This window comes from Gossypium hirsutum, chromosome A13, assembly GCF_007990345.1.
Source record: "Gossypium hirsutum isolate 1008001.06 chromosome A13, Gossypium_hirsutum_v2.1, whole genome shotgun sequence".
Classification (NCBI taxonomy): Eukaryota; Viridiplantae; Streptophyta; class Magnoliopsida; order Malvales; family Malvaceae; genus Gossypium; species Gossypium hirsutum.
In genome coordinates this window covers 99,301,655-99,445,833 of record NC_053436.1, presented here as the reverse complement: position 1 = coordinate 99,445,833, position 144,179 = coordinate 99,301,655, and the positions used below count along the sequence as shown (strand labels likewise).

At 32.9% G+C, this 144,179-nt stretch overlaps 5 protein-coding genes and 2 non-coding genes across 18 annotated transcripts; 1 reads left to right on the top strand and 6 right to left on the bottom strand.

The window, feature by feature from the left end:
* Nucleotides 1-39,042: 39,042 nt before the first annotated feature.
* LOC121213336 (small nucleolar RNA R71) lies at nt 39,043-39,149 on the bottom strand. The gene has a single exon (XR_005908719.1). It is a non-coding gene; the product is annotated as a small nucleolar RNA R71 (small nucleolar RNA).
* A 12,660-nt stretch (nt 39,150-51,809) lies between these two features.
* On the bottom strand, nt 51,810-56,822 carry LOC107912957 (uncharacterized). 2 transcript variants are annotated; one of them, XM_016841358.2, is made up of 2 exons: nt 56,542-56,822; nt 51,810-53,830 (listed from the first exon to the last, which is right to left on the bottom strand). In XM_016841358.2, exon 2 carries the CDS (start codon nt 53,740-53,742, stop codon nt 51,958-51,960), a length of 1,785 nt encoding a protein of 594 aa, XP_016696847.2. In that variant the 5' UTR covers nt 53,743-53,830; nt 56,542-56,822; the 3' UTR covers nt 51,810-51,957. The 2 variants fall into 2 exon arrangements, with proteins under 2 accessions (XP_016696847.2, XP_040941341.1); XM_041085407.1 differs by having other exon boundaries at nt 51,810-55,424; nt 56,542-56,811.
* Nucleotides 56,823-78,009: 21,187 nt separating this feature from the next.
* On the bottom strand, nt 78,010-83,868 carry LOC107912956 (uncharacterized). Of its 10 annotated transcripts, none has more exons than XR_005907778.1 (5): nt 83,531-83,864; nt 83,362-83,446; nt 79,258-79,422; nt 78,728-79,178; nt 78,010-78,473 (listed from the first exon to the last, which is right to left on the bottom strand). XR_005907778.1 is itself a non-coding variant. In XM_041085406.1 (3 exons), exons 2-3 carry the CDS (start codon nt 78,901-78,903, stop codon nt 78,119-78,121), a joined length of 531 nt encoding a protein of 176 aa, XP_040941340.1. In that variant the 5' UTR covers nt 78,904-79,178; nt 83,362-83,519; the 3' UTR covers nt 78,010-78,118. The 10 variants fall into 10 exon arrangements, 1 of the variants encoding a protein (XP_040941340.1); XR_005907779.1 differs by having other exon boundaries at nt 79,258-79,418; XR_005907781.1 differs by lacking the exon at nt 79,258-79,422 and having other exon boundaries at nt 83,531-83,856.
* Nucleotides 83,869-92,253: 8,385 nt separating this feature from the next.
* LOC107912955 (CBS domain-containing protein CBSX6) lies at nt 92,254-95,892 on the top strand. Its single transcript, XM_016841357.2, has 3 exons — nt 92,254-92,706; nt 92,939-93,314; nt 94,700-95,892. The coding sequence occupies exons 2-3, from the start codon at nt 92,971-92,973 to the stop codon at nt 95,628-95,630; spliced, it is 1,275 nt and encodes a 424-aa protein (XP_016696846.2). The 5' UTR covers nt 92,254-92,706; nt 92,939-92,970; the 3' UTR covers nt 95,631-95,892.
* A 7,401-nt stretch (nt 95,893-103,293) lies between these two features.
* Nucleotides 103,294-104,575, bottom strand: LOC107912954 (uncharacterized). The gene is made up of 2 exons (XM_016841356.2): nt 103,929-104,575; nt 103,294-103,819 (listed from the first exon to the last, which is right to left on the bottom strand). The coding sequence occupies exons 1-2, from the start codon at nt 104,019-104,021 to the stop codon at nt 103,580-103,582; spliced, it is 333 nt and encodes a 110-aa protein (XP_016696845.1). The 5' UTR covers nt 104,022-104,575; the 3' UTR covers nt 103,294-103,579.
* Nucleotides 104,576-112,981: 8,406 nt separating this feature from the next.
* On the bottom strand, nt 112,982-113,088 carry LOC121213023 (small nucleolar RNA R71). The gene has a single exon (XR_005908392.1). It is a non-coding gene; the product is annotated as a small nucleolar RNA R71 (small nucleolar RNA).
* Nucleotides 113,089-132,208: 19,120 nt separating this feature from the next.
* On the bottom strand, nt 132,209-143,185 carry LOC107912953 (zinc finger CCCH domain-containing protein ZFN-like). 2 transcript variants are annotated; one of them, XM_016841353.2, is made up of 7 exons: nt 142,668-143,185; nt 140,435-140,592; nt 139,790-139,852; nt 138,699-138,818; nt 137,860-138,150; nt 135,458-135,787; nt 132,209-132,746 (listed from the first exon to the last, which is right to left on the bottom strand). In XM_016841353.2, exons 1-7 carry the CDS (start codon nt 142,765-142,767, stop codon nt 132,468-132,470), a joined length of 1,341 nt encoding a protein of 446 aa, XP_016696842.1. In that variant the 5' UTR covers nt 142,768-143,185; the 3' UTR covers nt 132,209-132,467. The 2 variants fall into 2 exon arrangements, with proteins under 2 accessions (XP_016696842.1, XP_016696843.1); XM_016841354.2 differs by lacking the exon at nt 138,699-138,818.
* Between the last annotated feature and the right edge of the window lie 994 nt (nt 143,186-144,179).

Below are 144,179 nucleotides of genomic sequence, written 5' to 3'. Positions count from 1 at the left end.
TTTAGCCGTGTGGAAGTGCTTAGGCCGTGTGAAATACTGAGATAAGCCCATTTTGTCCGTTTTTGGCTCGTTTCTTGCTCTTTTCACCTTCCTATGCTCACCTAATTTAAAGGCTTAAGAGCATCAAATTCACTAAATGTTATGATAAATCATCCAAAAATATGCCAAGCATGGGATAAAAATATGTATATATTATGGTTTATCAATGAGTTTATCTATTTTTCTTGGAATTGTCAAGGGTGTGCTAGTAGAAAGTGTCCGCAAATTTTTCGTGAGTATAATCGAAAATATGAAACTAGATATTGTTGGTCTATTAGAAACAAGAGTTAGCAATGGCAAAGCTAACTCAATTATCACTAGTCTTGGCATTCAGTGTTCTCACCGGTGGAAGCAGTTGGTTTCTCTGGAGGTATTTGATTTGACATGAATAACACTATTTTTTATACCCTTTTTACACATAACTTTAGCTTGTTTGATAGTTAAATCAAAACATCTTAGTATATATTTAGGTTTTCATGCTTAAAGTAGTAATTTATGCTTTTTAGTAGTTTTTATTAGATTCTATATATCTAAATAAGGTTACATGGTCTTGTAGGTCAAGACAGGAGCTAAAGATGCTTATTCGGGCCAAAACTGATGCCTATGTCACGACACCAATATAATGGTGTCTTAACGTTGAAGATAGAAGCTAAAAACAAGTTCTGCAGTGAAACTATCCTCGATGTCCAGACACGGCCTTCTTGTGTCGCGACATACCCTCTGTGGTTAGTTGTAACATCGCAGGCTTGTGTTGCGACCAAGCTCCTACGTAGCCAAAAAATTAATGCACGTTTTAATTACACTTTTTAGGAAAATTAGGAGTATCTGTCCTAGTCGAACTCTAAGGATTTCAATAATATTTTAAGCACTTTAATATTTCGAGTTTAGCCTATATAAAGGCCATTGTAATCAGTTTAAACACACAATTGGAGAGTTGTGATTCTTAGGTTTTTCTTTCATTCTTAGTTTTTAGTTAGGTTATTTTATGTTCTTGTAATCGGAATATCCTATTCCGAAGTGAGACTTATATGGGTGGAGATTGTTTTGGAGCCACGCTGTCATTGATAAATCCATGAGCATCTTTTCTCCTTATTTTATTCTTTATATCTCTTTCTTTAACATTGTTAGGTGAATGTTTCTGTAAAGATTAGAATTAATTCATGCTTTATACATATTTTGCATTTTTCAATCGCTTTAACTTAATTAGTTGATTGAATGATAGAGTTTCTTAATGGATCAACTGTTTGGGAGAGGAAGAACTTAAACCCTAGGCTTGACGAGCCTAGGAAGTCATTTAGGTGAGAATTAACCCAAAATTGGTATGGCCTATCTGTGAACACCTTAACCCCAAACTGGTCTGGACTATGAGGTTGGAAGATAAGTAGTCATTATTGACTCGTTATTTTAGTGGAAGATCGGAAGATCCTACTAAGGTATCGACTAGTTGATTGGTTAGAACCCTACATCAATAATTCATTAGGTAAAACAATTGGATCTAGGTTAAAGGAACTCGCGTAATCAAAACAAAGGATAGGAGAAGTCGATACATGAACTTAGGAGTAGATTTATATTTAATTCAACTTATTTAGTTATTATTATCATCTTGCTTCTTGATTAACACTACTAATTTGTGACTTAAGTAGATTAGTAATTATTTTTGGTAATTGGCTTAATAGCAGTTTCCTCCAAACGACAATCCTTTGGCTACGGTCCTTAGAATACTTACTAAATTTTTTGTTTTAAATAAACTATATTACAACCCGACCCGTATACTTGTAGACACAACCTCAAATCTATATCTTTAGTTGTAGTATTCCCAGTCTGGACGTTGATATGTCTGAAAGTTGTTAAGTTGTCGGCACCGTTGCCAAGGATTGCGACGATGATAATGTTATTGAATCTATTACTTGTAAATAATATTAGTCAAAAGGCGAACGAACTAGATAGTGTACTAATTTTTATATTCATTAATTGTGTTATTTTTATTCTCAATTTTTTTATTTTACCTTGTTGACTAAACGATTTAATTATGGAAAATTTTGATTACATGTGGTTTAATGATGAAAAAACCTCTTAGGATGACGAATGGGACTACATAATAGGTTGGTGAAATGGAGCCACAATAAACCAATATAGCAGTGATAACGAGTGTGGGGACAATGAGTACTTATACGAACCTCTTTATGAGTTATACAACAAAGACAATGATATACCTAACCACTCAGACGAATCTTTTGGTAATCTGCATAAGATTCCTTCACGTGAAACTGTTGAGCTGTCCAATACCAAAAAATTATCAAACATGTCAGACATGATAGAACAGATAAGGAAAATGCTCCAAGAGATATCTGAGGCGTTAACTCCAAGGAAAGAGGTCGTGCATGATGTTCCCAACCTTGATCCTGATGACCCTCGTATTATCGTTGATCACCTTGAATTAGACAATAACAATCAACAAGAGTTTGGAACCAGAGATCATGGGGATAAATTGAATATGGATGAAGCGGTCTTCGATTCAATTGACATAGAGTTAGACATAACAATAAGATGTAGCCACTGACGTAAAAGTAGAAGTAACCACTAATATGGAGCTTAAACCGATTCTAAATGAAAGTGTAGATGAGCCAATACACTTTCTGGCCATAGTAAAGAAGATACCAACTGAAGAGATAGATGAGTTCAACTAATTCTTATCTGACAAAGGCAACAGAGCTCTAATGACCAAAACTTCATGTGCCATAGAAGGGAGGAAGCTTGAGGCAATAATACCCCAGAAAATAATTTAGGGTTGGCTCAGATTCGGTACCAAATGGTTTATAGTGTGGATGTCGTATTGGTCGAAGATAAGACAACATCGTTGGAATCAACCGAAAGGATTGGTTCATATACATCGATAAAGAAACAAACTTCGAATCAAAGTGGGGAGAACTAGTTGGAAGGTCTTCTATGCTGGCGAACAGTCCGTCTCGGTTTTTAAAGAACTTTTATTTCTTATTTTAATTTTTTTGTTTTTATTTTATTTTATTCATTTATTTTATTATTATTAATTTTAGTTGTGTTTAGTTTTTTTTCCATAGCAAGTGTAGAGATCATTGAGTGACAGAATCGAAAAAAATCAAAGAAATCAGAAGCTAGGCTTGATGTCATGACATCGTACCGTAATGTTGTGACATCTTAGACAAAACGCACCTTGCAACATTGAAGGCCAAGTTCATCCGAAAATTAGTATACGTTCTGTCATCCATTATCAACACTTTGTCTTTTTCTTCTTATTTTTATTTTCTTTATATTATATTTCATATTTCTTTTCGTAGAATTTTTTTTAGATACTCCCTATCTGTTTGAAACACACAAACCACAAGATTATCATAACAACAAGGATTCGACCTACTCAGGGAAGTTTCCTTATTTACACTTTAATTATTTTACAGTAAGGACAATGTATGTTTTAAAGTGTGTGGGGAAGTACTTATGATTTGTTTGTATGATTTCATTTGTGTGTTTGCTTTGATTATTTATTGAAATTTTTTATTATTGTTGCATGGTGCTTGGATTATATTAATACAATGAATAGCGGTTCAAGATAATAAAGCATGTAATGGTTTTAGTCAAGCATGAAATTTTTTTATTGATATAACATAATTTGATTGTTTTTTTAGAGAAATTGATTAGATTACCTAGTTAAATTGCATAATAGATTAGAAGTACCTATGTAAGAATGTTTGATGATGTAATATAAGATATAAGTCTTATAGATAGTTTTAGAGACATGAATGCTTGAGTTAATTATTATTCATTCGATTTAATTTGGAGCATGAAAGAAATTGTGTATGGTGGGATGCTTAGGGATGACCTAAGGTATTATTTGAATAGCCAGTTCTCAAATGACCATACCTTGATGCTATGAATCCCTAGTATCCTTATTTGAGTCTGATAACTCCTTTTTGATGAACCAAAAAAATTGAATCCCAAAGACCACACATAAAACTTGAACTCTTCCCTATCCTTGATCCTTTTATACATTAAGAAATACAAGTTAGGCCATAGATATTGATGGTTTAGGTAGATACATAACGGTAAATGAAAAAAAAGAGTGAAAAAGGAAGAAACAATGTGATACAATGATTATAGGTCAGACAAAAATGTGCGACAAAAAAGAATCGAGAAAAATTCAAAAAGTAAAAAGGAGAAGAAAAAGTACAGAATAGAAACAAAAGCACTATGATTAAGAAAAGAGTAAAAAGTCAAAGTGACAAAACAAAAAGTCACAAAAGTAAGAAAACTCAGTCATCAGTGCACCAAAACTCATTAAGCCAACCATAATTGCTAGTATTATATTTTATCTTAGAGAGATAAGGTAGGTGAGAGAGGGAGACAAAAAGCAATGAGCTTGGATGAGACATTAAGGGGGAAGGGAGGGAACAATGTTAAGTGCCTTACTATTTCTAGTGTTTGAACCATTTTGAGCCATATATTTCTTTGAACTCATACCGTCCTTCGCCTTAGAACATTACAAGCCTAGAAGACCAATGTGACTTAAGCATTCTCTGTGCATAATCTTTTGGAATTGCTAACAATTATACATCCATTTGATTTATGTTAACGGTGATATTGTTAAACATTTGGTCATGAGAATTATTTCTAATTTGTCAGTAATGTAATATTGTTAACTAATCCTAGTTTACTTCAAAAATTTCAAGGTATCGAACTATCAAGATTAAGTTACATGTGCGGCAAGAATTTTTATATATTTAATATTTGATAATCATGTTCTTAGTAGTAATAAAATCCAAGTGACGTCTTATTATTGCATGCTATGTGTCTAGACTTGGTTTGCTTGAGGACAAGCAAAAAGTTAAGTGTGACGGAGTTTGGTATGAGGTTCTTATTTACATCCATCTCCATTAACTTTCGCTTGTTTAAAGAAAGAAATGAAATCGTTTTTGTATGAAATTTTTTTCCAATATATGTGTTTTGTTTGCTTGATGACAAGTAACAAGTTAAGTGTGAGGGGTGATCTGCTATGAATTACACTATTATTTATACTCTTTTTACACATAACTTTAGCTTGTTTGATAGTTAAATCAAAGCATCTTAGTATATATTTAGGTTTTCATGCTTAAAGCAGTAATTTATGCTTTTTAGTAGTTTTTAATACATTCTATATATCTAAATAAAGTTACATGATCTTGTAGGTCAATACGGGAGCTAAAGATGCTTATTCGGGCCCAAATTGATGCCTATATCGTGACACCAATATACTGATGTCTCAACGTCAAAGATAGAATCTAAAAATAAGTTCTGGAGCAAAACTACCCTTGATGTCGAGACACGATCTTCTTGTGTCGCAACATACCCCTTGTGGTTGGTTGCAACACCGCAGGCCTGTGTCGTAACCAAGCCCCTGCACAACCCAAAAATTCATGCTCGTTTAATTACATTTTTAGGGAAATTAGGAGTATTTGTCCTAGTCGAACTCTAAAGGCTTCAATAATATTTTAGGTACATTAATATTCCAATTTTAGCCTATATAAAGGCCATTGTAATCTATTGAAACGCACAATTTGAGGGTTTTGATTCTTAGGTTTTTCTTTCATTCTTAGTTTTTACTTAGATCGAAAGATCCTATTCGAAAGTGAGACTTACGCGAGTGGAGATTATTTTGGAGCCACGTTTTTATCGATAAATCCATGAGCATCTATTTTCCTTATTCTATTCTTTATATCTCTTTCTTTAACATTGTTTGATGAATGTTTGTGTAAATATTAGGATCAATTTATGCTTTATACATATTTTGCATGTTTCAATCGCTTTAACTTAATTAGTTGATTGAATGATAGAGTTTCTCAGCGGATCAACTATTTGGGAGAGGAAGAACTTAAACCCTAGGCTTGGTGACCCTATGAAGTTATTTAGGTGGGAATTAACCCAAATTGGTATAGCCTATCTGTGAACACCTTAACCCCAAATCGATCTAGACTGTGAGGTCAGAAGATAAGTAGTTCTTGTTGACTTATTATTTTAGTGGAAGATCGGAAGATTCTACTAAGGTATTGACTTGTTGATTGATTAGAACCCTGCATCAATAATTAATTAGGTAAAATAATTGGATCTAGGCTAAAGGAACTCACGTAGTCAAAACAAGGGATAGGAGAAGTCGATACATGAACTTAAGAGTAGATTTAAATTTAATTCAATTTATTTAGTTTATTGTTATCATCTTTCTTCTTGATTAACACTATTAATTTGTGACTCAAGTAAATTAGTAATTATTTTTGGTAATTGGCTTAGTAGAAGTTTTCTGCAAATGACAATCCTTTGGGTATGATTTGTGGAATACTTACCAAGTGTTCCTTTGTAAATAAACTATATTACAACCTGACTCGTATACTTGCGGACGCTGCCTCAAATCTATATCTTTAGTTGTTATATTCACACTATGGACGTTGGTACATCCGGAAGCAGTCAGTTTTTGGGTTGGACAGGATGAGTTGATTCGGGTTGAAATTATACAGAGTCATCCCCAATTGTTTTGATTTGAGTTTTGACAGTACTTTTCAGCAATCGATTTTGTCGTCTTTGTTTATGGTAGCCTTGATAGTTGCAAATGAATGTGCCTTTAGGATGCTCTAAAGGTGTCTGTTTCGGGTAACGTGTAACACCCCCTAACCCATATCCGTCTCCAGAATAGGGTTACGAAGTATTACCAGACATTTCGGGTCAAATATGAACATTACATAATTATCTAACAAACATATTATTTTTCAAATAATATCCCAATCAATTCAATTACTTCATTCAAATCAAATCTAATTTTCATACCAAAACATACTATTTATAATCTGAATATAGTACATAAGCTTATATATATACGTATCCAATAACATTTTATAACAAATTTTGCAACACTTTTCAAAATGACAAACACAAATATCCTAGGTACATGCTATTACCAAAAAGATATGTATTTCACCACTATGAGTTCGAGATTGGCCTTGGATGCTGATTTAGCAATTTGACTTTAGCCTAACCTGCACACGAAAACAAACCCTACGCTGAGTACAAAACTTAGTGGTATTTCTATAATTCAACTTTCACCTGATAAACCGTAATTTATACATATTTTTACCCCATGTTTAATGCATTTTATGGATGATTTCTCATTAGAATTGGTGAATTCGATGCTCCTAATGCTTTAATTTCATGTTTTATACTTAGGAGAGCATAGGAGAGCGAAAGGAACGAGAAACGGGCCAAAAATGAAGAAAATGGGCCAAAGTACAAAATCAACACGGCCTGGACCTCCTCACACGGGTAGACCACACGGCCGTATCAATTTGGCAGGCTCGAGCACGACCTAAAGTAATCGCACACGGGCGTGTCACACGGGCGTGTCCCTGCCAAGCCCAAGTTTAGTCCAATTCAGAAAAGGCTAATTTTGAGGGCTCTTAGGCATTCTAAAGCCTATAAATACACCCTAGAGGAGCAAGAAAAGGGGGCACACAGAATAGGGAGTAAGGAATTACTCCAAGGAAGTCAATTGATCTATTTCAGAAACTGGATTCATCATCAAGACTGAAGATCTCTCCTCAATTTCCCCTTCAGGAGTTTTGGGTTTTCTTTATGTTTTGTATTCTTTATTATTCTGAGATGTTTTCTTATTTAGTTATGAACTAAAACCCCTAAATACCTAAGAGGAATAAAACCTAAGACGAAACTTGTTATTGTCTTCTGAATTGTATGATAAATATTTAACTTGTTCTTAATTATGTGTTCTTAATTCTTGTTTTGATATCCTAGGATACTGATTCAAGATAAAGTCATTATTCAGAGGAGGAAGAGACCCTGTCTAGAAGTACATTTATCATAATTAAGCGGAGTTGTTTGTGCGCTTAGACATAGGGTGACAAGATTTTGTCGGATTAGGGTGAAACCTAATAAGGGGATCCATAGATCGAGTTAATGCAACCCTAGGGTGTTAATTAGAGAAAGGTATCAATTATTCAATCTAGGGATTAAATGTTATTAGTCTTGAATAGGTATAATAACATAACTTAGGGATCTTTACGGAACAAGTTAATTGAATAAATCGTTTGATTCGGAGCCAGAATAAAAATACAGTCTAGGTGGATTTTTCCTTAGGTATTGTCTTAATTCAATCGATTTTCCCAAAAGCAGTTCCCTAATTCTATTCTCTGTGAGTTCTTAGTTTAGATAATTAGTTAGTTAAAACAAAACCTCTTTATTCTTAGGCTAGATAATAAAAACACAGCCAATACTAGTACTTTTAGTTCCTTTGGGTTCGACAATCCGGTCTTGCTAAAACTATACTACTGTTCGATAGGTAAACTTGCCTACACCGCGATAATAGTTAGTTTCAAGAATGATTAATTATAAATAATTAAAACCTATCATGAAATCACGTGATCAAATTTTTGGCGCCGTTGCTGGGAAACTAAGATATTAGGAACGCTCAATTTTTATTACTTTAGCCATTTATTTTTCTTGCAATTTAATTTATTTATTTGTTATTACTATTTATTAATTTACTTTTTTCTTTCTCTTGGCAGGTTTTTATAGTTTATGACTAGAAGAAACCCATTAGGACCACTACTTTTTGACGAAGAAATCGATCGCACAGTTCAAAGACATCAAAGAGAAATAAGACGAAGCTTAAAATACACAGAGAACGAGCAAAAGGATGATACTCAACCCCCAACTAAAGAGATGGCTGAAAACCAAGACAATCAGCTACCTCTTGCAATTGCGGTTAATCAAAATCCTGCTCCACGCACTATGTATGATTATGCTAAACCTTCTATAACAGGAATTGAATCGAACATAGTTAGACCTACGGTAACTGCAAATACTTTTGAACTAAAACTTAACACAATTCAAATGATACAACAATTTGTTCGGTTTGATAGTTTACAGGATGAGGATCCCAACGCTCACTTAGCAAACTTCTTAGAACTATGCGATACATTTAAAATTAATGGTGTTTCTGATGATGCCATTCGTCTTCGGTTATTCCCTTTTTCATTGAGAAACAAAGTTAAACAGTGGTTAAACTCATTACCACGAGGATCAATCACTACTTGGGAACAAATGACCGAAAAATTTCTATTAAAATATTTTCTGTCAGCTAAAACGGCTAAATTACGTAATGGTATCTTTTTGTTTGTGCAGATAGCCTTAGAAACTCTTTACGGCGCATGGGAGAGATACAAAGACTTACTGAGAAGGTGCCCTCACCATGGGTTATCGATTTGGCTACAGGTTCAAACGTTCCATAATGGCCTGAATCCTTCGACTCAACAAATGGTTGACGCAGCTGCTGGTGGAACCATCAATAATAAAACACCTGAAGATGCCTATAAGTTTATAGATGAGATGTCACTGAATAACTATCAGTGGTAAGTCATGAGGACTAAACTAACTAAAACAGTAGGCGTTTATAACGTCGATTCGGTTACTATGCTATCAAACCAGGTAGAACTTCTAAATAAAAAGATTGATGGTTTACTTGGTTCTACTCAGGTACATCCAGTAATGAGGTGCGAGACGAATAGATGAGGAGCATGCACAGAGTATGAACCCTTCAACCCTAGCATCGAGGAGGAACAAGTCCATTATATGGGTAACAATAACTCTCGATCCCAAAATAACCCATATAGTAACACTTACAATGCAGGTTGGAGGAACCACCCCAATTTCTCATGGGGTGATCAAGGAAATCAAAGACTACAACATCCTCCGGGTTTTTAACGACCACCCTATCAACAGGAAAAGAAGCCTAACCTTGAAGAGATGCTCTCAAATTTTATATCGGCATCATAAACCTGTTTTCAAAACTCCGAGACAGCACTTAAAAATTAACAAGCGTCAATCCAAAGGCTCAAAACTCAGATAGGCCAGCTATCCAAATTGATTTCAGAAAGACCACTAGGAAGTTTACCTAGTAACACCAAATCAAAAGAGCATGTGAAAATAGTTACACTAAGGAGTGGGAAAACGTTAGCGGAATCTGAAAAGAAGCTAACACAAGAAGCCGTGGTGAGCGAAAGGGGGGAAGAAAAACCCGAAAATAGTGAAAAACTAGTGCCGAAGGAATATAAACCTCCAGTTCCATACCCAAAAAAAATTGAAAAAAGACTGCATTGGTGCACAATTCGGTAAGTTTCTTAAACTTTTCAAGCAATTACATATCAACTTACCTTTTGTTGAAGCCATCTCGCAGATGCCTACATATGCAAAATTTTTGAAGGAGCTTCTAACAAATAAAAGGAAATTTGAGGACTTATTTATTGTAGAACGCAACGAGGAGTGCTCAGCCATACTCTAAAACAAGCTGCCAACCAAACTGAAAGATCCAGGAAGTTTTACCATCCATTGCTTAATTGGTAGCCTGAATGTTGAGAAAGCACGAGCTGATTTATGCGCTAGCATTAATTTGATGCCATATAAAATGTTCAAACAACTTGGTCTTGGGGAACCTAAACCTACTAGGATGAGTATTCAATTAGCCGATAGATCTGTTAAATATCCTAGGGGCATTATAGAAGACATACTTGTGAAAGTAGATAAATTCATATTTTCTGTTGGCTTTGTTGTGCTTGACATGGATGAAGATGTGGAAGTGCCCTTAATTTTAGGGCGCCCATTTTTAGCCATTGCTAGGGCTGTAATCGATGTGGGTGACGGTAAATTGGTACTCAGAGTAGGTGACGAGGAGATTATCTTTAAAATTTATGATGCGATAAAGTTTTCTAGGGAACAGGATGACTCATGTTATTTTATTGACTCTATTGATCATGCTACTCAAGGCTCTTTTTAGGAAATTGTATAGAAGGACACGATGGAACTGTATCTAGCTCAAGAAGAGGAGACAGATGGTGAACCTAATGAGCATTCTTCAAGACGAGTAGAATATGAGGGCATTAAGATAAATGTTGAACTTAAGCAAAAACCCTCTATTGAAGAGCCTTCTAAACTGGAACTTAAACAATTACCAAACCACTTGGAATATGCACTCCTTGGAAATAATTCTACATTACCAGTTATCATTGCTTCTAACTTGCAACCCAAGGAGAAAGAGGAATTAATCCAAGTATTAAAAGAACATAAAAAGGCCATAGGTTGGAAAATTTCTGACATTAAAGGAATCAGCCCTTCTTTTTGCACCCACAAAATTTTGATGGAAGATGAATACAAACCGTGTGTGCAAGCTCAAAGACGACTGAAACCCAACATGAAGGAAGTTGTAAAAGCCGATGTTGTTCCTAAGAAGGGAGGCATGACGGTTGTGACCAACGAGAAGAATGAATTAATCCCAACAAGGATAGTCACAAGATGGAGAGTTTGCATTGACTACAGGAAACTTAATGACGCCATAAGAAAAGATCACTTACCCTTGCCATTCATTGACCAAATGTTGGAAAGATTATCCGGGCACATGTATTACTGTTTTCTAGATGGACACCCTGGTTACTTCCAAATCCCAATAGCTCCTGAAGATTAAGAAAAGATGACATTCACATGCCCATATGGTACATTCGCTTATCGTAGAATGCCTTTTGGATTATGTAATGCTCCTGCCACTTTTCAGCGCTGTATGATGGCCATCTTCGACGAACTCGTGGAAGATATCATGGAAGTATTTATAGATGTTTTCTCAGTATTCAGTAGCTCTTTCCATCTCTACCTTAAAAATTTAAAACGAGTTTTAATAAGATGCGAGGAAAAGAACCTTGTGCTTAACTGGGAGAAATGTCACTTCATGGTTCAAGAAGGTATTGTATTAGAGCATAAAATTTCCAGTAAATGGATTGAGGTGGACAAATCTAAAATAGAAACAATAAAAAAATTACCCCCTCCTAGTTCAGTTAAGGTTATTAGAAGTTTTTTAGGACATGCTGGTTTTTATAGACGATTTATTAAGGATTTTTTTAAAATAGCGAAGCCTTTGACTAAATTGCTAGAAAAAGATATACCTTTTAATTTCAATCAGGAGTGCTTAGAAACTTTCAATACTTTAAAGGATAAATTAATTAATGCTTCAATTATAATTGCACCTGATTGGAATTTACTATTTGAATTAATGTGTGATGTGAGTGACTTTGCAGTAGGTGCAGTACTGGGACAGCGGAGAGACAAGTATTTTCAACCTATCTATTATGCTAGCAAAACTTTGACAGCTGCACAAGAGAATTATACTACTATGGAAAAAGAGTTGCTAGCTGTGGTTTTTGCATTTGATAAATTTCGATCATATCTCATATTGTCTAAAGTTGTTGTGTACACTGACCATTCTGCCCTCCTCTACCTTTTAACTAAAACTGATGCAAAACCTCGACTCATTCGATGGATTCTCCTATTGCAAGAATTTGACTTGGAAATTCAGGATAAGAAAGGAGCTGAAAATTTAGCGGCTGATCACCTGTCCAGGCTTGAGAACTCCAATACCAAGGAACTAGATGAAGTTGAAATAAATGATTTTCCTGAAGAACAATTTTTCACTATATCTGACTCCGAGGTACCTTGGTTTGCGATATCGCGAACTTTTTAGCCGCTAACATTATCCTAAAAGGGTTAACTCACTAGCAAAAGAAGCGATTCTTTAATGATGTGAAAAACTACTTTTGGGACGACCCCTTTCTTTTTCGCAGATATGCAGATCAAGTCATTAGAAGATGCGTTACAAGATCTGAAACATCAAAAATTCTGAAACATTGCCACTCAAGGCCAACTGGAGGACACTATAGTGGAACTAAGACCACCCATAAAATATTTGAATCAAGTTTTTACTGGCCCTCGTTATTCAAAGATGCTAACAGGTACGTTACTTCATGTGACAAATGTCAACGGACAGGTAACATATCCAAACATGATGAAATGCCTCAAAACTATATGCTTTCATGTGAAATATTTGACATTTGGGGTATCGATTTCATAGGCCCATTCCCCAGTTCATATGGAAATAAATACATCTTAGTAGCAGTTGATTATATGTCCAAATGGGTGGAAGCCCAAGCTCTGCCTACTAATGATGCTAGAGTGGTAGTAAGTTTCCTTAAGAAACTCTTTTCGAGATTCGGAACACCTAGAGCAATTATCAATGATAGGGGCACTCATTTTTGTAATACCCAATTTGAAAAAACTCTAAAAAAATATGGAGTTCATCATAGAACAGCCACCCCATACCATCCTCAAACTAATGGACAAGTTGAAGTGGCAAACCGATAAATCAAACTAGAGCATAAAGCCTTTTAGGCAATGAAAGTAGATGATGCTTTATGGGCTCTTTTAAGACCCCCATAGGAACATCACCTTATAGACTTGTTTATGGAAAAAATTGTAATTTTCCATTCGAACTAGAGCATAAAGCCTTTTAGGCTATTAAATTTGTAAACCTTGATCCCGAACTTGCAGGAAAAAACAGGTTGATGCAGCTGAACGAGCTTGATAAGTGGCGAGCCAATGCATACGAAAACTCACGCCTATACAAGGAAGCAACAAAGCGGTGCCATGACACTCGTTTAAAGTAATAAAAATGATTTGAAGTTAGAGATCTTGTCCTCCTATACAACTCAAGACTTAAATTGTTTCCCAGGAAACTTAAATCAAGATAGTCAGGACCTTTCGTAATTCAATCTGTACTTCCATATGGCAAAATAGAGGTAAGTCACCCATCACACGGTACTTTCAAAGTAAATGGACATCGTCTCAAACTTTATAACATGGAGAATTTTAAAGACAATGGAGAGGAGCTACGACTCCACAAACCGCCCTGAATAAACCAACAAGGTAACAGTCGAGCTTAGACTATAAACAAGTGCTTCTCGGGAGGCAACCTGAGTACTAACGGTTTTAAATTATTTAAATTTCAATTTTCAAACATTTAGGTCACTAACAGAGTCTTTGAAGCACAGGTTCCCGACTCCACACTGCCGATCACATGGCTGTGCTTATGGCCGTGTGACCACCACTGACGGAAACACAGCCGTGTGAGACGGCCGTGTGAGACGGCCGTGTGAAAATGGGGTAAAAGTTATCTTTCCCAACACGGGATGCGATAAATGAACACGGGCATGTGACCTGGCCGTGGGAAAATCTGCCAAATGAACACGGGCGTGTGCCACGCCCATATCTAGCACCCGTGGATGACACGATCAAAATAACACGAGCGTGCGCAGAGGTACACGACCGTGGGAGAAGCGAACCACGCCAGACATGGCCGTGCGACACGATCACGTAGCACACGGCCTAAACACACGGGCTTGCCAGAAGGCCGAGTGACGACATCTCAATTCACAATAAACACGGACGGGACACGAGCCACACGGGCGTGTGCACCGGTTGTGTCACCTGAAAAATTAGATTATTTCTCTTATTTTATTTTTCTTTTATTAAGTTTTTAAGATTCATTTGTTTTTTAAACACGGCTTATCTTTATGTCTACTATCAGATTATTCCCTTAACTATCCTTTTATCATTAAGAATCATGCTTGCCCTCCAGCTTTATTTCCAATACTCGATCTCGCCAGTTCAAGAATATCATCCATTTTTAATTCAGGAAGTTTCACTTCTCTCCCTATCTTATTTTTATATTCTTTTCAATATATCTATATTTGTACATTGAGGGCAATGTACATCTTAAGTGTGGGGGGGTATTTATTTCATTATCAGAAAAATCCCTGAATGATTGCCTTGTTCTCTTGAAAAGCTCTTGTATCGTATTTAAGATAATATTTTGATTGATTTATGATTTTGATTGATATATCTTGAATTAAAACATAAACATTTATGCATTGATTGTTTAAACTTTAAGACATTAGAGAATCAAGCATGATAAGTTGATTTTTCAGAATTTAAAATCTTAGGTTGTTTCCCCAAAGTTTAGGTATTACTTTGAGTTGGAATTCACAAAGTTTTAAATATCAAAAAGCCACAATTTTTGTGAGATTTTTGAGCCTTTTGAGCATCTATTAATTCTTTCATGCTCACTCTTATTATTGCTTTGAGTGCATCAGTATTGAACTATTATTCTAGAACTTGCTTGATTATGCATGTCAAGACCACACCATTTGATTTGATATGTCAAAATGATCAAGGCACTTAGGATTAACCCACTCATCCCATGAAAAGCCTACCTCCACGATTAACCCCTAGTAAACCCCCTTGAGCCTAACAAGCCATTACTTGTATTACCCTTAATACTAACCCTTAACCCATTATTGTTGAAATCCCCTAAATTAATCCCTATTTTTGTCGAGATTTGAGTTGAATAAATTGCTTAGCTATGTCTTGTTCTTAATAGTTAGTCTATGTTATTTAACTTGTTCTTAAAAAAGAGTATACATGTTAGTAATGATCTTCTGTTTGTAAGCTTCAGTATTTAAATTCCATAGTCAGAGAAAGAGTTATGTTGTACGTAAAGTGCTGATTAAATATTTTTCTAGTTTAAGTAATTTTTCAACTCAATCTCGATTCTAACCCTTTCTTTCAGCTTGTGACTACACCCCTAACCAAGCCTCATTACAACCCTCTAAAGACGTTTTGATTGATGTATCATCTTAAATTATAGTGGTGGAGATTTGATTTTCATGCAAGCCTATGGTAATGACTTTTCATTATTGAGTATTGAGTGCTTCATTTATTTTCCTTAAACACCTCGAGTGATTTGAGTGAATCTTTAGTAAGGATGTGAAACTCTGTGATATTCTGAATCAAAGGTAATTTCTTAAATGAGGGGAGACACCTATGTTTGCATGATTAAATACTCAACTTGGAATGTTTGAAACTTTTATGTTCTTTTAGTTGAATTCTCAATGTATGATTACCTATGGATTATTTTGAGATATTATCAATAGAAATTATAAGTTGAGAAGAATTTATTTTGATTATGAGTTGAGAATTTTGCTTGAGGACAAGCAAATGCTTAAGTGTGGGGGTATTTGATAAACCGTAATTTATACATATTTTTACCCTATGTTTAACGCATTTTATGGATGATTTCTCATTAGAATTGGTGAATTCGATGCTCCTAATGCTTTAGTTTCATGTTTTATACTTAGGAGAACATAGGAGAGCGAAAGGAACAAGAAACGGGCCAAAAACGGAGAAAATGGGCCAAAGTACAAAATCAACACGGCCTGAACCTCCTCAAACGGGCAGACCACACGGTCGTGTCAATTTGGCAGGCTCGAGCACGGCCTGAAGTAATCGCACACGGGTGTGTCACACGGGTGTGTCCCTACCGAGCCCAAGTTTAGTCTAGTTCGGAAAAGGCTAATTTTGAGGGCTCTTAGGCATTCTAAAGGCTATAAATACACCCTAGAGGAGGAAAAAAAAAGGGCACACAGAATAGGGAGTAAGGAATTACTCCAAGGAAGTCGATTGATCCCTTTCAGAAGTCAGATTCATCATCAAGACTGAAGATCTCTCCTCAATTTCCCCTTCAAGAGTTTTGGGTTTTCTTTATGTTTTGTATTCATTATTATTCTGAGATGTTTTCTTATTTAGTTATGAACTAAAACCCCTAAATACCTAAGAGGAATGAAACCTAAGACGAAACTTGTTATTATTTTCTGAATTGTATGATAAATATTTAACTTGTTCTTAATTATGTGTTCTTAATTCTTGTTTTGATATCCCAGGATACTAATTCAAGATAAAGTCGTTATTCAGAGGAGGAATAGACCCTATCTAGGAGTACATTTATCATAATGAAGCGAAGTTGTTTGCGCACCTAGACATAGGGTGACAAGATTTTTCCAGATTAGGGTGAAACCTAATAAGGGGATCCATAGATCGAGTTAATGCAACCCTAGGGTGTTAATTAGAGAAAGGTCTCAATTATTCAATCTAGGGATTAGCCGTTATTAGTCTTGAATAGGGATAATAACATAACTTAGGGATCTCTACGGAACAAGTTAAATGAATAAATCGTCCGATTCGGAACCAGAATAACAAGTACAGTCTAGGTGGATTTTTCCTTAGGTATTGTCTTAATTAAATCTATTTTCCCAGAAGCAGTTCCCTAATTCTATTCTCTGTGAGTTCTTAGTTTAGATAATTAGTTAGTTAAAACAAAATCTCTTTATTCTTGGGCTAGATAATAAAAAGACAATCATTACTAGTACTTTTAGTTCCTTTGGGTTCGACAATCCGGTCTTGCTAAAACTATACTACTGTTCGATAGGTACACTTGCCTACATAGCGATAATAGTTAGTTTCAAGAACGATTGATTATAAATATTTAAAACCTATCACAAAATCACGCGATCATCACCCTATATGTAATTTAGTCATTATACCTAATTACTTTTAATTCAAGCAAATTTACTTAACTGAAACCTAATTAACTACACAACTAGCTTCGTAAATATTTTTAATAAATATTTACGAATTCGATTTACGAGAACTGAGTCTCGGGAATGTTTTTTTTGTAATTTGATCATTTTTAATTAATTAACTATCAAAATGTTAAAATTTCCTAACGAAACTTTAATACTAACTTAATGACACTCCGTAAATATTTATAAAAGTATTTACGGTTCAGTTTATGAAATTGAGGTCTCGATACCTCGGTTTCAAAACTAATTAATTTGATAAATATTTCTAAAGTACAAATCACTAATTCATAAATCTTCCTCAATTCACGATTGACTCATAAATATTAAATAATAATTTATAAGCTCACTTGTCAGATTTTAGTGGTCTCAAACAACTTTTTCAGACATCACTGAAAATTGGCCTATTTCAACTCTCCCCCCCTAAAAAATTTTCGTCCTCGAAAATTATAGGAGTAAATAGGTAGGTTTCTCTATATCATATCATTGTCAGAAAACTTTTATTAAAGCTACCTTTTATTTCTCAGTTCTTTCACTTCACGTGCCAGAATTCTAATCAATTCTTCACTATAACTCATGTCAAGCTTAATTTCAATATCCATCGGAGGAATAACTAATAATGTATCTGATTAATAACATCATATCTTAATCACAAGAAAACTTTATGAATTCAGTCAAACTCTGGCGGTAACACCATCCAATAAGTAACACTTCCAAATCTTTCAATAGATTTCATGTAATTCAATATATTAAGAACTTAATTTACCTTTATAGTCAAACCGGAAAACTTTCTTCCATGGCAATTTTTTTAGAAACACTTTGTCGCCAACTTGAAACTCTATTTCTTTCCATTTAAAACTCACATAAAATCTCTGACAATTAGAAATTTCTTTAAACTTATCTCGGATCTCATCCATATTTTCTTCTGTTTCACAGATCATATCAACTCCACATATCTTTTCTTACTAATCTCAGTCCAATAATATGGAGTTTTACATTTGCAACTACACAGAGTCTTGTATAGTGTCGTTTCAATACTTGACTGAAAACTGTTATGATTTGCAATTTAACTAACAACAATTACTTCTTTTCCATTTGCCATTGAATTCTAAAATATAGCACCAAAGCATTCCTTTAAAAATCTGAATAACACATTCGGACTAACCATCAGTCAGGAAACAAAATGCAATATCAAAAATTTGTAACTGCTTACCTAGAGCTTCTTATAATTTATTCCAAAATCAAAAACTGAACTGTGAAACCCTATCAAACATATTGGAGAATGACACTCCATAAAACCTGACAATCTCAAAAACATATATCTCATTCAATCTATCAAGTGAGCCATCCACTCATGCTGAGATAAAATGTATAGAACTTGTCAAACAATTAGTGATTACCCAAATAACATCTTTCTTTTTTGAAGATAGAGGTATTCCCAATATAAAGTTTATAATAACTTTATCATATTTCCGTTCCAATATCATCACTAGCTGTAACTGTAATGATCCAAAAATTCACGGGCACCGAAAAAGCGAGTTATAGGGCCTTCTTCTTAGTAAACCAAATTCATAAATATTTATTACGAATATTTGTGAGTCTATTGTGTGTTTAATTAGACTTTAATTAAGTGAATTTAGTTTAATTAAGAATAATTAGGGAAAAGGACTAAATTGAAAAAAGGAAAAAAAATTAATTATAGATTAAAAGAAAATATAAAGGACCAAAATGGCAATTATGCCATTTGTCCTAATTGAGGCGGCAAATGAATTGAAAAATCTAATATTTTTCTTAGATTGCATACATTAATAAAGTTATTATTATTATTATTTAATTGATATTATATTATTATATTCTGAAGTAAATTAAAATAAAGATAAATGTATGGTAATAAAAATATACATGTGTAATAATAATATTTGTACAATTTTAATATATTTATTTAATTACTTTTTATTTAAGTAAATAGATTTTTGTCATATTAAAATATTAAATTATATAAAATAAATAAAATAAGGACAATTAGATGGTGATGATAATAGACAAGTGTAAAATATATGTGTGTACAAATGTAATATAAATATTTGTTATTAAATAGATATTTGTTATAAAAATTATTATTAAATTAATACAGTAAATAAACATAAAAGATTAAAGAAACTAAAAGAATAAAAGAAAGAAATGAAGGAGAAAAGAAAGAGAAGCATTTGAATTGGGAGCAAGACAAAGGGAAAGAAAAGAAAAAAAGGGGGAAATTAAGGTTTTAAAGCTTGGAGTTTAAATTGGTAATCAATTAAGTCCTTTTTACTTAATTTTGATGTTTTAGAAGCTTTAGAATAAAATTTTGTTGAAATTAAGTTGAGGTTTTGGAAGTTTTTAGGTTTTTGAACATAGTTCATGTTGAACAAAATAATGAATTAGGGGTTTAATTGAATGAATTTCAAGATAGAATTGAAAAAGGGGATTGAATTGTAAAGTAAGTTATAAGTTTTACATAGTAGGGATTAAATTGAAAGAAGTTTAAAATTAGGGTTTTAATATGAACGTTGAATAGTTAAGTTGAATATGGCAAGATATTAAGTAGAAATGAAGTGTGAATTGAGTTAGAAAAGTAAATGAGTTAATTAGGATTAAATTGGAATTAGGGTATAAATTGAAAAGAAATTCAGTTAATTATTGTAAATTAGTGCTGTAATTAATAATGTAAATTATTATTATTTTCGTAGCTAGCAAAGAACCTGAGGCATCGGCACAAAAAGGAAAGGAGAAAGTTATCGAGGAGTAATTACGAAATCTGGGTTTGTATTACTATAATTCAAATTACTTATTATTAAATGCTATATTTAAATTTATATGTATGGTAAGTGAAATATAAGGTAAGTATTATTATTAAGTTGAAAGAAATTCAATTGAATGATGAATATATGTGTGGAATTGAATTGAATATTGACTTGAAAATGGAAAAGTGAATTTTGAATTGAATTATAATTGATAGTGAAAAAGTGAAATTGAATTGAAATGTAAATTTGGAGACCTTATTAACTAGTCAGGCTGAGTCGAATATAGTTGGCATGCCATAGGATTGGAAGAGTTCAGGGATACTTCGACCTCGAGTCGATGAGACACTGGGTGTCACTATATTTCTTCGGATAGATTCGATGAGGTACTGGGTACCAACTTTCTTTGACTTTGCCGATGAGACACTGGGTGCCAACTATTGCTTCAAACTATCTGATGAGGCACTGGGTGCCATACTGGAGTGTTTGGTTGGATGCGTGTATCCGCCAAGGTTTGAGTTTTGTTAATAGGGGTAAATAATGAAATGATAAATCGAATGAGTTTGATCAATCGAGCTACTTAAATGAGATGAAAAAGCTGAATTGTGAATTGAAATGTTATATGAGATTGAGGAATGATCCTAAGGCTCATGATGTGTCCAAAGTTCAAATTGTGGATATATGATATCAATTGATGAATTGTTATTGTTGAAATATGAAATTTGAGTTTAAATTTGTATGTATGATTTATACATTACATGTTTTATGTTTATGTTTTATTATTATTGTTATAATTTGAATTATGGTAATACCACTGAGTATACCCATACTCAACGTAAGATTGTTTCCGTGCGCAAGTCAGTAGAAGTCAAGAGTCTCAGATTAGCATCCAGAGTAATCCCGACTTCAAAGAAAATTTGGTGATATAATCTTTCTTTTGGGTAAAAGTGGCATGTACTTAAGAGTTGTATAGGTCACTTGAGCATGTCTTATGTTTTGATTGTAAAGGATGACTTATAATGTTTGAATGGTTAAATGAAATGGTAAGAAAAGTTATATGACACTTTGATATTTTTGATACTAAGTTAAATAGAAATGAATGAAATTATCAATAATTTTTGAATGATATTATGAATGTTTATTTAATTAAAATATTAAGTTAATGTTTTAGATATAATTTAGGTGTATTTAAATGTGAATTGGATTAGTTGTGATTTTTTGTTTGGATTGGTCTCGATTTGAATTTGCAGGGAATGTTAGATATTTATAAAGGGGTTATATTGAGTTAGTACAAAAAAATAAATAAATAAATAAAATTTCCCCAAGCATACTAATTAGTCCCGAAACACTCGTAACTCGTATTTTGGGTCTCGAGGGTCTATCTAAGGGGCTTTAAGATTATTTTATATTATATTTGATAATTATTTATATGTTAATTGTCAATTGTCCGATAGGTCCAGTAATGATCCATAACTCTGTTTCGGCGACGGTTTGGGGTTAGGGTGTGTTACAGTAACAATTCGGAAAGTATTAGTACCTGATATTCGACTTTAACTTGCTGACATATCAAATTTAAAATATAATTTTAGAAACATCACATCTCATTCTGGTTTACCAATATGTCTTTCTCAAATTAGTATACATCCCGAATGACAGACATATTACCATTGTGAGTTTCGTATAAAATTTTTTGCACAGGCTCTGAATTCTTCAGTGCACAAACTCTATTTCAAAATAACAGACAGTCATCAGATTCCATCTGATATCCTAAATTAGAATTTGTTTTACTCTGTACCCATTTAACTTATAACTCTTTATCACTTTTCTGGGCTTCACTGATCTGTTGTAGAAACAACGGTTTAGCTTTTCTCAACTAAAATTAATCTTTCATCAGATAATAGCAATCATATATTTATTGCTCATAAAACAAACAAAGATTTTCTATTTAGAATATCATCAACTATATTTACTTTTCCCGAATGATACTCAATTACCAAATCAGAGTCTGTAACACCCCTAACCCGTATCCGTCATCGGACTAGGGTTAAAGGCGTTACCGGACATAATAGAACATTTTACAAATAATTCACAAACATCATTCACACATAATCATACATCATTACAGGGTCATTTACAAGGTCTACGAGACCTTAAACATGCTTTAGAAAAGGGTTAGGACTAAACCGAGCTCATACAAAATTTTTCAAAACTTAAACATTTTTTTCAAAGTTGTACAGGTCACACGCCCGTGTGAACAGGCCGTGTGCCTCACACGGCTTTAGACACGCTCGTGTGTCTAGGCCGTGTCAAAATAGGGCATACATACTAACTTGTCCACACGGCTAAAAGACATGCCCATGTGCCAGGTCGTGTGAAAATTAAGGAGGCTACTAACTTGGCCACACGGCTGACCACACGCCCGTATGTCTAGCCCGTGGTCGAAATGACTTGGCCATACGGTCTAGCACACACCCGTGTGGTCTGCTCAGGCTCATTTCAAAATGGCCCTCGAGCAACACGGCTGAGACACACGCCTGTGTCCTTGCTTGTATAGGAAAAAATAGGCCATTTGCAAGGCCAAATTGCCACCCATTAAGAGTCCTCCCTACAAGCATCAAAACCACAACATTTTATACCAAATTCTCAACGATTTCTCAACCAAAACATATATCTTTCATGCCATTTCATTATCAAAAAAATTCATACTTAACATCCATACCAAAACATAATATATCATGAGTCATAATCAAAACAAAACACTTGTTTTGTAACTTCAATATACTTCATTCTTTCTCATGCCAAATTCCTACCAAATTGGCCATTTATTTTGACCAACATAAACACATCAAGAGACAACATTGCATCACATAATTCACACCAAAAACTCATTCATTCATTACCAAAACCAAGCCAAATCACATGACTAGATATACACATTACAAAACATATTCAAATACTTTTATTCTATACATGTCATACTTCAATATATACATTTTCAAAAGGTACCAAAGTAAGGTTCGATGGTGTGGTGATGATCCGCAACGATCCCCGAGCTTCCGGTAGCTTTGATATCTATGAAATAGTTGAAAGACACACAAAGTAAGCTTTCAAAAGCTTAGTAAGCCATATACAAATAAACTTAACAATACAAACATATAAGCATCATAATGTACATATACTCCTTAGCCAAATGCTATCACAAACCACATAGCTCAAATACATTTCACATATTCCGCATTCATTTGCACATATAGTGTATTTTCTCATGCTTTTGTCACACATAATCACTTGATCACAAAGACACATATACTTGCCTTTCAACATCAAATGTAATATACAATTTCAAACGTACCTAAATCGGATACACATTTCATATAATCATTTGTTTCTCAGAATTCCTGTTGAACCGTTCAGAATTATAAGGATACGCAGATAGCTCGGAAAGCTTGTACAATGCCAACATCCTAGACGTGGTCTTACATGTAATCAAATATTGATGCCACTGTCTCAGACAAGGTCTTACACGAAATCAAATACAATACCGATGTCTCAGACATGGTCTTACATGTAAATCATAAGTCGATGCCAGCTTCCCAGACATGGTCTTACACTAAAACACATATCAGATCCTATTTCATGACATATGTATCCTAACTATTCCTATGGTCCGTACGAGTCTTCTCGGACGTCGATACTTTGTCGATATTTTCTCGAATATCACATTCTCATCTCATATAATTATTCATCACAATTCAATGTTGTATAAACATAAATAAATCAACTTTAACACGTTCATTTGTATATTGACTTACCTCATACGAAAATGAACGAAAACGAGCAACTATTCAATGACTTTTGTTTTCCCCCGATCTAATTTTGTTTTCTTTGGTTCTTGATCTAACCACATTCAGATTTAACCCTTTTAGTCACCAAATCATTTAATTAAATCCTAAAACACATATTTAGGGCATTTTACAAATTAGCCCTAACATTTTCACATTTTAACACTTTAGGCCTTAATTTACAAAATTACAAAATACACAAAATTTCTATATACCCATGTTAAGCCAATTTTTCATAGTATTCATATAAGCCCATATATTTCATTTATTTCATATTTTAGTCCCTCAAAATATAAATTTCACAATTTAGCGCATTTTACTCAAATTCATCAAAAATTCAAAGACAAAACATGTTAACCCAACATCAAACTTCCATATACTATCATCAAACTTCATAAAATTCTTAATTCCAGCAATGTCTCAACTCAAAATCATCAAAGAAATCAGAAATTGAAACATGGGCTTGATAGTATAGAAAGCAATGATCATAAAAACGTAAAAATTATCGAAAACCGATCAAAACACATACCTTAATCCACAATCACAAGTGCCGAAACCCTAAGAGCTTTTATTCTTTCTTTTTTCATCAATTTTTGGAAAAATAGCATATAATGAACTATTTTTATGTTTTGTTTAATTTAATTAACATTAATACATCAATTACCAATTTACCCTTGCATTATAAACATTTAAAACATTAATATCAAGGCCATTAATGTCCACTCATATGTTCAATGGTCAAATAAAAACATAATGACCTCTCAATTATAAAGACATAGCAAATAGGCACTTTAACAATTAGAAGACCACTTTTACATTTTACGCGATTAGGTCCTTTTTCAAAATTAAAAACACAAACGATCGAATTTTCATACGAAACTTTCACACCTACTAATTCACATATAAAAAACACGGAAAATAATATTAAAATATTTTTTAACTCAAATTTGTAGTCCCAAAACCACTATTCCGACTAGGGTCTAAACCAAACTGTTACAGAGTCTTTTAAAAGTTCAAGCCATCTGTGCTATATCAGATTCAAATCTTTCTATACCATCAGATACTTTAAAGTTTTATGATCAATATATATATATAGTATTTTCACCATATAGATATTGTTGCCAAATTTTCAGTACAAACACAATAATTGCCAATTCAAGGTCATATATCGAGTAATTCTTTCCTGTAGTTTTAACTGTCTAAAAGTATAGGCCATTGCTTTGCCTTCCTCCATCAAAATACAGTCTAACCCATTTAATGATGTATCACTGTAATAATGAATTTCTTACCTGATTCAGGTTGAACCAAAACTGATGCTTCGGTTAACATAGCTTCCAACTGATCAAAACCTTGCTATCATTTGTCAATCCATTCAAATCTCAAATCTTTATATAATAGTCATGTCCTTAATACAACAGCCATAGAAAACCTTTTCATGATAACTAGAAAAGAATCACATAATAAATCTATTTCCATTATCAACACTGAAATTTTGAATTATTTCGAAGTCATAGTCATCAAATAAATGTTAAACCATGGTGCTATAATAAATCCAATGCTTCAAGAATATGTATATAGAATAATACCTCAACATCAATAATGTTTCCTAAATAGAAGAGGAAAACCGAAAGTAACCCCAATAACAACCAGTGCAGTAATACAACTTCTATAATCTAAGATCTATATCATCGGGCTCCCATTATCAAACCAGGATTTATAACAGTAATAAATATAATTACCTTTGGCCAATGAGTACCTTTTACATATGAACCATGTTTGATAAATTAAACAATAAGAATGATAAGAAAACCGAAATAATGAAATCCAAGATGTGAAGCTATACTGAATACCCAAGAGTAAAAACCACATTGAATGATAATGAGTTCGATATTATCCCAAAGAAAATTCCAGAAGAAAAATATCACTCATTCGCACTAGAAACAGTTGTGATAAAGACAATGTAAATTGCGTATATGTAATTCAGAACATCAACCAGTAGAAGTAGAAAATAGCTTCTATCTAACATAATATAAATATGATTGTCAAGTCTTCTATCTAACATAATAGATTAGAAAACCAAAGAAAGATAGAGCAATGCCAATCATGAATCAACCAAACTAACAATACTTTCATCTAACGTTATGATTAACCAAACTTTCTATATGATAAGAATCACATCTAAAAATGAACAATTGCATAAACCTCTAGGGATAAAGATCATATAGAATACCTAAAAGAAATCGATGTAAGATACCTGACTACAACAGCTACATTCAGATATTTTTACAATTTCAACATTATCCCATTGACTACTAAAGTCACCAATAATCTCACATTATCCCAATCACTAAAGAAATCAATTTAGAAGAAATTTCGATTAACCCATTCTTTAAGTACCGTACCTAAATAAATCGATTACTCGTGAATAACTTCTTCCTTAATAGCACCATTGCATATCCCGAATAATCTTCAAAATAATCAGATATCTCTTCTAAAACTGTCTTTACTTGCTAACTCATTCTTAGTTCTAACCACATTATTAATTAGTTAGCCACTGAACTCTTCGATTTCCCACTTGTGAATTTAATCAATATAAATCTTGAATTCTATTGTATAAGACATAAATGTGAGGGGGTGGAGGTCATAAAGCCTCAAAATTTGATTCTACTATATTCACATATAATATAACATTTATCATCAACATAATCATCATAATCATTTGACATTTTGAACAATAAAACAAAATAATATATATCAGCAACCAAATCCTGACTCAATTATGGCATGTACCTCTAGACTCAATTCCAAGCTCGATTTAGTCCGAAAATCGGCTAAACCTGAATAGCTCTAACACCACTAAATGTAACACCCCCTAAACCATATCAATTGCTAGAACAGGGTTACAGAGCATTACCGGATATTTCAGGTCAAATATGAACAGTACATAATTATCTAACAAACATATTATTTTTCAAATAATATCCCAATCAATTCAGTTACTTCATTCAAATCAAATCTAATTTTCATACCAAAACATACTATTTATAATCTTAATATAGTACATAAGCTTATATATATATATGTATCCAATAACATTTTATAACAAATTTTGCAACACTTTTCAAAATGACAAACACAAATGTCCTAGGTACATGCTATTATCAAAAAGATATGCACTTCACCACAATGAGTTCGAGATGGCCTTGGATGCTGATTCAGCAATTTGACTTCAACCTAACCTGCGCACGGAAACAAACCCTACGCTGAGTACAAAACTCAGTGGTATTTCTATAATTCAACTTTCACCTATATGTAATTTAGTCCTTATACCTAATTACTTTTAATTCAAGCAAATTCACTTAACTAAAATAACTACACAACTAGCTACATAAGTATTTTTTTAATTTGATCCTTTTTAGTTAATTAACAACACTTTAATACTAACTTAATGTCACTCCGTAAATATTTTTATAAATGTTTATGGATCGGTTTATGAAATCGAGGTCTCGATACCTCGGTTTCAAAACTAATTAATTTGATAAATATTTCTAAAGCACAAATCACTAATTCAGAAGCCTTACTAAATTCATGATTGACTCATAAATATTAAATAATAATTTATAGGCTCACTTGTCAGATTTTAGTGGTCTCGAACCATATTTTCTGACATCACTGAAAATTGGGTTGTTACATAATGATTCCCTTTGGGTGGTAGTAGGTGATCTGAAAAGAGGGGTGGGCGAGTTAGTGGAAAAAGATGTTCACTCTTTGGGGACTTTGTGGATTCATCTGAGGTACATGATTTGGGATTTAGAGGTGCTCCCTCACGTAGCATTGAAGTGGAGTCTTTGAGCATCTTGCGTCTTTCCCAAATTATTCTGTTACTCATATTCTAAGGATTAAATTCAATCACAAGCCTTATTTATTGTTTCTTCGATCTTTGCTCCATTATTCTATAGGTTGACCTTTTTATTTTTTGGTAGGATGGGTTGAGCATTCAGACTTTTCTGACTTTGTTAAGGAGAATTAAGATTTTACTAGTTCTATGTCCACTTCACTTTCTAACCTTATGAGTCAACTCAAAGATTGGAATAAGAAGGTGTATAGTAACATTGGGTTCCCTAAAAAAGGATGATTCAGAAGCTTGACAATATTCAGAGGGGTATGGATTATTCTCAGTCAGAATCTTTACTTTAGATGGACTTGGAGGTTAGAGAGGAGTTGTAACATGTTCTTTACAATGAGGAACTTCTTTGTAAACAAAAGGTGAGATGTGATTTGGGGGACCGCAATACAAAATTTTTCATAGGCGCACTCTTAAGAGAAGGAAGTAGAATCGGATTACGAAATTAAACAATAAGGTGGGGGAGTAGATTTTTGATGAGGAAGAATTGTGTCATGTAACAACCCATATTTCACGGGCACCGGAAAAGTGAATTTAGGGCCTCCGTCTTAAGAAAACGAGTTAGTAAATATTTATTAAAAATATTTACGAAGTTAGTTATGGGTTGAATTAGATTTTAATTAGGTGAATTTATTTCTAATTAGAAGCAATTAGTAAGAAAGGACTAAATTGAATAGAGTATAAAACTTAATCATAGAATAGAGAAAGGATAAAGGATTAAATTAGTAATTAAACCAAATTAGTGATGTGTGTAAGATAGAGAATAAATACATGTGTATTTAAATTATTAGTACAAATGTATGTTATATATATTTACTTATTATTATTATTATTATTAATTGAGAAAATGACAAATGTATGGTGTGGGATTAATACATGTGTACATGTGTGTATGAATACACATGCAATATTTTTATTGATATTAATTAGATATTTTATTAAATATTAATTAAGTAAATAAGGTAATAAAATAAAGAATGAATAAAAGAAAGAAAAATAAGAAAAAGTTACAGGGAACCAAATGAAATAGAAAGAAAGAAAGAAGAAAAGAAAAGAAAAAGGAGAAATTAGGGTTTGAAAGCTTGGAAGTTAAATTGGTAAGTCAATTAAGTCCTTTTCTTTGTGATTTTGATGTTTTTGAAGTTTTAGAGTAAAGTACTCTTGAATTTGTGTGGAAATATTTAAAGTTGATAGACTTTTGAGTAGGGTTTATGTTGAATAAATGATGAAATTATGGATCAAATTGATAGAGTTGTTGATTAGAATTGATTAGAGGACTAAATTGTAAACTAGGTTATAAGTTTTGAGTTTATGGGCTAAATTGAAAGAAGTTTGAAATTATGGTAAAATAATGAAAAAATTAATGGTTATATTGAAGTTTTGATGGAAATTGAATAAGAAAATGATGTTAATTGTAAAAAGGAAGAAGATGAAAATGGTTAGGATAAATTTGGGATTTAGGTAAAAGTTGCATGAAAAGTTATTATTTTATATAAAATATGTGTGTTATTAATTAATTGTACTTATGCTAATTTTCGTAGCAAAAAAGGAAACCGAGGCATTGAATACGAAGGGAAAAAAAGTGATCGAGGAATAGCTCGAGAAAAATATCGGTTTGTATTATTATAATTCAAGTTATTTCTTATTAAATGTTTAATTTTAATATATGTGTATGGAATTTGAATGTGAGGTAAATATTGATACTTAAGTTGAATGTGAATTAGATTTATTTGATGAACAAATATATGTATGTGAAATTGAATTATATGATTGAATTAAGTAATGATGGTATGCATATGAATGTGAATTGAGAAATATGTGAGAAAATGTGGTCAAAGTGCAATTGATGTGAATTGATTGAAATAGAGGAAGTAATCCGATACCCTATTAACTAGTCGGGCATGCCATAGGATTGGAAAGGTTCAGGGATACTTCGATTTCGAGTCGATGAGACACTTGGTGAGTCATTATTGCTTCGGATAGATTCGATGAGGTGTTAGTCGCCACTTTGCTTCGGCTTAGTTGATGAAACGTTGGTCGTCACTTATTTACTTCAAACTATCCAATGAGGCGTTGGTCGCCATTCTGGTGTGTTTGGTTGGATCCGTGTATCCGCCAAAGTCCGAGTCATGTTAATAGGGGAAATAAGTAAAATAATAAAATCAAATGAATTTGATTAATTGAGCGATTGAATGAAATGAGAAAGTGATATATAAGATAGAATGTGAGATGGAACTTGTAAAGAGATTGAAGGTATGAACCAAAGGTTCATAAAGTGTTCATATTTGAAATGTGAATTGAATAATTATATGTGGTTAAGAGATGAATTAAAGGTTCATGAGTTATTTGAAATATCATTGATGATTTATTGGATCTATCATTGAAAATGATATAATGGAAATATGATAGTTTGGTATGAATTTATATATATGATTTGTATGTATGATTTACTAATTATCTATGTATGTTATGATATTTTATTGTTGTTATAATTTGAATTATGATAATACCACTGAGTATTTCCAATACTCAGCATACGGTTGTTTCCCGTGCGCAGGTTAGGTAAAGTTGAAGTTTAGTCAAGCATCTGAGTCAATCCCGACCTCAGCTCAATTTTGGTGATGCATCTATCTTTTAGAAATGTGGCATGTACTAGGTTTGGTGTTTGTCACTTGTAAATGTTTTATATTTGGAATGAAAATGTGGTGCATAATCTTTAAGAGGTAGTGAAATGAATGAATGAATATTTGCTAAGTTTGAAAGGTTTGATGAATGTTACTTGAACAAGATTTATAAGTAAATTTTTTGGGCATGAATTAGGTGTGTTTAGTGTGTGAAAATAGCTCAAAAATGGTCAAAAACCATGTTTGCACACGGCCAAGTCACATGGGCGTGTGCCCAGGCCGTGTGGCAAAGTCAAATTTTCCCACAGGTTAGTCCCACGGTCGTGTGAGAAAAACAGATCTGCCCACGGGCTGGCCCAATGGCCATGTTGAGCCCCACGGGCAGGCCACACGGGCATGTCCCGAGCCACACAGGCGTGTGCCCCTATTTTCAAGGAAAAGCTTCCAAAGTTCCCGGTCTAGCCCTAAATCACTCCCTAAACATATTCTGGGCCTCTTAGGTTAATATTAGGGACTTAAAGATTGAATTTGAAAATTTTTTAATTGAATTATAGATTTATGACTCGGTTTTGTATAATTTCTAATGTATAAGTCTGATAATGCCTCGTAACCCTATTCTGGTGACGGTTTGGGGTCAGGGGATGTTACATGTCATGAGGCAATTCATTTTTTTTTAGAATCTGCATGGACAGGATCCGAAGCTAATAAAGGGACTTCCCACTAGTTTATTTTTGAAGTTTGAGAATGGCGAGGTCTAGTTTTTTAGTAAACCAATCTCTTATGAGGAGATAAAATTTGTTATGTTCGATATGGGGTCTTTAAAATTGTTAGGGAGTGATGGATTTCATGCCCTTTTATTCAAAGTCAATGGGATCGTCTTGGGGATTTGATTTTTACGTGGGTCAAGAATATTTTTGCATGGGAAAAAATTGACCCAGAACTAAACAACACATTAATAGAGCTCATTCCTAAGGTTCCGAATTCTGAATGTTTTTCTTAGTTTCAACCTATTAGTTTGTGTTCGGTTCTCAACAAGTTGGTAACGAAAATAATTGTTAATCGGTTTAAACTGGTTTTCCAAAAATTATTCGCCTAGAGCAAACTGGATTTGTTGCAGGAATGAGCACCACAGATAACATTATTATTGCACAAGAAGTGTTTCATTCTATGAGAATTAAACAGAAAACTATGAACTGGTTGGTTGTCAAGATTGACCTTGAGAAGGCTTGTGATGAGTACGATGGGAGTTTATTAAAGCATTTCCTCAAGCTACAGGTATTCTGAATTTTCTCAATACTATGATTACGTCTGCTATCACAAACTCCACTATGCAAATTTTGTGGAATGGAACACCAGCTTAAAAATTTTGATCGTCTAAGGGTGTTTGTCAACGATATGCGCTATCTCTATATCTTTTTGTTTTGTGCATGGAATAGCTCAGCCATAGTATCCATTCTAGTATTAACTTTTGGCGATGGAGGACTATTGGCTTGTTTCGATCAAGTCCTCCCCTTTCTCACCTCTTGTAACAACCCGTTTTTAGTGATGTCATAAATAGTAATTTCGGAACCACAATTTTGATGAGTAAATTATTATTTTATTATTTATTATAGCTATATAGGATTATATTAAGGTTGTATTAAAATTGCTTTAAGAAATTTTGATGTTTGCATGGTTAATTAGGTAAAAAGGATTAAATCACAAAAAGGTAAAAGTTGCGTTCTATTAGTTAAAAGGGGCAAATGGCTATGAAACCTTAAACTAAAGGACTCAAATGGAAAATAAACCATTTAATGAGTTGGTGGATACGCGTGGATAGATTTTAATGAAATTTTAATGATTTTAAAAAGGTTAGTTTGGCAAATGGATAATTAAGTTAAAATGTTAACTAAATTAAAGATAAAAGAAATCATCTTCTTGCTTTCTTCATGCCAAAACTGATTTTAGCCATTAAAGGAGGGCAGAGTTCAGTCAAGAATTGTTTCTCTTACATGGTATGATTTTCAACCATATTTTTAATGATTTTTATGTTTTTGAGTTCATTTTAGCTTAATCTAGCTAGCTCGAGGGTTAATTTGTAAAACTGTTAAAGGTTGAGGGTTATGCGATGGATTTTTTGAGTAGTTTTTTTATGTTAAATGATAGATAATGAATCTGTGTTGAAAAATAAACAAGTTTTGTTAAGTGATTTTTGATGAATTTTGGAGGTAGGGATTAAATTGTTAAAGGTGTAAATTCTAAGGTTTTATGGTGAAATGGTGATTGATATGAGTTTTTCAAAGTCCCTTGAACCTATGTTTAAGATGGATTTAGATTGAATTTAGATTTTAAGTTATAAGCTTAAGGACTAAATTGTGAAAAGTTAAAATGTTAGGGAAAATTGATAATTTTGCATAAATATGAAATGTGGATTAAATTGAATACTAGAAGTATTTAATTGACTGAAATTATTTATTTAGATTAAGATAAACCACATTCAGATTTAGATCGAGGAAAAGCTAAAGCTTCAGATTAGTTTGATTTAACTTATACGCCCCTAGTCATCGAGGTAAGTTTGTATGAACTGTAATAGTTTTAATCTTGATTAAATTGAATGTTTACTATGTTATTTATAAATGGATCGATATATAAATGTATCAATGTTATGATGAATTGACGGATATTGAGTCCCGATTGAACCTTAAGAATTCATAGGATACAAATGACATGTCATTAGGGATTTCATATTTTGAGTGTTGGTCTTGAATGTCCTACTGATGACTGAGGTCCTGTATTTGTTGTGGATTCTCCACTGCTCATGTGAGCAGCATCGTGTAGCTTACATTTTGACCCATAGCTCGTGTGAACAATGATGTAAAGAAAAGGTTACGGTTATATATAAAGGCACACTTCGTGTGAGCTTTCCCTAGTATCTGATGTAATTCTAGATGGTTCAACGGGCAATAAAAGGAAAAGGAAATGTTAAGTATGCAAATGCTATAAAACATGACTTTATGGTAACGTTGATGATATAAAATGTTATGCTTATACATGGTTGATTTCATATATGTATGAACAAATATGCTAACTTGTGAGTTTTGATGATGTTGTATAGGCTTGTGCCAAGATTATGGTTTTAGTTGATATTACACTTATGCTATATACATTATGCAAATGAAATGGTAAGCTGTGTTTAAGTTTATACGAGCTTACTAAACACTCGTTGCTTATGTAGTTGTTTTCCTTTGTTTTATAGATTATCGGAAGCTCGTTTTGGTTAGAAGCTCGTCGAAGATCTATCACACTATCCAGCAGACAATTCGGTAGTTTTTGAGCATTTTGGACAAGGTTTATAATGGCATGTATAGGACGATGTGTAATGATTCTTTGATATGTTTAGGTCTTAAAGATCATGTTTGGTTGGTGCACTTTTACGTTTACCAAATGTTGTCATTTTGGGTACTTGCTAAGGCTTGTAAATATGGCACTTATGGTAATGGCTTGGAAATGATTAAATATGGTATGCTTTAGTATCTAAATGGACTAGGGTTGTATGCATGAAATAAGGCATGTGAACATATCTAGGTAAGTGATGTTTGGATGCTAATTGTGGTACATTTGAATGGCATATTGGTTAATTGAATTAGGGTCTTAGAAATGGCAATTAAATGTGTGCTTGGATCATATTTTGGTCCCTTGAAAGTGTGCACAATTGGATTGAATGTTTATGCATGAAATGGCTTGATTTTAGGTAAATTTTGGGTTCCCACGGCCTAGCGACACAGTCATATGTCATCTGAGGATTTCAAAGGGTACAAGTCAATGAGTTACACAGCGTAGCACACGACCTGGCACACGGGTATGTGGGCAACTCAGAGAGTTACATGGCCTGGCGCACATATGTGTGACATGGCCATGTGACCCTACTTAGTGAGTTACATGGGTAAGGACACAGGTTGCGACATGGCCGCGTGTCCCTAATTCAAATGTTACACAGCCTGGGGTGATTCCATACAGTTGTGTGACCCCTGTTTCTAATTTTTGCAACTTTTTTCGAAACTTTCCAAATTGTTTCAGATTAGTCTCGACTTGCTCCTAAACTATTTTTAGGGCCTCGAAGGCTTGATTTATGGACAATATGCATGTAAATGAATGATTTATGATATTATTAACATGTTGGTTAATATGATGTTTAATTGTTCCGATTGTATAGAAATACCCCGTAATCCTAATCTGGCAACGAATACGGGTTAGGAGTGTTACACCTCTTCTTTGTAGATGACCTGATTCTATTTGGTCAAGTTGAAGAGGATCAAGCCACAGTTTTGAAATGAGTGTTGGATAGTTTCTGTGCTTATTCTGGGCATAAGATTAATGCTTATAAAACTAATATTTTCTTCTCAGAATTTTTAAGTGATGCTTGAGGAGGTAGCTTGTGCAGTATTCTTGGTTTTCGTAGAGTTTAGAATCTTGAGAGTTATTTGGGTGTACCTTTGTTTCATGACAGAGTAACCAATAGCACTTTGTGTTTTGTTGTGGACAAGGTTTAGAGTAAATTACGGAGTTAGGATGTAAAGTCATTGTCTTTAGCTGGTAGGGCCACTCTGGCTCAGTCGGTCTTATTGGCGATCCTCTGTTATTTCATGCAGTCAATGTTGACACCCAAAGGTCTTTGTGAGGAAGTTGAATATATGGTGCATCAGTTTGTTTGGGGGGCTTCAAGTAGTGGTAGAAAAGTGGCTTTGGTTAGTTAGGAGGATGTTTTTCAGCCTCGGGATCATGGAGGGCTTGGTTTTCAAAAGCTGCAAGATTATAACACTTCCTTCATGACGAAGTTAGGCTTCAAATTTATGGCTAACTCTAAAGCTCTCTAGGCCCAAGTCATTCGAGCTAAGTATGGGGTTGGAAAAGGAATGCCCAAAACTTTATCAAGCAGTAGATGTTCGTTCTTGTAAAAAGCCCTACAAATGTTTGGCCAATTATTCAAGAGAATTTGCTTTGGTCAGTAAGGGATGGAAATTTTAGGAAACCTATCAATATTTTAGTAAACATGTAATTATTTTCTACGTATTTGAACGATGAGTAAATAAATTTCACATTTTACTATTTTGTCTTTTGCATTTATGTCTTTCATATTTTGCATGCATAGCGAAATTGTGACAAGAAAATATTAGCTCATTGATTGTCTAAGTTGAAACTGATGATAAGTGGCATTGTAAGAACGTTTACATTGCGAGAAAGAAAACTTCTTCAGTAGATAATCTAATCGAGTCCATAATCCCGTAAAAGAATCATCGTCGAACTTTCTAAACTCTCCCTATATAAAGAGAGCCTTGGGTTATTATTTTTCACACTTTTGAATTCAAGAGAAAGTTGTAGAGAGAAATTTCTCTAAAGAAATTATTTTAGAAAATTTCTAGAGATATTTTTCTTATTTACAACTTGGCCCAAAAGTTCAAAGAAATTGCAAAATTACTCTACTAATAATTTTTGTGAAAAATTTTCTGGTTCAAAGCGAGCCCACACTTGATAGATGTGAGCTTGAGAATAGCGAAGAAGACTACTCGACTGAAGCGTTCATCCTAGACGAATCGAAAAGGTACAATTTTGATTAAGTGTTCGTTACTTTAGATATCACAATCAAGTTCTTGTTTTGAAAAAAAATTAAAAACTCTAGTTTTTCCCTAAATTTATTTTCCACTGTATTTTCTAATCCCAGTTTTCCAATAAGGAGAAATGTCAGATTATAACACCCCTCACTCGTATTCAACTCCAGAATAGGGTTATGGAGCATTAGCGAACTTACAAAACAATTATACATTCGTCATTTAAACTCAATCACAATGTCCATAATACGAGTCTATGAGGCTTTAAACATGCATTCGGGGTGCTTTGGGACTAAATTGGTAACTCAAGAAATTTTTGGAACACTTAGAATTTTTTTGCAAAATATAGGGGACACACGCTCATGAGGCCTGGCCATGTGTCTCACACGGCCAAAGACATGCCCGTGTTATAAGTCGTGTGGACATTCAAAATGGGATCACATGGTCGTGTCCCAGCCCGTGTCTGACCCCGTGTAACTCTCTGACTTGGGTCACACGGCCAACACACACGCTTGTGTGGATAGTCCGTCTGCCTTAAAAAGGGCCACACACACCTGTGTGTCAGGCCGTGTGCTAGGCAGTGTTAAACCTATAGGGTATATTGACTTATGGCACACGACCAATCACACGCCCGTGTGCTAGGCCGTGTGGAGCATACTGACTTGATTTTTAATATAACACCGGGGACACACGGTGGTGTAACCTGACCGTGTATCACACACGGCTGAGACACACGCCCGTGTCTCTGCCCACGTGGACAAAAATAGGCTATTTACGAAGCCATTTTGCACCCAAACTTGCACACACCTACATCAATCCAATTGACACTGATAAACCATAATTTTTACATATTTCTATCCCATGCTTAGCACATTTTATGGATGATTTTTCCTTAAAATTGGTGAATTCGATGCTTCTAATGCCTTAATTTCATGTTTTATACTTAGGTGAGCATAAGAGAGTGAAAGGAACAAGAAACGGGACAAAAACGGAGAAAATAGGCTAACATATGAAATCAACAGGGCTTGGACTTCCTTACATGGGCAGACCACACGACCGTGTCCCTTTGGCAAGGTCAAAGCAAAATTTACACGGGTAGATCACACGTCCGTGCCCATTTAACAGCCTTGACCACAGCCTTAAGCAATCGTACACGGGCGTGTCAAATGGGCGTGTCCCTGCCGAGCCCAAGTTTAGTCCAATTCGGAAAAAGCCAATTTTGAGGGCTCTTAGGCATTCCAGAGCCTATTTAAACACCTGAGGAGGCACTTAGACAGGGGACGCAGATGAGGAAGCAAGGAATTGCTCAAGGAAAGCCGATCGATCCATCTCAGAAGCCGGATTCACCATCAAGACAGAAGATCTCCCTTCAAATTCCCTCAGGAGTTTTTGGTTTTTGTTATGTTTTGTTATTTTTATTCTTTTAAGATTTTTTCTTTCATTAGTATGAACTAAAACCCCTAAATACCTAAGGGGAATGAAACCTTGATCTTGTTATTATTATCTGAATTGTATGATAAATATTTTGACTTGTTCTTAATTATGTGTTCTTAATTCTTATTTTGATATTCCAGGATATTGATTCAAGTTAAGCTCTTATTCAGAGGAGGAATAGACTCTGTCTAAGAGTAAATTTTTCATAATTCAGTGGAGTTGGTTGCGTGCCTAGAGATAGGGTGACAAGATTTTGCTGGATTAGGATGAAACCTAATAAGGGGATTCATAGATCAAGTTCATGCAACCCTAGGGCGTTAATTAGAAAGAGATTTCAATTATATATCTAGGGTTAGACGTTGTTAGTCTCGAGAGAGATAATAATATAACTTAGGGATCTCTATGGAACAAGTTGAATGAATAAATCGTCCGATTCAGAGTCAAATAACAAATGAAGTCTAGGTGGATTTTTCCTTAGGTATTGTCTTAATCAATCGAATTTTCCGAAAAGTATTTTCCCCAAATTTCTTTTTTGTGATTTCTTAGTTTAATTAATTAGTTAGATAAACAAAACCCTTTTATTTTTTTAGGCTAGATAATAAAAAGAAATTTGATACTAGTACTTTTAGTTCCTTTGGGTTCGATAATCCGGTCTTGCTAAAGCTATACTACTGTTCAATAGGTACACTTGCCTTCATCGTGATAATAGTTAGTTTCAAGAACGATTCATTATAAATATTTAAAACCTATCACGAATATCTCGTATCAAGTTTTTGGCGCCATTGTCGGGGAACTTAGATATTAGGAACACTCGATTTTTATTACTTTAGCCATTTTACTTTTATTGCAATTTAAATTTTTATTTTCTTTTCTAACTCTTCATTTATTTTTTTGACAGGTTTTTTTTAGTTTATTACCAGGAGAAACTCATCAGGACCATTACTGTTTGATAGTGAGATCGATCGCACAGTTCACAGAAACCAAAGAGAAATAAGGCGAAGCTTATGTTACACAGAAGAGCAAGAGGAAGATACTTCAACCACCACCGAGTAGATGGCTGAAAACCAAGAAAATCCGCTACCTCCTGCGATTGCTATTAATCAAAATCCTACTCCACCCACTATGTATGATTATGCTAAACCTTCTTTAACAGGAACTGAATCGAGCATAGTTAGACCTGCTGTAGCTACAAATACTTTTGAACTGAAACCTAACACAAATCAAATGATACAGTAATTTGTTCAGTTTGATGGTTTGCAGGACGAAGATCCCAAACACTCACTTAGCAAACTTTTTAGAACTATGTGGTACATTTAAAATTAATGGCATTTCTAGTGACGCCATTTGCCTTCTGTTATTCCCTTTTTCATTGAGAAACAAAGCTAAACAGTGGTTGAATTTGTTACCGCGGAGGTCAATCACTACTTGGGAACAAATGACCGAAAAGTTCTTATTAAAATATTTTTTGCCGACTAAAACGTCTAAATTACGGAATGATATCTCTTCTTTTGTGCAGATGGATTTAGAAACACTCTATGATGCATGGGAGAGATATAAGAACCTTTTGCGAAGATGCCCTCACCATGGGTTACCACTCTAACTACAGGTTCAAACTTTTCATAATGGCCTGAATCTTTCGACTCGACAAATGGTTGGCGCAGTTGCTGACGGAACCATCAATAATAAAACACCTGAAGATGCCTATGAATTTTTAGAGGAGATGTCACTGAATAACTATCAGTGGCAAGTCATGAGGACAAAGCCAACAAAAATAGCCAGTGTTTATAACGATGATTCGGTCACCATGCTCTCTAATCAGGTAGAACTCTTGAATAATAAAATTGATGGTTTTCTTAGTTCTTCACAGGTTTACCCAGCAATGCAGTGCGAAGCAAATGGAGGTGGATCGAGCAATTCAGAATACCCACCTTATGGCTACAACATGGAGAACAAGCAGTTAAATTACATGGGTAATAATCCTCGATCCCAAAACAATCCTTATAGCAATACTTACAATACATGTTGGAGGAATCACTCAAATTTTTCATGAGGAGACCAAGGAAATCAGAAACCACCACCCTCTCCAGGCTTTCAGCAACCACCATACCAGCAGGAGAAAGCCGAACCTTGAAGAGATGCTAACCAAATTCATCTCATTGTCAGAGACTCGTTTTCAGAATACTGAGACGACACTGAAAAATCAACAAGCATCGATCCAAGGGCTCGAAACTCAAATTGGACAGTTGGCTAAGATGATTTCAGAAAGAGTACCAGGAAATCTACCTAGTAACACCGAACCCAATCCAAAAGCATATGTGAAGGAAGTTACACTGAGGAGTGGGAAAGTGTTAGCTGAATAGAAAAAGAAGCCACAACAAGAAGCTGACAGAAGCAAAGGAGAGGAGGTAAAACCCGAAAGCAATGACAATCCAATGTCGAAGGAATATAAACCACCAATTCCATACCCAAAAAAGTTGAAGAAAGATCGCATGGATGCATAATTTGGTAAATTCCTTGAAATTTTTAAACAACTACATATTAACTTACCTTTTGTTGAAGTTATATCGCAGATGCCTACAGACGCAATATTTTTAAAGGAGCTCCTAACAAACAAAAGGAAGTTTGAAGAATTATTTACAATGGAACTTAACGAGGAATGCTCGGCTATACTCCAAAACAAACTGCCAACCAAACTAACAGATCCAGAAAGTTTTACTATACCCTGCTTAATTGGTAGTTTTAACGTTGATAAGACACTAGCTGATTTAGGTGCTAGCATTAATTTGATGCCATATAAAATGTTTAAACAACTTGGTCTTGAGGAACCTAAAACCACTAGGATGAGTATTCAACTAGCTAATAGATCTGTTAAATATCCTAAGGGTATTATAGAGGACATACTTGTAAAAATAGATAAATTTATATTCCCTGTTGACTTCGTTATGCTTGATATGGATGAAGATGTTGAAGTGCCTTTAATCTTAAGGTGTCCATTTTTAGCCACTGCTAGGGCTGTTATTGATGTAGGTGATGGTAAAATGGTACTTATAGTAGGAGATGAAGAAATCGTTTTTAAAATTTATGATGCCATGAGATTTTCTAGGGAACAGGATGACTCATGTTATTTTATTGACTCTATTGATCATATTGCTCAAAAATCTTTTTAGGAAATCATAAATAAGGACACGTTGGAACTGTGCCATGCCCAAGGAGAGGAGATAGATGACGATGATTCCGAGACAGGTAAAATAAAAACTAAACTGAACTTCAATGAATCTTCCCAAAGACAAGCAGAATATGAGGACATTAAGGGGAACAATGATTTTAAGCAAAAACCCTCTATTGAAGAACCTCCCAAACTAGAACTCAAACAATTACCAAATCACTTGGAATACGCATTCCTTGGAAATAATTCTACATTACCAGTTATTATTGCGTCTAACTTGCAACCCAAGGAGAAAGAGGAATTAATCCAAGTATTAAAAGAACATAAAAAGGCCAAAGCTTGGAAAATTTCTGACATTAAAGGGATCACCCTTCTTTTTGCACCCACAAAATTTTAATGGAAGATGAATATAAAACATGTGCACAAGCTTAAAGAAGACTGAACCCCAACATGAAGAAAGTTATGAAAACCGAGGTAATTAAACTTCTAGATGCTGAAATTATTTATCCTATTTCTGACAGTTCTTGGGTAAGTCCAGTGCAGGTTGTTCCTAAGAAAGGAGGCATGACTGTGGTAGCCAATGAGAAGAATGAACTAATTCCAACTAGGACAGTTACAGGTTGGAGAGTTTGCATTGACTATAGGAAGCTAAATGATGCTACGAGAAAAGATCACTTCCCCTTGCCATTTATTGACCAAATGTTGGAAAGACTGTCAGGACACATGTGCTACTGCTTCGTAGACAGACTATCTGGCTATTTTCAAATCCCAATAGCTCCTGAAGATCAAGAAAAAACGACATTCACATGTCTATACGATACATTTGCTTATCGAAGAATGCCCTTTGGATGATGTAATGCTCTTGCTACGTTCCAGCACTGCATGATGGCCATCTTTGACGAACTCGTAGAAGATATCATTGAGGTATTTATGGATGATTTCTCGGTGTTCGGTAACCTTTTCCATCTTTTCCTTAAAAATTTAAAACGAGTTCTACTAAGATGTGAGGAAACGAACCTTGTACTTAACTGGGAAAAATGTCACTTTATGGTTTAAGAAGGTATTGTGTTAGGACATAAAATTTCTAGTAAAGGGATTGAGGTTGATAAATCTAAAGTCGAAATCATTGAAAAATTACCTCCTCCTAGTTCGGTTAAGGCTATTAGAATTTTTTTAGGACATGCTAGGTTTTATAGAAGATTTATTAAAGATTTTTCTAAAATAGCTAAGCCTTTGACCAAATTACGAGAAAAAGATATGCTCTTTAATTTTGATCAGGAATGTTTAGAAGCATTTAATACTCTAAAAGATAAATTGATTAATGCTCCAATTATAATAGCACCTGATTGGAATTTACCTTTTGAACTAATGTGTAATGCGAGTGACTTTGCAGTAGGTGCAGTTTTGGGATAGCGAATGGACAAGCACTTTCAACCTATTTACTATGCTAGCAAAACTTTGACAGCCGCACAGGAGAACCACACCACCACTGCGAAAGAATTGTTAGTTGTGGTTTTTGCATTCAATAAATTTAAGTCATATCTAATATTATCTAAAGTTTTTGTTTATACTAACCATTCTGCCCTTCGCTACCTGTTAACTAAGACTGATGCAAAACCTCGACTCAGTCGATGGATTTTGTTATTGCAGGAATTCGACTTGGAAATTCAAGATAAGAAAGGAGCAGAAAATCTCACAGCTGATCATTTATCCAGGCTTGAAAATTCAAGTACTAAAGAGCTAGATGAAGTGCAAAAAAATTATTCGTTCCCTGAAGAACAATTTTTTTATATTTCTGACTCGGAGGTACCTTGGTTTCCAGACATCACAAATTTTTTAGCCGTTAACATTATCCCAAAAGGGTTGACACATCAGCAAAAGAAACGATTCTTTACTGGTGTGAAAAACTACTTTTGGGAAGATCCTTTTCTTTTCCGTATATGTGCAGATCAAGTCATTCGGCGATGCGTTACAGGAACAGAAGCATTAAAAATCTTAGATGTTATGGTGGAAATAAGACCGCACATAAAATACTTGAATCAGGTTTTTATTGGCCTACCTTATTCAAAGATGCCAACAGGTATCTTATTTCTTGTGACAAATGCCAAAGGACAGGTAATATCTCTAACCGTGATGAAATGCTTCAGACATATATGTTTCCATGTGAAATATTTGATGTTTGGGGTATCGACTTCATGGGTCCATTCCCTAGTTCATTTGGGAATAAATACATCTTAGTAGCTGTCGATTATATGTCTAAATGGGTTAAAGCCCAAGCTCTGCCTACAAATGATGCTAGAGTAGTGGTACGTTTCCTTAAAAAACTTTTCTCTCGATTTGGAACACCTAGATTAATCATCAGTGATAGGGGGACTCATTTCTGTAACGCCCAATTTTAAAAGACCCTCAAGAAATATGGAGTTACCACCGAATAGCTACCCCTTACCACCCTCAAACTAGTGGCCAAGTCGAAGTGGCAAATCGAGAACTTAAACGTATCCTAGAAAAGACGGTAGGATTAAACAGGAAAGATTGGGCAATGAAAGTAAATTACGTATTATGGGCTTATAGAACTACTTTTAAAACCCCCATAGGAATATCACCATACAACTCGTTTATGAAAAAAGTTGTCATCTACCATTTGAGTTAGAACACAAAGTATTCTGGGCTATAAAATTTCTAAACTTTGATCCCAAACTTGCAGGTGAAAATAGGTTGATACAGTTAAATGAGTTAGACGAATAGCGAACCTATGCATATGAAAATTCAAGACTATACAAGGAAGTAACGAAACGACACCATGATGCTCGGTTAAAACAAAATAAACAATTTGAAGTTGGAAATCTTGTACTGTTATATAACTCAAAACTCAAATTGTTCCCTAGGAAGCTTAAATCACGATGGTCAAGTCCGTTCGTAGTCAAAACAGTTTTCCCATACGGCACAGTAGAAATAAGTCACCCATCGCAAGGTACTTTCAAAGTAAATGGACATCGCCTCAAACCTTACAAAGGTGAGAAATTTAAAGATGACAGGGAAGAGCTACGGCTCCACGAATCTCCTTAAGTATACTCACATGGTAAAGTCTAGCTTAGACTTTAAATAAGCACTTCTCGGGAGGCAACCCGAGCACTAACAATATTACATTCTTTAAATTTTAGTTTTTAAAATCTAACATACTAACCAAATCATTGAACACAGGCTTTTCAGAACCACACGACCAAGCACACGGGCATGCCATAGGCCGTGCACATACCACGGGATGCAACACAGCCGTGCGATACGACCGTGTGAAAACAGGGCAAAAATTTTTTCCCTAACAGCGGATGCAATAAGTAGACACGGCCATGTCACATGGCCGTGGGCGAAACAGCCATGTTGCACGCCCGTGTTTTGAAACCGTGGGTAAACCTGTCAATTTAACATGGGTGTGTGCCTGCATACACGGGCGTGGGAGAAGCAAACAGAGATCGACACGGCCGTGCAACATGGCTGTGGACACCAATGTGCCTAATTTTGAAAACTACAAAACGCACGGGCTGAGATTAGAGCACACGGGCGTGCCCCACGGCCGTGTACCCCAATTTCTATATTAACACCTATTATTTATTTTATTTTATTTTTATCTCTATATTCTGAAATTATTTTTTTAAATATTTCCTTTTAATACTATTTTATCCTGAGTTTTTACAATTTTTGTTCTTCGACTATTTCACTACGAGTAGTTATGCTTCAGTATACCTCTTAAAGAGTTCTTGATTTTATCACAGTCAGAAAGAGCTCCAAAGCTCATCCTCGTATCGGAACTAAAAACTCCCCCGGGAAAGGTTCTCCACGACTGCCATGTCCTGCTTGACCACGACCATAGCTCCCACCAGATATAATATTCTTTTGGCACAGGACTTATGGACTAATGAACCTCTAACTCCACTGAAGTATCCTCCTCCACTCTCACGCTGATTATTCTCCAAAACTCCAGTTTAAGGAATTCATTCATCATTCAGGAAGTTTCACTTCTCTCCCTATCTTATGATTATAAATCTATCTTTTTCAATATATCTACCTTTATACATTGAGGGCAATGCACATCTTAAGTGTAGGGGGTCTTTTATATTAGAAAAATCCCTAAATTTTGTTTTATTCTCATACGATTTTCTCATATCATTATTAGAATGAGTTCCATTAGTCTATAACGTTTATTGATATATCTTGAATTAAAACATAGGCATTTATGCATTGATTGTTTAAACTTTAAGACATTAGGGAATCAAGCATGATAAGTTGATTTTTGAAGAATTAAAAACTTTTAGGTTGTTTCCCCAAATTTAGGTATTATTTTGAGTTGGAATTCACAAGTTTAAACATCAAAAAGCCATAATTTTTTTGAGATATTAAGCCTTTAGAGCATCTATTATTTCTTTCATGCTCACTTTTATTATGAGTACTTCAGTATTGAATTGTTATTCTAGAACTTGCTTGATTATGCATGTTAAGACCACACTATTTGATTTGATATGTCAAAATGATAAAGGCACTTAGGTTTAACCCACTTACTCCATAAAAGCCTACCTTCACAATTAACCCTTAGTAAACCCCCTTGAGCCTAACAACTCATTCATTAATTTACCATCAATATTAACCCATAACTCATTATTGTTGAAGTCCCTAAATTAATTTGATCCCTATTTTTGTCGAGATTTGAGTTGGAATAGTTGCTTGGCTATGTTTTATTCTATTTTGTAAATTGACTTGTTCTTAAAAAAAATACATGTCTATACATATTAGTAGTAGTGATCTTCTAATCTAAAGAAGTTAAATTCCATATTCTGAGAAAAAGCTCTGCTGTACGCAATTGATGACTAGACATTTTTCTAGTTAGGCAATTTTTAAATTCAATCTCAATTCTAACCCTTTCTTTTAGTTTGTGACCACACCCTCTAACCAAAGCCATGTTACAACCCTCTAAAGACCTTTTGACTGATGTTTCATCTCAATTTATAGTGGAGGAGATTTAATTTTCATGCAAGCCTCTGGTAATGACTTTTCATTATTGACTCTTGAGTGCTTCATTTATTGTCCTTAAACACCTCGAGTGATTTGAGTGAATCTTTAGTGAGGATGTGAAACTCTATGATATTTTGAATCAAAAGTAATTACTTAGATGAGGGGAGACACCTATGTTTTCATAATAAAATGCTCAACTTGGAATGTTTGAAACTTTGATGTTCTTTCAGTTGAATTTTTAATGTATGATTACCTATGGATTATTTTGAGATATTATCGATAGAAATTATAAGTTGAGAAGAATTTATTTTGATTATTAGTTGAGGATTTTGCTTGAGGACAAGCAAATGCTTAAGTGTGGGGGTATTTGATAAACCGTAATTTATACATATTTCTATCCCATGCTTAGCACATTTTATGGATGATTTTTCCTTAAAATTGGTGAATTCGATGCTCCTAATGCCTTAATTTCATGTTTTATACTTAGGTGAGTATAGGAAAGTGAAAGGAACGAGAAACGAGCCAAAAATGGAGAAAATGGGCCAACGTACGAAATCAACACGGCTTGGACTTCCTCCTACAGGCAAACCACATAGCCGTATCCCTTTGGCAAGGTCAAAGCACGATTTACACAGGTAGATCACATGCCCGTGCCCATTTAATAGTCTTGACCACGGCCTTAAGCAATCGCACAAGGGCATGTCACACGGGTGTGTCCCTGCCGAGCCCAAGTTTAGTCCAATTCGAAAAAGGCCAATTTTGAGGGCTCTTAGGCATTCCAAAGCCTATTTAAACACCTGAAGAGGCACTTAGACAGGGGACACAGAGGAGGAAGCAAGGAATTGCTCAAGAAAAGCTGATCGATCCATCTCAGAAGTCGGATTCACCATCAAGACTGAAGATCTCCATTCAATTCCCTCAGGAGTTTTTGGGTTTTCTTATGTTTTGTTATTTTTATTCTTTTGAGATGTTTTCTTTCATTAGTATGAACTAAAACCCCTAAATACCTAAGGGGAATGAAACCTAAGATGGATATTGTTATTATTATTTGAATTGTATGATAAATATTTGACTTGTTCTTAATTATGTGTTCTTAATTCTTGTTTTGATATTCCAGGATATTGATTCAAGTTAAGCTCTTATTCAGAGGAGGAATAGACCTTGTCTAAGAGTAAATTTGTCATAATTAAGCGGAGTTGGTTGCGCTCCTAGAGATAGGGTGACAAGATTTTGTCGGATTAGGGTGAAACCTAAAAAGGGGATTCATAGATCGAGTTAATGCAACCCTAGGGCGTTAAGTAGAAAGAGATTTTAATTATTCAATCTAAGGTTAGACATTGTTAGTCTCGAGAGAGATAATAATATAACTTAGGGATCTCTACGGAACAAGTTGAATGAATAAATCGTCTGATTCAAAGTCAAATAACAAATGAAGTCTAGGTGGATTTTTCCTTAGGTATTGTCTTAATCAATCGAATTTTCCAAAAAGTATTTTCCCCAAATTTCTTTTCTGTGATTTCTTAGTTTAATTAATTAGTTAGATAAACAAAACCCTTTTTTATTTTTTAGGCTAAATAATAAAAAGAAAGTTGATACTAGTACTTTTAGTTCCTTTGGGTTCGATAATTCGGTCTTGCTAAAGCTATACTATAGTTCGATAAGTATACTTGCCTTCATCGTGATAATAGTTAGTTTCAAGAACGATTCATTATAAATATTTAAAACCTGCCATGAATATCACGTATCAGACACCAAAACATAGAATATATAGGCATTCAAACCAACTAAATCAAGTCTAATTCATGCTAACTCAATATCATTATCAACAATACACACAAGTCACAAAATAGGCCAATCCATTTATACCAAATTCACATATACCTTTCAACTAATTAGACAATTTCAAACATGCATCATTATGCTCAAACTCACAATCATATATCTTCTCATATATCAAACATTTGACATCCACCACACCTATAATCCATAAGCATTATATAACCATTAATAGAACTCACAACATAAACCATACACACACACATATATATATACACAACCCAACCAACAATTTAAGCCAACATTCATGGCTATATACAAGACCAAACTTTAAACATTTACAAGCCAATTCCAATGGCTAAATTCATCAACTTATATACCAAAGTGACCAAAGTTCCTATACATGCCATTTATTCCAAAAATATAGATTCAAAAGTACCAAAATGATAGCTTGATAGTGTGATGAAGTCTCCGACAATCCCCGAATCCGAGCTACATTTGAAATCACTAAAAACACGGAAAAATAAACAAAGTAAGCTTTATAGCTTAGTAAACTCATATGATTAATAAGTATAATTGCCAATTTAATCACAATCTAAAGAACATAAGTAATACATTCAATTCAACAAGTTGCACATTGCCATAATTCTATGTATCATGTATAAATTTATCAACTTTCACTTACTTTTCAAATGAACTTATCAATTATCACTTACTTGCCAAACTTATCACAAATACCTGAATTGATCTGTATCATTGTTTACATCTTCGTACCATCATCTTTTCCTGTTGAACCATTCGGAATAATATCAGATACTCAGGAATCTCACACCAAAGTGCCACATACATAGCCAATGCTATCTCAATCTCATATCACATATATGTTCACTCTTGAGCTATCAACGGGCCTACTCACACAAGCTGTCAGTTAAGACGTAGCTACATGGTAATATTCACGCAAGCTGCCAAGTAACCGCAACACATGCATGTATACTCAGCCACCGCTAGGACATACAAGACAAGCACTTGGATCACATAATCACAATAACCCCTAATGACATGTCACTAATATCCTATCTATTCCTAAGGTTCAACTAGGATTCTCACTGTCTTAATGTTTTGTTGATAGATTCCGCAATGTCATAATATCACAATTATAATATTTAAGCATATAAACACATATAACATTAAGTTTATTAATCATACAAACTTACTCAATTCACAAAAATGATGAAATAGGTCCATTAGTCGACTACTTTATTTTTCTCCCGATCTATATCCGAATTTAACTTTTCTTGATCTATATGTAATCAAATTTAGCTTATTTAATAATCTTTCTATTCAAATTAATCTAAAACACTCATTAAAGCATATTTACACTTTTGCCTGAAGTATTTCACAACTTTTACAAATTAGTCATTATTTCATAAAATCACAAATTCATGCAATTCCACCCAAACCCATGCTAGCCGAATTTCAATTAGGTCCTTAGCAGCCCATTTTTTTCATTTATTTCACATTTTAACCACAAAGTTTCCACGTTTCACAATTTAATTCCTAATTTGCATTTTCACTAAAAATCACTTAACAAAACTTGTATAACTATCATCAAACATTCATAATCTATCATCAATCATTAAAATACATGCTTATTCATCAATGAAAACATTCTAAGTCTTTAACAGTTTTGCAAAATAGTCCCTGGGCTAGCTAGACCTAGTTGCAATGATCTAAAAAACATAAAAATCATTAAAAATAGGACAAAAATCGTACCTAAATGGACAACAAAGCTTTGGCCGAATATCAAGCCCTAACCATGGCTTTTTCTTCTTGATTTTCGATTGAGGAAAAACATAAAAGATGATGATCATTTGTTGTTTAATTAATTTATTAACATATATTTACAATTTACAAAAATAACATTATTATAAAACCATTTAATATCATTCATTTTATGTCCATATTTGTCCAATAAATATATTAATGGTCTAATTACCATTTAAGGACCTCCACTTTAATGTTCTATAGCTATTAGACACCTTTAACTAATAGAACAATACTTTTACACTTTACGAGATTTAGTCTTTTTTATCAAATTAAGCACTCAAACGATAAAATTTCTGAACGAAACTTTCACAAAAACATATTATCATGTTGTAAATATTAAAATAATAATAAAATAATTATTTTGAATTCAGATTTGTGGTTTTGAAACCTCTATTCTGATTTGACTAAAAATGGGTTGTTACACAGATGTTGGTGCAATCCGTGAGTTCCAAATGTGGGGCCTCTCGTTAGTTTGATTCTCGGTCATTCTAGTCTTGATTTGGAATGCTTATTGAGTGATATGGTTTTAGATGATGGAACTTAGAACCTTGATTTGTTTCAGCTTTCGTTGCCTGAGGTGGTCATTTGAAAGATTATAAGGGTCCCTCCACCACATTCGGCAGCAAGTTTTAACAGGATTATCTAGGGAGGTACATCGACAGGCTTTTTTTTTGTTAAAAGTACCTGTGAGAAACTTCGAGAATGATCCTAGAAGTCGAAGGAAACTGTTTGGAAAACACCTTGGAAGTTTCAAGGACGTTAACAGGTTAAATTTTTTGTTTGGCTTGCGTTCAAGTAGAGGTTGCTTACTAACATGGAAAGAGTTCGGCGGGGTTTTGGTTACAATTCGGTGTGTGGGGTTTGTGGGCATATTCCCAAAAATGTGTTGCATGCTATTAAGGATTGTCTTGCAACGAGAAATATTTGGAACCTTTTAGTCCCTACTAATAACTTGTTAGTTTTTATTTTCACAATCTACAAGAATGGCTTATCTCAAATCTGCAGAACCAATTTGACATTTGCTTTGGTGAGGTTGATAGGCATTGTTTTTTTGGGATTATCTTCTAGTGTGTTTGAAAGAATCGCAATCTTTTTATCTTTCACGGTGCGTTCTGAAGCAGCAATGATACTATTAATGTTTCATATAGTTGGGCCAAGCAATTTTTGATGTCTTGTAGGGGCCCAACAAGTTCATCTCAAGTTCTGATTTCTTGCTCGAACTTGTCTGGGAATTGGGTTTACTTGAGTACTGACAGTTCTGTTAGGTATGAGGATGGTTCTGCTACAATAGGGGGAATTGTGCAGAACTGAAATGGGGAGTGGATCATTGGTTTTAAAAGATTCTTAGGGAGATGCTTAATGCTTGAGGTTGAATTGTGGGGCATCTTAGATGGCTTGGGCATTTTAATTGATTGAGAATACGATAATGTGTTAATCCAAATTGATAGTCTTGAGGCGGCTAAGGCCATTCAAGAGAGACCTATAGGAGGATCCAATTCGGCTTTAATTAGGAGGATTCTTCAATTGTTGTCTAAGATTCATCATTGGAGTATTTGGCATATTCCTAGGGAAGATAACTAGGAAGCTGATAGTCTGGTCAAGTTGGCTCTTGTGGGAAGTCAAGGATTGTGAGTATTTGAAGTATCCTCGTTTGGTGGATCGAGCTAGTTTATATAATTTGTTTTTCTTTTACAGTCTTCTTTGTCACAAAAAAAATGAAATTTATAAATTAAATTCATAATTTTCAATATTTTAACTTTATTAATTCAACCAAAATATAATTTTCATACATAATATTTTTACTTCTAATTTTATTTAATATAATATATGTTTAAAATTATGAATGATATTTATAGATGTTTACGAATTTAATGATACACTAGTTATACAACAAATTTGTTAAATAATTATTTTTTTAACATGAATATTTTATCCAAATAAAACCTTAGATACTATTATATTCTTATCTACATATTTAAACTCTTTAATCAACTGAGTGAACTGTGAATTACTTAACTATTTGGTTAAATTTCCAAACACATGTGACCTAAAATGCTGTAAGAAATTGAGTTGATATTTATTGGTTAAATAAGCCCATGTGAGCACTTGGATTAGTCATGGACACTTAAATGCGAGCTATGATAATAAGATATGGCTTTTTCGGGTCAAATATGAACAATGTTGCTTGGATTTGATGGGTACGGTTACAATCAAATTTCACAAGTTTCTTCTTACCATAAATGTTGATAAAACTATGGGATGAATCTTAAAAATAAAGTCAACTAAGCCACTGGGTTAGAACCAAATGGTCAATCAAACTAGCGTGTCTAATAAGTTAATTTACTTGATAATATGAAGGCCTTTATATACCAAATCCCTCCAAGAGGTATAGTTCAGAACCAATTGAACAAAAGTAGATTAAATCTTTCATCATAAGAGTGGCAATTATTTAGTAACTATGTGCACATGGAAGGAGATTTGAGCAGAGGATATGCTTTATTCTAAGACTGGAATGTTAAAACCATACAATAACATTACAAACACATTACTGATTCTATTGAAACTTAAAAACAAAATATTCAAAGGCTAAAAAGAAAGGGGCAAAAAAAAGATTCTAAATCAGGGTCAAATTGGCATTGTGCATTTCTTTTGAGAATGACCTAATAAATGGCATCTACCACATTGAACAACTCTCTTTGGCCGCTTCAAGTTCTCTACGCGAAGAACTTTCTTTTTCGGTCTGCCAGGTGGCCGGCGAATTTTGGGAGGGCGTACTGTGATATCAAGCTTCGCAGCTCCACCCTCAGCTCCTTCACCCAGCTCCTTCCAAACGCTCTTATCTGGAATAGGATGTATCATCTGTGAATAGGTCTCAAGGTAGCTTCCCACTGTGAAACAAGGTTCGGCAAACAGATGAGCATTCTGCCCACAAGAAATAAGGGCAGCTGCAGCATGTGCACATGGTAAACCATACAGCTGCCATCGCCGACAGGAACACACACGATTCCTAATATCCACTATATTAGTCCTCTCGGTTGAGACAATCTCAAACTCCACTTCATTTGCTCTAAGTACTTGGTAGCAACGAGCATCTGCAATTGCCTCCGAAATTCGCTTCTCAGCAGATGGAACAAGAATTGAGGTCCATCTCATTCCCATTTCACGACGATTGGTAAACCAAGTAGTTAGTTGATGGCGAATATGTTCCATCATCTGCACAATGGGGAGCTCATGACATTCAAGGGCCCAATTATATAACATCTCAGTCACACCAAGCGTAAAGTGGCCATATCTCACTCCTTCAAAATATGCTACTGCCCAAAGCTGGGGAGGGAAGAGTTGAAACCATTGTATAACATCCTGTGAGATCCCTACCATTTCTGCAATTTTGCTCTCAAACTCTACAATCGTGAGAGCATAAACAGCGTTCCAGAATATATTAACCAACTTTGTGTTCTTAAATGTATCACGGAAATTTTCACTGACATGACGTAGACAAAAACCATGAAAGGCACTAGGAAAATGGGTTTCTACTGCATCTACCATGCCTCGCTGTCTTTCAGACAGTATAGTAAGTCTAGGCATGTTTTCAGTGTTCACACCAAGAAGCTTCCTCAACTCTGACATGAACCACATCCAATTTTCATCACTTTCCACGTCAACAATAGCAATTGCCAAGGGAAACAATGCATCATCAGCATCAACAGCTGCAGCACAAAGTAATGCACCCAAGTATTTTCCTTTCAGATCTGCCTTATCAAGTTCTAGAAGTGGTCTACAGGCGGTTATAAACCCATAGATAGAAGCACGGTAAGAAATAAAGAGGCGCTGAAAACAATTTTCTTGTCCAGTGGCAAAAACCGATGCAACACTTCCAGGGTTGGTTTTTCTTATTTGCTCACAGTATGCAGGAAGAAGGCGATACCCTTCTTCAAAAGTCCCATGAAGAGCAGCCATACTTCGTTCCTTTCCTCGCCAAGCTTGCATATAAGAAACAGCAACTCCATGCTGGTCTCGGATATCTTGCAGGATTTCTTTTGGTTTGTACTGTGGATTATCCCGAATGCGTGCTTCTACTGATCTTGCAACCCAACCCACTGATGCTTGCTGATGATGGAGGTTGCGAACCCCTTCACATGTATGCTCTCCATGCAGAGTTCTAATTGAGAAAGTAGGAACCCCAGGACATTTTGCAACATGGACTCGCCAGGGACAACCTTCTTTGGAGCACTTGGCTATAAATCGGCTGCGATCTGATTTCACTATCCTAAGATCAAAATGCAATGCTATAGCAATATCTTTCAAGGTTCTTCTGCAGGTTTCAACATCAGGAAATTCCTGCCCGATAACTAATGACTGTTCTACAAGGGTATGAGAAGTATCAGCTACCACTAAAGCATGATCAGCCATGACTACATGAAATGAGGCAACAGACTGATGTGATTCAAAGGGCTCCCTCCATGCAATAAACAGAACAGAAAATGCTTCCAAGGAAAAGCTTCAAAAACAGCATGTATATACTCTTAGTTAAATTGCAGTAGAGACAAAAAAGAAAGGAAACTAATATACATACATATATAATGAGGTGGCAGGTCAGCGGAGGTTAGCCGAAACAAGCTAGGGAATCAAACAAAAATATGTATACCAGCATAATTAATCAACATATAAATGGAATTTTCTTCTTGGCAGAACATAAACATTGGCAGCAAAATCCCTTTTTAAGTTTTCAATTAGTGAAGCAACTTATTTAGTACCCAAAAGTATTATATAACAAACCTGTGATAGGAAAAGAAACTAATGAGCAGTTGTTACAAGACAACCAAATTTAACAGTAATCTCTTCCTCTATAATGGGAAGGGGAAGAGAAATTGAAAGAAAAATAATCAGGTCTATGATGAAATATCAAAAGGAAAAAGAAAGTGAAAAAAGTAAAAAATGGAACAAAAAAAAAATGCAATTTGCATTAATTGCTATGTACGTTAGACATGATACCTAGAGCCAATCATCTATAAGAATAAAAAGTACTAATTTAGCAATTCTAACACAAAGAAAGTAACTTTGCAAGATTTTGTAACTTGACAATCTGAAACTACTTGTATCTTAGTCCTGGGGAAACACACTAATATATCAGAGCCAAATCAACTTATGCCTAAAACCATGAGGAGAAGCCACCTATGGTCAACGTAACAAGAGGAACCTTGTGTATGTTTGTGAAGAGGTGTCAACATGCAAGTTGTCTATGAGAATATGGCCCTCTGATGTAGGACCTAGTTTATCATTAATTAGGGATTGAAGTTGCAGTACATCCTCTATCTAAAAGCATTTGGAAGAAGTTATAGAAAAGATTTAATCAATAAAACTTAAAAAATCATTCATTATTACTTGTGCCGAGGATGTTCATGAAATTTTTACAGCCTATATATTGAAATTGAAAGTTAATCATCTGATAAAACTTATAAAAAGAAAGTTCTGATCTAATTCATTCTTTTAAAGAAATTAAACGTGGAAAATACAAAATCATACTTGATATCCAACAGCAACAAAAAGATTTCATAGCTTCACCTTTTTCTTTCTTTCTTTCATTTTTGTCCTTTTTCCCCTTCAGAAAGGGTTTTGACAAACAATTTCTTCCCCTTCTTATTTCTTAATATGTTGATTCACCAGACTACTTATTCATTTTTGCTTTCATTATGGTTCCTGTGTTGTTAAGATTTGATCAGATAAAGTTTTTATCAAAGATCCTTTAGATGTAACCTTTATTCAAACTATTCAACAAGCATTACACCACAAATTGATAGTTTTGAAACAAAAAAGAAAAAGGGTATAACACTTGTTCACCAGCTAGGTTTCTATCCAAGTTGCATCTCCCTGGCTCCAGGAACTTTTTCAGTTCAAAACCAATCTTTAACTGTTTGAGGGTTTAGGTTTGAAAGATAACACAGAAAAAATTCATAACACCAGGATTAATCACTTGAAAGTTCAACATAAACGATAGACTTAAGACCAACAACCCGAATCTGATATAACTTGAATCCAATCGACCAGAAAAACTGTGAAGAATTGAAACCTGAACCAAACTGGAAGCCAAAAGTCTGCAGTGCAAAGTTGATAAAAGATTATATCAAAGATAACCAGAATAACCAACTCAACTACACTGAAAGCCTACATAATTGACACTAAAAGTCCAAGAACAAAATCTAATAAGCCCAAAACAACCTATAACTGAAGCCAACATGACTCGCCTCATTGTCTACTCCGAGGAGAATAAAAAGATATTTTAAGGCTATTTAGAAGGAAAAATGAAGGCAATGAAAGAAGATGATATGAATGAGGGAAATCAGCAATAAATAAGAAAGAAAAAGGGAAATCATGTCTAGGGCTTTCTAAGCAATCATACTCAGGATTGGATGAAGGAAGTTATTTTACAATTGACAGATTATAAAAGGCAATGCGCAAAATACTAACTTCACCTAAATCTGTCAAGACTTCAAATCCTAATTACAAAAGTAAGAACCATAAGAACAAATAAACTAATTAAAACAGCATAAAAGGAGTCACTAACATAATTCCATTCAAACACCCATTGACCACATAGTAACTAAACTTCGGAAGATTTGTCATTCACTAAAATCCCCTTTAAATAAGCAACTGACCCAAGCCCTAATAATACAGTCCATGTCTCAAGGATGAAGTTTTCTATCCCCCTTAACCAAATATGATGAATTTGGACATAGAATCATCAAAATCTTCGACAAGTAAAAGCAACTTGAACAAATTCTAGTAAAGGTGAAATCCCATGTCACAGCAGGATAATTATAGCAGAGGCAATACCATAGCAACTAAACACTTTCAATGCCACAATTTTTACAAAAGTGAATAAATACAGGCATGGGATACTTTTGATAGCTAATATCAAGCCACCTTTTAACTCTTCAAGCAACAAAAATAACACTTTTGAGTCTACAAAAATTACCAATATTTCGAAACAATCTAGGTTCCAAGCAATCGAAAAACGGAAATTACAAAAATGGGCTAAATTCAAAGGGCTTACTAAGCACAATCTAAACTTGCATTAGCTCTATAAAACTTCACGAAGATTTAATCCGTTTTCTTAACTCGGCTAATCACTCTATTTTAAGGTATTAAACAAATTAGTTCACTTTCACCAAAAACTACAAATTTAAAGACCCAATTGACCAAAAATGTTACCTGGAATTGATTTAGGTCCAACTCTTTCAAATTCCGCGATGCCCGCAAGATCTAAGGCTTGTTTCTTTCGATAAATTTTTCATAACAAGGAAGGCAACAAACTCTTGCCCTTTGCTTACCGCCGCCTTTTAAATGAAATGGGAGGTGAAGAAACCCAGGAATAAGTGGAAAGTTTGAGAATTGGAGAGGGAAAAATTAAATTTGATAAAAGAACCTATTTTGCTTTTGTGTTTGGATGATTGGAAAACCAAGGAAAACTGGAAAAAGGTTGGAAAGTACGCGTAGACCTTGTGTTAAATAATTGGCAGTTATGAGGTAGAAACATTTTGAGTAAATATCACAATGAGTCCCCAAAGTTTCAGAATACATCATTTTAGTCTTCAATTTTAAAATGCTAATATATATAATCTCAAACTTTACAGTTTTGTTTAAATGAGTCTCTACTTTTTTTTCCCTACATATATCTTTTTATTTCTACCCAAATATGCTTTTATTTTCAAATAAAAGGTTAATAATGATTTCAATAAAATTTATATTTATATATATATTATAAATTTGTTTCCATGTTGTGTATGCAATCATCTAGTTTATGATAAAAGTTTTCAAACTTTTTTCTTACATATAATTAGTTATATTTAGGTACAATTTTAATTTATATATGCCTTGTGTAGGTTTTATCCGATTCTATTCAGACTAATTTGATTTTTATCTCGTTTATTATTCGTTGTATATTGTATTAATTAATACTATTTTATAATCGATCAAACATAAAATTACACTTTGTAATATATTTACCCTCTTCACTTTTAAAAAAATAAATAAGGAGGTAGAAACATTGTGATATGGATCATATCGTTAAAACAGACTTCATAGTTGATATCCAAGAAACTAATCTCTAACCCTCTCATCCCCACCTAACCATCTTCTAGCACAACTTAAGCATGTACTGATGATGGGAAGAAAAATGTTTCCATTAATTATGGATGAAAAATCATTGTATTTTCTCTTTTGAGATTTTTTTTCAATCTTTCTATTTTTACGCTCTACTAAATACATTCAAAGTTTATAAGTAAGCTTGGGCAAGATATATGTGGTTCTTAATTGTTGGAATTGAACTAAATACAAAATTACTTATACTTGATATTTAATATGGTTCAACCCTTTTACATAGATATTATGCCACCTTGTAACTTTTGCATAGATAAAATTACAGAATGTATACAAGGTTGCTCTTTCCATGTCATTCTTTTTTCTTAAATCTCTTTTGCTAAAATGATTTTGGACATCAATTATTCGAGAAATATCTTTATAATTTATTTGGATCAGATTATCTATAACAATATAATTACCCTTTATTTAGATTGTTTATCATATTACTAATATTGGACTAATTTATCTATAAAGGCTCATTTCCAAATATATTTACAAAAATGGGCCAATTTCTACATTATTTACCAGAAAGGGCCGATTTTGGCAAAATCGTGCCCTCAAGGGAGCTTTTTTGCCATGTCAGCACAAAACGCGCTGACGTAGACGTGCTTTGCTGACGTGGCAAAAACGCTCCCCCAAGGGCGCATTTTGTTTCGTGTTTTTGTCCCCAACGGCTTTTTTTATTATTAGGGGAGTCCAATGATAAAAAATAAAAAATAAAAAAAGTATAAAAACCCTCATATTATTTCACACAAAATTTCTTCAAAATTTAGCAAAAAACTCTCAAATTTCTCCTTAAATTTCTCAAAGCTCTCTTTAATTAATTATTTTCTTTAATTTTCTTTCTAAATTAGTATTTTTATAATTTCAAAAATATTTGATCGTGTTAGAAATGGCCGGGGAATTAATTCATCTCGATCATAAACATATTTCTGTTGAACAAATGAAAATGGTAAGGGTTAATTTTAATTTTTGAATATTATTTAATATTTTTTTCATTTATAAAAATGGTCATTCATCACCATTGATAGAAAATTACTTGAGGGAAGCGGGTTTTTGGCACGTGGCCACTATAGGCTAGGGATGCAAGTTGGACCCGAAACTCATCAGCGTATTAATAGAGAGGTGGAGGCTCAAGACGTACACATTTCATCTTCCATGCGGAGAGTGTACCATCACTTTGGAGGACGAGCGGTTACAATTGAGATTGTTGGTGGATGGGTCCGCACTCACCAGGTCCGCTCAATCTGCTGATTGGGGAGCTGTATGCTACGATCTTTTAGGTGCGATTCCAGATAATATTTACAGAGTTCGGATCGAGATGGGTTGGTTACGAGACACATTCCCGGAGCCAGAGAATGATTCGACTAAAGTAGAAAGAATACGATATGCTCGGACATACATCCTTGAGATGATTGGAGGTTATTTGATACCGAACTTGTTACGAAACCTAGTACATTTAAGGTAGCTATTGAAATTCGTTGATCTTAAAGTAGCTAGCGAATTTAGTTGGGGGTCTGTCGTGTTGGCAACATTATACCGGGAGATGTATAGGGCGACGCTACCAAATAAAGCCAAAATCAAATATTGCCTATCACTACTACAATCATGGGCTCAATTTAGCTTTCCATTTGTATGTCCTCGAGTGAACCACCCATATACATTTCCACTCATAACGAGGTAAATTTTTTATTTGATTTTACAAATATTACGTAGATTTAAAATAAAATTGTATGCTAAAAGTTTATTTAATTAGGTGGAACCATCCGGTAAGTTATGTTGGAATACCTACCGCTCTTGAAGATATACAGCTTCTATTAGAGCAACGGTTAGAAGCGCAAGTAAGTATTAAATTATATATATACATAAAATAGTCGTTTCATATTTAGTATTTAGTATTATGTATATAACTAATATTTTTTTCACGTTCATATAGTTTCAATAGACACCATACGAGGATCTGACAATTCGGGCAATAATTCCGGATGAATTCTTTCAAAAGCTGAACATTCGGCATGTTAAGGCCTCATTGGTCAACTATGCTACCGTCGAGATGCACCAGACGAACAGAGTGTTGCGACAATTTGGATTTCGAAAACTGATTTTCAAGGCACTTGAGGTGCTCGATGATGAGCACAAAATTAACTTACGGCAAACAAATACGAATTGGTCGTCATTTTTCTCAGAATATATTAAAATTTGGGAAAACCAGTATGATCACATACCTACTCGTGAACCGACCATCGTTCCAAAGTTAGCGTGTGCACTGAATTACATGCCATGGATTAGGATCCATGGCAAGCCATATTTGCTATCGGAAGAGTAGAGGCATCGGAAAATCTGTGTCGAAAGGGAACAACGATGCCCTTTAAATCCAAGGAGAAGAGATGATAGCCAAACGCCTCAACTGACGACACCCACAACACATCCCTTTCAGATTATGTCAAGTGCATATCCTAGCCTTTATATATATCCTAACTCAACCCTTATATGTTTCATTTTCCCAGTCCTATGCCAGGTTGGAATGCATGGCCTGGTGCATCTCCTTTTCCGATGACTCTGACTCAACAGACGATATATAGTTCATCGTCGCCGGAGGGATCACACGAGGCACCGTCGAGAAGCTCATCTCATTACCAATCCCCATCGCCGTATGGAATTTAAACACCTCCGCCGTGGGTGATTCAAACACCTCCACATTTTTTATTCTATGAAGGTGGGTCATCCTTCTATCACACACAACCGGAGCAACCACAAACCCCGCCGGAAGCCGAACCAAAGAAGAATCCAGTTCGTAATCATCGACCACCCCTATGTGGCACTGATTCCGATCAGCACATACATTATTTTTTAATATATTTGTAAAAATTATTTTCATATTGTTTCATTTAATAAAATAAGAGTTATTTTTAATATTTTAATAGTAAATTATTTTTATATTTTTAATAAAATAGAAGTTCTTTTGAATAAGGCGCAATAGAAAGAATGCAACATAGTTTCATTCCATCAATTATCAACTATTTCGGTTTAAAGATGATCGAATTGTATGATCTAGGTTCTTACACCATCCGCACAACTTTTGTTGGTTCATTCTTTCTTAGATATCTATATTATAACATATTCTACTTGAGTAAGGTCGACCTTTTGGTTTGCGACGTAATTCTCTATCAGGTAACGCCTTAAACGGAGCAAGCGATATAGATGGCCACTTACGTTCATCTAGGATCGGTGGAAGTACATGTCTCTACGCATTGTACATGTATTCTATTTTGTACACTTCGTCGACATATCTAATGGGATCCAAACGGAGATTCTGACAAGCTACAATTGCATGAGCGCATGGATAACGAAGTACGTCAAATGTCCTACAGTCGCAAGTTCTATTTATCAGGTGTACACGATATTGCCCACAAGTAATACATTGGCTTGATCAATCAAACTCCGTCACACAAAACCATAGGTTGTCGTGGTCATGACACACTGTATGCATGGTGTTGGCCACCGCATTCACCTTGGTAATTTCTTGTAATACTTTTCAGAACCATACATAGCCTCCCTGTATTTAGCCTTTATAACTCGCTACTCACTTTGGAAATAGTGCCACCAAATGAAAATATATCTCTCGCACAACCGAAGTTATCGACAAATGACGCGTTCTTTTTAAACCAGAATTTATGCATTCAGCTAGGTTTGTGGTCATATGACCATATCGTAGGCCGTTGTCATATGCTTGTGTCCACTGTTTGAAAGGTATGTTACAAAGGTAGTTTGTACCTTGATTGTTAACTGAATGCAAAATTACCAACATCTCATGAAAACGGTCATTATTGATCTTGTATCCTACCAATATAAGCTGATAGCGAAAATTATATACCACTATTCCATTCAGAATAAACTGAATATTACAAACGAAATTATATTAATAGAGATTAAATACCCATGTTGGTCACTTGCCGTCATTCAGTGGTAGACCGATATTGCCCATAGTAGTTAGACGCAACGTACCTTAGACAATACCGATGGTGTGTGCGATCCCATAGGCTTCCTTGTCGCTCAATTGCAACTAGTATTCCAGTGCCCTAATCTGATATAATGCATATATTAGGTTGAAGGCATACATGGCTCCTTAACCTAGAAAGAAAGAAATCCCAGTCATCACTTGACTCCCTCGGTGTTATTGCAAACGCAATTGGAAAGATTCTCCCACCGCCATCCTGTGCCACAGCTAGCAATAGTTGATGGGTATATCTACCATATATGAAGGTATCATCAATTTGTACAAATGGCTTGTAGTACACAAATGCATTCTGGTATTGTTTAAAGCTCTAGAATAGATGCTTGATGTAACAGCCCAGTTTTAGTTAAATCAGAATAGTAGTTTCAAAACCACAAATCTGAGGCCATAAAATTATTTTAATATTATTTTTTGTGTTTACAGCATGTGAATATATATGTGTGAAAATTTTGTGAGCTAATTTTATCGTTTAATAGCTTAATTTGAGAAAAATGACTTAATCGCTTAAAATGAAAAAGTGACATGCTATAAGTTAAATGTGTCTATTTGATATGGTTTTTTAAATGAAAGGTCCTTATGTTGATATTATACCATGGATAGTTGGAATGGACATAAATGGGCATTTATTAAGGTGTTTAAATGGTTTAATAACAAGGTTAAATTTGTAAAATTGGTTATTAAGTTATATTAAATAAAACCAAAACAGAAAAATTATATGTTATCATCATCATCTAGCCGAAAATACAAAGAAGAAAAGAATCTAAATTAGGTTTTAAACTTTCGGCATTTGCAAGATTGATTTGTTCAAGAACGAAAGAAATTGGACTTAGATTTAGGCAAGAACAAAGTACTCAATTAATCGGCTAGTTTCATTGTTTTTACGTTTGAGGTAAGTTCGTACATGATAAACATTTTTACATTTATGTTTTTAATACTTTAATATTGTATAAATTGTATATATTCGACTACGATTGCGTACGATGACAAATCGACTATGTTTGGCAGTTAGTGTACGTTTCAATATAGCTTCAGCTATATATAGCACTTAGTGTGTGAATCAGAATAGCTTTGGCTATATATATATGGAACTTAGTGTGAGAGATTGAAATAGCTTCGGCTATAAAAGGCACTTAGTATGCGAGATTATAATAACTTTGGCTATGCTTTAGCACGTAGTGCGCGAGATATCGAGTATTTGACAGTATCACGTAAAGGTATGAGTTCAATATGAATTTCTACAGGTATGTACATATAAAGCATGAAATCCAAATAGAAGAAGTTATGAGCTTGTTCATAAACACTTGAGTAAGTATGAGAAAAGTTTGTCGGACACCATGATATAGATATTCATTAGTTGAATTGATGATTTGAATATTATGAACTGTTGAGTATATTTAATACGAACTTACTAAGCTATGAAGCTTATTGTGTGTTATTTGTATATATTTTATAGAGAAACAAAGCTAGCTTAGACTCGGGATCATCGGGAACATTATCGCACTATCAAACACCTAAGTTGGTACTCTTGAGATATGTATATATGGTATATGGCATGTATAGGCTAGTTAAGGTACTTTGGTTATGAATATGGCCATGAGATTTGGCTTATAAATGTTTAAGTTTGGAATGGTATGTATAGTCATGAATGATGGCTTATTTTGGTATGTTTTGGTATAAATGAGGCCAAAGATTCATAGTTGATAAATAGTTATGTTTTGAGTTTGATAAATGATCTTTATGGTATAATTGAAGTAAAGAAATTGAGAAGTTATTTGCTTTTGAATAGATGTTTATGATATAAGTTTTGGATAGTTATTTGGTATTGATCGAGTATTGAATTCGGTTGAATTGCATATTGTATAAATGATGTAATGAATGATGATTTTGGGATGCCTATTATATGATAAAATGGTATCATTTGGTTTTTAGGTGTGTATCAGAAAAAGGGTAGCAAATTGGCCTCTCAAATAGCTTATTTTTTTTCACACGGGTAGAGACACGGGCGTGTGTCTCAGCTATGTGCGACACACGGTCATGTTGCACTATCGTGTATCCCCTAAGGTACCCTTTCGAATTAAGTCAGTATACCCTACAGGTTTGGCACGGCCTAGACACACAGGGCGTGTAGTCGGCCGTGTAACCTAAATCAGTAACCCCTCCAGTTTTTCCACAGCCATGGCACACGGAAGTGTCCTTAGTCGTGTAGTACGAGTCAATATGTATGCCATGTTTTCACACGGCTTGTGACACGGACGTGTCTGGTGATCATGTGAGGCAAACGGCCTATTCACACGGGCGTGTGACCCTTATATGTTTGAAATTTTTTTGAGTTTCTCAAAGTTTGCAAATGTTATGGGTTTAATCCTGAACCACTTCTAAGCATGTTTTAAGGTCTCGTAGAGCCTTACAAGGGACATTGTGAATGTTTTGAATGGATTTTGAGTATGAATGTATAAATGTATATGAATGAGGTGTGTTATCTGGTAATGCCTCGTAACTCTATTCTGGTGAAAAATATGAGTTAGGGGTGTTACACTTGAACATTTGGCATCCACGGAGTAATCGATCGTTGTAGTACGTAGGGACCATTTCAAGGTCTGTTATGCGACTTGAGACGTACCTCTCCAACACCTGACACTAGTGCCACACTTTATAATAAGAAGCGTCTCACCTACTATACATCTTTTTCAACACTTTTTTCTTAGCTATCCAAAGCTTGTGGTAAGAGCGTGTACCTTAATTGGCTACGAATATTGGCAATTAAGACTAACACAGAAGTTTTAGGATCTGCCTTCAATATCGGTAGTATTAAGCTAGCTACTATACCTGAATCCATCTTGGGATGATCTTGTAAAACACCTGTCAACGAAGTACGTTAAATAATGCAAAATTAGGTAATAACATTATTTATCAAAAACCTTAAACACCCAGTGATACTGTACCAGCAACATAGGTATGTGGACCTTTGTACTTTTCTTTCTCTCACAAATCTGTCTTTTTTCCTAAAACAAGCCATAATTTTCCATGAACATGTACCGTCTTGTACTTCACACTTGGCCTTGAGCTTCTCGGATTTGGATTTAATCACGTTGTAGTTAACCCCGTGATTGATACTATGTTGTTTCAATGCACGAAGAAAACTATCCTTATTAGAAAACTCCTTACCAACTTCATATTCACTCGAATCCAATGACGAACATGTACGGTCATGCCTTCTGTGTTGTAGATCTAGAAACTCCAACGCATCATCTGTGATATATCGACATTATGCATGTGAGCTGAAAGCAAGTACGCCCTGAATCGCAGATCTTCTTCTTCTTCATCTGAACCCCTTTCAACGTCTTCAGGTTCAGATGGAACAGGCTCTGGTTCAGAAAATAATATAACTTTTGCACCATCGGGACTGGACTCTCGAGGTGGATCCACATCAAACTCATTATCCAACCCACCATCATCTGCAATGTACGAGGTCCCCTCTCCGGTGGACGTCGTAGGGAGTACATCACCCTTTCTTGTGGACATTTTGTAAAGTCCCCGATCAGATGTGGATTGCAAACCACTAGAAGTTGATGTCATTCTCCAATATATATTTCCAGCATCGAACATCGACTCACCGATGTGCATGTCTCATCCACTAACCGAGTGTCATACAAGAGTTGTGTATTCCATACTGCCACCAAACACGGGCACTTCCGTGTTCTGCCTCCCACTAACGAAGTGTCGGGTAGAGGTCGTATGTTCCTCTCGAGCAGCAGTAGATGTTAAAGTCGCAAATGTTTCATTTGGCGATGAAAATTATGCATATAACTCAAGATAGAGTGATCCACTAGTAAGATGAGTTTGCACTACCGCCTCAAAGCTACAACGACCTTTAATATCAAATGAGTCATATGTCACAGGATCAATCGAAGCACAAAATCGATACTTAATAGAAGAAACCCTTATTGGCTTCGTTTCGAAGATTTTGTGCCTAATTCTTTTACGAAATTCTGTCAAATCTGTAATCTGGTTAAAAACCATTCGCGTTGTGTTCTCCGATAAAAAAACAATGTTGTTCTCGGTGTCACGGACCTCACCATCATAGAAAATAATAGCACCAATACGTTCACTCATCTTCAATTTCTATTCTGCTTAGCCTCTTTAATTTTTCTTTCTATAACTTATGCAACTTGATAATGAAATTTGACTCATTTATAGCCTAAGGTCAAACATGAACTGCTGTAGAAAAAGAACGTCCACGTGGGAGCTTTTTTCAGTAATTTTGCTAACAGTGCATCCTGCTTGAAACGTTTTTGACACTATTTGTTCAGAAACGTCTTCTCAAAAAAAATTTCAAGAACTACTGTAGAAAAAGAGCGTCCATGTGGGAGCTTTTTTCATCAATTTTGCTAACATTAAACGTCTTCGGGAACTTATGTAGAAAAAAAAACCAAAATCCTTATTGTCAATATAATTTTACCTAAACCCTAAACCTAAACACAATATTATTTTTTAAAAAGACTAAACCCAAATTTAATTAATTTTCTTAAAAATATTGAACCCAAATTTATTTAATTTATTTAAAACCCCTAAACCCTAATTTAATTAATTTTCTTAAAAACATTAAACCCAAATTTAATTAATTTATTTAAAACTCTTAAACCCTAATTTAATTAATTTTTAAAAAAGAACACTAAATCTTGATTTATTTTTTAAAATTCCTAAAACTCAAAACCGTAATTATTTTAACAAAACCCTAAACCAAAAAATCCTAGGGTCTAAACATGCAAAAAGTCCTAACCTAGAAAAAAACACGAAGCAAAACGCGCATCTGGGGGAGCCTTTTTGCCATGTCAGCAAAGCGCATCCACGTCAGCGCGTTTTGTGCTGACATGGCAAAATCGCTCCCTCAGGGGCGCGATTTGCTGGAAACTTCACCTTAAAACGCTCCTATGTGGACGTGTTTTGCCAAAATCGGCCATTTTCGATAAATAATACAGAAATTGACCCATTTCCGTAAATATACTAGTAAATATTTAAATAATATAAAAAATAAATTATTTATAATAACAATTAATTAATAATTAAGATAATATAATAGACAAAATGGACTAGAGCCTGCAAACAGTAAATCAACAGACAAAAATGTTAAATTTATTCAAACAATAATAATAAAGTGAGTATTCAAATAATAATAACTTCACAAGTAAAATTATAAATTTGTCTCATACCCTATTTATTTTTTATATATTTTTAATTTTTTTATTATACCTTATATCTATTTGTCATCAACTCAAGCTGCATACTAAATATTTTCCTGTTATAACCCCTTTTGAGGACTACTATGTGAATTTTGAAAAATGTGGAAGTCATCATCGTTATCTTTTTTGGCTAAATACAATCAGTTATCTTTAAAATTACCTTGTATAACAAAATTTTTGAAATAATTTTAAAAATATATCATGGTCTACAAATGAAAACTAGATAAAATAGTTTAACTTTGAAAGTCCGTTATATAGAGGAAAAGTTATAGCACCTATGTTGATGCGTAATCTTGGACCCAAAGGATTGGAAATTAGTTCAGTAAGAGAGATTAGAATATGATTAACTACTTTAACGAATTTGACATGATTTAAAATTTAAAAGTTAATTCAATTAATCCTAATTAAAATAAAGAAAAATAGAATAATAAAGAGAGATAAAATCAAAGACCAAATTTGTGAATGGATGACTGATGTTGATGTTTTTATCCCTTTTAATTAGATTGAATTTAACGAAGAATCTAACCAACCTTTTAAGATCAAGAAATTCTAGTAAATTAAAGTGTGAAGAAATATTTTTTTTGGTAAATTATAATAATAAAGTAAAGTCTAAACAATTAACGTAATTAATACAACTCGAATTCAAACCACATTTGAGGCAATGAGTACCTTTGATCATCAAATCATTAAATGAAGTTAAAAAAATAATCTTTAAAATTAAAAATTCCTAATAAATTGGAGTATGGAAACACAAACAAAAAAAAGGAATAAGAATAGAATGGAACAAAAACATTTATTAAATTTCAATTTTATATATAAACGTAGAAAGCATAGTATTGTATATATAAACCAAAACTAGAAAACATCCTTTGCGTTTAAACAATTGAGATAAGTCATACTTATTGTGTAAGCTAAATTACATATGTACCAAAAAAGAAAGTAATGAAATTACATGTTTGACACATGGTAATTAAAATAAATAACTACACTCCAAAGTTTGGCCAAAGTCTCAAAATTTGCTATTCCCATACACTACATGCTTCGATAAAACGACAAAATGTCAAGTTTTAGAAAGTGGGTTTGACGCATTTCAAGATGCAAAACAAAAGTCAAAAGAAAGACCAGTTAATAAAACATCCTAGATCGCGGTTCAAACTTTTTACCTTAAAAAAATAAATTTAAGCCACCACTCCTCTAAGTATGCATCATTCATTCCTTTCTCCAAAAGAGTTATACCTTGGAATCTAACAAGAAATATGTGGAGTCCACTCCCCTCAATGAATCTACAAATTCATAAAATAAGTAATAAAAATCATTAAATAAATTCGACTTATGGTCATCTCTTAAAATACATCTTTTGTATTTCTTTCATTATTTTTTAGATCACACTACACAGCAACTGTTGTAACAATTACTTGCATAGTTAATTAAGGCAAAATCAAATAGTAAGGCAAAACCATAAGAATGATTTTTGCAATGTGAAAATTATCATGTCTCTAAAATCTTATTCAAACAATGAATTCATTAATATAGTATTTGAAAAGTTACTTAGTAATTAGATACGAGTGTAATTGCTTGTAATTATAAATAATGACGTATTTAGGTAATCACTGTAATTGGTGAGCCCCACTAAATTGGTATAATTGAAACACCCTAATTACATTTTTCATCTCTTAAGGGAGAGGGTAAGAATTGGAGCAATTATGCATATAATTACACTCAAATCTATTTTTTAAAAATATTTTTATAGAAGTTATAAAAATTATATTATAAACATGAACATGTATGAGTGCATGGGATGATTATGGTCAAAATATTCTTATATTATAAATCCTAAAAAATTATATTATAAAAATAATTTACATGTTATAAAAGTGTTATAACATATTTATTTATAGAAACTTATGACCAAGAAGTATGAAAATAACTTATTTATGTGCTCATGCTATATATTATAAAAACAATATACTTACTTGTAACGCCCATCTCAATGACCTGTACGAATATGAGACGCTAATGGGACATTTTCGGAGCAAAATCAATACTTTATTTAAGAAAATAAAGTTATAGAACATTTTTTTTATAAAATTATAGAAAAATATTTAAATTTTATTCAAAATTAGTTTTATGTTTTCAAAATAAAGTTAAAAAATCTTATAGTGTCAATTAAAACAAAAGAAGTTGGTAAATTGTAAGAAATAAGAAAGTTACTTAGTTTGTTAAAGGCTACTCAAATATTTAAGGAATTTATAAAAAATTAAGTAAAACCAAAAAACATTAACAGTACATCAAGTTATCACCCAAGCGAACAAAGCTCTTGCTTATGCAGTACTAGAGTTATTAGTTTTTTTTTTTTTTAAGTTAAGGAGCCGCTTAGGTGACAATGTAGGTGATACTACTTTCGTTAAGCTGTTGCCCAGACCGTACTGGAACTATTTACAATTTTACACATTCTTGAATTTTAGCTAATTTCTTAAGCCTTCAACCACTAACTCCATAACCCAAGTTTCAAGTACTATTTGACATATGAAATAAGCATATTTATACACATTGATGCGCTAGGTATATGCCATTCACATTATAATCTTTATATTCATCACAAGACTTAGTATATATGTCTCTAATATAATACAAATTTCACTTTAGCATTTAAAAAAACAACCTTATAGGATCGTCGAGTGATACAATGCTCCCCAGCTATCATAACAACTTTTCAGCAAGTCTGCACCTATGCTTTTTAAACAACTAACGTGTGAGCTATAAAACTCAATAAGTAACAAGGATAATCAAACTTTGTCCTAAGTCTTTATTAACCTAGAGTCTTTTCGATGAATCATCATCTTAAGTTTATTTAAGTCACATTGTAACTATTTAAACCTCTCATGTGAGTTTACAAGTTAAGCCTAAACTTATAGTTTGATGGTTTATTAACAATTCTCATTATGCATGTGTTCCCAATTTTGACCTTTGATTCATTTATGAATCTCACCTTTCAATTTCAATTTGCATCCCTGAAAGCTTACACAATTATTAACTCACCTTAATAACGCATTAAGGGTTTCAATTAGACCATAATTTGTTTAGATATTTTATTACACCAATTTCTTGAAGGCTTACTTTTCCACTCCAATTCTATATGGTTAATACCTTTTTTAAATGAAAATTTAGGCTTCTTACAATGGTTTATAAAACATTCGAAAGTAGTGTTAATAGCATCCATTCAACGGTTCAGAAAATAAAAACTAGTTTAGTTCCATAAAGGTCATAAGTAAACAATAACATATGTCAATTTCAAGAATCCATTCATACAATGACAAAATTGGTTTAACTTCAACCCTTAGTAAGCTTAGAAAAATAAAGAAAGGATACTAGGGACGAATTATACGGAGCTTCAATAATAGGAGCGTTGAAGCACAAGTGTCTAAAGACCAAATCAAGATCACATCGAAGTGCCAGGAACAGGAGCACCGAGGTGCAAGTAACAAGAGTATTGAAGTAAAAATCAAGAGTCTCTATTGGCATGTCAATCGTATACTGACTATTTGTTTAAGCTACCAGGGCCTTTGTAATACCCCAAAATTCTTGTTTTTGAGAAAGAATAAAGATTTCAAAGGTGAATTTAGTACTGGGAGAAAAATTATGAATCATGAAATTTGATAAGGATTAAATTGAGAATTTTTGAAAGTTTGAGGATTAAAAATAGAAATTTACCATTTTAAGAAAAGGGCACAAAAATTTAAGAATATTTTTTTTATGAATGTGATATGGAGACATATTGATATGTGAAGTTGTAAAATTAGAATAAGGACTAAATTGAACTAAGTGGAAAAGTATAAAGACTAAAGTGTAATTTTCCCAATTTTATAGAGGAAGGACCAAAATGAAATTTTTTCCATATTTAATTGATATTTGGAGACATAATCATGGGATTAAAATTTTCATGCAATGAGGTGTAAAGGAGAGAGAAAATTAATGGTAATTAAGCATAAAATGTGTTGAAATGTGATTGGTTGATAAGAAAAGGATGAAATTGGAAGAAAAAGAAAAGTGTAGAAATTTTATTATTATTTTAGTAAGGGACGGTAGCAAGCTTGATCTAAAGAAAAAAAATAAAGAAAGAAAAGAAAGTGAAAAAAGAAAGAAAGAAAATAGAATTTTCCTTGAATTTTCCTTTAAAATCATAGCCAAATCTCAACTTCAAAAGAGCTATGGTATCATTTTCTACCATGGAAACCAAGTGGTTGAAGAAGAAAGTAAAGGAAAAGCTATGGGTCAAAAGAGAAATGATAAAGGATGAGAAGGATGAACGCGAAAGCGGATCGTAAAGTTTGTCAAAGTCTCGGATTTGACTTAGAGCTCTAGACGTTCGGAAAGAAACTTGAATTTTGACATAACTTGAAATGAAATTGAATCCAAGTCAAATAAAACAATTAAAATAAATAACTAAAATAAAAATAATAAATCTAATATTAAGGAAGCGAATAAAAAAGATAAATGGAAAGATAGAACGTGGCGTGTAGAAGTCCTAAGAAGCTTTGGAAACATGAAGAATCCACAACCCCCTTCAAGCGGATCTAATTTTCCCTCCAAGATAGAAACCTTGGCAAGAAAAAGTTTGAAAATGATCCCCACAATCTAAAAAGATTGTTAAAACTCTTCTAAAAGAAACTCAAGAGAAATTCTTGAAAAGAAAAACCCAGTGAGAATTTATTAACTCAAAAGAGAAATAGAATAATAATGAATTGAATGTATTGTGTACAATGCAAAGGTCTATATATAGGCTAGCTAAATAACTAAACTTTCTTGTTAACATAAAATTCCTAAATAACTTAAAATACTTAATAATTATAAAAAATTTAGAATAAAATAATAATAAAATAATAAGAGCTGATAAATAAAATATTAGACACATATATAATAAAAATTAAGCCTAAAACTCAAACCCAATATGAAACGTCTAGGCTTGTGAGATCAATTGGGGTTCTTGAAGTGAAATGCCTAAGCTTGTTAGCATTTTTCACATGGGCTTGTCATCATAGATTGAGAGTTTAGGCCCACAAACATAATCAGTCTCTTCTAATTCATCATTACTCCAGAATTCATTGTCTTGAAACTTCAACTCTTCTTCTCAAATTTTCTACGTGATAAAGTCTTGAACCACTAAGTTGAGTTTTGACTTTATCTGTTTGGATTTGGATCTCGTAATTGGGCCTTGATGGAATATAAACTCATCTCTATTATGGCCTTTGAATTGGGCTGAGTTGCTTGTATCATTCCGCCCTTCCACAAAAGTGGCACCAACATTATACTCACCGGGAAGGTCGATTTGATATGCATTATCGTTAATGCGCTTGAGTATTTGAAAAGGTCCATACCATGTGGTCCGGTTTTGTTTTGTGTTTAGTTGGAAATCGTTATTTTCTCATGTGGACCCAAACCTAGTCACTGGGCTCAAAGATAATATGCTTACGCTCCTTGTTAGCTTTGTTGGCAGTTGTTTCATTTGCTTTGGCGATTCGTTGTCTTGCTTTCGCATGTATGGATTTCACCATTTTAGCTTTCTTCTCACATCTAAACTAGAAATGTTTTCTATAGACAATGGTACAAGATCAAGTACAGTTAGTAGATTAAAACCATAAACAAGTTCAAATAGGGAATAGGCAAATGTAGAGTGAATAGATTGGTTATATGCAAACTCAACAAATGGCAAACATTCTACCCAATTTTTAAGGTTTTTACCCACAACAACTCGTAGTAAAGCATCTAAGACTCGATTAACTACCTCAGTTTGTCTATCAGTTTGTGTAATAGCCCTAATTTAACCCTAGTCGGAAAGTGGTTTCGGGACCACAAAACCAAGTCATAAAAAAATAATTAACTGTTATATTCTATGCTTATAGTATGTGTACATGCAAGTGTGAAAGTTTCATGCTTTAATTTTGTCATTTGTATGTGAAATTTATTAAATAGGACTTAGGTGAGACAATTGTGAAATATGTTAGGTTAATTTTAAAGTGGCCTATTAATGCATAAATACAAAAAGATGGACTTGCATGTCAAATATCTATTTTGTTGTGTAATGGCCGGCCATGATGTGGTTTTATTTAGAATATATGTATTGTTTATTAGTGAAGTGGCTTTATATTTTATAGTATTAATGTATATAAAAAAATAATAGAAAAAGAGGTGATGAAAACAAAGCTTCATATTTTTTTGGTTCTTCTTGGCCGAATTGAAGAAAGAAAAAGGGACAAGATTTTCGGTCACTTTAAGCTTGGGGAAGGTTAGTAAATTATGTTAGTTTTTGAAATTTTAAGCTTGATTTTAGTTAATTAGATAGTTTCATACATAGCCCATGTCAAAATTTTGAAATTTGGTGATGATTTGAGCGTTCGGTTTTGGTTATTAAAGGAGGAGATCGGATTATAGTCTTTATGTTTTATGAAGAATTGTTGAAGAGGAAGGTTGGAGTTAGTTAAGTTATAAATTTTTAATACTCATGAGTACTATAGCCGAACATAAATTTACTTAATGACTTGAACAAATACCGTGTGGATGTTTGAAATGAATGAATTTGAGGTTTGTTCATATTAGGGATTCGGCTTTGTGCATAACTTTTAAGAGTTTGATTTTGAATAATTTGAGTATTGGAATGTAAGTAATGTTATGCATAGGTTAAATTTTTGTATTTGGCTTTTGTAGTATATATGTATGATTAATCCATTTTTTTTCTTTTCTTTTGCAAATGATATATATAGGGTGATAAATATTAAGACTATTGTTGACTTGTGTTTAGTGATATTCGGCCAAGGACTAAATGTGCTTGCTTATTCAGTTTAAGTAAAGTAAATGTGATTGGTGGATATGATTAGGTTGTGGTTTATTATAGACTTGTTTTGATTGTATAAATTAGCTTATAAATTGGTTTGGAAATAATAAATAATGAGCATGCTTTGTGGCCGTAAGGATTATATGATAGTGTGTCGTGATATTAACTTAGCTAGTCGAATGGATGAGGAATGAATTTGATATATATATAGGTAACATTGACGAGTTGTTTAGCATATGGGTTTTGTATATTGGTTCGGCAACTAAGCTAGAAAAATAATTTTCGGTAACATGGTATCTATGCACATATATATATAAGGTATCTTAAGTATATTTGTCCATTTGATAAGGTTGACTAATAGTTCAAGTAAGGATTACTCCATTCGATATGTACATGAATTGAAGTAATAGGTTCGGTAATCAGTTTATGACATACGGGTAATATCATATGTCCGATTATAAGTTAAATACTCGATAGTTGTGGTTCATTGGATATAATGTTTGAATATTGTTTTGAAAAAAATTGATATTTGTATTTAGTAAAGTTGAATAAGTCATTAAATAAATCTATTTGTTTTAATTAAGCTCAAGAGCAAAGAGGGTCTAAATCAGATAAGGGAAAGGAAAAAGCAGTCGAGTAGCCTATCCGCAACTGTTCAAAATATCCGAGGTAAGTTTTGAGTAGTTTCCTTTAATATATAATTGATGCTGGTTTATAAGAGTATAATAGGTGAATTGAAATTCAGTTAGCACTTGTATAAAGTTGTTTAATAAACAATGCGTGTATATGACTTTGAGGTCGATGGTAACTTTGAGTTTAAGCTTGAATGGCGAAATGATTGTGTGATATTAGGTATAATTTTTGAGTTGAAATGTTAATGATGATGTGCCTATTGAACTTATATCCGATTGTATTAAATGATTACTAAGTGATAGGTTGATTGAGATGTGTTAAATATATAACTAAGTATGCATGGTATTGGAAAAATATCCGGACTTGAAGTCTGCAGGCTTTATGCTGGAAATATATCCGGACTTGAAGTCCGCAGGCTTTATGCTGGAAATATATCCGGACTTAAAGTCCGCAGGCTAAGTGCTGGAAAAATATCCGGGCTAAGTCCCGAAGGCATTCGTGCTGGTATTATATCCGGGCTAAGTCCTGAAGGCATTCGTGCTGGTGCTATATCCGGGCTAAGTCCCGAAGGCATTCGTGCTGGCGTTATATCCGGGCTAAGTCCCGAAGGCATTCGTGCTGGTATTATATTCGGGCTTAAAGCCCCGCATGCTTTGTGGTGGTGATTTGATTTTGGTTTTAAATCTTGCAGACTTAATGCCGATGATTGGAGTAAGATTATGATTTCGAATGTTTGTAGTAAACTACCATTGAATATGTTCAATACATTAAGTCGGTCAGGTATGTATTATATACTTTTATATGTTAGATTGATCGGAATTGAATCATGAATGCGAAATGAGAAGTATATGTGACAATCTCATATGTGTATGTGTGTATTCGGTTATGGTGAAAGGTTATATGAGATTGATTTGGTGATATACATGTTAAATAATATGAATCCAAAGAATGGGTAATAAATCTGCTTGGGACAGCAGCAGTAACGTGATTTCGGAAAATCACCATAAATTGTGGAAGTTGAGTTAGAGGCTGAATAAATTATGTCATGAAATATTAATGAGTCTAGTTTTTATAAAAGAAACTGTGTAAGCAAAAGAGTTGCCAATAATGAGATATTTGAAGTGGCATGGAACAGAGTCAAAATGACTTCGAGGTCCCCTGTTCTGTTTTCAGAAAATCATTATAAATGGTAAAAAAATGGTTATAAGATAAAATTTATATTCTTAGACTCCCTAATGAGTCTAGTTTCAAATGAAATAAACGATAACATATTTCGAATTCTTTATAATGAGAAATTTGATTCGTAGTGAAGAGTGGTCAGATTAGTCAAACAGTGAAATAGGGGAAACTTCAATAAAAACCTGGTATTGATTGGTCAAACTAAAAATTTTGAAAATTTTCTGGATGGAAGATATATGAGTCTATTTTCAGGGAAAATTAACGGCACTTTATTTGGCATTTCTTAGCTCCAGTTATAAATAATTTAGTGACTGTTGCTCAGGAAGACAGCTTGTAGTGAATTTGTGATTTTGTTGCAAACATGGTTAAAACTTGTTAATGAGATGCTTTTCGAGTTCTTATGATCTTATTTGAAATTTCAATATTTGGTTTTAATTGAATTCAGATTCAAGTGAGGTGAATTTGCTAAATATGCATTATGTTCATGGATACTTGGCCAAAATGGCAATTATCTAGGAATGATTTCTTGAAAATTTGAATAATCGATCTATAAGTAAATTAATTGTTTGCATTGCTTAAAACTTACTAAGCATTGAAGCTTATTCCGTGTTCTCTTTTCCATTTCTTATAGGTATATACTTTAGCTCGAGTTGGAAGGGCCGGAGATATCATCACACTATCTAGTCATTATGTGAGTTGAGAAGATTGTATATCATCATGGTTTAAGGCATGTATAGGATAGACTATAAGTAGAATGATATTTCGACTTTGTATACATTATAGCCATGCGAAGATGGCTTGCTCATTTTGTTTAGAGAAGCCTTATAATTGAACTAATGTGGTGAAATGTTTTAGTTATAACTTGATAGTAGTTAATTTGTTATTAGACATTCGGTTATGTTTTGATAGTGAGTCATTTTAGAAATTTATAAGAGCTCTTATGGAAAATCAATGAGACATGTTTGCATTGTTGATAATTTATGTCTGGTAAGTATCTTTGACCTTATAGAAGTTTTGTTTAGTCAAGTAATGCCTCATAACCTTATTCTGGCAACGGATATAGGTTAGGAGTGTTACAGTTTGGGAGTGACATGCAGTAGAATACAATAATTTAGTACCAAGCTTACCCCACAATACTTTCCAAAAGTGGCTTAGGAAATTTACATCTCTGTCTGATACAATGGTGCGAGGTATCCTATGTAGGCGCACCATCTCTCGAAAGAATAAGCCAGCCACATGTGTAGCGTCATCCGTTTTGTGACAAGGAATAAAGTGAGCCATCTTTGAAAACCTGTCAACAACAACAAAGATACTATCTCGACCCTTTTTGGTTCGTGGTAAACCAAAAATGAAATCCATGAATAAGTCTACCCATGGCAAAGAAGCAATCGGCAAAGGAATATAAAGTCTCTAATATAATACAAATTTCATTTTAATGTTTAGAAAAAAACAACCTTATATGATCATCGGGTGATACAATGCTCCCCAACTATCATAACAACTTCTCAGCAAGTCCGCACCTATGCTTTTTAAACAACTAACGCGTGAGCTATAAAACTCAATAAGTAACAAGGATAATCAAACTTTGTCCTAAGTCTTTATTAACCTAGAGTCTTTTAGATGAATCATCATCTTAAGTTTATTTAAGGATCCGTTTGTTTTCTAGTAAAATGTTTTCCAGAAAATGATTTCTGGAAAATGATTTAGTTTTCTGGAAATGATTTAGTTTTCTGGAAATGATTTACTTTTCTGGTGTTTGGATGAATCTGTGTAAAATATTTTCTGTTGTTTGGCAGATTTCCTGAAAATATTTTTCGGAAAAGCTGTTTTTACATGTATTTATATTTTAAATTGTTTTTTAATAAACTTATACTTTAAATTGTTTTTACATATATTGCAATGATTTATTTATAAATAAATAAATCAAATTAGATATATAATAATACTCAATTATTAAGCTAGAATATTAACCGTCATAAATTGAAAACAACCAAATTCAAATGAATTATTTGTAATTGTGTTATAAAAAAATAAAAACAAAGATTGAATAATTATAAATTAGCTTCCAAACCACAATTAATACTAAAAATTAATAATATTATCCAAATGCATAATTAGTATAATTAGTAGTACACCACATAATAACAACAATATTGTCCAAGTGCATAACTCATATTACACCACATTAAAAGTATCAATATCTTCAACCTTGAGAAAATTTTTGAAGCCAAATTTTTCTTTGCTTCTTACTTTTAACTAAAAAAGCTTTGGCCTCGGATTCATGACTTACTAGATAATCAAACACGGAACACAGGAAGTCATCATCAAATCCTTCTTCCTCCATCGACATCACTTCTTCGTAAAGATATGGTGTCTTATCCGCAGTAAATTGTTCCAAAGCATTAGCAATTTTGCCAAGTTGTTCACCCATAAATTTAATTTGTTCATCAACGACACTTTCTTGAAAATTTTTCTTTTACGTTTGGATGTGCCAGATGAAGATACATTTGTTCTTACCTCTTCAATCTCTTCATTGCCTCAGTTTATAGGCACTGAATCTTGGTTACCATCATCCAAATCTATGTCAACAAATGTTCTGAAAAAACTCCCTGTTGCATTATCTTTGCCAACAACCAAAGCCATTTCATCATAATGATCAATGCTTTTATTCAAAAATGGTTCATACTTCTTGTGTGCTTGTTGGATATTATACATAATTAGAATAACAAGTAAAAAACAATTGAAATATACTTAACATATATATACATATATTACCATCATTGTTGCATCATATGTCGCTCTATCACATGTGATCATTTTCATGTTATCATCCCATCCAAAACCACTTTCATCCCGAATTGCGCATATAATCTGCCACTGGTTTTTTACAGTCCTCAAATGATTTCCCACATGCTTCGCATCGCATTGGACTTGAAATCTTTCAGAAATAGCTACGGCAACATGATTAAAAGAAACTGCTTTGAAAGTGTTAGAAGGCTTATTTCCTTTCTGGGCCTCCTCTGCTAGAATTTCAAGAAAAAGATGTTCCATTGGTTTTGTCCACCTGAATTGCTTGGAGGTCCCTTTTTTGTTGCCCTTACCCATTCTACATTAATAATTTTCATTGTCAATCATTTCAATATCACTATCCAACCAAATAAATTCAATATCTAACATAATAAATTCAACAAGCTTAAAACATAATAAATTCAATATCTAACAAATTCAAGACATAATAATTTCAAAATCCAACAAACTAAAATTTCAATATCATTATCCAACCAACATTAACAAAAAAAAACAATTTTAATACTAAAACATACATAACATAGAAACAATAACTCTAAGCCCTAAACCTACCTAATATTTCTAGCCATATAATCAATCCATATAGCCTGTGCAATTTCGTCTCTCTTAGCAGACCATTCTCTTGCTTCTTCTCTTTCTTCTCGCTCCGTAAGAGTTGGTATTATCAAATCAGACTCAGGCTCCTCGTATAATCCATAATTAAGTAAATCACTAGGATCAACTCCCATTATATAATTATGAATGATACAACAAGCCAAAACTATATCTACTTGAGTTTGAAAATTCCAAAATGGTTCAGCATCTAATACACGAAACCGTTTCTTCAAAATCCCAAAAACATGTTCAATGGTGATTCGCAATGATGAATGACGAAGATTAAAAAGTTCCTTTGCATTTTCAGGCCCCTGATCACTAAACTCTTTTAAATGATATCAGACACCACGATAGGGGGTAATATATCCATTTCGGATGTCATATCCAGCATCAGTAAGATAATATTTACCTACAAATTTACAAAACATAATATTACTAATAAATTATGAGCTTACTAGAACTATTTGGTATTTAATGTTAATTCTTACCTTTCGGAATTCTTAATCCTCTTGGGCGTGAAAGTGCATCACTTAAAATACAAGAATCATGTGCACTACCTTCCCAACCAGCTAGAACATAGGAAAATTTCAAATCAAATGTGATGGCAGCCACTACATTTTGTGTCGTCCCTCTTTTACGGTTACGAAATCTTCCTTGAATGTTAAGTGGAACAGATACACGAACATGAGTTCCATCTAATGCTCCAACACAATCTTTAAAATAAGGATAAAACCTTGCATTGTTTCTGATTTCACTAGGAGTTGACTCATCAGGTAATCTAATAACTAGATTATACAATTTCAAAATAGCTCTCAATACAACCCTAAAGTAACGGTGAATTGTCTCAGTTGATCTATAATATCTAGATCCAATCACTCGAAACCTTACATTATGACCAATTACATGTAAAAATATAACTACTTGCTCCCTAATATTCACAGACTTAGTTGATTGTAACAAATTATTCCTACTAAGAATATCACACAAATTAAAAAAGGCAATCGGTCTTATCATTATCAGATCAATACAATGCTGGTCACCACTATATAAAATACTATTAATATAATTTTTCCTTTCATAATCTTGATTCACATGAGGGTGAGAAGCAGTTTCCTTCCTAGTTTTTAATTTTTTAATCCAAAGAGCCCCAAAAGCTAAAACTGAAGCCACCACTCTGACAATTACATTTTGATCTTGATTACGATCCATCTACACAAAATAATGACACACAAATATTTGACCACTACAAAAAAGATGTAAGGTTATCATAAGATCACATATATGAATAAAGTTACCATGACTAAGGTGCATACATACAAATATGAAAATGTTTGAATAAAATTATAAATCAAAAAAAGAGTTTGAACTTAAAAATAAAACCCGTTTTAAAAATATTCGAGCATTGGATAAAAAATTTTAGCCTGAACCCGACTCAAATATTTTAACCTAAAATTTTAACGATATCCCTTTTCCCCTACCCGGTCTCAAGGATTAACTCTCTTTCTTGAGCTTGGAAGCATTAAGTTAAACCATGAATTTAGTTAAAGCTATAAAGCGAAAGAGGGAACTTAGATCAAATAGACAGAATGATGTAAACTAATTTAATATTAATGGTGCAATTTAATTTTATAATTTTGATGGACAAAATACTAGTTGTGGTCAGGGTCCTTCAAACAAGCTTTAAATTAGTGGATTATATTGTTTGTAGTGTCAAATATAGATAATCTATACCCATTATAGTTTGTCTTAAAAGAGAAAAAAGAAAATAATAACACCAATAATAAATAATTATAATTATAACTTCCAAGTCAAAAACACTTTTCAATATCATATTTATTATTACATGATTATTAAGTGAATTTATTTTTTAAAATTTTAAAAAGTCATACAAATAATTAGATTTAAATTTTTAAATCCAAAAAGTAGAGAGACTAACTTGAAAATAAAATTAAGGATTAAATTTTAAATGTATGTAATGTATAAAGACTTAGAAAAATATATTTCTTTTAATTTTATTACTATAATTTGACACAAAAAATAATAATTGTAATTAATTTTTTTGATAATTTAACTAGAATTAAATCAAAATAGAGAGAATAAATTTGAATGCCTTAGAAGCCTGAGGATGGAATAGATTATCTAAAAAAAATAAAAAGATTATCCTTTCCTAATAATATATCCTAATAATAAATTTGAATTTAGTCAATGGAATGAATATGTATCCCTATTGGTTGCCTAAAGCTTCCAATTTATTGATTTGATGCAATATATACGTTAATAATTTTAATATATATGGATAAATAAGTCATAATTTTTTAAAAAATATTTTAAATGTTAAATATTAAAACTACATAGTAAATGTAATTCTATAAAATAAGTAACGTTATTATTTGATAATAGTGAAATACTTTATAAGCATCATGTATATAGAATAATTAATTTTTATATTTTATTTTTTAAAAGTATATATTTTATATATCGAATCGGATCATAACATGTTATTAAAAAAATTTTAAATAATATACTAAATATAACTATCAATACATCAACTATTAACCTATAAATTTTTGTACCAAAAATTAAATCACATCATTATATTAGAATTTTTCATGAAAATAATAATATTGGTGTTATATACAACTGGCAAAAACAAGAAGGAAAAAAAAATTGTATCTGTCATAGGGCCAAAACAGAAGGAAGCTGCTTTGGATTCTTCTTTTAAGAACAAATTAGGATTACAACAAACAATTTATAGTACAAGTCTTGATACATATATGTCTATAATTAATTTAATATGGTATTTTTGCTGGATCTTACATTTACAATTTCCAACACTCAAATTAGCTGTTTTTGGTTGATTTTTAGATAACAACTCATTGAATTATTTCATGGTTTATGAAATAAATAAATAAATCATACAACAAAATAACAACTCTTTGTCTATATGCCAACTTCGTGCTACCTATGCACCAAATTTATACATGTGAACCACATCTAGCATGTCGGTCGATAACCTCAACATCACATTGCTCCTTCCCTTAACTATTGTGTGTTTTCAAAGAAATTTCACATGTTATTAACCCTACAAATAGAAAGCAACAAAAATTGAACAAAACAACAAGCACAAGCTACAAATTTTTGCATGTTATGATCAACAGAGTAGTAGAATTCAATCATATAAAAACAAAAGCAACATCTATTATCGATTGCCAAAAACAAACGGAGCCTAAGAAACAAGCTACCAAGTCAATTTAGTTTTCTAGCTACAATTCCATATCAAGAAATTCAAGACAACAAATGAAGTAAACTGAAAAGCAATACTCTGATAGTTAAATTAAAGAGTAGGACTAAACCCCAGTTTCGATTCCTTAAATAATCGAGGTGGACAATGTTAATGGCAAAAAAACTCATTTTCGAAACTAAAATTTATTTCCAACATGAACAGAAAGCCGCAAGCTATTCGGCATGTCTAATATGAAGCGGTTACAAATAAACTTACAACTAATTAATAGAATTGCAGCAAACAGCAAATTGCAGCAAACAGCTATTCGGCATTAAAAGACTAAACCAAATTGCAGCAAACAACAAAACCAAAACTGCTATGCTAAAACTAAAATCTATCTAACTAATGTATATATGTCAAGAAAATCACTAGTCCTTCATTTAAATGTTGAAAAATATGCTGCTATTTCATTTCAATCAACAGAAAGAGAAAAGCTATTCTGCTTCTGGTTTCATTATGTTTGGTTAAAACTCGGGCAAAGACCAGTAAATTTCATAGTGTTTCAACGAGAAATAAGAACCAACCCAAAGCTAAGAATGAGAATTAAAGGAAAAAAAGTTCATGGCACCCAAAACCCAGAGAAGTTTATATATATGTATATATCAAGAACATGCCTACCATTGTAAAAGTCAGTGCTTTCTAAGTTCAAAACATTGGGAAATATATATATATTATAAATCTTCACAACTTGTAGCCTCCAATTTTTATTGCTTTTTTTTCCCTCCTAAGTTCTTGTAGGCCAGCAATGCCTAACAACAGACAAAGCAGAACCAAATTGCAGTTTATGTTGGGGAAAGCAACAAGAAAAGATTTGTGATTCCTATAGCTTATTTGAATCATCCATTGTTTCAAGACCTTTTAAATAAAGCGGAGGAAGAATTTGGGTTTAATCATCCAATGGGTGGTCTTACAATTCCATGTAGTGAAGAGTATTTCATTAGTTTAACAACGTCATTGAATTGTTCATAGAGGTATTTCATCTTCAACCATGGATGCATTAAAAAGAATAACAGTCTTTTCATAAATTTTTCCTTTTTTTTCTCTTTTTTCAGTAGGGGTTAGCTAAAAAAAATAGCAGTTTTTTTTCTCTTTCATCATCAACCATGGATGCATGAGGAAGCAGAGATAATTTATTTTTTTTTAAAAATTTAATTTTTTACCGAATCTTAAAACTTAACTAAAAATACTTATAAAGGGGTTTTTGTTTTTGGTAAGAAGGAATGCCCTAGTTTCAATTATTAATAGAATTGCAGCAAACAACAAATTGCAGCAAACAGTAAATAGAGGAAGTAGAAGGAAGCAGAGTTACCTGGATGAAGAAGAAGGAAGATGAAGAACGATTGGCTAGGAAAGATTGCTGAGAGTTGGAATCACAAAGCGAAACGAAACAGCAGCTTGAGAAGAGAAGATATGTGAAAAGCTAGGAAAAAAGGAAATTAAAAAAATGAATAATAATAGAAGAAGTAAGAGGAACGTACCTAGATAGAGACGAAGGAAAATGAAAAACGACGCAAGGGGGGAAGATTGGAAAGTTGGAAAATGTCATACGAAAAAAAATTCGGTAAGACATTTTCCCTAAAACCTTAGGCATTTTACCCGTAAGTGTGAAAACATTTTCCCCATGTGAAGGCTTTTCAGTTAAACAAACACCAGAAAATCAGAAAATGTTTTCCTGCCAAACAAACACCCCCTAAGTCACATTGTAACTATTTCAACCTCTTATGTGAGTTTACAAGTTAAGCCTCAACTTATAGTTTGATGGTTTAGTAACAATTCCCATTATGCATGTGTTCCCAATTTTGACAATTGATTCATTTATGAATCTCACCTTTCAATTTCAATTTGCATCCTTGAGAGCTTATACGATTATTAACTCACATTAATAACGCATTAAGAGTTTCAATTAGACCATAATTTTTTTAGATATTTTATTACACCAATTTCTTGAAGGCTTACTTTTCCACTCCGATTCTTTATGGTTAATACCTTTTTTAAACGGAAATTTAGGCTTCTTATAATGGTTTATAAAATATTCAAAAGTAGTATTAATAGCATCCATTCAACGGTTCAGAAATAAAAACTAGTTTAGTTCCATAAAGGTCATAAGTAAACAATAACATATGTCAATTTCAAGAATCCATTCATACAATGACAAAATTGGTTTAACTTCAACCCTTAGTAAGCTTAGGAAAATAACGAAAGGATACTAGGGACGAATTATACGGAGCTTCAATAATAGGAGCGTTGAAGCACAAGTGTCTAAAGACCAAATCAAGATCACATCGAAGTGCCAGGAACAGGAGCACCGAGGTGCAAGTAACAAGAGTATTGAAGTAAAAATCAAGAGTCTCTATTGGCATGTCAATCGTATACTGACTATTTGTTTAAGCTACCAGGGCCTTTGTAATACCCCAAAATTCTTGTTTTTGAGAAAGAATAAAGATTTCAAAGGTGAATTTAGTATTGGGAGAAAAATTATGAATCATGAAATTTGATAAGGATTAAATTGAGAATTTTTGAAAGTTTGAGGATTAAAAATAGAAATTTACCATTTTAAGAAAAGGGCACAAAAATTTAAGAATATTTTTTTTATGAATGTGATATGGAGACATATTGATATGTGAAGTTGGAAAATCAAAATAAGGACTAAATTGAACAAAGTGGAAAAGTATAAAGATTAAAGTGTAATTTTCTCAATTTTATGGAAGAAGGACCAAAATGAATTTTTTTTTTCCATATTTAATTGATATTTGGAGACATAATGATGGGATTAAAATTTTCATTCAATGAGGTGTAAAGGAGAGAAAAAATAAATGGTAATTAAGCATAAAATGTGTTGAAATGTGATTGGTTGATAAGATAAGGATGAAATTGGAAGAAAAAGAAAAGTGTAGAAATTTTATTATTATTTTAGTAAGGGGCGGTAGCAAGCTTGATCTGAAGAAAAAAATAAAGAAAGAAAAGAAAGTGAAAAAAGAAAGAAAGAAAATAGAATTTTCCTTGGATTTTCCTTTAAAATCATAGCCAAATCTCAACTCCAAGAGAGCTATGGTATCATTTTCTATCATGGAAACCAAGTGGTTGAAGAGGAAAGTAAAGGAAAAGCTATGGGTTAAAAGAGAAAAGTTGGTTTCAAGTGAAGAAATAAGTAAGTACTTAACTGAATTTATGTTTGTTTAACTTAATTTAGATGTTTGAGTATTTAAATTTAAAATGAAATAACTAAGATAAAGTAAATTACGAAAGTTATGTGATTAAGTTAAAGCATTGTAAGAATTATGTTTAAATAGAAGTAATCATGAATGTCAAAATTACAAGTATGATAATTGAATATATTTATGAAATAAAATATGATTATGATTATTGAATATGTATAATGAATTTAATGATGAATATGTAAATAGAAGTAAGTTAGTAATGTAAGAGAGAAAAGAAAGTACGTGTGAAATTAAAATGAAATGTTTACATATACATTCATTGAAAGGAAATTGAAAAGATTGTATCTGATTATCTGTGAAGCTAAATGTAACATTCCTTCGTCCGTCACTATCACTGGATTATGGTTACAAGATGCTACGATAATTAACAAGACAAGAATTTACAAATCCAAAAAAATTCCATTTAAACAATCATTATCAAACAATCAATCAATAAAAATGCCATTCAATCAAAATCGAGGCTTAAATCAAGCCTAAGAAAATCTAAAAGCAATTTAAAAACAATCAGGGACTAATTTGTAAGAAATCATAAAATCAAGGAAAAAATAAAAAAACATAGGTCATATGACCATCTGGCCAAACCGTGTGACAGGCTAAGGCCCTGTGAAGCTAAACAACATGGTCGTGCTATCAAATCGTGTGAAATAACTTACACCATGTAAGCTGCATCACACGGTCGTGTTGCCAGGCTATGTAGTTCACTGTGACCGTGTGAAAAAAATTGTTATCAAAACCTAACAAAGCACACAACGTGCTATGTAACACCCATAACCTGTCTCCGTCACCAGATTAGAGTTACAAAGCATTACCATACAATCAAAAACATTTAACATCATAATATTTAAATAAATTAAATTCATATTGTAAGCCATTCAATCTCATGCATTTTGTCCCTAAAGCGAGCCTTCGATGCCCTAAAAATGTCATGCAAATAATTCGGACTAAATGAAATAAAATAGAAAGTTTAAGAACAAGTTGCAAAATTTATCCTCTTAAAACATGATTAAAATTCAGCTATATCCTCTAGGAACCAAAACGCAAGCCTAAGCTAGATCCTCTAAGAACCAAAACTTTCGACATAACAAACTTGAGACGCAATTATCTCAGTTTATACTTAATCTATTTTTGCCTAAAACTGAATTCATTCGTCTAATTATACATCTAAGAACAACTCCCAATCTTCAAACTACTCAAAACTGTACAGATTCATGGATTTGAAATTTCGACATACAATGACAATTTTCACGAAAATTCATTAAAATGTTGGAATTATTTAACGAAACTTTAAGGAATATTTAGAAACATTCTAATCACATCAAAACTAATGGAAAAACACTTTGAAACCTTATTTTTATTCAAAATCATGAAATCCATCATTAACGACCTAATTTTCAGTTTTATTCAAAACTTACGATTTAATGGCTAAAAACTCAGTTTAAAAGACAAGATAACATAAAAAAAACTAATAGGAAAATGATTTCTTACCTTCTATGGGAGAAAAAATGATGTTTGGTTGAAAATTCAGAAAACCCACAAGCTTGAGTGATGAGAAAATCAATGGTGTTTTTGGTGTTTTTCTTAAAATTCTATTGAGGTTTATTGTTTGGGTGATGATAGAAATCAAAGGAATTAATATTTGTAAAATAAAATCGAATGAGAGAAGTTTGGGAGAGCAAGGGACGGCAACAAAAATATGGAGAAGAAACTAATGTGGGTCTTATGAAGATGGAGGGGAAAATAGGTTATTTTTAAAACTTTGATAAAATTGTTTTTTAACTACTCCTAAATTGAACATTTTTACAAAATAGGCCTTATTTTAAAATTGAAAGCCATTTCAGCATTATTTTCAAAAATTGATTTAATTTTTTAAAAGTCATAGACCAAAATATTTTTGGTTTACCATGCTACAAAATTTCCGAGCACATTAAAGTTAAAATCCTTAAAATGCCCACAAAACTTCTAAACCCAATTTAAGGGTGTGACATCTACAACTCTACAAGGGTTTTACCTTCTCTTCCTATAAATAGATGGCACAGGTAGAGCTATTAAGAGAACTTTTAAGAGATTATTATTCTGCCGAAAAATAGAGAGAATTTATTCGCAACTTATAAACATATTTTTCAAAATAATAATTTTATCGGTTTCTATTAAAAAGAGAGAATTTTCATTTTCACCCCAAAAGAAATTTTTTTTCTAATTCTATGTTTTGCTTCAATTGGTTCGAGCCCAAGCTCGAAGCAATTTGTGGTACGAGAATAGTGGAGAAGATCGTTTGGTTGAAAGTCAAAAAACATCAAGGATCTGTTTATCCAAAAACACAAGTACAAATTCGGTTAAGGTTTATTGCTATAAATGTCACAAATCGGGTTGATTTTCAAAATTTTAATTTTTCATTGTGCAAGAAAGCCATTTTCAAATCGAATTTTTTCCAACAGTTATTTTATGGGACAACAAAACCTAGTATATTTAACTAGGGTTATTGACCCTCTCACCTAGTTGAACTAGGATTTTGTTTTTCTATTGAAATAGACTTCTACTAATTTAACAACTATTTTACTTCTTCTCCATATAAATAGATGGCACCAATAGGGCTAAACACAGAACTTTGAGATATTGTTATTCTGCCCAAAAATAGTGAGAATTTATTTTCTAAGTATAAATTCTATTTTTTGGAATAATAATTCTACCGGTTTCTATCAAAGAAAGAATTTTGCTTTCCCACAAAAAATAAAATAAATAATTTTTGGTTTTTTGTTTGATTCGAATTCGTTTGAGCCCACACTCGAAACAATTCATGGTATGAGAATAGCGAAGAAAGTCGTTCGGTTGAAATTCGAGAACGCAAGGATCCGTCTAGCCAAAAACACAGATGCAATTTCAGACAAAAGCTTATGGTTATAAATATGACAATCCAACTCCGTTCTAAATATTTTAATTTTCCACTGTTTAAGAAAATTATTTTCAAACTATTTTTTCAACAATTGGTATCAGAACTAGATTGTGCTATTTTTGTAGTATAAATCGATACCCAATTTTTTCTCTCTTCTTCATGCATGATTAATTTTTGATAATATATGACATTTTTGTAATTATTAGCATGTTTAATGATATGTATGTGAATGAATGTGTGCTATTATTTTATTATATATGATAAAATAATTTTCTCAAAGTTGTGGTTCCTAGAAAATTGAATGTAATTATTAATTATTTTCTAGTATGTAAATTAGACCGTGAACTATCATCTTTATACATGATTTATTTTATTATTTTAGAATAAATTATGTGAGTCGAAAACGGACATAGGAATTTTGTAACCTATATTTTTTTTACGAAACTTTGAGAACCGAGACGCATCTAGGCTGATTGAGACAATGCAAACCCGACCTAGTCAAACTAATAGTAGATTGACAGTGGTTCGAAAGTAGAGGTTGTTGATGGTTTGACGATGATGATCGATGGCAAGGGTCGACGGCGGAGGTCGACAATGGTGACTAGTGGCAGTGGTCGGTAGCAGCTTGGTAATGGTCATCAGTAGCTGCAATGGTGCGACAACAGTGACGAAAAAACAACAATGATGACAACGTGAACCAGTACCACAACAGAAGTCTGTGGTGGCAAAAATAAAATACCTAAAGTATGTTTTGGGGTGAATTTTATATTTTTATTATTTTTCTAGGATAGAATCATGGAAACTTTGGCTAGCCAATTTTATTTAAATTTTATGCTTTTATATGTGATAACACGATGTTATTTGACTACAAATGTATTTTCATGCATATGTATGATAAGCATGCCATATAGTTTAGGGAAAGAATGTATATGTACTTGTCATGCATACATTGATCATTCATTATTGAAACCAGACATTAAAAACCTTGCATGTTTTTAAAAGATTGAGTGGGAGAAGGTCCCTAAACAAGACCTGTGACCTCCATCAATGGTCTCTTATAATCGTATGATAGTTGGTCGGCCCTGTTGTATATCAATGTTAATACATGGGACGACAAACCCTAATATATTTAACTAAGGTTATCACCCCTCTCTTTCCTAGTTGAACTAGGATTTTGCTTTTATATTGAAATAGACTTCTACTAATTCAACAAGGGTTTCACTTCTTCTACCGTTAGAGCAAACACTAAACTTTAAGATTTTCTTCATTCTGCCCGAAAATAGTAAGAATTTATTTTCTAAGTATAAATTCTATTTTCCGGAATAACAATTCTACTGGTTTCTATTAAAAAGAGAATTTTTTCCACTGAAAGTAAAGTAAATAATTTAAGGTTCTGTGTTTGATTTGAATTCATTCGAGCCCATACTCGAAGCAGTTTGTGGTACAATAATAGCGGAGAAGACTATTCAGTTGAAGGCTGGAAACGACAAGGATCCGTCTAGCTGAAAATACACGTTCAATTTTGAAAAAAGTTTATTACTATAAATATCACAAATAGACTCGGTTTTTAAAATTTTAATTTTTCACTATGCAAGAAACCGTTTTCGAACCATTTTTTTTCCAACAATGATACAATTTGAGAAAGTGGTGCTAAATACAAGCACCATAGACAAGTTACAAACTCTTTGATTTGAAACATTCAAGGCTTCAAAATGTAGTTGAGAATACATTCGATGTTTTAGAAAAATATTTTCCATTTTAACAATATCATCTCAATATAACATGAAAAAATAAGGTTGAATGATACTAGCATGTTACATATTTCATAACTTAAATCATATGTGGAATCGAGATGATCCATACTTCGAGTAGTACATGGAAGAAAGAGATCTTGGTAATAGTAATAGTGTAAATTCAAATTCAAATGATGATAAACTCGATCAAGGACCAACATATGATATGATAAGGAGCATATGTTAAATATTAGAAGGGGAATAACCTAACAAATATACATTAGAACAATCAGATAAAATTGCATATAATATATATTGTTCTTGTTATTTTTATTAGTAATTGTATTATCAACTACCTTTTTAGACTAACATAATACATATGATGATTTGATTTCAATTTTTATTACTTGTTTTGAAATTATTTTTATCATACTAATAAAATTTTTTATAGTAATTAATATTTTTAAAAATATAAATTATGTAATTGTGTAATTATAATTTGTACTACCAAATATGACATAGGGAATTACGATGTAATTACACTCTATCAGTTAAACACGTCTAGGAAATTACAATTCTTTGTAATTACAAGAAAATGTAATTATTATCCTAGTCATTAGACTTAGAAGTGTCCTTGGGTGGGTTCGGGTCATTCCCAAACAAAATTTTAGGCCATTTGCTAGGCTAGACCCGACTCAAAAAATGGGTCTAAAATTTTACTCAAACTTGGCCTGAATAAAAATACTAAAATGCGGGCCCGGCCTGACCCACTCGTATTTATTTTTTTATATTATTTTATATATATATTTAAAAATATAATACATCAAAAATACTAAAAATATTAAAATAAATGTTTCCCTAGAAATTGAAAATAAATTTTAAGAAAATATGTATACTTAAATAACATTAAGATAGGTGCAACTTAACAAACAAATACTTCTAAAATTATAACAAAATTAATAATAAAACAAGAGTTATACAATATCCAAATAATAACAATAAAATAGTAGCAACATAATTGTGAAATGGTAGCAAAATAATGAAAAAGAGAGAGAAGAAAATAGCCCAATATATTAAGATGTCTAATTAAATTTTCATTTAATTACTTTCTTCTATCCAATGAGATCCTAAATAATTTTTATGTACAACCACCTTACAACCTCACAATTATATAATTGTTCACTCTCACTCAAGACATTCTTACTCTACTAGAAAATAAACACTCAATTGAGACCGGCCCATTTAGTTCAACTAGTACTACACTCGATAGGGTTTAAAGAATCGTAAATACGTGCATTAATTCTTTTAAATATACTTAAAATTTCATAACTCTCTTTTAAATATACATTTAGAAAGAAAAAAACTAAAAATATATTGTTTCAACCAGATCTAATATAGAATTTAAGCAACATGCAAGTAAATGCACAAATTAATCATTTTAAGAATTAAAATAAAATAGAAATAATTAATAAAATTAAAATCATTGTTTATCATGTTACATATAATTTTTTTAAATTGATTGGTGAGTTGTCATGTAAATCAATTATTTTAAATACAATAATCAGATAATAGGATGTATAAATAAAATGATTAGATAATAAAATAATATTTTAAATTATCTTTACGAGTTAACATGTTTACTTACTCTTTAAATACATTATCCTAAAACATTTGAATCTGCCAAAATAGAAAACTACCCTTGAGTTAACATACGCATTATTTTAAGAATATATAATCACTTATTTTTTAACTTTATAAAAAATAATTATTTTAATTTCTTATTTAAATTTTAGTCTTTTTTTAGTTATTGAACTTTCATTTTCTTTTTTCAAATTACCTCAAAACATTTGTTAATTTTATTGACCTGACATATACATAGATTTCCACGTAAATGACATATTAATATTTAATTAAAATTAAAAAAAATTAATTAAATACTGACGTATCATTCACATGTATGTCACAATAATTTTTCTATTTATTTTGAGGTGATTTAACAAAAAAAAATTAAGAATTAAAAAAGATTAAAAATTAAATAAAATGTTAAAATAATATTTTTATAAAATTAAAAAGGTTAAACAAGTCATTATATCTTTAAAAAATAATAATAATAATAATAATAAACAAATAATTTTAAAATTTGTTTTCAAGTGTATTAAAACTCAAAAAAATACCATATAAATCAATCTCTCTAAAATACCATATAAAAAAAGCATTGAATGAGCTTGGCATGTGATGACAAAAAGGAGGTTGCAAGGTGTCTAGGAAATGAGGTAGACATGTGCCAAACTGATAATCCATAAGATTAATTTTAATAGATATAATAATAATTTCTCCGTCAAAAAAAAAATTAAATAAATAAACGATAGCTGGTCTAATTAGCCACTTCTCTCAATAATTGGCAGACTTCTACTTTTTTTTCATTTTCTCAAATCTTATCATTATTCGGCAAAAACACCCAAAGAAGGCGAAAACAAAGTGAATCTATTTATCTCCTAAATTCAGGCTTATTTGCCACACCAATCCTCTCTAGATTTGAAGTCATAGATCATCGTGAATGGGCTTTCGTTTCCATAACTTTGCTTCTTTGCTTCTTCTTCCTCATCTTCAATGGCTCCAACTCTTTGCTTTCTTCTGATCCTTTATAGATTACCTATCACCGGCATTCACCTCCTCCTTATCTTCCTCCATTCTCTCTTATAACTCTTCCTTCTCACCGGTTTTCCCGGTTTCAACATAAACCCTGATCTTTCTTTCTTTTCGAAGGTGAATCAAGGGGAAAAAAACACTCAGATCTTTGATTTAGAAACAAGGTATCTTATATTGTAAATTGAACTTATGTAAGTTTTGTAGGAAACCCAGTCTTCTTGTTGTTGTGTTTGGTTGGCTAGAGAAAGTAGGAAAGCAAAGGAAAATATTCAACTTTAAATTGATTAAGCCAAACCGGTATTTAAAAATAGAAACAACCTTTACTGAAACAGGATGAATGATTCAGGTCTTAATGATGATTTTTTTCTTTGTTTTTATATATTTTATTTTCTTCAGTTTTCTCGGTAAAAAAACGGAAAATTTAAGGAATGGCATCGGTGCTGTTGTACCATGTAGTGGGGGATCTGACGGTGGGGAAGCCTGAGTTGGTTGAATTCTGCGATGTAGAGACAGTAGAATCGGCTATAAGAGCAATAGGAGAATCAACTGAGTGTGGGATACCGGTTTGGAAGAGAAGTTCTCATGTGGGAATGATTGAAAACAATGAAATGAGACAACAGAGGTTTGTTGGTATTTTAACTTCACTTGATATCATTTCCTTTTTAGCTAAATCTCAGTGTTTGGAAGATCAGGACAAAGCTATGAAAACACAAGTTTCTGATGTTGTTGTCCCTAATAATACTCTCTTGAAGATTGTTGATCCTGGCACCAGGTTAGTTCATTGCTGCTTATGTTTAATCGCTTGCTCTTCTTTTTTCTTTCAGCTTAAAAATGTTGGAATTTTTACTATTTCAGAGAATTGACCTATGACCTTAACCTCATAGGAATGCGATCATGACTTGAAATTTATGTTGGAGTGGTTTCTTATTATTTCTAGTGGAAGGAGATATTTTTCTTGAGTTCCGATTCTTGTTTTTGAGCGTTGATTGTATGGATCTTCTCTCTATTAAGGGGATATGTGATGTGCCTTTCTTTGGTTTGGTTTGCATCTTGGTCCTTAGAATCATGTACTGCATGTGTCTGTTCATATGAGCTTTACACGATTTGCTTCCAAGGGATTTTGTTACATGTCGACTGAAATAGTTATATCTATGAGGGGTTTTAACACTTGCTCCTTGACCCTAACCTGCAGTGTCTGAGTGCTAGACAATAAAGGCACCTCAGACCCGTTCGGGTGAAGAGCATGCTGGTGCGCTTAGGCACGCATCTTAAGGTGAACAAGGTAGAAAAGCCAGTTTGATTGAACTTTTCTGTAACTCTTTTATTTCTTTTTTTTTTACTGACTATACCTTTATTAGTAATTAGTAAACAATGATAATATCAAACTCTCTACTTTTCAGTATTTGAGTATTCAACAATTGACATGGATATTGGCCCCTAAAAAGAAAATTTTGCATGTTTTGTTGAATAAATTGGATTACTTTTAGAGTTTATTATCTTAAATTTGCAGCTTAAGCTTATTTCATATATATATATATAGGCATATGCACGTACAAATATTACATTTTACTTAACATGGGCGAGTGCTTTTTCTGCACCTTGCATCATAGGCAATATAAGGGTTCTATTGCCTAACGCCTAAGGTGCATCTTGTGCCCTTGACAACACTGATATCTTTATATTTGAGAAAATTTTTCTGAGAAAATATGATTTTGTCCACCCTTGCCTCCGCTCCCATTCTGTTATCTTATTTGTGAAGCTCATTGTTTTCCTTTATGTTTAAGCATATTTACGCGCGCTTCGAATATATTTATTGTTCACTACATAAAATGTTGTTTATGTTAGATTTTTTATGGGATAGGATAACAAAGAGTAAACCTTGAAGCTTGTTGTGCTTGTTGTGCTTGTGGTTTTGTGTGCCCAGCAATAGTTCTATATTTTCCCGTGTTGCTACAAAGCAGAGGTGAAGCCAGAAAATTGCTTTAGGGGGTCGGAAATGAACTATAATTTGGGGGGAGGGCTAAGTGTAATTTTACTATTATATTATTTCGTAATTTCACAAAACCTAAAGGTTCATTTGTGGATAAAAGAAAGTTCATTTTGGTTCTGCCTTTGATGTTCTCTAGCAGCGGTTTTAATTCTTTGTTGTTGGACTAGATTGATAGATGCACTCGAGATGATGAAGCAGGGTGTGAGACGACTTCTTGTTCCAAAGAGCAAGGTATGGAAAGGCATGAGCAAGCGATTCTCAATTCTTTATAATGGGAAATGGCTCAAGAACATTGATAACTGTAGCGGCAACAACCTGATTGCTAATGCCAACCGCCCTTCCTCTTCATCTGCTGCCGCTTACATGCGTGACAAGTTTTGCTGTCTCTCAAGAGAAGACATGATCCGATTCCTCATCGGTTGCCTTGGTGCACTAGCTCCTCTTCCCCTCTCCTCTATTTCCTCACTCGGAGCTGTTAACCTAAGCTATAGCTCAATTGAAGCCTCCCTTCCAGCTGTAGAAGCAACTCAAAAACACCCCGGCGATCCCACTGCAGTTGCCGTTGTGGAGATCACACAAGATGGCCGCCATAAGATTTTAGGAGAAATCTCGGCCTCAAAACTATGGAAATGTGACTATTTAGCTGCAGCTTGGGCATTAGCCAACCTCTCAGCCGGACAATTTGTTATGGGGGCCGAGGATAATGTGAGTTCAAGATTGCTTCCTGATTTTTCAGTTAATTCAACAGTTGAAGATAATAAGGTAGTGAATGGTGGTGGGTCAGCAAGGGCAAGAAAATTCAGTAGTAGAAGCATCGGGTTCAATCCGGTGAGCCCGAGTTTTGGTATGGGGAAGACCATGTATAGGGGCAGAAGTGCACCCTTGACATGCAAAACTTCAAGTTCTTTAGCTGCAGTTATGGCTCAAATGCTATCCCATAGGGCAAACCATGTGTGGGTAACTGAGGATGATAATGACGATGTTCTGGTCGGCATGGTCGGTTATGCCGACATTTTGGTTGCAGTGACCAAGCAACCTGCTGCATTTATTCCCTCAACTCGATCCATCATGGAGCTTGCCTCCGAAATTCAAAGTTGAGTTCCCCTCCTTTTTCACCATTCTGGGTTGGAATATTGTACTGACAGCAGCAGGTGAGTCGTATGGAGCATGTTGGTGAGAGGGATTGGGGCTTGAAAATGGTGCTTATAAAAATTCATATATGTGCTTTATGATCTTGTGACGCTCTTTTTATTGCTTGGTACCAAGTACATTGTTATTATATTATTGAACATGTTACTGTATTACCTCTTTCTTAAATTTAATATGAAAAAGAATATCTATAATGATCTCTCTTTCTTAACATCAATTCCAGGAAAGAATATTATTTTTAAGAAAATAATCTTTTTATAAATAATTTTTTTACCATAAATATAAATTTTATTTTAACTGATAATTTTTTTGATAAAAAGTAGAAATTAAATTTAAATAATAATAAATTCTTTAAAGAAAGTGATGATGTTGGGTGAAGATTTGTCATCTGCGGTTAGATGTTATTGTGGTTCATATTAACGAATAAAACTATTTTCATCTTATACTTTAATATGTTACATTTAAAGAGAAATGGAGAGATCCAGACCAGCAATGAAAATTTGTTTCTATACAAATCAAATCAAATCTAAACAGTCAAATTGATTAGAATCCGAGCTTTGACAATAGAGTCGGTAGTGGGACAATGTGTTGTCTCTACGGCTATCCTTGAGCCAACAATGCATGAATGGGAAAACAACAACCCAGCTTGTCGCCTGAAGACGCCAATGGAGGAACATGTGCTACAGATGCTGGAACCCATTCTTATGTTGTCGCTGCCCCCTCCACAATCTCACATCTATATATGTCTTCTATTTGGTAATTAATGGGTTTCTTTTCTTTTTTTTTCTTTAAAAAAAAAAAAGCTTTGTTTTGCCGACTCCCGATAGTATTCATAGTATTTATTTCTTTAATTTGATTTTGAGTTGATTGCATGCATTTTTGTCCTTTTAGCTAACACTATTGGTTTTCAATTCTTCAGAATCATGGGTTTCTTTTGTACCCGAAGAACTTTTCAGATTTTGCTTCGCATACCTTAAAAAAAAAAACCATTTTCAACGGCTAAATTGAGGGAAAATGTCTTATGAGATAATGTCGTTTTCTTTTTTAATATTTACGGGATTAGGTCAATTTTTTAAAACGTATTAAGTTGGACGTGTTTTTCCAACAACTATCCCACAACTAGTAAATTCCAACTATTACTTCCCTAACCCCCAACGGTAAAAGAAAATCTTTTAAATCCCTCAATTTCATTTTTTTCAATTTTCTTTTAGTTCTCTCTCAATTCTCTCTCAATTATCTTTCAATTCTCTCAACTTCTATTAAAATTGTCTTAAGGTTTTTTTATTTAATTTTGTATTAGGAAATTTAATCATTTTTTAAAATTTTTAATGGTCAATTCTCTTATTCGTTTGGATGACAAACACATTTCGGCCTTCCAATTGCAAATGGTACGAATATGTTTATATTATTTTCAATCTAATTTAATTTCATTATTAAGTTGTTATATTGAAATTTAAAATTTTGTATGGTTTTTTTTTATAATTATGTGGAAGATTAGATTTTAGAGACATATATTCGCAATCTATCTACTCCTCCACCGGTTTTAATCGATACATATTTGAGAGATGCAAGATTCTTTCACAAGGCCCGGATGCTTGCGAGTGTAATTGGACTCCACACTTGTCAGCACATTGGTGGAAAGATGGAGACCCGTAGGGGTGTGCAAAATTTAGGTAAAAATGAAAAAAATTCGGTTAACTGACCGAATTCGATTAATCGGTCGGTTAACCGAATTAATTCAGTTGGGGGTCGGTTAATAATTTTTTGAATTTTCGGTTAACGGTTAATTCGGTTCGAAACCGGTCAGTTAACCGAAAAAATTTAGTTAATCGAAAAAATTAATAAATAAAATTATAATATATAAATAACCCACTATTCGCTCAAACCCAATCCAACATAAACCCAAATACCCAATCTAATATATATTAACCCAAGTACCCAACCCAACCCAACCCAACCCAATCATAAAAGTTACAAATAATTTAATAAATAAAAATCTAAATCTAAATCTAAAACTAAAACTAAAAATAAAAATAAAAAACATATAATTTTATACAAATAATTCGGTTAATTCGGTTAATTTGAGTAATTCGGTGAATTCGATTAATTTGGTTAATTCGGTTAATTTTATACTTTTTTAACCAAAAATTAAAAAACATATAATTTTCGGTTAATTCGATTAACCAACCGAATTAACCGAAAAATTTTCGGTTCGGTTAATTTTTTTGAAAAAATTTCGGTTCAGTTAACAGTTAAAAATTTTGAAAGGTCGGTTAATTCGGTTAATGTTATTTTGGGTCGGTTAACCGATTGAACACCCCTAGAGACCCGAGACACACAAATTCCATCTTTCATGCAGCAAGTGTACAATCACATTGGAGGACATGCACTTACATCTTAGGTTATAGCATGGATGGGCTGATAGTGACGGACTCAATTGTCGCTACTGATTGTAAAGTCATATGCAACCAACTGTTAGTAAAGGTTCCGGACAGGATTTATGGTGCCCAGATAGACATGAATTGGTTGAAAAGAAATTTTGATGAGCCTGATGCAAAGTTGGGTCCACTTAAAAGGGAACAATATGCTCAAGCATATATCCTTAGGATAACCAAGGGTCTTCTAATGTCCAACAAATCGCGAAATCTTATACATTTAAGGTGGCTACTACAATTGGTGGACTTAAAAGAAATGAGCCAACTTAATTGGGGATCAGCGATGTTAGCGATGTTGTACCAATAGATATGTTGGGCGATGCAACCATAGAAAATTAGAAACAATGGTTGCATGCTCCTACTACAACCATAGGTGTGGTACCAACTACCATTTTTACATCCTCGAGTTGACTACCCTTATAGATTCCCACTTGTAACAGGACAAAATTCATTAGATAATATATTTACCATAATAAAAAATTTTAAATATTAAAATTTTGTATTAACGTATTATTTCAATAGGTGGAACCATGGGCCGACTTATGTGGAATTATCGGAGGAGCTTCAAGATATACGGCTCTCCTGTTAGATAAACGATCGGAAGTGGAGGTTAGTATTTCTAAAATTTTAATTATATAATATTGACGCAAGTATTTAAAAATTATCAATAAATATATAATTGAAATTATTATTTTGTACTATAGTTTGAATAGATGTCATACTCTGATCCGAGAATTTAAGCATGCATCCTACCCGAATTCTTGGTGAATCCCAACATCTAGTACGTAATAGTTTACGCTATGGTGGAGATGCACGAATCCAATCGAGTTAGGTGGCAATTCAGGTTTAGGCAAACGGTTCTGCTACCACCCCAAAATATTGGAGACTTGCACAATATCCACTTGTGGGGGAGAATCGAGGAAGATTGAGCTAAATTTCACGTGCAATATATCAACATTGGGGAGCACAGGTATGACTTTTTACCTAATCGCGAACACATTATCGCTCATGAATTATCATACATGTCATGGTTTAGACACCATGGCAAGCCATTTCTACTATCAGTGGAGGCGAGGCGTAGACAACTTCATTCGAGGAGGCTACGACGGTCGCCTAGGACTCCAAGGTCTGGAGCAGGTGCCAAGGTGGGTCCATCATCAGCACCAATGCAACAAGAGGCATCGCCATCCGCACCACTTCCCGATTAGTATGGCTCGACTTATTCTGGTTCAGGTATTTTATTTGCACTACTTTCATTTCATGTTTCTACACCTTCTGTAGGTATAGGGTTTTTTCACCGACTTTGTCCCCAACATATCACACTCTGATGACTTTGACGTATTCGCTGACGACGATGTATCCACCGTCGACGACATTTCCACTTAATTTTACGCCACTAGTGTTTGGGACACCATACACTTATACGTCGCAGTGTTGCAAAAACCTCGAGCATCATTTTTCTACCAAGGTGGATCATCTTCGCAAGCACTTGTTCCTAGAACAGAGGAGAGACGATGACAACATAGAAGCACACTGAACTCAACAACGGATGAAGGAGATGAAGATGAACGCGAAGAAGAAATTCATCTGAGGCAAAAGGTTTGCATATTGTGAAAAATTTTCCTCACGCGAGAATCCTTCAAATATTCCGGGATTCCCGGATAATATTTTCAAAGCACGCGAGTAGGTTTTGCATATTTAGTCGTTCCCGTTGTCAACCTCCCTTTAACAATGTCTACCTCAAACACGAACACAATTAAGAATTCAATTGATTAATCAATTAATTGTACAATTTAATCAAATACAATTTTAATTAGAGAATGTGTACATAAAAGTAAATTTATAATATTCATACATAGACTGATTTATTTGGTCCTATTTTTTTTTTTTATAATGTTTACTTCAAATAGTTAACATTGTTAATTACTTTGATAAAAAAATTAGTTGAATTTTTAAACAAAATACTATTCTAATAAAAAAAAGTACTTTTGCATGATGTGTTGGAATAATTTTTTTCTAAAATTCCACATTTGCTACCAAAATTATCTAATAAATTTATGTCCATTGGAATGTGTTTTTGTTGCATGATCACCATATGAATATTTTAACAGAAAAATTAAATTATCAGTATAGCAAATTTAATAAAAAAACTTATTGGTGTTAAGAATTGGAGTTGAATTGGTAAATTCAAAAATTCGAGGGTTTTAACCCTCAAACACAAACATCATCAAAATGATCTAAACTCCAAAACATTTGTCCCGTAAACCCTAAAAGCATGCCTCCAAAAAACACTAAAACAAATACCCTAAAAGAAAAAGGTAAACATGACCTTAGGTCGTGATACATGTGGACTAACAAGCATAGTTTTCAAAGATAGGTATTAGTATCCAACAGGTATTAGTATCCAACAAGCATGTATCAAAACATGTTGCTTTACAATTGCATTTAATACCTTGAATTGATGCTCCAAATGGCTCCAGATCATCCACAACGACTATAAACAACTACAAATCACTTCCTTGATATAAAAACTCATCAAGAACACTTCAAGACTTGAGTGAGCAATATCAAAACAAAAAGTTTAAGAGAAAATATTTCATTTCTTCATTTTCTTCATTTCTCTTGTACATATTTTTTGAGAGCTTATTGTCGAATCTTTTTTTACTCTCATATCTTTGTATTTAGAGGTTCAATTTTCAAATTCACAACTATTAGAGGTTCATTGCTAGTTTATTTATCTTTTCTTTGTTGTAAAGAGTATAATTAAGGTTTTTGAGGTATAAAACCTTAAATGGATTGTAAAAAGTTTCTAGTTGAACCACAAAAGTTAGAAAATTTTAGTTTGACAACAAAAACTAGGGGAGGAGGTTTTATCTCAGCCTTTTAAAAATATAAAGATTGTAAATGTTATAATTTGTGCTAAAAAATAATTGATTATAATAATCTTCTAAATTATTATTTTTTTTATAAAGGGATAATATTTAGTACACTACTAGTGAAGTTTCTAGACCTAGGGGATTGACAAATGTACTATAGAAGTAATAGTAAAAGGATTATTATTTGATATGTTAGAATAAAAAAGTTGCCAAGTGTCCTTAATTGATAATTTTTTTAAAAATATAGATTAAATAAATAATACACATAGTAATTTCTTAAATTTGTTTGTGGAATTAAAAAACTCTTGTCACCATAAATCATAGTAAAAATATTAAAAAAGAGAAATAATAATTTTTAAGATTATTTATGAAATAAAAAACTACACTTGACTGTTTACTAAATTTTCCCTATTTTTTTTTTGTCATGAAAAAGGTAAAAGATTTTATAATGGAATGAATCCAGATTTTGAGTGTCAAATTTACTATACATATTTTTAAATTTTAAATTTTTTTATACATTTAAAAAAATGATAATAGAAGGACGCCATCAATTATTTGAGTACACTGCTATTTGTTTCTATCATGAAGAAAAAAGCATAATAAAATCTAAAATTTGGTATGATTGAGACGAGAGACTCCAATTTTGACTTGTGGAAAAAGTGGAAGCCAAAAAAGTAAAGTAAATGAGACTTATTTAATAATAAAAGATGTCGGGAAACTTGAAAGTCAAGGAAAACAGACCATAATTGCTTAATCAAAACCACACATTAATCAATTTTTTTTAAATTACAAAAATAGAATAAAATTCAAATAATAAATATGACTAATGCTATTCGAATTTAAACCATTATATATGGATTCTTTTCTACATATTTGTATCCTTTTTTGTTTTGTTTCATTCCCTAAATTAATATAAAATAATGGAGTTTCCTGACGCTTTTGTTTTGGGGTTTTTAAAAACATAAATAAATTAGAAAACAAGTATTTGACGATGGGAATTTTTTGTGAAATCCTGGGTATATAAGTGAAGGATGTGTTGGGATAAGGATGAGAGGGTGATCCCATACAGGGGCATACGTTACATCTAATCAGTAATCATGTCTCATATACTGCATGCTATCTGTTCTCAACCAAATCATTATGTCACCAAATTTACATTAAAAATAGCTAATGCAGTTAATAGATTTGATAATTCATTGATACATTTGAATAACTCAAATTATTTAAACCTTCCTTGTTATTAAATCAAGACTATAAATAGAAGCAATTTTTATTATATGATGCTAAAATGGCCAACTCATTTTGATTGTTACTTGTTTTAAGTAGCACATGGGCTGTTGCATCATGTCTAAATCCTCTCATCATATATACCTACACCTACTCACAAACAACTACACATACTATTTGACATTTCATCATGGTTTTTGTCTTACTTTTATCCTTTTGTTTTTGAAAATTATGTTTAAATTTCAGAATTCACAAATCTTGACATCAAAGATATTTTGGTCAATAAAACATAAATAGCTTGTAGGAGAAAAGAAAAAGGATGCATTAAATAGAAACACATTAATATACAGCTCTAGAAATATTAACACCACCACCTCCATCTTTGAATAGTAGTTGCTAGAGCTTTGATATATATCCAGGTCCAGCCCTAGTACAAATTCAACTTCCACCCACCCCTAGTATTTTTGCTGCCTATACATACCTACATGCATTTATATCAATCCACATCTTTCCTCACTACCTTTTAAATCTCAGCTTCTTAGGCCATTCTACTCACAAAAACCCTAATTTTTCAAAGTTAATTGACATCCGAAAATATTAACTCAATTGCTACATGGAATTGAATCTGACTATTTGAGACCCTTTCCACTATCCTTTTACTATCCTTTTAAGTGAAGGCTACAAAATTCATCAAAATGTGGTAGGCACAACAAGCCAAACTACATAGTTCAATCAAGCAATTCACTTTCCCTTGAGCATCATCTCACCAACATCAAGAGTATTTTATTTATTTGTTTATTGACCTACTCTGACTAAAGATACTGTGGTAGATCAAGTGTGAAGCATAATTAAAGCAGCATCAAACATTACTTCAATTTTAATAATAAAAACAAATTGGTATTACATGGTTCCAAGTTGCATAATGGAATACACCCACTAATAAGTATATTAAACATGAATTAAAAAAAGGTAAACAAGATAACAGTAAAATAATGGACATCTTGAATCTTTGTCATGCCTTACTGAGCACTAACATTAATATATATAATAGCTTTAAATAAAAAAAAAGAAACCTTATAATAACACCCATTAGCTTCATAAACAAGGGTAATGTTTCCTAAATTATCCATATCATATGCCAGGCAATGTTACTACCTTGAAAAGAACAAAAATTATAGACAAAATTGCCAAAAAACCTTAACTGAGAAAACTCCCTATGAAACTTATAAACAAACAAATGAAAGAAAACAGATATTCTCTTTCTCCACTTTCAAACTTGCATCAGAATCAATATTTTTTTTAACTCCTAAATAAATAAAAAAAGAGAGAGTAAGAAAAATAGATAAAACAAAGGTTTAAACTAGAGATGGCATCCAAAGCAGTTACAGGTTTTGGGAGTGAAAGAACAGAAACCAAAGGGTCTGTTTGGAATGTTGCAATTGATAGCATAGCAACAAGGAGAAGGTAAGCAAGCACCTTTAGCTCCACCACAGCATGTACAAACAGCACATATCTGGAAACTCCCCAACTTTCTTCTGCTTTCATTGAACAACATCATCTTCTCTTCCACCAATGGGAACATTTCTGAAGGCCCATTTACCTTCAAACAAACAAATCAACTATGAATCCACAAAAAAAAAGTTCAAAATCTTTGAGATGGAAAGGAAAAGAGATCTACGCATTCAAATGCAAGGTTTTTTGTAACTTACTTGGGCCATGCTTGTAGCTTCATTGTAATTGAAGACAAAAGCTGAAAAGAAGAGAAACAAGAGAAAAAGAGTGACCCCATAACCAGATTTCATGTTTGTAGAAGTGGGTTTTTTTTTTGGAACTGATTTGCTGAACTGATGATAGTGAAAAAGAAAAGCGAAAACCCCAAAAAAGTAAGTGAAATGGAATGGGTATTGATTCTTTTTTTCCTTTTGTTCTTGATTTTGTTATAAAAGAAAAAAAAAAGGAAGTGACTACTTGCGGTATTTGTATTGGGTATAATTTTAATTTAATTTGGTGCAAATCATAAATGAAAAACGATTTATTATGAAACCACACACACCCCCAAATAAAAGAGTTTCTGGTGGTGCTAAATTGAGTGCATCTTAAATGGGATTTAGCTGGAGGAATGGGAAGCCTAAATTAATGGGAACCATGTTCCTTTTTCCCCTGTTTCTCTGTGGAAATTTTTTTACAGAAAATTTAGGTTTGGGTTAAATTTAATAATGTTCTGTATTTAAAATTTATTATATTATAATCTTTTTTAAGGTATCTATATTTATATTTTTTTCCTTTTTGAGAGAAACATCAAGCAATAATCAAAGAAAGAAAAGAACAAGGCAAGCTTAAGACTGAGAGGCAAATTACACCTCAAACCTACAGGCTTTTCCATACACACAAACCTAAGACTCTCTAACATCAATAATTGTAGAACCCAAATGGTCTAAATCTAAAGTAGAAAAAAATGATGTCCGTGAGTTCATTTTATACGAGAGATTCTAGAAGAACGTAGAGTTAAAGATTCAAAAAATTTCAATGACCAAAAATCTAATTGAAATGATGAATTAGGTTGTGATTGCGGTCAAATTCTAATTATGTTTGGATTTGATCAATATTAAAGTTTGAAGGTTGAAATTTAAAGACATTTATCAAATGTTGCTTTGTAAGGAGATTGAAGATGTGAAAATTTGCTAAGGTAGAAATTTGTTGAAATAGCGCAATCCTATATATACAAAATAAAAGGTTCTCGAGAGTTTGTATTACGATAAATAGGGATATAATAAATATATTTATTTTATGATGATTGGGATATAATAAGGGGTAAATTATACCAATAGTTACTCAATTTTGGGTAGCTAACAAAAAGGTCATTTAAGTTTCATTTCAGTCACTCAACTTTAAAAGAAAAAAAACAATCACTAACGTTATCAAAAATTGACAAATCAGTCACTTATTAACATTTTTCGTTACTGTCTTAACGGGACTGCTAATGTGGCAAATTAACTAGCTGATGTGGCCAGTTAACTTGCCACGTTGGTGAAGCAGTGCAAGGGTCAAGGTTTGACACGGGTTTAGGGAAAAAATTTGAAGAGTTGGGTTGGTTTAGGGTAAAAAAAAAACATAAATTGATTGTGATTAAGGGGAGGAGGAAAAGAAAATTCGATTTGGGAAAAAATTAATAGGGATTTATGTTAGAAATTGATTCGGGAATCGATTAACAAGGTTGGTTTAGGGTTAAAAATTGATTCAATAATCGATTAACAGGGTCTAGGGTTAGAAATTGATTGCCATTTTTTGTTTAGGGAGAAAAGAAGACAAAACGAGAAACCTATTAGTGTTTTTGGTTCTCAGCGAAAATGGTCAATAGAAGAGAAGTTACTGTGACATCCACTGTAACGGGTAGTTTCTATATTTAGTCTTTGATTTTTTTGATTTAAGGTTAGTTCAATTTTGGGTTGTCTAGATTTAAATTTTGAAAAATGTTGCATCCTCATGGGGTTATTTCGATTTAGTTTTTGATTTTTTGGATTTATGGTTATTTTGATTTTGGTTTCATTTGTTATTAACAAGCATTAAAAAAGATTTTGATTTCATTTGTTATTCACATAAGGTTTAGGGTCTGTTTATTAAAGTGAATGGCAGATATTGCGTATAGTATGCCATGTGCATGATGTTGTGTATGTCATGTTTATTGTTTGTATCAAACTGAATGGCAGATACTGTGTATAGTATGCCATGTTTATTATTTGCATCAGACAATATCAAGTTTGGTTATTGTTTGGTTATTAAGAGACAAATTTGTTCCTAGTTTCAAACATCAATTAGATTAAATTTGTTCTTTAGCTTCTATATTGTACTGGTTATTGTTTGTCATATGCATGATAGAAATGGTTTTGTTTGTATTAAATTATTTTTGTATTGGTTATTGTTTGTCATGTTGTATTAAATTGTTTGGTCATTGCGTATGTTGTATTAAATTGTTTGGTTGTTGTCTGCCTTTATTGACTATAAAATTTGTTTGGCAGGTTTAATTGATGATAATTTTAATGAGAGTGAAGAAGAAATATATGATTTCTATGTGTCTGTTAATGATGTTTATTATAGTGATGTGTATAATAGGATAAGGGTTAATCTAGATGGTTCAAATATGAATAATATAGAAGTAGGGGAACTGTGTGATAGTGACGATTTTGAGAGGTTAGATAGTGCACATGAATCTGACTTAGATGGCCAAAATTGGCCTGAGTTCAACCTAGACAATGACATGAGTAGTTGTAAACTTTAGGTTTAAATGTTATTTAAGTCTAAAGACAGTCTAAAAGAAGCTGAGAAGCAGTATGGTAGGTTGAGTAGTTATTCTATTAAGTTCCAAAAAAATGATCTAAAGAGGTTAAATGTAGTCTGCAGTGAAAAATATTCTTGGTTCATATAGGCCTCTAGACTAAACCCTAATGACCCTACTGACTAGACTTGGCAAATTGAGAGTTCAAACCCTAACCATATTTACTCTAAAGTCTATAAAAATAATAATGTAACCTCAGCTTGGATAGGTCAACATTATAAAGAAAAATTCATTGTTGATGTTGATTATTCTTTGACACCATTGCAACAATATGTCAAAAGAGATTTATTTTGCCATGTCTCACTAACCAAATGTAGGAAGGCTAAACTTAGGCACTGGAATTAATTGAAAGAGCTCATAAGGCTTAGTATGAGAAGACTTGTGAGTATTTGTTGGAGGTTAGGACCCAAAATGAGGGGACAACAACAATTTGTTATCTAGATAATAGTTTGTTTCAAAGGATGCACTACAGGTGTAACAGCCTAATTTTCAGTGGTGTCGGAACAGTGATTCGAGATCACTAAATCCGACAAATGAGTAGGAAATATTATTAATTTAGTGAGTATAAGTTAAATGTGAAGTTAGGAAAAAATTTGAAATAGTGAATAGTGTACTAAAAATAAATACTAAAATAATTAGAATCGAAAACGAGGTATCGAGACCTCGGGAATTTTAAATCGAGCCATAAATATTTTTATAAATATTTATGGAGTGTTAATAAGTTAGTATTAAAGTTTCGTGAAGAAATTTTAAAGTTCTGATAGTTAATTGAACAAAAAGGACTAAATTGTATCAAATGTAAAATTGTGGGAAATGATTAAATAGCTTAAATGATAAAAGAAAGAGGGTTTAAAAGGGAAATAGACCCAAAGTATATTTGGGCTGGACGGCAAGAGCATGAAATAAGCAAGAAAATAAGGAGAATTAAGGGTAAAATTGGAAAATTGCAAAATTTACTTAATAAAGCTAGGACTAAAGTGGAATTATCTAGATTTCTCTTTATTTTTCTGCATTCTCATCAGAAAAAACGCCATGGAAGAGTTCCCTTAAGCTGTTTTTTCATATTTTTACTTCAATTAAGTTCAATTCTTGATTATTTCTTGAAATTTTTGTGTTTTTATGACTTTTACAACTAGGTCCACTTGTTGAATTCATTAGTTTTTGATTCTATGAAAGAAATTGAAAGTTGCTATGAATATATGCTGGAATTATATGATGATCTGGCATGGAATTAGAGCTTCAAATTGTTTATATGCTGATTTTTTTGAAAGAATTGAATAGAAAGTGAATGTTTGGGACCTAATTGTAAAAGAGTTTGAAGTTAGAGTTTTATGTGGAAATTATGAATTTCAATAGTTATGAAATAACTTATAATGTCTAGGAAAAGTATTAATTGAGAAAATTATCTTAATTGAGGGGTTAATTGAGTAAGAACTGAATTGTATGAATTGTGAAATTTGGGGCAAAATGGAAATCAACATTTTGCACTAAAACTGTTTTGGACAGCAGCAGTAGTCTAACTTTGAAAAATCACCAAAAATTGTATAAATGGAATTAGAGGATGAATAAAATATGAAATTAAAGCATATTGAGTATAGTTTCTTATAGAAGAAATGATGTAAGCAATTGATTGTAAATCATGAGATATTATGAATTTTGTGAGACAAGGTCAAAATGATTTCGGGTTCCCCTGTTCTGATTTTGTAAAATCATAAAAAATTGGATAAAAATAATTATGGGATTAAATTTATATGTTTAGAATCTTGAATGAGTCTATTTTCAATAGAAATAAGCAAGGACATCATTCGAATCCTGTACGAGAAGATAATTATTTTTTAGTGAAGAAGGGTCGGAACTGTCAGATAGCAGAACAGGGGAGACTTCAATGAATATACTGTATTAATTGGCCCAACCAAAAATTATGAAATTTTTATGGTAAGAATACATATGAGTCTAGTTTTTGGGAAAATTTATGGATCTTAATTTAGAGTTCTGTAGCTCAAGATAAAAATAATTTAGTGACTATGACACAGATGGGCAGCTTGAATATTCACATAAGTAGATAGTGAAAATTATGGATAATGTTACCTACAAGTGTGTTGTTTATACTAAGGATGTGGATGGAGAGGAGGAGGAGGAAAAATATACATATATATATGAATGACTCGTGTATAAATTGATCACATGCCCGATTATAATCGATAAGTGTTGAATTAGAAATGATATAATGATTTATTTGGAATATTTATTATGAAATTATGATTATCATTATGATACAAAAATTGAACTTGTGAGTTTATATGGCTAAAATTTTAGTGATTATTTGTTAATTTTATGAATTTCATGATGTGTTATTTCATATGTATTGATGATAAAATCGTGAATAATGTAAAAGCATGAAAATTGAATAAATGATCAAATTGAGCATTTCAATTCAGTGACAAGATGAATTGAAGGAAAAAAACCATGGTTGGACCATGGCAACAAGTGATAAGTGATAGCTTCGGCTACACTTGTCTGATCAAGGAAAAGTGAAAGTGATAAGTGATAGCTTCCGCTACACTTATCTGATCAAGGAAAAGTGAAAGTGAAAAGTGATAGCTTCGGCTACACTTATCTGATCAAGGAAAAGTGAAAGTGATAAGTGATAGCTTCGGCTACACTTATCTGATCAATGACAAATGACAAGTGAAAAGTGGTAGCTTCAGCTACCTGATCAGTGAAAAGTGGTAGCTCCGGTTACCTGATCAGTGAAAAGTGGTAGTACCGGCTACCTAATCAGTGAATAGTGGTAGCTTCAGCTACAAGTGACAAGTGATTTCCGTACAAGACCATATTTAGGATATGACATCGGTGTGATATATGCTACTATATAAGATCATATATGGGATATGGCATCAGTGAGATATGTGATTCGTGTAAGACCATAACCGGGCTATGGCACCGATATGTGATATGTGATTACGTGTAAGACCATAGCTGGGCTATGGCATTGATAGATGAATATGTGTAAGACCATATCTGGGCTATGGCATCATTATGTGAAGATGTGTAAGACCATAGTTGAACTATGGCATCGAGAAAATGAAGTACTCAATTCCGTAAGATGTTCACTAATTTGAAGAAGTTTGGTAAGTATTACGTGGAATTATGCGACATAAGGAAATACGAGTTGATGAGACATGAGCATAAAACTTGGTTGATGAATGAGTTCATTTGTGATTATATATTTCTACGCATTGAGGGTATTATCCGTATGAATTGGTATTCCAAATGAGTTAATGAGAAAACTTCTAGTATGAAATAATCTGAGTTCGAAATGAAATATCATGAAAATGTACTTGAAATACATTGGTATGTCTTGTATATGCTATTTGAATTCATAAATGTAGAAAGTAAATGTATGTGGAAATATGAGATAATGATATCTGTACATGGAATTTGTTGATGAATACGTACATCCAAATTTATATGATAGATTTTAGTGAACATTGAAATTGGGCTCAATAAGTGATTTGGCAATTTAAATCGTGATTGGTAGGAAGAGTTAATGAATTGCATATTTATGAATTGTTATACGTATTTGTCTGAAATACGAGGAAGTTATGGTAATTGATACATGGAAATATGATACTATGATATATATAAAAACATGGAATATGTTTGATAAAAGTGTTCATTCATAATTATGGAATTATATACCTCATGTGTGCTATTTGCATAAAGATGATATTTCAAATACTTTGGTGAATAAAGCTTAAATATGAAATAGTATGAAATCGAAACAAATTGTAATGAAAATGTATTTAAATTATCTGTAAGTGTTTTGTGCTTCTCGATAATGCCTCGTACTCTATTCTGGCGACGGATACAGGTAGGGGGTGTTACAACAGGCATGAAAAGATGGCTACAGGTTGGTTGGAGGAGGATAATAGGTTTAATGGATATTTCTTGAAGGGCTATTTTCGTGGCTACCTACTAGAAGCTATTGGGATAGATGAAAATAATGAATCTATCATATTGCATATGCTGCTGTCGAAAGTGAAAGCTAAGAATCATGGCTCTAGTTCTTGGAGTTGTTCGCACTAAACTTGGAAATTGTGAGCTCATATCAGATATCTTTAATGTTTGACAAGCAAAAGGTAAAACTCCATTTGTCTACTTTGTTTTATGTTGTTTATATTTAAGGTTTATGGTCTGTTAAAGAATTAAAACGTATTTATTCTATTTGCAGGGACTTTTAAAACCAATAGATATGTTGTTTCATAATGCAGAAATAAGACACTATGTTAGACACCTACATGTCAATTTCAAGAAAGTTGGTTTTCGAACAAAAGAATTGAAAGATTTGCTTTGGAAAGTGATAAACCATAAAATTAACACATTTTAATCCCATACTTATCATTTTTTTAGTTGATTTATTATTTAGTTTAGTTAATTTGATACCTTTAATCATTTAAATTCATGTTTTATACTTAGGAAAGCATAGGGAAACAAAATGAGTAGAAAACGGGCCAAAAACGGACAAAACGGGCTAATTTAAAGATCCACACGACCAAGATCATTTCTACACAGGCTAAGCACACGGCCGTGTGATCCACATGGGCCAGCCACACTCCCATGTGGTAGCCCGTGTCGATATCGCTCCATATTTCCCAAACAAGTAGAAAAACCAACTTTTAGGGTTTCTGAGCATTCTAAAGTCTATATAAACACACTAAAAGTAGACCTAAGGGGGGCACATAGAGTAGAAAGCAAAAATTACTTGAAGAAAGCCGTTGGGATCATCTCAGAAGTAGATCCACTTCAAGATTGAAGATCTCCATTTAAATATCTCTCGAAGTTTATTTGGGTTTCTTGTTGTTTTTCTAAATTTGATAAGTTTTTCTTTTACATTATGAACTAAACTCCCTAAATACCTAGGGAGGATGAAACCTACGATGGATCTTATTATTTAATTACCTAAATTACACGATAAGTACTTGTTCTTGTTCTTAATTATGTGTTCTTAATCATTGCTTTAATATATTCAGGATATTAATCCAAGTTTGATATGTTATTCAGTGGAGCAAAAGTCCCTGTTTAAGAGTAGACCTAGCATAATTGAGCGGAGTTGATTGCAATCCTAGAAATAGGATGACATAAATCTGCCGAATTAGAGTCAAACCTAATAGGGGAATCTAAAGATCGAGTAAATACGACGATAGGGGTCTTAATTAGAAAGAGATTTCAATTAATCAACCTAGAGTCAGTTGTTCTTAGTCTCGAAAGATATATTAACATAATTTAGGGATTTCTACGGATTAAGACAAGTCAATAAATGTTTGATTCAGAGTCAGAATAATAACTGAAGTCTAGGTGGATGCTTTCCTGGGTATTGTCTCTTTCATTGGTTTTCTTAAGTTTTTTCCCAATTCGATCTTTATCGCGTTCATAGTTGATTAGTTTAATTTTAGATTAAAAACCTCATTTAATTATTAGGCAAAATAATATAAAGATAGTTATTACTAGTACTTTTAGTCCTTGTGAATATAAAATTCCGAACTCACCATAGCTATACTATTATTCGATAGGTGCGCTTGCCTTCGTCGAAATAGTAGTTAGTTTAGTTATTACTAGTACTTTTAGTCATTGTGAATACAATATTCCGAACTCATCATAGCTATACTACTATTCGATAGGTACGCTTGCCTTTGTCAAAATATTAGTTAGTTTCATGACCCATCAAGTTTTTGGCGCCGTTGCTGGGGACTAAAATATTAGGAACATTTTTTTATTTTTATTTTTATTTTTATATTTTTTAATTTACTAACTTTTTCTCTTATTTGCTTCTAGCAAGTTCTTTTAGTTTATGACTAGAAGAAACCCGTCAAGACCTCTATTATTTGATAGTGAAATTGAAAGCATAGCTCGTAGAAATCGTAGAGAAATAAAGTGGAGTCTACATATATAGAGGAAGGACAAGAGGACGATACCAATATTACCGAGGAGATGGCTGAAAATCAGAATATTTTACTACCTCTTGTGGTTGCCGCGAATCCTGTAAATCAGAATCCTGCTCCTCGTACTATGTACGACTATGCTAAGCCTAATTTAGCGGGGGCTAAATCGAGTATTGTGAGACCTGCTATTACTGCAAATAACTTCAAATTGAAGTTGAACACTATTCAGGTGATCTAACAGTTTATTCAGTTTGATGGTTTGCAAGATGAGGATCCAAATACTCATTTGGCTAACTTTCTAAAGTACTGTGATACTTTCAAAATTAATGGCGTTTCTGATGATGTCATTCACCTTTGGTTATTTCCCTTTTCATTGATGAATAAAGCTAAACAATGGTTGAACTCTCTACCACAAGGGTCCATTACTACATGGGAGTATATGACCGAAAAGTTTCTGTTGAAATACTTCCCGCCGGCTAAGACGGCAAAGTTGAGGAATGATATCTCTTCCTTTGTGCAAATAGACTTAGAGACCTTATATGATGCATGAGAGGGGTATAAGGATTTATTGAGAAGGTGCCCTCATCATGGGTTACCCTTATGGTTACAGGTTCAGACTTTCTACAATGGTTTGAACCCCTCAACTAGATAACTGATCGATGCAACCGCTGGCGGTACCCTAAATAACAAAATACCTGAGGAGGCTTATGAGTTCATTGAAGAGGTGTCACTGAATAATTATCAGTAACAAGTCATGAGGACAAAGTCGACAAAAGTAGCTGGTGTTTTCAAGCTCGACGCGGTCACTATGTTGTCGAATCAGGTAGAATTTTTTAATAAAAAGATTGATGGTTTATATAGTTCTACGTAGGTACATCTGGTGATACAGTGCGATACAAGTGGAGGAGGGATGAATAATCTAGAATACCTAGCCTACAATCCTAACATAACAAATAAATAAGTCAACTATATGGGTAACAATTTTAGAGCTCAAAATAATCCCTATAGTAACACTTACAATGCAGGTTGGAAGAACCATCCCAACTTCTCTTGGGGTGGTCAAGGAAATCAAAGACCACAACCCCCTCCAGGCTTTCAACAACCACCTTACCAGTAGAAAAAGAAGCTAAACCTTGAGGAGATGTTGACGAAGTTTATCTCGGTGTCAGAAACACATTTCTAAAACACTGAAACAACGCTTAAAAATCAGCAAGCATTGATTCAAGGGCTTGAGAATCAAATAGGTCAGCTTGCTAAGCTGATCTCAGAAATACCACAACGTAGCTTGCCTAGCAACATCGAGACTAACCCAAGAGAGTAACTCCATGCGATTACTGTTCGAGATGAAGAAGGGTTAGTTGAGTCCAAACCAGAACCAAGACAAGAAAGCATAGTAAGTAAAGGTAAGGTTGATGAAAGCCACAGTAAACAAAAATCGGTAAGTAAAGAGTATACACCTCATGTGTCATACCCCAACGCGACAAAAAAAGACCGCACAGATGAACAATTCGGTAAATTTTTTTACCTTTTGAAAAATTTGCATATTAACTTACCGTTTATTAAAGCTCTTTCGCAGATGCCCAACTCAATAAAATTTTTAAAAGAGCTTCTGAAAAATAAACAGAAGTTAGATGATTTGTCGCATGTGGAGTTGAATGCAGTTTGCTCGGCCATTTTGCAGAATAAACTACCTAGTAAATTAAAAGATCCAGTGAGTTTTGCTATTCCTTGTTTAATTGGTAGTTTAACTGTTAATAAAGTTTTGGCTGACTTAGGGGCAAGCATTAACGTCATGCCTTATAAAATGTTTAAACAACTAGGTCTTGGGAAATCTAAATAAACTAGGATGAGTATTCAATTAGCGGATAAAACTATTAGATTTCCTAGGGATATCATTGAAGATGTACTTGTAAAAATTGATAAATTCATTTTTCCAGTAGACTCTGTTGTTTTAAACATGGTAGAGGACGGTAGCGTTCCTTTAATCTTAAGACGACCCTTTTTAGTGACTGCCAGGACTATTATTGATGTTTGTATAGGTGAACTCACACTTCGTGCAAGTGATGAAACGATTACTCTTCAGGCTCATGATTCGATTGAGATATCAAGTAATGGAAATAACTTTATAAATCCAGTTAATAAGACTAATCATGTGGTTCGATCCTCTTTGCAGGAAACACTTTCGAGAAGCATAAATGAGTCATGTTTTAGTTCATGCGACAACATTAGAACAGTCTATGAAGAAAGAATTCTACAGATTGATAAACTAGACGAATGGTGGACCTATGTCAAAAAGAAACTAAAAATACATCGTACAAACCCAAAGCAACACCATAACGAGCCTAAGGAGAGAACAAGTCAATTTAAGGTTGGAGATCAAGTACTTTTTGACAAAACGGATCTTCGAATTATCACTTTAAAGTCTAAAGCAAACAGAGCAACCTTCTTCACGGTACTAAATATCTTCCCATATGGAACAGTCGAGGTCACACATACTAAATTCGGCACTTTTAAAGTAAATAGTACTCGACTTAAACCTTATTTTAATGCTAGAACTAATAACAGGAGAGAGGAGTTTCAACTCCTCAAACTACCGTGACCATGCGAATACGAGGTAAGTCGTTAAATAAGCGCTTCTTGGGAGGTAACCCGAGTACTAACATTTCTAATTTCCTCATTTTCTATTTCATATTATTTCTTCAAAAATTAATTAAACATTGAAATGCAGGTTTTTGACCCACATGGCCTGGACACACGGGCGTGTCCTAGGCCGTGTGACTTAACATGGGCGCGATAACAGGTTCCACTACCGTGCAATATGGCCGTGTACCCCAAACGGTCTGGACACATGGGCATGTCATTAAACGTGTAGATCTTGAGACTTAGTTTTTATTTTTACAGGAAACCGACAGAGAGTTACACAGCCAGGTGACACGGTCGTGTAACCCACACGGCCAGGACACACGGGCATGTCCTCGTCCATGTGAGCCCTGAAGCTTAAATCCCTAAAAATTAACAGAGACACGGGCTAAAAAATGCCACACGAGCTTGAGACACGGCCATGTGAACCACACGGCTTGGACACACGGGCGTGTCCTAGGCCGTGTGAAAACTAGAGCTAAATTTTCAATTTTTAAACAAGTCAGAGAGCTACACGAGCAAGGCACACAGCCGTATATTCGAACACACGGGTATGTGAGAGGTTACATTGGCGTGTGAGAGGCCACACAGGCATGGGAGAAGCAAACAACATTGTACACGACCGTGCGACGCAGTTGTGTGAACCACGCGGCCTGGACACACGGACGTGTCCAAGGCCGTATGCAGACTGGGCTGAAATTTTAAATTGCACACGAGCTGAATAATAGACCACATGGGCATGTGACACGACCGTGTGGCCCAACACAGGTCTCACATGACAGTGTCCAATTTAAATCCCCAAACCCTAATATTTTCTTTTTTTACTTTTATCTTTTTTCCTTCAACTCCTCCCTAACCACCGACTGCCTCTTACGCTGGCCTCCCAAATCCCCTATCACCGCACCTACCCCGATCCAGCCTCCCATATTTTTTTCTCCATTCTTCTCCTTTCTTTTTTCCCCCTCCCTCCTTCCCAAGAACCATCCTCATTCTCGCATGCCCCCCAGCCTCATTCGGTCCCCTTTTCCCCAACGAACCAACTCCAAACCCACCCAGCCCGGACCACACCCCCTGACCACTACTCATCAATCGAAACCCCAATTCATCACCGTTCGTATTTCTGACTACAACCATAACAGTCGGTTTCCCTATATTCTTTATTTTCTTTATTTTATTTTAGTTTCTTTTATTTTCATTTTTTTACTTATTTACTAATTCTTTGGATTTTTTGTCAGTTTCTATCTTATTATTGATTGTTATTGATTTGGTTAGTAGTTAATTATGTTAGGATTTTCTTTCTTATTCTTCACCATTTGGTGTATTGGATGGTTTCAATTAGTTTAATATGTTGTTAGTTTCTATTCACATACTATTAGTTTTTGCATGAGTCAATATTAGTGCATATAGGAATAGATTCTATAGGTTAGCCATTTTTATTTTTGTCACACTAGAGTCTCTCAATGTCATATTTTTCTCTCATTCACATGTTATGTCATTTGCTTCTCGATGTGTTTGATTAGTGATATTGTCATTCATTTGATTAGTGATATTGTCATTCATGTTTTACTGATTTTGGAATAGCCTATTTTTCAGGCACACCATGACAAACACACGTGGCAAGACAAAGACGGCCTTCCCCGCTTTGAAAAAGCGGAAGGGTCCCAGCTCGACCTCCTCCTCGAGCGCATCTGCCGAGGCTCACCACCCTTATCTCCGATTTTCGACGGGCTCTCAAGAGGATCTGTACCAACTTCATAGAGTGCGACCACACGGTCTGGGCTGCTGTATTGATTGGGCCTCTTTGGAGCAGGTCCGATTAGCTGATGATATGCGAGCTATTATTGCCACAACTTCGTGGGATAGGTTCTTCACCATCATCGAACCCACTTACACGGAGCTCACCTTGGAATTCTGTGTTACATTTTCGGTCCAGCAAGTCATGACAGTCCATGACGAGCCAGGCACCATTACCTTTCGCCTTGGTAGGTTGGTGCGACATATGAGCGTTCCAGAGTTCGGTGCTATTATAGAACTTTACACAAAGGAGTTCATGAGCATCGAGGACTTCCTTCAGCTTCATCGGCACATCCATTACTCGCCCTCGTATTGTTAGACCGATCTTACCGGTAGTCAAATACCATATGATGCGAGTCGCTCGAAAGTGACTTCTCTCTCCAGCCCTATGATACGTTCATACATTCCCCGCTCACACCTTGACAAGTCGGAGAGAGAACACCGGTGTCGTTAGCACTCACGACGCTTACTTCTTATGAAGCATGGCCAATGGCCATATTTTTTTGGCGTACTTCATCGCTCTATCTTTTCGCCATCAAACTGAACGTTATAAGAAGGGCCCCATCTGTCTCGGCCCTTACGTGACTCGCCTCACTTGACATTTCGATTAACTCGACACACCGGAGCAGTCCTCGGCACTTACCCTCGTCGGTCAGAGTCCTCTCAGGGCATCTCGAGCATGATCCACATGAAGATGATCGAGTGGCGACGTGGAGTGGACCCCCTCAATACTTATTATTCCAGTCTGGCGTTCAGCATGACCCAGAGGACTTCACTGATGATGTTCCTCCCTACCACGAGGATCCACCTCTACCACCACTTCGAGTCACCGCCCTACTCATTCTGCTGCGACCTTCGCGGACCTCTCTGAGCGATTTACTTGCTTTAAACAACAATGTTTTCAGAGGTTCGACAGTATCGATGCCACTCTACAGTAGATATGCCAGTATATCCACATCTCCTCTCCACGCCACCGGCTCGCAACATTGATCAGTCTAATGATGAGGACCATTGAGTCCATTTGTCTTTAGATTTCTTTTTTTATTTATATTTTCTTTTAATTTCTCTTTTTATGTTTTTGTTCTCTTTATATTTTGAAATTTATTTTGCTTTCTAATGATTTTTTTAATTGAGTTTTAATCCTTTAATCTTCTTCAGTATTTGTGTTTATTTACTTCTCAGTCTGCTCAAAAGCATACACTACATTTGTCTACAATTCCGTTTTTCACTATTCTGTGAATTTCATCAACTATTCAGGGCAGTTTCAGTTTTCTCCCTCTCTTATGATATTCTGTCTATATTGTGATTTTCTATTTTTGTACATTGAGGACAATGTACATCTTAAGTATGGAGAGGTTATTTATATGATTATTTGAAAATCCCTGAATTATGGAGTATGTTTAAGTAATTTTCTCATACTATTATTAAAATGAATTCTTATTGATTCGTGATTATCATTGATGTGTTTTAGATTAAATTCATAGGTAATGGTGCATTGATTGTTTAAACTTTAAGACATTAGAGAATCAAGCATGACAAGTCTATTTTTCGAATTACAATTTTTTTAGGTTGTTTCCCTAAATTGAGGTATTACCTTGAAGTTTGAAATTTACAAGATTGACATCAAAAGCCATAATTTTTGTGAGATTTTGAGCCTTTAGAGCATACATTTTTCTTGCTCACTTTATTATTGGTTATAAGTGTGTCAATATTGATTTGTTATTCTAGAACTTGCTTTGATTATACATGTCGAGACCACATTTTTGACTTGATATACTGAGATGATAAAGGCGCTTAGGTTTTAACCCACTTATCCCATAAAAAGCCTACCTCCATAATTAACCCTTAGTGAACCCCTTTGAGCCTAACGAACCGTTTCTTAATTTACCCTTAATATTAAACCATAAATTATTCTTTTTAATTCACTGAGAATTTTTCCTATTCTATTGACTCCCTTTTTGTAGAGATTTGATTTGGTTAGTTACCTAACTATGTTCTTTTATTTTAGTTGTTTACTTTTCTCTTATTATTCATTGTTAAAAAAAAACATATATGTTGATTATTATTAGTTCTTTGTGTTGAGCTTAAGTGGTTAATTTCATATTCTGAAAATAAGCTCGTATTTTTCTTAAATAATTTCGATTGATGTAAGTATTCAGTATTAGTCTATTTTTCTAGTTAGGTAATTTATCAATTCGATCTCGATTCTAACCATTCTTTTTCAACCTTTATCCACACCTTTAACCCAAGCCCCTTTACAACCCTTTTAAAACCTTTTGATTTGCGTAACATATCATTTATAGTGGCGAAGATTTGATTTTCATGCAAGCTTATGGTAATAATTTTTCATGTTTGACTTTTGAGTGCTTAATTTTTGAACCTTAAACACTTTGAGTGATTTGAGTGAATTTTTAGTGAGGATGTCAATTATTGTTGATTTTTGAATTAAAAGTAATTATTTAGATAAGGGCAAATACCTATGTTTTCATGCTTTAAAAAAAATGTTAGACTTGGATTGCTTGTGCATTTAGTGCTCTTTTAGTTGAATTATCAATGTGTGATTATTTATGAATTATGATAAAACATTATTAATGAGAATTATGAATTGAGAAAGTTTAATTTTAATTGTGAGTTAAGGATTTTACTTGAGGACAAGCAAACGCTTAAGTGTGGGGATATTTGATAAACCATAAAAGTAACACATTTTAATCTCATAATTAGCATGTTTTTGGATGATTTATTATTTAGTTTAGTGAATTTGATACTCTTAATCATTTAATTTCATGTTTTATACTTAGGAGAGCATAAGGGAACAAAAGGAGCAGAAAACAGGGCAAAAATAGACAAAACGGTCTAATTTAAAGATCCACACGGCCAAAACCATTTCCACACGGGCTAAGCACATGTCCATGTGATCCACACGAGCCAGCAACATGCCTATGTGGCAGCCCATGTCGATATCGCTCCCTGTTTCCCAAACACGCAGAAAAAGTAAACTTTTAGGGTTTCTAAGCATTCTAAAGTCTATATAAACACACTAGAAGTAGACCTAAGAGGGGCACACAGAGTAGAAAGTAGAAATTACTCGAAGAAAGCCGTTAGGATCATTTCGAAAGCAGATCCATTTCAAGATTGAAGATCTCCATTCAAATCTCTCTCGAAGTGTACTTGGGTTTTTTATATCTTGTTATTTTTCTAAATTTGAGATGTTTTCCTTTGACATTATGAACTAAACCCCCTAAATACTTAGGGAGGATGAAACCTACGATGGATCTTATTATTTAATTATCTGAATTACACGATAAGTACTTGTTCTTGTTCTTAATTATGTGTTCTTAATCATTGCTTTAATATTTTCAGGATATTAATCCAAGTTTGATGTGTTATTTAGTGGAGCAAAAGTCCCTGTTTAAGAGTAGATCTAGCATAATTGAGCGGAGTTGATTGCAAGCCTAGAAATAGAACGACATAAATCTGCCGGATTAGAGTCAAATCTAATAGGGGAATCCATAAATTGAGTTAATGCGACGATAGGGGTTTTAATTAGAAAGAGATTTCAATTAATCAACCTAGAGTCAGTTTTTCTTAGCCTTGAAAGAGATATTAACATAATTTAGAGATTTCTACGGATCAAGACCAGTGAATAAATCGTTTGATTCAGAGTCAGAATAATAACTGAAGTCTAGGTGGATTCTTTCCTGGGTATTGTCTCTCTCATTGGTTTTCTTAAGTTTTTTCCCAATTCGATCTCTGTCGCGTTCATAGTTGATTAGTTTAATTTTAGATTAAAACACCTCCTTTAATTATTAGGCTAAATAATAGAAATATAGTTATTACTAGTATTTTTAGTCCTTGTGGATACGATATTCCGGATTCACCATAGCTATACTACTATTCGATAGGTGCACTGTAATGGCCTAAATTCAAGGTTATCAGAATAGTGGTTTCGTAACCACAAATCCGATTTAAAGATAAATTTATTTCAATATTTTTGCATGAAAATTGATATGATAGGAAAATTGTATGAAAATATTGATAGGAAAAAATTTTACCGATTTAGTGGTTAGTTAGAAAAGAAATTATTGAAGAAATTGGGTAAAAACAAGGTATCGGACCTCTATCTCTTAAAACCGAGTCGAAAATAATTTTATAAATATTTATGAAATGTTAGTAATGTGGTATTAAAATTTCGTTAGGAAATTTTAATGTTTGGGTAGTCAATTAAATCAAAAGGACTAAATTGTAATAGGTGTAAAAGTTGCTAGAATAATAAATAGCTTAGGAGTCTAATGAGAAAGGATTTAAAAGGCAATTAGACCCAAAATTTATTTGGGCTGGACGACAAGGGCATGAAATCGGCAGGAAAATTGATAAATTAAGGGAAAAATTGGAATATTGCAAAATTAACTAAATAAAACTAGGACTAAATAGGAAATATTTAGATTTCTCTTCATTTCTCTTCAATTCCAGCAGCCAAAAACGCCATAGGAGGGTTCTCTAAGCTGGTATTCCATAATTTTTGCACCAAGTGAGTTAATCCTTGCCTTTTTCTTGTAATTTTTGTGTTTCTAAGACTTTTACAACTAGGTCCTACTTTTAAATTCATTAGTTTTTGATTTCATGGATGAAATTGAAAGTCACCATGGTTGAGTTCTGTAATTTTATGATGAAATAAAATGAAATTAAAGCTTTAATTTGTTTATGAGATGATTTTATTAGGTAATTTCAATAGAAATTGATTTTTAGTACCTAATTTGTGAAAATGCTTGGAATTAAAGTCTATTGCTGAAATTATGATTCCTAAAGGTTGTAAACTAGTTTAAGGTGATAGAATAAAATGTTAATTGAGAAAAATCATCTCAATTGAGAGGCTAATTGAGTAGGGGCGAAATTATCATTTATTAAAAGCTTAGGGGAAAATGGTAATAAACAGCTTGCACAAAAACAGTTTGGACAGCAGCAGTAGACTAAATTTGAAAAATCACCATAAATTTTATAAATCGAATTAGAAGATGAACAAAATATAGAATTAAATCTTATTGAGTCTAGTTTCTCATAAAAGAAATAGTGTAAGCAATGGATTTGTAAATTTTGAGATATAATGAATTTTGTGAGACAAGGTCAGAATGAATTCGGGTTCCCTGTTCTGACTTTGAAAAATCATAAAATATTGAATAAAAATAATTATGGGCTTAAATTTATATGTATAAAATCCTGAATGAGTCTATTTTTAATAGAAACAAACAAGAACATCATTTGAATCCTGTATGAAGAGATAATTAATTTTTAGTGAAAAAGGGTCAGAACTGTCAGACAGCAGAATAGGGGTGACTTTAAAGAATAAAGTGTACTTATTGGCTAAACCAAAAATTCTGAAAATTTTATGGTAAGAATATATATGATTCTAGTTTTAGGAAAAATTAACGGATCTTAATTTGGAGTTCCGTATCTCAAGTTATAAATAATTTAGTTACTATGACTCAAATAGACAAGTTTGAATAAACTATAAATAATAATAGTTAAATTATAGAGAATGTTGCATATGAACATGAAATGTATTAAATTGATAATTAAATTTATTTATTTAGATCCAGAAGATTAAAATACGAAGCTAGATCGAGGAAAGGAAAAAGTTCGGGATTAGTAGATTTTTTTTTGTTTACAAATAAGTATCAAGGTAAGTTCGTGTAACTTGAATTATATTCTTAAATTCTTGAGATTGTATGTTATTGATGTGAATATGATTTGAATATTCATTGTATGAAAATTAATGAAACATTGATATATTTGATAAAACAGGAAGAAATCCCGGTTGAATGAAAGGAAAATTCGATGGATCTCTGAAAAGGAATTGACGGTAAAAAGGATCTAGCCCGGACGGGTGATCCTATCTTGATATAGCCCTCCCGAAGAATATGTGTAAAATAGATTTAGCCCGGACAGGTAATCCGAATTAGGGTCTGAATTTAGCCTGGACTGGTAATTCAGATCCAAGCTCATTAGAGTAATTGTCGTTGCAGGGGATTTAGCCTGGACTGGTAATCCTGACAATACTCTATGAGTTTATATTACAGGGGATTTAGCCTGGACTGGTAATCCCGCTTCAAGGTCGAGGTTCGCGGGAGTGTGTTCTCTGAAATGGAAATGTGCGCACATGAATATGAATTGACGGACCTAGAATTGTACACTAAAAGTGTACCTCTAAAAATCCATCGAAATTTCGATAAATTCAACGGGATAAATATGGAAAAATAACAAGTAAATGGAAATTATGATATTGATGAGCTCATCAATCATGGTATATATTATTGGTACATGGAAATTATTGTACTAACTTGAATGTTGAGTTTGCGCATAGTAGGGTAATAATGCATTGAATGGATATTTGAATGTTTATTGTATTGTATTGAAAATATTAGGTAAGTATAATTCTTGTTACATGAGCTTACTAAGCACGAAGTGCTTACCCCGTTTCCTTTTTCCCTGTTTTGTAGTGTTAAGAGCTCGGAGGTCGGATTTGGTCGGAGACACATCACACTATCAACCTCAGGATTTCGGTATATAAAGAAACTTTATTTTGGAAATCAATGGCATGTATAAGCTAATAAAGTAAATGTTAACGTGAAATGAATATAAAGTTAGCCATTAGTATGGTTAACAAACCTGGTTTTGGGTATGTGATGACGTTATCTTATAAATATACATGAATTTATCTTGAAAATATGTTGAATTGGTTTGGTTGAAGTGGATTGGTCTCGATTTAATATTGCAAGGAAGGTTAGATATTTATAAATAGGCTATATTGAATAAAAAAAACGTAAACTCCGGTAATACCTCGTACCCTATTCTGGCAATGAATACGGGTAGGGAGTATTACATGCGCTTGCCTTCGTCGAAATATTAGTTAGTTTCGTGACCCATCAGAAAGCTGTCAAAGCAAGCACTCTAATGGATTTTAAGGGTGTCATGGTTGAACTGAATAATACTAATTAGCATGCCTATGATTGGTTGAAGGAAAAGAACCCTACTCACTGCTCAAGGTCCTACTTCTTAATTAGGAGCCACTCTGACAAGTTGGTGAATAATCTTTCTGAATGCCTTAACAAGGTAAACCCCTATTTTTTTTTATGTTACTTATTAATCATTAAGGAAATGCAATTCACTAATCATTTATTTTGCTTATTGATAGGTGATATTGGAAGCAAGAGGGAAACCTATTCTGGCCATGATGGAAACAATTATGAACACTGATCCATACAATTTGGTAATATTTTGCCCTTCCAATAAGTTTCTATTTTTGTTTTTCATCTATTTTATCTCTTCTAACATATGAGCATTGATCCATGCAATGTAAGAAAATAAAAAACAATAACCAAATAATCTTTCAAGTCTTAAAAGAAGATTAAACATTTAGAAATTCAAATGAAATGAAATACAAATGTGTGAGAATACTAGACCATTACAATAACCAAATATTCTCCCGTTACAATTAGCAAACTTCTACCATTTATAGGTCATTACGTTTAAGACCCAACTCACCATTAATGAATAACAAAACAGTATACCAGCAGTCACATAAGCTGGTTTTCAGTGCTAACAACAACATAAGTTTGTTTAGGGTTTAAAAATTAGCAACAATATTACAAATACAAGCACCAAAACCCATGTTTTCCTATCCCTCCTCATTGCATCCTCCAATGTCCTTACTTTTTTTAGAAGACCTAACAACACAATTTGTGAACAGGGTGTTAATGGTGGATCAAACAAAGCGAAAAAACGACATGGTTTTCGAAACCCACTCCCAAACTTCTTACACCCAAAAAACCTCCTACCTGGGTTGTCATTGGACCAAGACATGTTTAATTTGGCTGGGTTTTCACAATAGCACACTAGAATCATAGTCGGCGTCTCTATTTTTTCTCTTCGCCTTGTAACAGCTTAATTTTCAGTGGTGTCGAAACAGTGATTCGAGATCACTAAATCCGAAAAATGAGTAGGAAATATTATTAATTTAGTGAGTATAAGTTAAATGTAAAGTTAGGAAAAATTTTGAAATAGTGAATAGTGTACTAAAAATAAATACTAATATAATTAGAATCGAAAACGAGGTATCAAGACCTCGGGAATTTTAAATCGAGCCATAAATATTTTTATAAATATTTATGGAGTGTTAATAAGTTAGTATAAAAGTTTCGTCAAGAAATTTTAAAGTTCTGATAGTTAATTGAACAAAAAGGACTAAATTGTATCAAATGCAAAATTGTAGGAAATGATTAAATAGCTTAAATGATAAAAGAAAGAGGGTTTAAAAGGCAAATAGACCCAATGTCTATTTGGGCTTGACGGCAAGAGCATGAAATCGGCAAGAAAATAAGGAGAATTAAGGGAAAAATTGGAAAATTGCAAAATTTACTTAATAAAGCTAGGACTAAAGTGGAAATATCTAGATTTCTCTTTATTTTTCTGCATTCTAATCAGCAAAAATACCATGGAAGAGTTCTCTTAAGCTGTTTTTTCATATTTTTACTTCAATTAAGTTCAATTCTTGATTATTTCTTGAAATTTTTGTGCTTTTATGACTTTTACAACTAGGTCCACTTGTTGAATTCATTAGTTTTTGATTCTATGAAAGAAATTGAAAGTTTATATGAATATGTGCTGGAATTATATGATGATTTTTCATGGAATTAGAGCTTCAAATTGTTTATATGCTGATTTTTTTGAAAGAATTGAATAGAAAGTGAATGTTTGGGACCTAATTGTAAAAGAGTTTGAAGTTAGAGTTTTATGTGGAAATTTTGAAGTTCAATCGTTATGAAATAACTTATAATGTCTAGTAAAAGTATTAATTGAGAAAATTATCTTAATTGAGGGGTTAATTGAGCAAGGACTGAATTGTATGAATTGTGAAATTTGGGGCAAAATGGAAATCAACATTTTGCACTAAAACTGTTTTGGACAGCAGCAGTAGTCTAACTTTGAAAAATCACCAAAAATTGTAGAAATGGAATTAGAGGATGAATGAAATATGAAATTAAAGCTTATTGAGTCTAATTTCTTATAGAAGAAATGATGTAAGCAATGGAGTTGTCAATCATGAGATATGATGAATTTTGTAAGACAACGTCAGAATGATTTCGGGTTCCCCTTTTCTGACTTTGTAAAATCATAAAAAATTGGATAAAAATAATTATGGGATTAAATTTATATGTTTAGAATCCTGAATGAGTCTATTTTCAAGATAAACAAGCAAGGACATCATTCGAATCCTGTACGAGAAGATAATTAATTTTTAGTGAAGAAGGGTCGGAACTGTCAGACAGCAGAACAGGGGAGACTTCAATGAATAAACTGTATTAATTGGCCCAACCAAAAATTATGAAATTTTTATGGTGAGAATACATATGAGTCTTGCTTCTGGGAAAATTTATGGATCTTAATTTGGAGTTCTTTAGCTCAAGATAAAAATAATTTAGTGACTATGACACAGATGGGCAGCTTGAATATTCACATAAGTAGATAGTGAAAATTATGGATAATGTTACCTACAAGTGTGTTGTTTATACTAAGGATGTGGATGGAGAGGAGGAGGAAAAATATACATATATATATGAATGACTCGTGTATAAATTGATCACATGCCCGATTATAATCGATAAGTGTTGAATTAGAATTGATATAATGATTTATTTGGAATATTTATTATGAAATTATGATTATCATTATGATACAAAAATTGAACTTGTGAATTTATATGGCTAAAATTTTAGTGATTATTTGTTAATTTTATGAATTCCATGATGTGTTATTTCATATGTATTTATGATAAAATCGTGAATAATGTAAAAGCATGAAAATTGAATAAATGATCAAATTGAGCATTTCAGTTCAGTGACAAGATGAATTGAAGGAAAAGACCATGGTTGGACTATGGCAACAAGTGATAAGTGATAGCTTCGGCTACACTTATCTGATCAAGGAAAACTGAAAGTGATAAGTGATAGCTTCGGCTACACTTATCTGATCAATGACAAATGACAAGTGAAAAGTGGTAGCTTCAGCTACCTGATCAGTGAAAAGTGGTAGCTCCGGCTACCTGATCAGTGAAAAGTGGTGGCTCCGGCTACAAGTGACAAGTGATTTCCGTACAAGACCATATCTGGGATATGGCATCGGTGTGATATATGCTACTGTATAAGACCATATCTGGGATATGGCATCAGTGAGATATGCGATTCGTATAAGACCATAGCTGGGCTATGGCATCGATATGTGATATGTGATTACGTGTAAGACTATAGCTGGGCTATGGCATCGATATATGAATATGTGTAAGACCATAGCTGGGCTATGGCATCATTATGTGAAGATGTGTAAGACCATAGTTGAACTATGGCATCGAGAAAACGAAGTACTCAATTCCGTAAGATGTTCACTAATTTGAAGAAGTTTGGTAAGTATTACATGGAATTATGCGACATAAGGAAATACGAGTTGATGAGACATGAGCATAAAACTTGGTTGATGAATGAGTTCATTTGTGATTATATATTTCTACGCCTTGAGTGTATTATCTGTATGAATTGGTATTCCAAATGAGTTAATGAGAAAACTTCTAGTATGAAATAATCTGAGTTCGAAATGAAATATCATGAAAATGTACTTGAAATACATTGGTATGTCTTGTATATGCTATTTGAATTCATAAATGTAGAAAGTAAATGTATGTGGAAATATGAGATGATGATATCTGTACATGGAATTTATTGATGAATACGTACATCCAAATTTATATGATAGATTTGAGTGAACATTGAAATTGGGCTCAATAAGTGATTTGGCAATTTAAATCGTGATTGGTAGGAAGAGTTAATGAATTGCATATTTATGAATTGTTACATGTATTTATCTGAAATACGAGGAAGTGATGGTAATTGATACATGAAAATATGAAACTATGATATATACAAAAACATGGAATATGTTTGATAAATGTGTTCATTCATAATTATGGAATTATGTACCTCATGTGTGCTATTTGCATAAAGATGATATTTCAAATACTTTGGTGAATAAAGCTTAAATATGAAATAGTATGAAATCGAAACAAATTGTTATGAAAATATATTTAAATTATCTGTAAGTGTTTCGTGCTTCTCGATAATGCCTCGTACTCTATTCCGGCGACGGATACGGGTAGGGGGTGTTACACTCCTTCTTCTCCTTTCTCTTTTTAAAACCTAAATTGGTGTTAAAAGGGCTATTTAAATTGGTGCTAACTGTTATTCTTCTTTTTCTTTTTAAACCCTAAATTGGTGCTAAAGGGGTTGTTTAAATTGGTGCTAACTAGCCAGTTGGATGGTTAATGACACCAAGCAATCTATCATCTGCCATGTCACTTTACCGTTACATCTGTAACAAAAAATGGTTAAAATGACTATTTTGTTATTTTTTTAAAATTGAGTGATTGAAATGAAGCCTAAGTAACTATTTTGTCAGCTACTCAAAAGTTGAGTGCCTGTTAATGCAATTTACCCTATAATAAATATTAGATTAAAGGCTAGAAATAATAAATTTTTTTCCACCAAATTTTAGTATATATGTTGTTTTATTCTACAATTGTTGAAGTTATATGCATCACATGTTGATATATATGCAATTTTATTTTTTTTAATAATATTTATAGGTTTTCTTTATAGTTTTGCATATGTCTACCATTATGGATGTGCATTTTTACTAATTCTTAAACAATATTTTAGAATTTTATTAATTTTTAATTTTTAATTTTTTTAATTATGTGACATATCATATCAAAATATTTAGATGGCGTGCCATATATCAACTTCTCATATTTTTATTTGTTACATCAAAAGCCGTTAACGATTAAACCAATCAATAATAATTTTCATTAGAAAAAACACCAATTAAATTTTATATGGGATATACTTTTTCTAAAAATTTATTAATTTTATGATATTTAGTAAGGGCATTCCTTTCCTTTCAACTTAACTATTTCAATCTCGAATCCAATACCAAACCACCTTATAAAGTCTTCCCTAACTATAGAAGCAGGAAGCTAAAATAAATAAAAAAGCAACTTCAAAAAGAATATAATAAATAAAACAAGCATCTATAATATATAGAGAAGCATGCTTGAATGTGAAGATATTTTTAAACTAACAATATATAACCATTACAATAATATTTTAGTTTCATTATTATATTATTTATTATAAGATGTGGGATTGAAATCTTCAAATTTTTTATCTCAATTTTGATCAAAATTAGGAAAATGATAATTCCATTTATTTAAATTTAATCATTAATCATAAACATATATATTTTACATGCTTTAGTTTTTTTTTTTATCTATTAAAAATTAAAGGTGCATAAACCATTAAAACTTCTCATTTTCAATATTTTTCATTTCACTGAAAATAAAAAAAATTTAATATTTAATATTTTAAATGAGCTTAATAATCATATTAATTTTTTAGTTTAATATAATTTTTTTACTTATCACTTAATATTGAAATGGTTAAGTTAATATTATTTTTTTTAAAATTATATTTGAAATAAATAATTTATTTTTAAAAAAATATATTCAAATTATTATATTTAAATTTTATCCAAAATTATTGAAAATAATATAAATATTAATAAAATTAAAATTAAAAAATAAATAAAATTAAAATTTATTTTTATCAAATAATATAATTTCAGTAATTATAAAATGAACACTATTATAATGTGGATGTCCACATTATAATAATAAAATATTTATAACAAAATTTAGTTTCTAAATTTATTAAACAACATTTTACCTATTTGTTTCTTACATTTACAATGCTAATTAGTAAGTTTGATAATATATTTTAGGAATAGAAATTAAAATTATACATGAACTTTGTTGTATTGTACAATGTTATATATGAATTTTGATTTTGTGTGATTTTATACATGAAATTTTAATTTGATTAAACTTTTACAAACTACTAACAACATTATCGATTTATCACTATTTTACGTTGATCTATTGCATACACAAGTAATTATATTAATCCAATATAAAAATAAATGTATATATTAATTTCTTTAAATACGCACAATTGAATTGAAATCAAAATTTTATACATATAAACTACATTTCAAGTTTCATGTATATAATTACATCAACCAAAGTTCATATATCAAATTACATATTGGGCCAAAATTCATGAATAAATTTAATATTTATCTCTATATTTTAATTATGTTTATTGTTTTAAATACTGTTATTTTAACCACGTGTAATGCCTGAAACAATGTTAACTAATTGTTAAAGCAAATGGATGCAATTACAAAAACTGTCCGTTTTATATTTTTTTGAGTTCTTATTACTTTCTCATACTTTGGAAATTTTTTATAAAAAACAATTCTTTAGGTTTTTTTTATTACTTTTAGAACTTAAATTTTTTTTTCATACTTTCTGAAAAGGTTTATATGTTTTTCAAAAAAAAAAATTTAATTTTTATACTTATAAACACGTTCATATATGTGTATTTGGTTATCACCAATTCTTAGTTCAATCATTGAATTAGAGGTGTAATCAAACCAAATCAAACTTGAATAATGGTAAATTTGATCTCAATTAAATATCAAATCTAAGTTTAAGCTCAACTTGAGACATAATTAAATTACTCAAGCTTGAACTAAATTAAACTTGTTTTCTAATTTTTATACTTAAGTTTGAACTTAAACTCCATTAACCACTTTCGTACTTTAGCCCTTTCATATAATAAGGATAAATATATAATTTCATAATATAAAATATATTAAAATAAAAAGTCTGATTAAACTCACAAATTTTTAAATCGAGTTTGATTCAATCAACAACTCGAACAAAAGCCCAATTTAACTCAATAATTATCAAATTGAATTCAAACTTTTTCGAAACAAATTCAAATAACTTACAACAGAAGTACATCATTTAGACACTACTCTAACCCCTTAACAAAAATATATATACATTTTCTTTTTTAAATTTTAAAACGTTTGCTTGCACGGCAAATAAAATAAACCATTTGACCCCATAAAAAACTCCACATTAGCATTCCGCATAATAAGAAATAAAATTAACATTACATGTCATCCACTTAACGAAAAATATTGTAATATCGTTAAAAACGGTTAAACTTCAACTATTTCAAATATTGCAATACCAAAGTAGGAAGCAACTATAGGCTAAAAAAAAAAACCTTAATCAACATCATGTTCGTTAACAGAAATGCAGGAAAATGCAAGGTCCCAACCCCAAGGTTCATTCTCTATCTAATGCGCTCCCCTCCCCGCCCCGCCCCCCCTTTTCTTCTTTTCCAGGTTTTTTTTTCTCCCAATGAAACAAGAAGGGGAAAAGTTCAGAGCAAAGGAACCAACTTTCCAGAGAGATCCAACAGAAATAATCACATCGAATCAGTTGATCATGAATGCCAGGATGCATAGAACTAAGGAATCGTGAGGACACATCCAAAGTTGGCATTAAGCAAAAGTGGCAAGCCAAAACAAAGATGAAATCTTCTTATATCTTAAACTAGTGAAATTCCCAACATTTATGCAACATGCTTTTCATTAAAATAGGGGGGGAAAAGTAGAAATAGAAACAGTGACAGCTTTCCATGATTGAAATTGTACCTGATACGATTTTGTCAAGGATATTTAATGGAAATCTTGAATCTTTTAATCTGTGGATATTTTGAGGATCCACTATCATCTTCAAAAGCCTCCTGCAAGGGCAAAGAGTAGTAAAGATAAACTAACCCCATAAAATATAATATTCTGTTGGAATGACTTACAAGTTCATCTTCAGTGAACAATTTATCAAGAAGTATGGTCTCCAGGAGCTTCGAAGAAATGATGTGACAACCATACAGAACAGTTCCTTTTCACTCTTTTTCTTTTGCAGGAGAGTCTAATGTGTACTCATTTATGCTTCTGCACGACAACTTCTAACATTAGATCAAGAAGAGAAAACTGTCAGTAAACAACTTAGAGAATCACTCACAAGATCAAATATTAGGGTATATAGTAATTATTAACTCAAGAAACAAGTCTGTTTTTAGAAGATGTCAGCAGATTTGAGGTCCTAGAACGGAGGGGAGGGGGGGAAGAAAAAGAGAGAAGACAAGGAACCTTTAACAATGAAGATTCAACGGAAAACTAGGTAGAGGTTTAAAACTGCAACAAATGAGAGGGAAAAAGAGACTCGCACAACATAATGTGAAAGAAACATAACACAAAAATAGAAAGAAAAATGAGCTTTGGGACAGATGAACTGTTCACATTGGGTTTTACCAAATGTGACAATTTTCAGATTTATACAATGCAGGAATATGAAATTCAGAAGATGCAACTGTTGACTGAATTGCACATCTTTTAAAGAACAGAATCAGCTTGACATGAACTTTGTACATCTCCAACAATGGAAATGAATTTACAGATTACTCTTTCTCATACACAAAAACCATTGTCAAATGTAGTCAGCCCATATCTTGTTGCCGCTCTTATCCCTCAGCGTCAATATCATCACTGGGAGACAACTGTCTATTTTCGGACAGTGATAGTCGCCTGGGCTTTGTAGGGACTGCTTCAACAAGTCCCTCTGATGACAGGTTTAACCCAGCAGTTCCTGACGACGAACCCAAGAAACAGTGAACTGGGGCATCAGATGGAGATGATGGTGAGTAACTGTATGTGAAAATTCCCATAGGATGGTTAAACTTGCAACTTGGACCAAATTTGCAAATTCCATATCGAGAATAGAATATGCATAGAGGTTCACCCTGTTAGAATGCAGAAGTAGCAATATCAATAATATAAGAAATATCAAGCAACAAAAGAATTAAACTGGCAACAGTGCATGCCCTCATATGATAGCGAATCTCTTCTTGCAAATCAACCACATGCATGATATCATCAATGGTAATAATGCAAGGAAGACAAAATGACAAGAAGAAAGCCAACCTCAAACCACAAGGAATATGTCAAATGGATAATGGATAAGCAAAATATTCTAAGCTTGTTCAGACTAGAGTAAAAACGAAAATAAGAAAAATCAAATTAGTAAATTCTACGACTGAAGATAAAATCTGTAAAGCATTAAAGCTTCAAAACAACCATACCAAAACAAAAGCACAGTAATTAAGAATGAGAAGTTAATTTGGATGATAACCTTGTAACCTATCTTACACGAACTTCAGTAGGGACTTTGGTATGGGTTCTAGTTTAGATTTGATCCTAGGTTGACTCCTTTCATCTAAACTTTTGGACTAGTAGAGAAGGCTATGAAAAGTCTGAGAGCTGAATAAGGATACATGGATACCATAATATTATAGGACTATACAAAATTGAAATTTCAGAACTAATTAGATTTGATCCAAGGTTGACTCCTTTCATCTAAACTTTAGGACTAGTAGAGTAGGCTATGAAGAGTATGAGAGCAGGATATGGATACATAGATACCATAATATTTTAGGACTACGCAAAATTGAAATTTCAGAACTAATGAAAATTCCAATTTAAGAAAACTAGGTTTCGGTTTCATTACTTCATCTTATCAAACAGTTCAGAAAAATAAATCTGGATTTTGTATTTTATAAAAAGAATAAAAACTATAGCAGTAATATATATTTAAGTCGTTGAATCTATAACATTCTAATATTTTGAATGTGTTTTTCCTTTTTTAGAGAAAAGAAAAGCTAATTAAAAGGGGGCATAGAAGGCAACTACAGCCACTTGTGACTTAACTAGAATCTTCTTGTCATTTCAATCTCCCTTCGCATTTCTTTTTCCGATCAATGAGCACCATGGTTTTCTCTAGACCAAGAACAATTGCCCCTTTATTTACTGAAACCAATGGAGGAAGGCAGAAAGCAGGGCACAGTATCACATAAAATTGTCGGTACAATTAAGCTGGTTTCAAATCCTTTTAGTGTTCCTTACCTTCCTTTTTTTTTCTTCTCCATCTTCCGAGGGCAAGAATGCTTCCTTATACCTCACTTTTGACAAATCAGTGGATTGTTTTTTTTCCTTAGTTCGACGCTCACATAGCATAGCAATAACTCAACTGATCTATGCATCAGAAAGAAATACTAAAACATTTCAACATAAAATATCCCAGTATTGAAATTGATTGGGACAATTAGAATCTAAAGAACAAGAACACGAGTCAGTATATCATAATGAATGAAGCTAAATTCTTCAAAGTAGACCATTCTGTTCTGTCATAGTTATGAAGTTCATTTACAAGCTGACAAGACTTACTGTTCATTTTTCCTTTTGGTACAAAGTTTACAGTTAAAAGTTCTTGGAGTAAACCCCAGTTTGTGCATAGAAAATTTAACTAAACTGGTTACATAATTCTATCAACATAAATAACTTTGTTCTCTATCATCTATTATGTCAACTTTAAGCTAATGCCAATATTCTTGGCATTATTGCCACAAAGTTCTGAACTACATTTTTCTTTCCCTGGAAAGGGCTAATAGTTGGATCTATTGAAAAGCCTCTTGAGAAATTTTCACATGGTTCAAATTATTAAATCTGATGCAGGATAGAGTGGCAGAGAGAAATAGATAGGGGAAAGACAGAAAAAAGGTAGAAGAAAGGAAACTAAAGAGAGAGAGTAATCTTTACATTAAAGCATCCAAAACTTGCCCCAAATCAGCACGGTGAAACACACAACTATCTGTAAACTTGAATTTCTAAATACCAAAAAGATTCTTTAAAGATAAAAATAGAAATTTCTTCCTCCAATGCTTTGTCCTCCATTGACTCATTACTGCATCATAAAACTTTGATTCAAAATAGCTTTAACAGGGGAAATATTTCTTTTTATTTATTTTATGTGAATCAATGGCTTTGTCATGGTGTTGTCGACTTGTCATAACTCTCCTCAGAAATAGAACAATTTTGCTGCTCCTCTAAACATAAAATACTCATTCAACCACCCTAGTAATCCTAGAATTTATGGCATAAGCAACTGCTAATACGCTATTAGTACAGTACCCGTAGAAAATAGCTGTGACCTAATTCTTGTTTCCATCCCTTTTCAGAAAAAAAGCTCGAGTATTGCCAGCCTAATAGCCTTAAACATTTTTATCCATAAACCTAACCCCTAAACTTCTTGTTTTCTAAACCCAATAGAAATGCAGGGAGATCATCCTTTGTCCTATATCCGTAACACCTTATATCTTAGGCCAATTCCTCCTAAAATAATTTAAAATTTTGCATGGCAGTTGCAGAATGACAAATTGCCAGTAGGTCTATCAAGGCAATATCCATCTTTTAACATAATAGAATCGTTAGCTTGGGGGTGCAATTAAAACAATTAGGAGACCAAGTTTTAAAAAGAAAAGGTCATGTAAGATAATCGGTGAGGTAATGACATTTTTAGGTAGCATGAATACTAGGCGCTTTATAAACAGCTGTAATAATTTGAACAGATCAATATTCAGGAATAAACTGAAAGAATACCACTGAATACATAACTCACCGGGCGTAAAGGAAGGCCTATAGGACTCAACACACAATCAGGGGCAGGAAGAACTCTCTCTCTTGGGTGATGGAACTTACAAACTGCACCAAATTTACAATCACCAGTCTTCATGTAAAATTGGCACTCAGGCTCGCCAGGTCTCTCCGGGAATACATTCTCTCTCTGCAATGCATAAACACCTACAGGGACGGAACCGGAGCGTAACTCAGAAAAGGATGCTTGGGATCCTGCAGTTGCTGATTCATTCTGGCGAGAGGTTCCATGAATCTGGTGATTTACATTTGTCTGCTGCAGGTTCTCTGAAGAAGAGACTGATGCCAGTTGACCCTGGAGAAATAAAAAGATTTAGAATGGTAGCACCTGTCTCTCTCTCTCTCTCTCTCTCTCTCTCTCTCTCTCTCTCTCTCTTTTCCTTTTTTTCTTTTTCTGGATAATTAATGGTAGTACTTCTCAAAGATCAAAAGTTACACGCTGCATAGATTCTTGCTAGTAAAAGTGAGAATCAACCTACAGAATCAAATTCAGTTTAATTAAATATAAACAGATAAAAAAAACAAGAATATATGTATGCTCTCAGGCATTTCAATAGAGTTACAAAGTTATAGATGCAATCAAGGATTTGCACCAAACTACTAGAGGGTAAAAAATATGCTTTAGAGATAGCCACAACTCTAATATTACTAATAAACATTCTTTCTTTAAAGAAGATATATCCGTGGAGAGGTTCTAGTTTATAGAATACAATCGAGGATGCATTTCACAAGGAGAAAGAACCAGTGTTGTCAAGGTGTGAACCTAGGCACGCCTGCGCCTTAGCAGTAGACAAAAAAAGCATCTTAGACCCTTCCAGGCGAGGCCATTTAACCATGCGCAAGCTTGGTGCGCCCATGCACACTTTTCTGTAAGGTGATAGGCATAAAAAAGCCCATCTGTTTGAAGTTCTATTTGATTCCTTCTACTTTTCACTTTTTCCATTAGATATACCTTTACTAGTAAGAAAGGGATAGTATCAAACTCTATACTTCTAAATATTTTAGTATTCAACTATAGACATGGACCATAAAGAAATCATGCATATTGACTAATAAAAACAATTGCATGTTTGTAGATAAACTAGACAGCACTGCAGAATTTATCATATGACATAAGCTTTATATACCTATATAGAGAGAGAGACATACAAAAGACTCGTGCATTTACATATTGCGCTTCACTTCACCCAGGCTAGCATTAAGGGAGCCTAGAATTAAATCTGATGGAAGCTGGATAAAGCCTTGGAGATCATAAGTAGGCAGCGGGGGGTGTTTTTACCAGTGGTTTTTGTGATTCTTGTCATTAACATGAAATAAGCTAGACTGAAGTTACAAAATTTAATTTCACGCTCGCTTCTAACCTGTCAAGTAGTTCAACAATTAGAGATACAGTTTCAAAGAAACTTCTGCAGTTCATGATTACTTTTACCAAAACCATTAAGTACTTGTTCTTCAATGAAAATACATCAGACGACAGGTTCTGGTTTATGGTATACAATTGATAATGTATTCACAAGGCGATAGAATAGCATATGAAATTATACAGATTAAGAGTTAAATTCCGATCCAACTCACCTACCAATAGTTTATTACCCACAGTACGACTTGCATATTTGATTCTAAACCATAAAACCTACTAATAAGCATGATAAGAAATACATGGCCATGTAAACTTTTAGGCCAGAGTGGTTTCCTTCACAATATCAACCAAACCAAATCTGCAGCGAATCATACTTGTCCAAGCACATCACCAGCCAGCCTCAAGTGCCTCAAACTATAAAAACAATACAACTCCACAAGCCCTGGTGAAGCACCCCTACTGCCTACTTGTGATCTCCAAGGCTTTATCCAACTTCCGTCAGATTTAATTCTAGGCTCCCTTAATGCTACCAAAATACTACTAATTTCATGCTAATGACAAGAATCACAAATCTATTGTTTCCATGGCCTCTAGATATTAGCTCAATCACATAGAGCTCATAAAATATTAGCATTAAGCAACCCTAACCAAGCTAAGAACAAGGTTCTTCTTTAAAGGGAGAGTAGAGGGAAAAAAATAGGGTCATTGGTTGAGATTGAACCATTATAGCCTCTAAATGCCTTTTATTTAGGCCCAGCAAAGGATGAAAGGTGATCAACCATAAACAAATCTTTAGAGAAGAAGGTTTATAATGCTTCTTTGAAGAACCTCTCAAGTCATGAAACAAAAATTATTATTTTCCAAACAGAAATTATTAGCATGCTGACAATTACAATCCTCGTAAGTTGCCTCACTTGTCACCTCTAGTGTTATCCAAACACATTTAAACACTAAATGAGCATGCCTAATGAACAAAGCATTAGTAATAAGCTAAGGGGAAAGCTTACACTATAAGCATTCCAGCCTGGAACTGATACCATCCCTTGTGGTAAAATCAAGGATGCATAACTTGAAGGACCTTGCCAACGAGGGCTGGGAATGAAAGATGCTCTTGACCAATTTGTAATTCCTCCTGGATGTGACTGCTGACCAGGAGTGGCCGGAGAAGGGACAGTTTGATAAATAGGAGAGCCACGCAATGAAACCATCATATTAGTTGGTTGAGGATGGTGAAATTTACAAGTGCTCCCGAACTTGCATTGTCCAGTTCTTAGATAATAAGCACACTCAGTCTCATTCTATATTTAGGAAAAGAAAAGGGAAAAAAAGTTACAGTAAGACTATGAAACACCAATAACCACACAAAAATCTACATGTTAGAAACCAATCATTGAAGAAATACAGCATGCATTAACAAGGTTCAAACTCATACAACAATCAAACAGAACTTTTAGGCTAAAAATGGTCAAAAAATCCAGCAGTACTTTTTGTTCATGAGTCTATATTTAAGGTCAAAACCAAATTCATAACTCGAAAGTGAAAAGAGGGAAGGTTCTGTTTGAGTCATAGCAAGTGATAAAAATTTTACTTTATCATCCTTGTCTTTATATATGTGTTTTTCATATTGGATTCAAATGATAAACCAATTCATGATATGACTATAAAGTTGGACAAGTTATCTAGATGACATTAATTTCCGGTTTTGCTAAATAAATATTATAATTTTTTGTTTTAAAGTGAAAAGGTGACAAACAAAGCTGAAACTGGAAGGACATGGATATTGACTTAATTTTGTATCATAATAAATTGTACTTTAAGGAGTAAAAGGGAAAAATAAAATCCGAACTGGGCGAAGAGGATAGCCCAAAATATTTAAGGAAACTCTGCCAGCTATCCCAGCTTTGTCTCTAGGATGATGAAACTTGCATGTAGCTCCAAATTTGCAAGTTCCTGTTTTCAGGTAGTACTGCAGAGCAGTTAAGAGAAAAACGTCAGTTGTTAGGTCCAAACATATAAGAAAATGAGAACCATAAAATCCCATAATAGGGCATGATGCAATAAAACCAAAAGCGTAGCTTCTGTTGAGATCACAGTTTAGCATCCAATGCAATAAAAGCAGGAACCAGTGATATCTTGTCTTTCTAGAATAGAAGAGTGAAAAAGAAGACAGCAAATACCAGGAGAAGTCAATCATCTAGTCAAGCTGACAATTCAGGCTTAAGTTTGACAGCTAAGTAAAAACACTAGAAGAGAAGTACCTTTTCTCGTTCCAGTTTATTAGCATATTTCTATTTTCTTAGTTTCTTTATTTGTTTATTTTCTTATATAAGGATCGAGTCAGTATTCTTCTGTCTATGAATTGCTTTTGACAACAAGAACCTTTTGAGGCAAAAGCAGAGACAAGGAAGGAAAAGACCACATACAAAATAATAGAAACCTTTATCATCATCAAAAACCTGTGTTGGTTACACTATTATTTTCAATAAAATTTCCTTTGACCTCAAATCAAATGAATCTCTCTCTGTTCAAAATCCAGCAGGAATTCTCTCTAAACCTGAAGTAATCCTCGTTTCATTATGAACAAAATGAAAAGTAGCAGGAACGCTCATTTAATTCTAGTACATCATCCATATAGATGTGAACAAATTTTGAACTGCAAAACTAATGGATCCAACAGTCAAATCCGTAAGGATCCACCAATGACAACATTTGAATTGCAGTGAAAAACATGCATCAAGCTAGAATAATTGCATTCACTTTAGTATCAACATTTTTTACCGGTGATTTTGATTAAATCATCAATATACAACTAATAAAATGAATTTCCTCTTTTAGATACATAAAAGTCGTATACTCCACATTAATTATATATTGCATATAGGCACACAAGTAAAAGCAGCAACATTATTACAAGGGAACCGAGGAATAAGTACATGCCTGACATTCAGGTTGTCCTACTCTTTCTGGAAACTCTCCTTTCATTCTTGCAGCAGCGATAGCCTGGAATTTGATATAATCTAAATAAACATTTCAAATGACAATTGATATTTGAAAAGTCAAATGAATAGTACAAAGTTAAATGAAATCACTGTAGCAAGTCAAGTATACCACCTTTTTTTTTTCTTGTAGCAGCAAGTTTAGTGTGAACGCATGTACAAAACCATGCTAATCTCTTGAGTATCTAATACTATATTAATTTCCTACAAAAACTTCTGTTTTAGAGTGATTTAGTTGTAAAGATCCATGTGTAAAAGTTTCACATGTCTACAACTTCAACTACCGATGTGAATGATGATGATGATAATGATGATGACAACGACAACAGGCCTCTAAATTCTAAAATTAAGCTCTTTGGTATTGTACCAAAATACCTCACTCAAAAAACATTAACTCAGAACCCAAGACTTAGTTCAGTTAGATATACAGATACCCCTAAGAGGCTATGCAAGTAATAGGTCTAAGGTTCAAATTTCAACATCTGCAACTCCGTCCCCTATTCCAAATTAAGGCCTCTTTGTACAAAAATAAAAGGCATTGACTCTGAATTCATAAGAATAGTCTAAACAAGCCATGGATTTATACCAGTTTCCGGTTAGGAGGATGATTAAAATGACATGTCGCCCCAAATCTACAAAGGCCTGTCCTGATATAATAAGAACAATCAGGTTCTCCAGGACGCTCAGGATAGGGACTAGATTCCATCGTTTCACTGGATCTCAAGTTCATTTGCCACATGGCATCTGAAATAACATCAAATAGTAGGTTCAGAAAAAACATGAAAAGCAGTGTCAAAGAACTACAAAAGGTATTGAAAATTTTCAATTCATAAACAATTTTTTGGTAAAATTCAACATTGAATATCAATTTCTATTAGCTTTAAATATCATATTTTCATCCCTCAAATTTAAAAAAGACTTACTTGATGGTCTAACAGTGATTCAAATGATTGGGAATTTAATTGAAATAACTGGAGAGGGAAGAAGATCTCCTTAACAAACATTTGGCAAGCAGCAGCAAGAAATCTCAATCAAACCATTGGCTTTTGCAAGCATCTTCAGTGGCTAAAATTATTGGAGGAAAGATTTCAATTTCTATTTTTTTCTAAGGCCTTGACAAACTTTACATATTTTTTCCACTCATTTTCAAGATCCAAAGAGAAATTTTCACTTTTGAAAAATCAGCATGCTAAGGAATCATAAAGATCAACTATTAAATTGCAGAAAGTTAGAAGAACAAACAAATGTAGCGATGTTCTGTTAAATAAAAAGAAATAAAACAACTTTTTAAAAAAATTCTATTTCTATCTTTTATTATATATTCCTTCTATACCTTTACATATCTCCTTTAAAATGTATATTTAATTTTATGTTCAAACATTGTTTCTTAAATAAATTTAGTAGCGAAAGATATTTAATTAAAAAATCCTAAATGAAAATCTCAAAAGTTTTATACAGAATTTTTTTTTTTTCAATTTTCACACTTGAAAAAAACAATACTTATCATTCAAAAAAAGGATCAAACAATATATATTTTCTACAATAAAATAAGGAGTTTGTATTTTCTTCTCTTATATGTCTATATCGGTGTAAACAAAACAGCAGTAACTATTTGATTCGACTCAAAAAGACTTTTAATTAAACACGATCGCTATAATGCTAAGCTATTAAATGAACCAAGTTCAAAAATGCTAATGCCTAACTTGAATAGTTACAAGCCTGATTGAGCTTTTCTATTTTAATATATATTTTTATTATTGTCAATTAGTATTAAACAGAATCTCATTTCAAACTCGAGTTCAATTTCGAACATTTCAAATCATGATGTTAAGTCAAGCTCAAGCTTTTTACTTCTCGAGCTCACCTTAGCACGATTACACCCCTATATCTATCACAAGCCAATGAACTCATTGCAGAATCGTGACACTTTAAGTTATGTCTCCCTCTTCTACATGAGGACTATAGTTTCTTATAAATAGCATACATGTAAAAGAGGAGAAACCTAACTCTACTTGATCCTCAACCTTAACTTTTTTCTTATAATGAACAATGATAAAGAAAGAACTCCTATTTACTCTTGAAAGTTGAAAGGAATTTCAAAGAAACCAGAAAAAGGAAAATAGAAAACATGAAGTGAACTATTGTCTGGCAACCATGTAAGCGTGCATCCTCTTATTCAAAGAAAAGATTGCTTGAATAGCCTTTTCTTTAATCAAATTTTGATCAAATTCACCTAAATTGAAAAGATAATCAGTAAAAGCAGTAACAACATACACCTTAATCCTATCCAAATATATATAGAACTTAATATTTTTCTACAAGTAATAAAGCAATAAATGAAAAAAAAAGAAAAAAAAACCATATTGGTAAAGGAGAAAAAATCATAACAAAAAATTATAAATCTTATTTTAATTCCTAGAACCTTGAATTTGACTTAAAAAATTAAGAACGTGGAATCTCTAATTCTTCCCGGCAGCCCAAACAAAGCTTGCACAATTTATTCTAAATCACTGCATAATTGAATTGCTGTTAATGATTGAAACGCAATTAAATTAATTATTAGAAATCAAAATTTACATAATTTCTTAATTAAAAACTTAACGAAAAATAGAACTGATTTTAAACAATGATCAAACCAGAATTCTCCATAAAAATGGGCAAAAGGACAATTCCCAACAAGAAAATAACCAACGAAACACATGAACTGTATTTCACTTGCGTTTCGCAAAGGAAAAAACGTAGAATAATGATCATCATCATAATAAATAATAAAGAAACGGAGTAAATCAATGAACAAATATATATAGAGAGAGAGAGACCTTGATTCAACGAAGGTGAAAGCGAGGATCCTTCAGTGACAGGCACGGCCGCCGTTGCTGTTCGTGACATAGGAATTCCAGCATCGAATGAGAATCCCATTCAACAGTCATCTTCCTCCATCACCATCACTCAACGTTGTCACGTTAGAACCACCTCCACGCACCAATTCTCATTCCACGTTCCAAAACCGCGCTGTCACCTAACCACAAAAAAAAAGAAAAAAAAAAACCTCTTCCCTCTCCTTCCTCCTTTGCCAACAGAAACAAAATTATAGAAATACTAAAAAAGAGAGCTCTTCTTCACGGAAAGTCTGTCTTTGTTTTCTTAAAAACAATTAATATTTTTTCCAAATTTATTTAATTTGTATGTATTTTTGATAGAAGCGAAAGAGCGTTGTTTTCTCTTCTCCACACAAAACAAAAAAAAATAAAAAGAAACAAAAATAAAAAGGGAAAAATAAATGAACCATCCAAAACCCACCCACTTTCATTTGATTTGCTTTCCTTTGTTCAGTTTTAGCACACGCGCAAATACGCAGTATATTACTTTATAGAGCCACGTCATGGGCTGTTAAATTTGTAATTGACTCTGGTCGTTACCTAATCCTATTGGTGGTTTACATAATTTTACCACCTCTTGGAGCCTGGAGGGAAACCGGTTTTACTTTCCCTGCTTTTTTTCTTTTATTACAATTTCAGATATGAAAATATAATCACAACACCACGAGGCACACATGTCCAATTTTTTTTTTTTATATTTTAGAAATTGTGATCAAAGAATTTGAAATATTGTTGAAAATAGAATAATTCTTCATAGTGGTCCTAGAGATAAGTGACATAGATCTTATGGTGAAATGACCTTAGTACAACAATTTGGTAAGTTTGACATTTTTTTATAACTACGTATAGAAAGGACCTTAATTTTGGTTAAGATAGCCCAGATTTGACTTTTACAATCTTTCATGCTTTTAACTCCTAGATTTTAAAGAGCAACATTAAATTTTCATTCTAGATTTTGGGGCCAAAACTGATATCTTAAAACTTGTGGGAATTAAACCAATTTATTTTTGGTGGAAAATGATTGGAAGTTATTTTGTTTTTGGGTCCAAGTTTGATCTGATATTTGTCCATTTTAAAATTCATTTTCCCTGCCCAATTTAAAGAGGCCCTCAAAAGCCCACTAAACGTTCATTTGTTGGGCCCATTTGAGTTCTAATTTTTTACCCATTTTGCAGAGCAGTTTATTCTGATTAAGCTCAAATCTGTTCATTACTCCATTTTTCATTTCATATTTGCTGTTTTGGGACCCAAATGGGAGTCCAGTTTTAAGTTTTTAAATGCTCAAGCTGAGGCCCAATTTTAGATATCCATTTTAAAGCCTATTTTAAGCCCAAATTTGAAGTCTATTTTTAAGAAGTTAGATTCATAGAAGGCGTCTTTTATTGTTGAGGACGGTCAACTCTTTGGAAAAAAGTCTCCAGAGTGTAGTCTACTAGATAGCGTGGTATAATA

Bases quoted from the DNA above. Each gene is read 5' to 3' on its own strand.
- LOC107912953 (XM_016841353.2), bottom strand. From the start codon at position 142,767: ATGGGATTCTCATTCGATGCTGGAATTCCTATGTCACGAACAGCAACG. The intron at 138,819-139,789 runs GCATGTACTTAT...ACTGCTCTGCAG, and splicing joins TAGGACAACCTGAATGTCAG to TACTACCTGAAAACAGGAAC. The intron at 138,151-138,698 runs GTTCGGATTTTA...TCCTAAATATAG, and splicing joins TGGGCTATCCTCTTCGCCCA to AATGAGACTGAGTGTGCTTA.
- LOC107912955 (XM_016841357.2), top strand. From the start codon at position 92,971: ATGGCATCGGTGCTGTTGTACCATGTAGTGGGGGATCTGACGGTGGGG. The intron at 93,315-94,699 runs GTTAGTTCATTG...TTGTTGGACTAG, and splicing joins ATTGTTGATCCTGGCACCAG to ATTGATAGATGCACTCGAGA.
- LOC107912957 (XM_016841358.2), bottom strand. From the start codon at position 53,742: ATGGCTGATCATGCTTTAGTGGTAGCTGATACTTCTCATACCCTTGTA.
- LOC107912954 (XM_016841356.2), bottom strand. From the start codon at position 104,021: ATGAAATCTGGTTATGGGGTCACTCTTTTTCTCTTGTTTCTCTTCTTT. The intron at 103,820-103,928 runs GTAAGTTACAAA...GTTTGTTTGAAG, and splicing joins AAGCTACAAGCATGGCCCAA to GTAAATGGGCCTTCAGAAAT.
- LOC107912956 (XM_041085406.1), bottom strand. From the start codon at position 78,903: ATGGGAGTTGATCCTAGTGATTTACTTAATTATGGATTATACGAGGAG. The intron at 78,474-78,727 runs GTAGGTTTAGGG...TTATTAATGTAG, and splicing joins TATATGGCTAGAAATATTAG to AATGGGTAAGGGCAACAAAA.